The sequence below is a fragment of the Mytilus trossulus genome, chromosome 1, assembly GCF_036588685.1.
Source record: "Mytilus trossulus isolate FHL-02 chromosome 1, PNRI_Mtr1.1.1.hap1, whole genome shotgun sequence".
In the NCBI taxonomy this organism is placed as follows: domain Eukaryota; kingdom Metazoa; phylum Mollusca; class Bivalvia; order Mytilida; family Mytilidae; genus Mytilus; species Mytilus trossulus.
Window position 1 is genome coordinate 16,526,160 of NC_086373.1, and position 144,179 is coordinate 16,670,338.

The window sequence follows — 144,179 nt, forward strand, 5'->3', positions numbered from 1 at the left end:
TGACGCTCATATCAAAATATCTAAAAAGCCAAACAAGTACGAAGTTCAAGAGCATTGAGGATCCAAAATTTCAAAAAAATTGTGCCAAATACGGCTAAAGTAATCTATTCCTGGGATAAGAAAATCCTTAGTTTTTACTCATAGATTGAAAATACACTGACAACGCCATGGCTAAAAAATGAAAAGACAAACAGACAAATAATAGTACACATGACACCAGATAGAAAACTAAATACTTAGCAAGACGAGCCCACCAAAAAATTGAGGGTGATCTCAGTTGATCCGGAAGGGTAAGAAAATTCTTCTCCACATGTGACACACGTTGCTCTACTCGTATTCGTCACTTAAAATTTTTCACTATATATTCATATACACATTTGGGGTCATTTAATTTAAAGCAATTTAGTACCAATGGAAGTAGAATTATCATCGACTTATTTGTTTATTTGGTTGTATTTTGATATTAATAAGTTATTTTCATTTGCTCACAGATAAACACAAAATATTATCTGTCAGAAATTTGCTATATATTTAAGATTACCAAACTGAATTTTAGTATCTGTGTTCACATCAAGAGAAAACAAAAATAAATTAAGAAAAAAATATGACCAAAATAAACATATATTCCTTAAACAATTCTTCGTCTTTTGGGGCCTTGTTTATAAAAATTCAACCGTAAATGCCTTTAAAATTAAAAAAAATGAAAAGTATTTTTTATATGAATTATACAGCAAAATATTGCAAATGACGAATATTTTTAGCCATGCACTGTATTTGTCATAAACAAAAACGTGAGACATCCATAAAACCAAAAGCTTTTGTGAAATGAACAATTATTCAAATATTGGACAATCACCTGTAAGATAACTCATAAAACATTAAGTGTAACCAGAGAAAATACTCAACCGTACAACCAGTCATCATTTATAAAGACCACCTCTACCTGGAATCATCACATGACATTTAATTTTGTGCATTTTCATATTATCAGCCAATAAACACGTAATTGTTCATATCATATTATATAAAATGATTATATCATATCGGTGTAGTATCGTTTTCAATTTAAATGCATCCATTTTCTGAAAATTAGAATGTAATTAGTATATACAGCTGTCTTAAATATTTTAATAATGTAATAACTTGCCTTTTAATCGTTTAATTCAAAAGCATCACTGATGAGTTTGATGAAGATTAAATAATCGTATGGCATACACAAATATAAGACTGGTATCTTTGATGAGGTTATTAGTTCTACTGTTCTTCATGTTAAGTTCGTGACGTGGTCATTTATTGAGATAGGTAATAAATGAAACGGTAACAATTAATTTTGTAAGATGGGATTTTGCAGATTTATTTCCATAAACTTAATCGTGAGGACGATAAGATAAACTGTATGCACAAACTATGTGAGAAACAGCACACTCCCAGTCGGATATCAATCTGATGTCACTATTCCAATCCATAGATATATCACATATGAATATGTCTATATACAACATCCATTATAACACTCTATTTTCACGAATATACCAGATGAAGTGTGACTGCATATTAACTTGTATACAAAACGAAGAATGGCAATATACGGCTATGCATAAAAGGAAAATTTCTTGGTAGTGCTGTCCAACAAGAAAATTGTTGGAATAATATACAGATAACTTAACGGTCACATACGGAAAATTGTCTTTTAAACAATGACGGTTGACCAAATGCAAAGTGCATAAAAAAAAACACATATCATTTACCAAATTCGCGAAGACTTCATCGAAATATTTTTATAATGAATGATATATGTTTTCTTTTTTTCTTTTCTTTTTTCTTTTCTTTGAAAGTTTTAAGTTGAACAAACACAACTTTTAAAACGTTATATGAACACAAAGAAGATAACTGTATACTGAAAGTTACCAGGACGATGAGCAGACTGGCGTGTTCTTAAACTTATTGTTAAAAATTAGTAGAATAAGGGAAATTGAATTATGCTAAGGACTATGACATTCTAAATGAGGTATGTCAAGTGCTTACGAATTTGTTTATGAATTGTATAAAAAAAATCAACATGCATTAACTACTAAAATTTTAATTAATATCAGAGTATCCAGCTTCTCGAATTTATTCGTTCAGTGTATATATTCACTTGTCTGTTTTCATATGTCTTTTGATTGAGTTGAGCCATTTCAATTGATATTCTATAGTGTGTCTTTCTATGTTGTGACGTTACACTTTTGTTCTAGGTAATTGTGAAGGTTGGTACCTTTATCAAAACGTTCAAACCCGCTGCATTTTTGTTTGCACGTGTCCTAAATCAGGAACCTCATGTTCATTGGCTGTCATTTGTTGATGTGGTTCATTTATGTTTCTCGTTCGGTTGTATTTTCCCGTATACATGGTTTAACGCAAGAAATTTTTGTTCGGTGTTAACCCAGGCTGCGTGTTGAAGGCCGTACTTTAACTAGATAACTTTTACAAATCTAGTCTTGAATGGAAAGTTGCCTGTTTGGCTTTCATACCACATCTTCTTATAACGATATAATACAATTCTCCAGATACATAGTGCAATAAGACAATATATGCTCGCTCAATATATGCATGCTCATTTGAAATAGCACAGTTTGACAGATAATTTTAAAACAAAAAACCTTGGCTATGTTTGGTAAAACCTTTCGAAAGTATATTTCCTGTATGCTCTCAATTTCGTACTTGAGGAGTTTTAAACTTTAATATTCAAGCGTCACTGATGAGTCTTTTTTTGGTGAAAATATAGCGTGACTGACGAACAAAATGCGAAACCTAGTATCTATATGACGAGTTTATTCAAACAACTTTTAGTCAATATGGTTTAATACCGATATATTTTTTTTCATTGTTTTCGCTTCACCAGTTTTTTTCACTAGGATTCATCTCTACATAGAAGAAGCGTGGTGTCCAACTGTTTCATCTAGATTATTTATTATAAAGCTCAACAAAAGAAATTGTGCTGTACCTTAGAATAAGTTATAGTCTTTAAATTATTATGCACACCACATATAAACATTCGCCCCGATGAACTATGTGTCCATGTACCCCGGACCCAAGATACGTGTTAAAAGTATTGTGCTCCGAATACAAGACATACGTACTAAGGCAGTTTTAACTAGCTTGTGCAATGATAGGTTTTGTGTAAATGGAGCCCATTGTCATGTATACATGGAGTCCCGAATTAAAATATCAGATCATTATCTTTATTGATGTACTGAAAACATGACAATCGAAGGGTGTACTTTTTTGCACTTAAGTTTTCTATATTTCTACAAGCGTATTTTAAATATAAATAGCACATTGAAATGATTGACCCAGTGTGTATTATGTCTATTCTTTTGCACATATCAAGAACGGAACCGCTTTTATTATAGTTACATTCCGATCAGAAAAAGACAAAAAAGGACTGAAACCAGGAAATGTTAAAGATATGCAGAATATTAATTTTGTCATCATGTGTGAAAAGGTACAAATAATTCATCAATATACCGAACTTAAGAAATCCGGGCATAATTGATGGATTGATTTATAATTGATTGATTAATTAATTAATTTAGTTATTTATCTATACTATTTATACATTTATATATTTAATTATTTATTTATTTATCTATTTTATTTAATTATTTTTTTGATTTTTTTTTATAAGTTAATTAATTTATTCATTCAATCATTTCTCTTATTTGTTTTATACATTTCTGTTATTTATTATTTAAACTGTATATAAACAAAACATAAACATCCATAGGTTTATATGAATGAAAAAAATTATATTCTTACAACAATGCAATTTTCAGTAACTTTATTTAAATAGTGTGAAAACAATTCCAAAGGGTGAATAGCTTATTTTATATTTTTTTAAATGTGAAATATCTATATGATTTTGGTATTTCTGATTCTAAATGATCTAATAACGCCTTTTGATATCAAATATGGTCATAAGAGATCAAGTACCATTTATATAATAAGATGCACACATCCTTGCATATCATTGCAATAGGTATAGTTGGAGACTTTAAATTGACAAGACTTATGTTTCGTTACTTCTAGGGGGAAATAAAGCATCGCTGTATAACTATATCCGGACATACCACAGTCAGAGCCATTCATGTTTGTACTTATTCCTGAGTCATGTTTGCTTATCGTAAACGAATTTATTGTCAGTTTCTATCAGTTTTTGAGTAAATCCATTTTAAATATACAAATAAAGATAAAAGAAAAACACTGAAGGAATCTTGTTACTAGTAACTCATTACAGAGATAGAAAGAGTGTGACGACATTACGTGCTTCTGCTATGTGAGCATCTGATTTAACTGGGATTCGAATCCAGACTTACTAAACATTGTTACAATAAGGAATAGAACACCGACACAATCGGGAATATAACCCTTTAACAGTTAGGACTAGAACACTGATAAAAAATGGGAATAGAACACTGACACAATAAGGAAAAAACAATTGACACAATTGGGAATAAAATAACCTCCCTAAAAGAGGAATAGAACACAACCGATAGATTTTAGACAGTCCAGGTAAGAATTCTTAAACTTCATTTACGTCTATCAAATATAAAGGGTAACTGATGTATTTCTGATGATAAAGTCTGGTCGTTGATTATAAATTATATAATAAAATAAACTTTATTTCAAGTGAATTGTCCCATTATATAAAACTAACCTTCTTGAAAGTCCTACAAACAATAATAACATATTTATAAAATACATACAATATGAAATGGTATAAACATACATACAATATTATAATGGCATAAACATACATACAATATCATAATGGTATAATTTTATATAACTATCTAAGCAAGAGCATAATACATTTTACAATTCATGAAAATTTGTAAAATATTGTTAAAAAAGATACAAGTATATTATATCCACCGCCATCAGTAGAACGCGTTGTCTTACATAAACAATATGGTTAAAAAAAGTCTTTTGTTTTCTTAAACAATCTGAACCATTTTCCATAAAAAAAACTATAATATTGTACCTCTTTTGTATTTTTATAATTCGCAAATGTATCGACTGTACAGTTTTTCTGTTTTCTTTTTAAAGATCTTCAAACAATTATTAAATTTTGAGGCATTTTATTGAAAAGAATCGATCATTTTGACGTATTTATTTGTATTTTCTCTAAATATATGACGGAACTTTCACATCTTTTGATGTCAAAAATTGTATTGTATTGTCTCCACGATCCTATTGGAATTCGACAATGTGGCAAGACCCATACGGGGAGTCACCGAGTCAAGGTCGTTAAAAACCATCCTCATCTACGTGATTAACGTAAATGTATTCTGTCACGTACAATAATTCTACCCTCTAACCGAACGGAGGGAGGACGTTATGGCGTATAGTACAAACCAAATGTTGAATGATAAAGATTCTAAAAAACATGTGCTACCGTCTTATCCATTAATGGATATTTCAACTCCTTTTCACAAGTAAAACAAATCATTAATATTGCAACTTCTTATCTAACATATCACTTTGTGCAACCACGTTGAATAACATGCATTAGAACTCACCAACGCTAGCCAAGGGTTACGATCCTGATTCCGATGATCCTCTCCAGCCTTGGCGGATTAAGATAGAATTTTGGATACACGAGGTAATGATTGTCATTCAATACAGTTGTAGTTGGTTGCACCCAATAAAAAGCGCCTTTGTGATGACCACGTGTAAACATAAAATATGCACAAAAAACAAAACAAAAATTGCCTTTTGCTGATGGTGCAAAAAGTTTTTATCCCAAAACATAGGACGATAGATAATGAGAATTTTGATGTTCTTAATCAACTTATTGAGATTTAAGTGTATGTTTCATACACAAATATTGAAATGTCAACACTTATTTTCGGATCCCGCATCACGAGAGATGTAGACATTAGACACATTGACATCCGTAAAATTCGATTTATTTATCTTTTCTAAACAATATTGTTAAAAATTGTCAACAGTCCTTCTTTTTCGTAAACAATCTGAACCTTTGTCAAGAATAAAATAAAAGTTTGTCTTTTGAGTCTTTTTTCTATTTCGGACATGTATTGCTGTTTTCTTCTCAAACAGTTATTGCATTTTTACGTTGCTTCAAAGTGTCGTTTAACTGAGAAGAATTCATCATTTTGACATACTAATTTGTATGTTTCTCTGAAACGTTCCGCCTTGAAATAATATATATACGAATGAACTTTACCAGTGTTTTTGGTAAAACTGTATCGTATTGCCTCAACGACCCTATTGAATTTCGACCGTGAAAGACACTCATAGGTAGTGAAGGACGTTAAAAACCACCCTCGTAATCACTTATTGGAATACGTGATCAACGTAATATATTCTTTCACCGACGATAATTCTTCCCGATCTACTGAATGGAGGACGTTATGGCGTATAATACAAACCTAGTGCTGAGCGACAATGATTTTAAAAACATGATGTGCAGCCGTATAATCCATTAAGCCCGGGATATTCCAATTGAAATTAAAACAATCATAAATACAGCATCTTTTTATCGAACACGTCACTATGTCCAACGACGTCACAATGTTGAATAACATGCGCTAGAACTCATCTTCACTAGCTAAGAGTTACGATCTTGAATCGTCCTCTCCACCCTTGGCGAAATGAGAGAGTTTCGGATTAATATAAAATTTTGGATACACAAGGTAATGATTTTCATTGGTTGAAGTTGTAGCTGGCTCCATCCAATCAAAATGCACCTTCGCGATGACCATGTGTAAACATAGAAAATGTAATTAAAAAAAAACGATTGCCTTATGCTGATTGTGCAAAAAGTCTTTATTCCAAAACATAGGACGATAAATGATGACAATTTTAATGTTCTTATTCAACTAATTGAAGTTTAAATAAGGATAACAGTAATATACCGCTGTTTGAAAGTCATAAGTGTATGCATCTTGCGTAAATATTGGAGTGTAAACACTTTACTTTTCTACATTGGTTAGAGGTATAGGGGGAGGGTTGAGATCTCACAAACATGTTTAACCCCGCAGCATTTTTGCGCCTGTCCCAAGTCAGGAGCCTCTGACCTTTGTTAGTCTTGTATTATTTTAATTTTAGTTAAGTGTGTACAATTTGGAAATAAGTATGGCGTTCATTATCACTGAACTAGTATATATTTGTTGAGGGGCCAGCTGAAGGACGCCTCCGGGTGCGGAAATTTCTCGCTACATTGAAGACATGTTGGTGACCTTCTGCTGTTGTTTTTTTTATTTTGTCGGGTTGTTGTCTCTTTGTCACATTCCCCATTTCCATTCTCAATTTTACATATTTTCGGATCCCGCATTGCAAGAGTTGTAGACACATCTATTTTTATAACGGCAGATTGTTACAAGATAATTTTCATATTGGTTTACAAGACACAGTATGCATTAAGCAATATCAATATTTGGGCATTATTATTGAGAATACTTGGAAAGTAAATCAGGTTAAAAACAACTATTTCAAAAAGCTTGACAGCCTGTTTTATGTTGAAATCCTCAAGTCCAAGCATAAACATATCACTACATTAATTTGATAATTGTATAAAATCTTTCATTCTCTATACGGTTGTGAGAATTGAGGAATTATTAATATTACTCCAAGGAGAAAATAAAATCATTAACTCTCTTTGATATATATTCAAAGACTGGGGGACTTAAAAACTCAAGACTTGCTCAACAATGCATACAAGGAATACCTTAATTTGCCTGGCACAAATAAAGGTCAAAACTCTTGGTTTACATAACTATACTTTTATAGTGAAAAATTAAACATTGATCTAACCACTTGTAAAAACTGAATTAAACATAAATTAAAGAAATCAGTTATAATCTGTTTAAAAAGCAGCTTCTTAAAGACTAAGAAGGAAATAAGGTTTTCTTATTTACATGATAAAGGCAAATTAAGTACATACTTTGTTAGAGAGAACTGTTTATCATTTGCACATACTGATTGGAAAATTATAGAAAATTGAGATTGATTATTCATAAATTAAAAAGAATTGAAACTCGCCGTCATGAACACAGGTTCCACTCTTCAGGTCAATTGGAATAAATTCCACGATGTGAAAGACTTTGATATTATTGTTATTTGAATGTAATTGAGGACGAGCTTCATTTTACATTGGTATGTCAACTATATGCAGCATCAAGAAAAGTTTTCTAGACGGTTTACTTATTAGGTATTCAAATTTGAGAAAACTAAATATAGAAGATGTATTAATTTGGATTATGTCAAATGACAAGAAAAGCTGTATAACATCTTTATGCAATTACCTGAATATAAGTTTTAAAACTAGAAAACTTAAAGTTTCAAAATGATTTATTCAAATTGAAATACATAAATAAAGGCTTTTGTTCTTAGTGTCTTCATAAAGATTGAAGTTATCTTTTTTGCACCCAGCTGGCTTTTTTACGAATTGTTTTTTTTGTTTATGTTCATGTTATAAATTAAAATACTAGTAATTTTTAATGAATGTTTTTGTATAAAATGGTGTTTTTTGTCTACTATTTTCCTCTTTATAATTGATATGCCTTTCCGTCCCTTTAATAATGAAATAAAATGATTTGACTTGATTTGATTTATAAGTACATTAATTTTATAAATAAATGTTCATAAAAATAATTTTTAAGAACATACATAAACGTCGTGAGAAATATATATATATGGTGACGTCACAGCTTTGTTCGTAATTAAAACTTATCGGGATTTAATCTTGATCGGAAAGTTCAAGTAACGTTCCATGTCCTTTCGATAGTCTTCATTTTAAATTGGTTTTTTTTACCGCAAATGTCAAGATGGGCACTTAATGGCAAGTTTCTATATTGCGGGCGTTTTATTTGTTCTTTATGAAGGCCCGCTTCTAAATATTTGAAATCCTGACTGCAAACACCATCGGCATCGAGCTCTGTTGGTTAAGTGTTTCTTTAAGTTTTTATGTTGTCTAAGGCTGAAAATCAAGTTTCCTTCCGGAAAACGAATTGTTTCATTATTATCTTTTATCGATTTAATAGTATTGAACACGTTCGGTAAATATGGGTCGTGTGTACTAACAAATGGTATTTCCTTTAAGTGTTCATCCGAATCATTCACTTTCGTTGTGTTTAATAGCCTTTCAATTCGTTCAAACGTACGTCCTGAACATTATTGTATGATACTAAAGCACAAATCAACCCGGCCATACAGTAAGTTATGTTTCGTTTTGTATTGGACGAATGACACTAATGAAAATCATATTGGCGTTGATATGAAATTTTTTCCATTTTAAAGCTCGTCCTCAATTACATTCAAATAACCATCATATCAAAATCTTTCACATCTTCGAATTTATTCCAATTTACCTGAAGAGTGGAACCTGCGTTCATGACAGCCAGGTTCAATTCTTAATTGATGATTACTCAATCACAATTTTCTAAAATATTCCAATAAATATGTGCAAAGGATAAAAAATTCTCACTAATAAAGGAGAATTTGAATTTTATATATGGTCTTAATTTGCCTTTGTCGTGCATATGAGAATATCTTATTTCTTTCTTAGTCGTTAAGAAGCTGTTTTTAAAACAGATTTCAACTGATTTCTTAAATTTATGTTTTACTCTAGTTTTTACAAGTGGTCAGATTAATGTTTTATTTTTCACTATAAGACAGTAGGTATGTGAACAAAGAGTTTTGACCTTTATTTATTCTATGCAAATGTATATATATTCCTTGTGTGTATTGTTAAGCAAGTTTGTAGTCCATCACGGCCTAGACATGAAAATGTGTTTTAGCATAACTATGTAAAAAAAATGTCTGTTATGGAATATCCGTTTCACAAATGATATCGGATATGTTACTTACGTCGTAACTACAATCCCCTCCCCTTTCATGAATGTAAACCTACCGAATTAGACTATTTACCGGATTTGTAATCACATAAGCAACACGACGGGTGCCACATGTGGAGCAGGATCTGCGTACCCTTCCGGAGCACCTGAGATCACCCCTAGTTTTTGGTGGGGTTCGTGTTGTTTATTCTTTAGTTTCCTATGTTGTGTCATGTGTACCATTGTTTTTCTGTTTGTCTTTTTTCATTTTTAGCCATGGCGTTGTCAGTTTGTTTTAGATTTATGAGTTTGACTATCCCTTTGGTATCTTTTGTCCCTCTTTTACAACGCCTATGTGGGAACATAATTAGAGACCACAAGTATGCATTTGCAATACTTGAAGTGGAGTATTTTGGTCTTCCAGTCTTTGAATATAACAAAAAGAGTTCTCTTTGGAGTAATGTTAATAATTCCCCAATTCTCATAACCGTATATAGAATAAAAGGTTTTAAAGAATGATTAAATTAATGTAGGAATATGTCCGTCGTTAACTGTCAGCCTGATTCCAAAATGAGAATATCCAAATAAGGTAGTTCAGTGTCACTGGTTTCCACGGTGAATTTGATCGACGGATGTAAAGAGTTGATTTGATGTTTTGAATTTATATAAATCCTCTGATCTGCTACAAAAAAGTATCCAGTCATCTAAATATCTTTACCAGAACTGATTGTTGACGTATAGGACAGACATTTGTCGATACATATGTTGCTCTAAATATCCCATCACTAAATTGGCGTAGGTAAGGGCAACTTGAGTTCCCATGGCTGTACTTTTGATTTGACTGTATGTTTTCCCTTCGAAATAAAATATACTTTCTTCTAGCACTTTTTTTATAGCCTCTAGTATAAAGTTTGATTCAATTCTACTGTCAATTTCATCCCGTTTTTCTTCGATCCAGTATTTATGGCTGTAAGACCTAGATCATGTGGAATATTTGTATTAGAGACTTTAACTCCAAAGCTTGTATATAGTGATAATACTTATAACAATAACAAATCAAGAATACCAGTTAGAATAAAGGCGTAAATTGAAAGTTTTGTCTAGTATCTGAAAACCTTTATAATTAGAGGATATTTGATAGGGTAATAATGTTCCATAATAAGCTCCTTTTTATATCTATATTCAATTATTCAACATTTACTACATATTACACAAAAATATCACAAGGCAATAATATCAACACAATAATAAAAATTAAATGCTATGACACCTTCAGTCTCTTGCACACAGTTATTGTTCTTTAAAAAGTGTTTTTCAAAAACATTTCTCATACAACTTTCCCTACACAAAATTCATACAGGTATGTTATATAATATTTTACAGTGTATTCAAATAGTCTAATAAGATCAACACTACTGTTTTTTTTTTTTTAGTAAATTCCTTCTTCTGAAGATCGATATCTCGCTATAAATAACATGAAATTGACATAACTTTCATTTTCGCCTCTGAAAGATCAAATTAAACCGAACAAATACCCCTTCATACTCTCCATCATTAATGTTGTCAGAATCAACATTATCAAATAAAACTGACAACTTTTGTCGCAGAACATAAAATTCGAATTTCTCCATTTATGGGGAGATAACTCTTATTGTAAAATTTGTATTCTGAAATTTTAGTAATTTTTATTTTTTTACTTGTAGGAAGAAAAAAAAGTTCGATGACACCCTTTTTGCTTTTTATTTCATAAAGAACATTATTAAGATATGTTTAAGATAAGTATAATTCTATCGGAAGAAATATCAATGTTCCACCTTAAATGACAAATTTGATCAATTTTGATTTAATTTTGACTTGTTTCTTGGAAACTATATTAGATAGAGAGTGCTTTTAATGTGCTAAGATAATGAGTACGATCTACGAATCAGTATATGATGGTAGAAATCATCAATGGACTCGACATTGAGTTCTCGTCTTTGTTTGTCTTACATATCATAAGAACGCATGAAGGAATTTATTTCGACGACTCCTTATAGGAGTTGTTGTCCTTTATTGACGATGTTTACCTCTCTTTTTTTGTATTTGGCCTTCTATAATAAAAATCATCATCCATGAACGGATACTTTGATTACAAAAATTATAAGTAAGGCCGCAAGATCCACATTTTCCTGTTAAAATAAACTGGCACTCTTGCCCTTAAATGAAGCTTTTGTTTTACACTTTTGTGTTTTGAGCAGAAACTAAACACACAAAATGATTGGAAATACAATATCAACATTTTTTTTGTCATGAAATATATCTATGTCTTCAATGTTGGAAAGAGTCCATTGTTGATTATGCACCTAGACCTAGATGAAAACTCATCATATTTACCAGGATTGGAATTGTGTATTTTTGCCAGACGCGCGTTTCGTCTTCAAAAGACTCATCAGTGACGCTCCAATCTAAAAAAGTTAAAAAGGCCAAATAAAGTACGAAATTGGAGATCATTGAGGACCAAAAGTTCCTAAAAATTTTGCCAAATACAGCTCAGTAATATATTCATGAGGTAGTAAAGCCTTAGTATTTCAAAAGTTCAAAGTTTTGTAAACACTTAATTCATATAATTATGACCATATCAATGATACTAATGTCCAAACAGAAGTGCTAACTACTGAGCTGGTGATACCCTCGGAGAATAAAAACACCACCAGCAGCTGCATCGACCCAGTGGTTGTAAATAAACTCATCATAGATACCAGGATAGGAATTTTGAAGTTGTGCCAGACGCGCGTTTTGTCTACTATAGACTCATCAGTGAAGCTCGAATCTAAAATAAGTTAAAAAGATCAAATGAAGTACGAAGTTGAAGAGCATTGAGGACGAAATATTCAAGGTAATTTATTCCTGAGGTAGAAAAGCCTACGATTTTCAAAAGTTCAAAGTTTTGTAAATAGTAAATTTATTATTATGACCATATCAATGATAACCCATGTCAACACAGACGTGCTGACTACTGGGCTGTTGATACCCTCAGGGAATAATAAAAAAAAAAACACCAGCAGCGTCATCGACCCAGTGGTTATAAATAAACTCATCATAGATACCTGGATAGGAAATTTATTGTGCGTCAGAATGCACGTTTCATATACAAAAGAAGAGCATTGACGACAAAAAAATCCTTATAAAGTTGTGCCAAATACAGCTAAGGTAATCTTTCAAACATTCAAAGTTTTGTAAACAATTAATTCTTTTTAAGTATGACCAAATCAATGATAACTCGTGTCAACACATAAGTGCTGATTACCGGGCTGATGATACCCTTGGGTAAATTTCCCTTTCGTTCCTTAATAAAAAGAATCTCCCCTATCTAAGTAACACTGATAAAGTTTATACAGGAATTTCAATTCCTAAACACAAAGGGGTTACATGTACGTCCAAAGCAGTGTAGACATTACTAGTAATATTAATCCCCATATATAGATATTTCTATTTTCACTTGTCCTGGTATAAATATATAAATAGAAGTAGTTCGGGTTTAGACCTTTATATTATTCTTTTGGTTCATTTTTCTAATTATCGACGAACACCAAAGCCAATTCTACAGTTATATTAAGATTGTACTTATATTGCCTTTGTACATATGTTTCTTCTTTTTCTGATTCATGCTATTTGTGATTCAAGGATTGTGCTGAGGTTTTGGACTGAGTAGTTTTGTAATTAAGGACTGTTAAGTTGTTTGTAAAACATAATACATTGGCTAGAATATTTATCAAAACTTCGTTGGTGCGTCTCTCAATCCATACATATAAGTCTTCAGTTGTTTTATTTTGAAGTAATCAGAAAAGTTTTGAAATATTCGGATCAGCAAAGCGAACAAGAAACTAACGAAAGAGATTTTAAGTAATCCCTAGAATTTTTGCTAAAATTACTCATGCTTCTTTACCCTTGTCATAATTTTTTGTATTTATTTCACTAGACAATGTTAGAAATAAAATGGTATTAGATTGTTTCTAATTTACGATTTCTTTTAATTTAGGGTAAACATTTGACTGGCGATCAGTAATTCAGATGTACATGCAAGTAGTTTTCAAGGAACCTAATTGTGAACTAAAATCTAGATTGAAGACGCCTCCGGGTGCGGGAATTTCTTGCTACATTGAAGACCTGTTGGTGACCTTCTGTTGTTGTTTTTTTCTTTGGTCGGGTTGTTGTCTCTTTGACACATTCCCCATTTCCATTCTCATTTTTTTATTTTTTTTATTCTCTAAATACGATAAAGAATACTTTATTTCTCATAAAACTACAATAACATAGTTATAGATAACATACATAAATAAAACTATAAGGAACAATTATTACATGCATATGTGAACAATGAAATTAACATGGAGGACTGGCTTTCACATTCATAACTTTAAAATATTTACATAGTTTTTCTGTCTTTATATAATTTATAGATATTGGTATAACAGATTTATTTGGGAAGTGACAGCTTTCACAATAGATGATAAAGAACTTTAAATTACGAAGAATTGTATAATTGGCATGGTTATGAAAGACTGATTCTACCAAAAGACAAACCAAGGGGGGTAACACAGTAAAAAAGACCACAAATTACACCTCATCTTCTTATTTTTACATAGGTGATTAAAATTATGTAACATTACATAAACCTTTTCTACACACCATGGAAAATGGAAATACGATTTTTTTACTTTAAGTAACTGAATAATGATAAATAATTTGAACATTTAAAAACACCTTTTTAAGATGAACATGGGACAAATGAATTATACATAATCCGTGAAAGAACCAGTGCTTAATGATAATACCTTATTACGCATATTTACATTTATGTATAAAACAAATTTTACAACAATGATTTCAGCATGAGTCCCCTTTCTTAGTTCCTAAAAAGGAACCCATACTTTGTACATGTTCAAAATTTATTGGATTTAGTATATATGGTGTTGATTTTTTGTAAGTAAATTCATATAGTGAGTATTTTATGAGAACAGTTCAGATAAGTAATTGTTTCTTATATTATTTCTTTCGTAGTGGAAGAAGAAATGAAATACGTCATCTAAATAATTCATAACATATGGACTCGGTTAGCAGATAATTATTTTTGATCAATGTCTTTCATTTTCTTTTTTTGTGTATATCAAGTATATTTGTATTACGTTAGTATCAATATTTCTTTGTTCGATAGCAAAAAGCAGTTTACTTTCCCTATCGTTTACTAAAATAATGGTAAGCAGAGAGACAGGAAATAAATTCTTTTTTTGAAAAAGCATTGATGAGTAAAAAATATTGAATCTGCTAACCGAGTCCCTGTGATTCCTATCTTCAGCAAAAAATACTTTGTCTAAGATATTGAGGTACTTACATTATATAGCTTACAATACAAGTTCTAGGTTATAATGATACAATTTAAGTTTGGATGTAACGCGTCTTCGGATTGGCTGACGTTATTTTGTTATCAACCCATAGACATAATTTAGCCATGTGACCGTGTCACGGAATAGAAGTTTCTTCATAATATAAGTTCCGAATGACAACAATATTCTGGAAAAATTATTTCCACTGGAATAAAAATTACGTGAGTAAATATGCCTAACGGAATAAATGGTATAGAATATTTGTTCCAATAGGAACAGGTATAATGATATTGTTTATAACAAAGTTTCCATTGGAACTTCTGTTAAGTGGAACAAATATACGTTGACAACCGTGACGTCATGGTTTTCTACGATTAAAAATGGAATTTAGAATTGAATTATAAGAATTGACTGTAATATTTTTTCTGTCTATTCAAAATGAAATAAAAAATGTGGTGCACACTGTTAAATAACCCGCTACGCGCGTTATTCAGTGTGCACCAAACTTTTTATGTTATTTCTTCATAGACAGAAGATATTACAGTCATTTCTTAAATATTTTAAATTTCGTACTTAGTTTACGAAATGGAACAGTGTGTAGAATCAAAGTACCAGTTTCAGTCTAGCTAGATTTAGTACGGTTGTTGATGTGATTCATAAGTGTTTCTCGGTTCTCGTTGTTTTAGCTCACCTGGCCTAAAAGGCCAAGTGAGCTTTTCCCATCACTTGGCGTCCGTCGTCCGTCGTCGTTAACTTTTACAAAAATATTCTCCTCTAAAACTATTGGGCCAAATTTTTTACCAAATTTGGCCACAATCATCACTGAGGAATCTAGTTTAAAAAATGTTTTTTGACCCGGCCAACCAACCAAGATGGCCGCCATGGCTAAAAATAGAACAAAGGTGTAAAATGCAGTTTTTGGCTTATAACTCAGAAACCAAAGCATTTAAAGCAAATCTGACAATGGGTAAAATTGTTTATCTGGTCAATTTCTATCTGTCCTGAAATTTGTAGATGAATCGGACATCTCGGTGTTAGGTTGCTGCCCCTAAATTGCTAATTTTAAGGAAAATTTGCTGTTTTGGGTTATTATCTTGAATATTATTATAGATAGAGATAAACTGTACACAGCAATAATGTACAGCAATTTAAGACTCAAAAATAAGTCAGAATGACCAAAATGGTCAATTGACCCCCTAAGAAGTTATTGTCCTTTATAATCAATTTTAAACAATGTTCATAAAATTTGTAAATTTTTACTAACATTTTCCACTGAAACTACACGGTCAAGTTCATTATAGATAGAGATAATTGTAAGCAGCAAGAATGTTCAGTAAAGTAACATGTACAAACACATCACAATCACCTAAACACAATTTTGTCATGAACTGTCTGCATCCTTTGTTTAATTCACATATACCAAGGTGAGGGACACAGGCTCTTTAGAGCCTCTAGTTATATATATTAGACAGGTGATTTTCCTGTCTGAATGGTTTTACACTAAACATTTCAGGCCCTTTAAAGCTTGCTGTTCGGTGTGATCAAAGGCTCCGTGTTGAAGACCGTTTTATAATGGTTTACTTTTACAATTTGTGACTTGGATGGAGTTTTCTCAGGGGCACTCATACCAAATCTTCTTACATCTATAAAATGTTAACCGGTTCTTCACGTTGCTTTGGGGACAATTTCGGTATAACATTTGCAATTTTATTTCTTTTTATAACAAATAGCATTGAAGGACATTCACCAGGTATGAAATGAATTTGGCGGGGAAAAACTGTTAACTGCAAAACTATCAAGAAATCTTCGGTTATCTCCCATTGCATGGTATCTAAGCGATAGTATACTGGTCCAAAACATAATTTCTATACATTTACAATATACTTTTAAATAAATCTATCGACTTACTATGAAATATAAGCATGCAACCAGTTTTAGCATTGCATTTTTAGTTCAATAAAAGGATTAACTTTACAGTCAGTCCTAGTTCATAAAGTACGATAAATTCTCAAAGTTAACCTTTAAAATATATATAGAGTAGGTAAATTTTTAGAGGTTGAACATATCATAATTCAGTGATATACTAAACCACTGTTAAACACCACACGCGGGGGTGGCGGCTTTGAAGCGAAGGAAAACGAACAAAATAGGTACAAGTATATTTTTTTTAAAGTTGTTACCATCAAATAATAAGTTGAACGAAAATTGTCGACACATGAACAATCACACTTTTCATAATGTGGGGATTGCAATTCCTCCCAAAAATAGTTTGATAATACCTTGATAAATTTTTCTTCGTTTTAAAGCCGCCATCCCGTATCAAACATTACCGACAACGTTTTAGCACCGGAAAAGGATTTTTTTTTAAATTCAGAAGTTGCACTGTATCACTTTTATACACCACCTTCAAAGCATTGGCCCTATACGTTATTTGGAAACCAATAATTTGGTCTTTTTTTATTAATAAAATGGCTTCATATTTGGTCATCAGCTTGACAGTGATATTTTGTAACCCCTGGGCAGATACCGACTATCTGTTTTACGATATTTTGAATCTTTTAATATCTTGAATAAATGTAAAACTTTTCGTCACATATTTCTCAGAAATATCTCAACAGAATGACTAAAAATTTGGTTAGCAGCTCAAAATAGATGGCATAACCGTTTCACAGATGATATCGGATATGTTTAATACGTCGTAATTACAATCCACGTCCCTTTGCATTAATGTCATCTACCGAATAAGACTATTAACCGTGTTTGTAATAACATTAGCAACACGACGCCACATGTGGAGCATGATATGCTTACCCATCCCGAGCACCTGGGATCATCCACAGTTTTGGTGGGGTTCGTGTTGCTCAGATTCAATTTTTTTCGATTTATGAGTTGGGCTGGTCCTCTGGTATCTTTTGCCCCCCCCCCCTTTAGCACATCACCATTTTTTTTTACTATTGTGAACCGGACTAACTACGAAACCATTTAAAAGACATTTCACCACAATTCCTTTGACAAGGAAGACTACTACTATCGTGATCAATAGCCTTTCTTATAACCCCAACATTATTCACTCGTCCATGTTTATCCTATAACTAATAGAAATGTTCTTACAATTTGTGCAATACTTTTTTGTTTTAATACTTATACTATTTAGAACTATTTATTCAATATGAAAGTTTCAACTGTCAGCCATATAAAAATAAGAAAACGTGTTGTATGCCAATGAGATAATTCTCCACCAGAGACCAAATGACGCAGAAATAAACATCTATACGAGGTCACCATACGGCATTCATCGATGAGTAAAACACATACCGCATAGTGAGCTATAATAGGTCACGAGATGACAAACGAAAAACAATTCAAATGAGAAAACTAGCGGCCTAATAATTAATGATCAAAACAATAATTTAATTTACCAAACGACAACCACTGAAATAATTATAGGCTTCTGACGTGAGAGAGGCACATACAAAATGTGGCTGGTTTAAACATGTTTTCTGACGCCAATTCCTTATCCTTACATGGTACATGTTTTGTAACGGCACTATTTAACTAGATTGGTGCATCAAATAAACTTTTGAATTAGTTTATTTTGTATTACAACACGAAAAAGAATCAACAATATCACATGGACAAAATTTGTTTGACCATATACTCGGACCAAATAAATTCAGACTTAGTAAGTACCGTAGTTCTGAAAGCATTGGAATATGTCTATAAATAGGAATGATTTACAAACACTTGACCACTGACAGTGCGTAAGAAATATTCACATGACTCTATTTATCAACCCATACGATTCATTCATTCATCCAATATAATCACGTGTCTTGTTTTATAATTAACCTTTAAAATCATACTTACATATATACATAAAAACTTTAAAGGAAAGAAAGACGATTTTTGGTATGTGTTTTTAAATTTTATATCTTATACTAAACTATTATTTAAAATACATGCCTTCAAATGGTCTACGACCTATCTTTTCAAGAAGAAAAATCATTTCTTTGCTGATAGCATGAAAACGATAGCAGTTTAAAAGATAAAACAACAACACTTAGAGTTATCTTGATGATATTTGTTCGTTAGATAATTTTAAGTATTCTCATATATACTGAACTTTGCCCAAAAGAACTTACCTTAAATAAACCTAATCCGTCCTTCTCTAGATTTTATCACTAGAAATTCTACTAAAAAAACTTAAGATGAAAGGGACGATTTTTCTTTTCCTATTGTTAATTTCCTTTTTTTGGACGGTAAACTCGTTCGCTATAATGCTCGTGTTTGTGGTGACGTGTTTATTTCAAATAGCGTAATCTATGTGTTGCTAGCATATTTTCAAGTAAGGGATTTCGCCACTTCAAATTACTTAAAATTTTACTATTTTTTTCCGAAGATACAAAGATTTTAGTTTAAACATATATATTTATAGTGGATTGGGAAACAAGTTTAGAATTTTTGAAATATTAAGGCTTTTTCTACCTCAGGCATAGATTACCTTAGCTGGATTTGGCAAAATTTTTAAGAATTTTGATCCTCAATGCTCTTCAAGTTCGTACTTTATTTGGCTTTTTTTTTTTTAACTTTTTTTATTCGAGCGTCACTAATGAGTCTTTTGTAGACGAAGCGTGCGTCTGGCGTATATACAAAATCCTGATATCTGTGGTGAGTTTATTTACAACCACTGGGTCGATGCCACTTTTGTCCCCGAGGGTATCACCATCCCAGGAGTCAGCACTTTTTGTGCTGACATGAATTGTCATTGATATGGATATATATATATATATATAAATTAACTGTTCACAAAATTTAGAATTTTTGAAATACTAGGGCTTTTTTTACCTCAGGCATAGATTTCTTTAGGAATTTTGGTCCTCAATGCTCCTCAACTTTGTACTTTATTTGGCCTTTTAAACTTTTTTGGATTCGAGCGTCACTGATGAGTCTTTTGTAGACGAAACGTGCGTCTGGCGTATATACAAAATTTAGTCCTGGTATATATAGCGAATATGATTCAAATTAGCCAATTCGAATCAATTCGAATTAAAAAAAGAAGAGTGTGTGAACGCGATTAGCGAATTATATGTTACCTCAGCAATAGAAAGAAGCATGCTTAACTTATTTCAACTTAAGGATGTACTTAGGTGAGGTTAGGTAAAAATTAATAAATTAAGAAGTTAAAATTGATATTTTAAGTTGGTAGAGAATCAACTAAGGATAAAAATAATTCAAAAAATATTGATAGGTCATGGAACTCCTTTTCGAGATATTTGAGATTTAAAATATGGCGGGAAAAGACTGACTCTGACTTTTACCTTATATTTGCATTGGTATTATTAGGTCTCAAAACAAAAGAAATAAAATTAAGAATCTTCCAAAGTTTTGGTAAATGACCTTTCATAAGCTATTAAGTCTTATGTGAAAAAATAAATGGGTGTTATGGGGCAAAATATTTTACATTGTATTGTATGGAAAAACACCAAGGAGTCCGAATACTTGACACAAATTCCAAAACCTCACCTAAGTACATCCTTAAACTGTTGTTTTCTTTTTTTCTGGGATAATTTTTTGAAATTTATTCTGAAATTGTTTTAAACAAAGTATATGCTCATTGCAACAATTTAATTAGATAATAGTTAAATACGTCTAACAGAAAATACCAAAGTGAACAAAATTCTCCAAGTCGAAATGAGATCCACAAAATCACGGCAAAATGAAAAACGAAAATCGACAAAAGTACAATCAATAATTATCTACAAAACAATACATAAAAGAGTGGACAACTCGAACCACAATAAAAGCGATCGCCAAAGCAGGTGCTCCGGTAGGGTTATCATATCCTGTTTCTTATGTGGCACCTGTTGTGTTGTGTAAAACTTCCCAATGATGACTTCGTTTTCACCGTTAGAAATTCTTGGTTCAGTAGTTTCCTTGTATAGAAATAATGGTAGGAAAAACAAGCACTTAAACAAATGCAGGTGCTACTTGAATATTGCTACATAAAACTCTCAAGTTTGCAATTGAAAAGTTGCAACAATCTCGTTTAAAGTAAAGTATAGTTCCCAACCGCGCTTCATTGTCAATTCTAAATGTAAGTCAAAATATGTGAGGCACACTTTTCTTTTTATTATTTCAAGTTCGAAGGGATAGATGAGTGTCAACATAGTCAACAAATACAAATTTGAGAAACTAAGTGAGAATTTATCTTCTGTATAGAGAAGGGTGTAGTTAATGATACCGGGTATTATCGTAGGTTCTTTTCATTCTTCATGAAAAGCTATAATTGTACAAGTTATATGATTGGGGGAACAAGTCGGTAAAAAAAGAGCGCAGTTTTTGTTCCCACAGGAGTACCGGTTGTCTGTTTGTTAAGCATGTCCTCAAAGGGGTCAATAAAACAATCACATTATATCAAATCATATTTTTGCACCTGCAACTTCATTTTTCTATATGCTAATTAGGCGGAAACCGAACGAAACATGGGATAAGTGGCCCCATATTATAAACTCCATTAAAATTTCAATCCATTTCGTATATTGGCTTTCCATTTATTATCCGGTAACCACATATGAAACTGGAAGTCCCCCAAACAATCAAGGACCACAACTCCGTAACGATAAAAGCGAATGTGACTCAATTCGAGCATTACTTTGTTTATATTATTGGTCCAAAAGAATCCATAAACATTTTAATCAATTCCATGATGTAGTTCTCTATTTATCAAATGTAATGTAAAATGCGACGGATGGACGTACAGACGTATGCATAACTTTTTATAAGTATGTACCCCATAATTCGATGCGGGGGAATACAATATCCAGAGGCCGACATATGGGCTATAATAAAAGACCGTGCGATACACTCATTGCTAATTGATACCGTTGACAACCCTTTGTTAAAGAGTAAAGGTTTCATGGTCAAGATGGCCAAATATTTTGAAGTTAGTTAATTTTTTTGTTATGCTTCCGTGTGTTATGATTATTAAACACATCTTCGAAGTATACATATCTATTTTTTTTGTTAATCAACTTGGCTACTTGTAGTTTTTAAATGATCGAAATGCAATGTAAGCAATAATTGTGTGCATGTTTTTTAATTGACAAATGTTGTAAAAGTGCAATACATTTTAAAATGAATCGTTTCCGTGTCCGCTTTAAAAGAAGCTATATCATAAAATGCATTATAATTATTACAAACATGAATTCTGGTGTATAAGTAATTACACATTTGTCTTTATTATTTGCAGTGTAAAGGTCGTACTAAACATTATGCAAGCTTGACCTATGATAGCTGCATCGTTTCATTGGTTAGCCATTTACTTTTATTTTTTGGGGGTGGGTCTGATGGGTTGATTTCGATTTTTTATTTAAAGAAAATAATATATGAACGTTTTGGTGGTGTTCCAGGGGTCCTTTCAAAATTCAAAACCCGTCCTTTCAAAATTGCTGGATCTGTTTGCCCACCCACATTAGTAAAAAAAAAACACCACACGTCTGGTATCAGGCATAGCGGATCCAGGAGGGGCTGAGGGGCTCGGGCCCCCTTTCGTGGGAAAAAATGTGTTTGATTATATAAGGAATGATTGGAGCGCCCCCTCCCCCTTTTATCAAAAAGTTCTCACGAGATCCGTCACTGTGACAGGGTATACTTCTTCTATATAAGTCACTGTACTATTTTTAGTATATAGATAAATGAAATACACGTCTTAACTAGCATAAACAGAAATTTGTTTACTTTTTAGTTCCAGACAAGAATACTATTTTTAAGACTCGGACTGACTATTTTTAAGACTCGGACTTCTCTTGAACTGAATTTTAATGTGCGTATTGTTATGCGTTTACTTTTTACATTGGTTAGAGGTATAGGGGGAGGGTTGAGATCTCACAAACATGTTTAACCCCGCCGCATTTTTGCGCCTGTCCAAAGCCAGGAGCCTCTGGCCTTTGTTAGTCTTGTATTATTTTAATTTTAGTTTCTTGTGTACAATTTGGAAATTAGTATGGCGTTCATTATCACTGAACTAGTATATATTTGTTTAGGGGCCAGATGAAGGACGCCTCCGGGTGCGAGAATTTCTCGCTACATTGAAGACCTGTTGGTGACCTTCTGCTGTTGTTTTTTTTATTTGGTCGGGTTGTTGTCTCTTTGACACATTCCCCATTTCCATTCTCAATTTTATATTTCACCGAAATGAAAATGTAAGCGTTAGTCAGACTGGTTGCCCCTTATGGGCTGCGTTATTTTGTATTAGCGAGTAAATTTTTTCGTTTTTCAAATATTCAAATTACATCAACAAAAGATATCTTTCTAATTATGTATTTTTAACATTAATTTGTTCCTGGTGTCAATCGCTTGTGTTTATAACATAAATCTGACAGAATGTACCGGTACTTATTGGTAAAAAACGTGTAATGATTTTAAATCTAACAAATGAAAACAGTGTATTCAGGTGTTAGAAGACACAACATGTGTAAATAAAATAATCAACTAATGACCGAGGTGAACTTATTTCCGCCTTCAAAAATGTCACTTACAAGAATATTAGATCATTACAAGTAAATAAGAATTTGGTAGTCTTGTTTTAGCCGAGGGGAAAATCCAGAGAAGTTATTTTGGACGATGGTCACCTTACCCAAGGATAATCTTTAAAAGTCAATGTTTGAAAAGTGGCATGTATTGTTGGATATTAAAATTGAGAGATAGCGAATAGTTTACTATGAGATTATTAATCGAGTACAATTTTGTTTATATAGGTAGATCAACCATAGGAGGCGTGACCGAATATTCGCTCACAACTATGAAATTTTATCTGTGCGAATGAAGGTAAAGAGGACAAATTTTCTTCAAAATGGTCGTGACATGCGGAATAAATAATGGATATGATTCTGAAAAGCCTCTCGATTCTCCGACATTACCGCAAGGACATGGGGACATTGCAATGCCAATGGAGACTGCATACTTGGGATCCACGAAAAACCAAAATTCTGAAAATGAGTGTCGAACGGAATATGAAAATGTTGATAATAAACCTATTATTGTTCTAGCAAAATGCAATAAAAATGGAAAAATAGTGTTCAGAAGGATGATGAATTCTAAAAAGATGAAGAAGAAAATAAATAAGATAAAAGTCGTCAAAACGTAAGTATTGCGCAATAATGTGTTATGCAACTGCAAAAATAGAACAGCCCCAAAAAGCATAGTTTCGGACACTCGAGTCTACAGTCGCAAATCAATAGTAATCTGCATGTTTTTGCATGTTTTGCATATGTTGATTAATGTCTTTTTTACTTATTATTGTGAATATATATCAATATACTTGTTAACCTTCTAAATACATGTATACAATAATGTAAGTGTTTTGAATTGATTAATACGGATTTCCGTACTACTATACTTAAACTTGCTTTTCCATTATCATTTTTGAAAAGATTTCTTACATTATAAAACAGGACATGCAATCATTGTTTTTCCGGTGATGATAGGTCCTGTTCACGAATTTTCAGAAATACATTGTAACATTAAATCAACGATGTCCCACAAGTTGTATTCAACTTTTTACAAGAAGCAACATGGTCACAAAGTCATAGTACGTTCATCACTCTTTATATAAAATTAAACAATGCACACTATACATCATCGTCCTTTTGTCTCTGGTGGGTAGATAACCATGTCATATCTCATTATTTATAATGAGCAATTCTATTTTTGCATCTCTCAATAAAAGTATAGATATACAAGTAAGATTATACTTACAGGAAGGTCCCGAAAGAACATGCTAAACTGCATGCGTCCCCAAACCTAAATAGCCAAAAGAATACCTACATAGCTACTTTTTATAAAGAAATTTCGACTCTAAATCGCAAAATTACAAGGAATTAAGCCATTTATGAAGACATTTTGACTCTTTTCGCAAAATTGCAAGGACTTAAGCGAGACTAATTTGTAAAATATGTATAAATGGCTCAAACTTGTTTGATACCTCTGAAAATAGACTTACAGTGTATCAATCTCGTTGCTCAACGATATGTTTTTTAGAACGCAAAATTTCTTCTATTTTATACTTATCATCTCGAATCATGATTCCGGATACTTTGTGGTCTTTAATTGCAAATAAGGTACTGCTAATTACCATAAAAAATAACAAGATAAACTTATTTTGACGGAAGTGAATAAAAATTCCACTATAAATTTTTCTACACCAAATCAAGATTTTAATACTCATGCAAACATTATGCAAATTTGAAAAGAAGTACAAATATTTTGACTACCTATGTAAATTCGAACCCAGTATATTTTAACCTACATAATCCGTTGTAATATTGACAGTTTTGCGGTGAAAGTTAGCTTTATATGCAGTAGTTATGAATATAATTTGACGTGTCAATTTTATATGCAGTAGTTATGAATATGATTTGAAGTGTCTATTGTTTAGTTTTAGACCTCAAGATCTTTCGTGTGTAGGCACCATAGTGAAATTATTGTAGCATGTACTCTTAGTTATTTGTTTTCCAATATACATGTGCCTGGCTGTACTATATATAATTTTATTAAATGATGATTATGAAATGATCACGGACAACCTTTGAAAAAAAATATTATGTCAACACAAAGTTCACAATTCCACAAAATAACCACAACATATCAACGGGGAAGGGATTTGTTTATTGCGTTGACAAATTCCAACACTGGAATCCCTACTGGTTGTCAGAGCTCTACAGGGGTGTATAGTCATAGTTCCACTGTGGTCGGGCGTAAATTAAGGCGTACATATATTAGTAGAAAAAACAAAGGATATGGGGTATCCATCCATGACACAAAATCAGAACATGCATGTAGCAAAAACAAAAGCAAAGAATCAACACTTTCGTTACATGTATAAAATTCTTAATCTATATGCGGTCGTCTTGTCTGGTTCACGATGGCCGAGGCTTGTTCATAACGTTATTAAAAATAGACGGCAGAGAAGACTATATAGCATTTCAGAATTGTCAAATAAACCTCACGATAAACATATGCTATCTTCTTATATCAGGACCATACATTATAGAATATTCGTAGAGGTTAAACGGGGACAGACCCTTTTGTGAACATTTATCAGAATAAGATAGATAGTCTGAAATATACCTGTTCGACAAGACTAGTTTCTACCTGATATGCTTGGTAAATATTTCATCAACATTCTATATAAGTTTCCAGTTGGTTTTTAAAGAATTCAAAGGTTACGACGTTTCGTTATCAAACACTAGTTTGGTCAAAATTTTGTAAAATACAGGAGTGGATCCTGAAACAAGCAAACAACCCCAAGAAAGCTGTTCCTGGAATTCAACAGGAGAAACAATGGGATGCTAATGGTTTTTTTTTTCGGTGGTTATAAGTTTGGAATGAACACATTTATATAAGATGGTTCAGACCCATCATCTCAATCCCTCACTGCATAGAACAGGGGAAATATGGGTTCAAAATAGTAAATACATGATTTAACTTGGTAATTTATTTTTCCGTTAATAGGTCGTTTAAAATCTAACATTAACTGAAATGTAAATAAAAATAAGGAGCAACCAAATTATTTTTAAACCGAATGCACGTTTCTAATACGAAAGGTCAACATTCGGAACAATTTATTGAAAAAAGAGACCATTGCGTTTTAAAAGAAGTTTCTAGTGTGTCAATACTTATGTCCTCGGTATCTAATTTAGTGCCCACGACCTCTATAATTCTATGTAACTTTGCTTCGAGTCACAGCCTGATTTTGAATATTGTGATGATAACATAAACAGGGTATATAGAGACGTAGATATGCCACCTTAAAATAACTTGGCGTTCAAATGATAAGAATATGAAAAGATATCCCCATTACATACCCTGTCTGTCTGATATAGACAGAATAAGTCAATATCACATGGGAATAAGTCAGTTATTGAGATCTTTTGATAGAAGACTCAGTTACAAATTATCCCACCCCACGTCACCACCATCCCAATACCCGTATTTTCCCCAAAAATAAAGCTATGTTCTTTTTTACGAAGTACAACTTAAACGCACAAATTATGCACTGGGAATTTCTGGAAAATTCTTTAAATGCCATTTTTTTTAGGAGAATGTGTATTAAAGGGGTCTCCTCGTCTCTCGTAAATAAATGTAGATATAGGAAGATGTGGTACATGCATTTAATTTTTCCTTTTAATCTCCCAGTAAGTTAACGTGGTAATTTCAATTCGATGAATTTTAAAATAAGCTTCAAACTTTTTTCATAATCCTGAAAAATCTGACCGGATAAAATAATTCAATCATTTGCAAATCAGACTTTTATTAAGTTTTTTTTCTAAATAAGGCCAAAAAGTTTAAACTATTGATAATCTGCTTGGTACTTGTGCTATAAAAAATATCGCTTTTATTTAGATTCACATGTAATATTGCTTCCAGATTGCCACCAACCATCTGCAATCATCGAACCACTGAACAATTTCTGCAATATACTTTATTTTGTGACAATGACCTTCATGCATGTTTCAAACGAGTCACTATCTTTGTTCAGTTTAAATCTGGGACAAAATATACCTCAGTTTGTATACTCATCCCTATGTAAATGTATCGTATTACAATATTAATTCTAACCGGATTTTTCCAATTTTGTATACCAGTTTTACCATAATCAGCATTTCTCCGTATTATCAATATTTTGTTATCATATAATTATTTTAATTACGTCAATGTAATGTAGGGTTTTATTTCGGCCACAGTCATCAACACTAATCCTATCAAATATATCGGTTCTACAAAGTTTTGTAACAAGAGGCTGATAACTGGAAATTTCTATTCAACTTTGTTTATCATATTATTTTTGTTTATTTTCTCATTTGTTACTTACCATTTCTGTGAAATAACATACTAGAAGCTCATAGTTATGTGATTCAAGAATGCATATCTCCTAGTTGACACAATGTTTCAGGAATTGTGTTAACTATCATGATTTCCTTGATTGAAAATAGCTGCTGAAAATGAACCAAGGGGTATCTGTATCTGTATGTATACGTTGACACAAATTCTGGCTTTTAGGGGTATTAACGATCTCTTCCAAAATTCCAAACGCCATCATAACGTGTGTGTCGCAGATGGCTACGACAATGTAACCCTTGTTTAAGTAACAATCTAGCCCTCCGTTCCCTCGATTGTGATATTTTCAAACGTGAATTATGCCACGGAATTTACTGACAACGATGAACTTGATGGTGCCATTGTTAATACTTGAGATGAACTGCAAACCCTTTCGGGGCATTAATAGAATTCAAGGAATGCATGGTACCTATTAAAAAAAACTTTCCGTACAAATACGTCTAGAAGTAAAATGAACCACGAACATGAATGAGACATTAACAGCGACGACAATTATATACCTAGAAGTCAAGTTTCAGTCTTCAAAAAGAGACAATCGACTTTATTATATATATGAAAAGCTATTATCTAGATATAAAAAAAGGAGTTGGTTTTACCAGACTATCAAAGATCAGCCAACGTCCATATCAGAAGGAAAGAAATGTGAGCAAGATACAACTAGTGTTGTTCTTTGTTTGTCTCTATATTTTGACTGACTGAAGTACTCAATCTTGTAAATGTTTTAGTCTCTCCAGAAACAAAGGGATTACAATCCGGCGGTGGCGTCAACTATTTGTAAATACTTGTATATTTCATAGGGTGATGACCTGGGTGCCTCATACTTTTTTTTGTGTATATTCTTGATACTGTATACTACTATTCACGAAGTTCTGTATGACATATACCATTGTCCTTGTTCTATAATTTTTGATTGTAAAAGAAGCCCGCTCGTGCGAGTGCATTCAACGATTTTTTGCGAGTATTTGCCGTTTAATACATGTACGTCTCGGTTCACAAATTTAGAATTATATGTCATGAATTGGGAGGGAGTATAGGTAGGTATTCAATATAACGTGCTCTATAACCTTTAGTTAGTTATGGTCCATATTAGCAAATTTATATGAAATTGTGTGATCCGTATGGTATTTTATAAGATGCAAATTGCATTTTGGCCAATTTAGTTTATAGCAGCCCTGTTTTTTTATTAGACTTTCGGCGTTTTCGTGCGTAACATTTATATGGAAATCTGTCTAATGTTGATGACCTGACCTCTAGATGTCTATTCGTGTCGGTGGATTTCTGTCTCATTGACTTAAACGTCAAATGTACTTTTTCACACAGTTTCAAAATGTGGTCCAGTTTGGCCTAGTTGTTTCAACAGTGATGCGGGGGACTAGCGAAGAGATAACAATAGCTTAAAACTGTGCTTTTAGGTTAAGTGGACTAAAAAGAAGATAAAGATGATCATATTAACAAACAGAACATGTACATTACTTAATAGTTATATATCCCATATCTTACTTATCTATTTGATAAAAATATTTCTCGCATATTTGTGCTCAGTCATTTATTCAATGGAGGCTATTTCGGGGGAAATCAATAAAATTACGTATACAAACAAACTTTGAACTTTATTTGGCCTATTAATTTTTTTATTCATGCGTTATTGACAAACCTTGTGTTGACTAAACGCGTGTTTGACATACAAAATAAGCCTGATATTAATGATGAATGAATTTGCAACACATGCTTTTTGGAGTTTTTTTTTATTATTATAATTTTATATTTATTTTTATTTAATTTTTTTTTTGTGGGGGGGGGGGGGGTTCTTTCTTAAAACAGCGATAAGAACATCTTCATGAAATAGTTAAACAGAACTGTATATAGCATTTTTTGTAGGTTGGCTGTAATTGTCTAAACCGAATGTCTTTGCTTTGCAGTGTTCTGACGAAGCAACGTGTACACGTCAAAAGAAGGTGAAAATATCATGCTATAAATTATACCTCGCGATCCTCTGTTCACGCTTTCACCAACACAAACCTTAAACGTACAAATGTATTGACTTAACATGCGCACACAATTTTAATTCCTTTATATATAAATGGTTGCACATCCCCTATAAGGGTTAGTCACAGTTCACATATTAATTGCATTAACACAGATATTTTTTCTGACTTTGCATTTTCATGTTTACCTGCAAACACATTTATTGTTAATTCAAATAGCATAAACGGATATCTTTTAAAAGCAAACTTTATACAATTTCACTTATTGACTATTTGTAGAAGCTGAAATCCGGCTTGGATAATTTTTGAATGTCGAATAGTTTTAAGGGTCACCTCTGATAAACAAAATCAAAATAAATGTAAGTGTATATGAGTATGTTATTTCAAATATAGAGAATCTTAGTCTAGTATCTGTCATTTCAGATAAAGACTATCTTAGTCATGTATCTTGCATTTCAGATGTAGGAAATCTTAGACTCTAGGATCTTTCATTTCATATGTAGGGAATCTTATATTCTAGTATCTGTCATTTCATATGTAGGGAATATTAGATTATAGTATCTGTCATTTCATATGTAGGAAATCTTAGATTCAAGTATATGTCATTTCATATGTAGGGAATCTTAGATTCGAGTATCTTTCATTTCATTTGTAGGGAATCTTAGATTCTAGTATCTGTCATTTTAGATGTAGGGAATCTTAGATTCTAGTATCTGTCATTTCAGATGTAGGGAGTCTTAGGTTCTAGTATCTTTCATTTCATATGTAGGGAATCTTAGATTCGAGTATCTTTCATTTCAGATGTAGGAAATCTTAGATTATAGGATCTGTCATTTCATATGTAGGGAATCATATGTTCTAGTATGTGTCATTTCAGATGTAGGGAATCTTAGGTTCAGTATCTTGCATTTCAGATGTAGGGAATCTTATGTTCTAGTATCTGTTATTTTTAAAAGATGTTTGGAATCTTATGTTCTAGTACCTGTCATTTCAGATGTTGGGAATCTTATGTTCTAGTATGTGTGATTTCATATGTAAGGAATCTTATGTCCTAGTATCTGTCATTTCAGATGTTGGGAATATTATGTTCTAGTATCTACATTTAATATATATAGGGAATCTAAGGTTCTTGTATCTGTCATTTCAGATGTAGGGAATCTTATGTTCTTGTATCGCGTTTTCTATCTGTCTCTTAACATCAGTTTTCTAAAACAAGCTATATATGGTATGTCTAGTTAGATTAACAATATGACTATTTGGTCACCAACAAACGATGCAGAATGAACGATATGTGTGCACGTCGTCAATCTGTCGGTAGGGTATATTGTATGGCATATGCAATACTATTAGAATCCGTCTCTGTCTCCGCAGGATATTTTATGTCCCTTAATTTTATTGCACGAAAAATATTCCTTATGTGATGTTCAAAAGAATTTTAGGTTTTCGTTACTCACCGAAATCAAGAATAACGTCCATGCTCTAAAAATCTTATAAAACCGTTTAGGGTCTCTGTGTCACGGACTAACATTTTTCATGCAAAATATAAAAGTGGTCTTTCATAATGTTTGGTCTTTTTTAATCCATGGGGATCTTGATTTCAAGATGAGACCAGTACAGAATAAAATTCAATATGAGTTATTAGTTAATATACCATTATGGAATCCATGTATGTATTTCTTTCTTTTTGGGAACCGTTTGAGATTTTAACTCACCAATCACATAAAAGGCATCAACATGAACTTAATTCATATGTATCAAGTGGGCTATTATGCACAGACAAGCTGATACAAATTTTTAATATCTGAACAATTTATTCCAAAGTCTTCTATAGTAATGATTTTTTAAAATTACATAATAAAGATTTCAACTAAAACTACTTTTAAACTTTAAACTTTGGCACAGTAATTTTGAGATGAGTATAAATAATATATTTCACATGGAAATGATAATTTGCGTGGTTTTAAACAAGAAATCATTATGTAGATAAACGAAATTCTTGGCTTACTGGGATACCATCTTTAAATGAGTGTTTGTTGAGAGCACAAGATAACTGTAAACAATCGGATGAACTTTCTCAAGTATTGAAATTTGAAGGATTCTATGATAGCATGTCAAGGTCATATAGGACAAGGAATTTATTTCGAAATACGCTGATCACAAGTGATAGAAGAATATTGATATTCTTAGAGATCATGACAAATTAAAACGATGTCAAGAGACATTTTTTCACGTAGGAACGACATAAAATCAAATCAATAAAGGATGAACTATTCATTCAAATAGTTTGGGGGTTGGGGTCATAATTGCTACAAATTTTGTTAAATTGGCATCGATTTTATATATATCTTTTTTGGTCAATCAATTTTCCCAAATTAAGTTCAGAGGGGGTAGGGGTCAGTGAAAAATCTATATGAATTAAGTTATTTATACTACATTGAACTTTTGATGTCGTCCCCTACTTGAATAAGTCAATTATGCTTTTTATAAATATTGTATAAAAGATAATTCGGAGGATATTTTACGGTTTAACTATTGTTTTATACTAGATTATCAATGTAGCGAGTAGTCTGTCCTTTCGAAACTGGATCCTTTTAATATTGTGATAAAGGCTGAAACAGCTTAAAATAAATGACAATTGTTTACTATGTTGAAATAACACAGTCATGATAATAAGATCTATTCTGCTTTAAGATGAAACTATGATTTTACCACATTTTGTGTATTGTGTGGTTAGATTTATATATGGTACCAAATAAAATACAATTAAAAAAATCGGTCGGTATCAAAATAGTGACAAATTGTTACATGTGAAAAATAAACATTTCGGTATCGTATTCTATGGAAATAATATTAATAATAGTTTTTAAAAAAATTCTCAAACAACAACAGCACTAAAGCATGTCAATGTGTATATGTGTTTCATATGCTGAACACATCATCTAAATATATTTTACTCCCTAATAAATAAAGCAAAGATTTTCTTTTGCCCAGAAAAGGCTTCTACAACTCGTTGCAGATAGTTTATAATTTTATACATTGGAATCGGATTCAAAACTGAATGTGAATGGTTAGAAAAACATAAAATTAATGCATAAATATGACTGGAATTATTCTGAATGACACTCGTTAATGATTACAAAAAATAAAATATAAAACTATAATCTGTTTGAAAATGCAAATAGAGTTATCTCTCTTTGTTAACCTGAAGCAAATTGACGGGTTTTTTTTTCTCTCTCTCGGTATATGGCCTATTTACAGTTTCTCTCTCATGATGACATATTAACAGTGACCAATCTTATTGTTTACGCAGTTTCAACTATGTGATGCTAGAGCATAGCATCAGAGTTATATATTACAATGTATTATTATATGTCTCTGATAGCATTAAGATATTCTTATATATTGTAATGTGGACTATGAACAAGTTGTACCCAGATAACATATTAGCACTTGGAAAGGGGTTATTTTATACTGATAAAGACATTTTATTTAATATTTATAAATGATAAGATAAATAATACTTTCTCAAAGGTTATACATAGGGGGCACCAAAATTGTTTATTGGGGATTAGGAGTTGTTGGTGGGTTGGTTTGTTAAGAAACACGATTTGTGACGACCAGTAATGTATTTCTGTTTATTGGCATACACGATTACAGAAAAGACAGAACAACAAAAATGGTAAAAAAACTAAATTGGGAGGTTTAAGTTCAGAGGCCCAAAACACGTAATCCTCCTGTAAAAAGTAGTCCAGAAATAAAATTAACTCGCCACAGCCAAGCATGGAAGATCATGGAATGTCAGATAATTTTGATCATATCTAAATGTGTATAAGTACTCGTTTTTTTCAAGAAAAATTATCTTTTGGAAGCAACTACCTGTTCAGTATTATTCCATATTATATTGGTTTTATTTTAGTCTTTTTTTTTATATATATTATTACAATTATGCATTCCTACTGTTTTTTTTATTTAAATGTATTTTGAGTCACAAGTAATATTTATATAGGGAGATGACGACTAATGTTGTTATAACTTGTGTCCAATACCTTTTGCTACGTTCGCAAATCAAATATGTTTAATCTAAACTACTAACTGTGATAACCGTCACAGAATTTAACTCATTTTGACAACGTAGTTTAAAGGAGTATGCTTAACTTGCAGATTTCACTAAGTAACCTAAATGAAGTTAAGGTTGAAAAATCTGAACAGTAAGCCTTGTTTGAAGTTTGAACGGGGCACTTAAGTTTCAAAAATATCACATCATGTGCTACCGTTGGCACTCCACAAATGAGCCTTTACATTAACATATAGCTGTTCAGTTTTATGAATTTTCAACAATGAGTTAAACAGATATTATAAGCAGTAGGTGACCGTACAGTCTGTCTCCTGTGAACTTATATAAATACTCCATCCTTCGATCATGAGTTCTCGGCTGGATTTTTTTTTTATATATAAACAATGCCAAATAATATGTTCACGTAGGATCACATATAATATCATCTGTATACCTGATCTTAACAGTAATAAATACTGCTTTATATATTTATATGTTCAAGTGGAAATAAGATTACAGAATATTTCGTCCATTTGAATCTGGACTACTGAGTCCTATAATATAAGACTTCGTAGGTTCATGTCGTTTGCATTCAATGTTTTAATCGGATATTTTTATTTTACTATCCATGCTAAAGCACGACTCATACGAAGTCTTATATCATAGGACTAGAACTAGAACTGCGGCCAATGTCGTGACACGAAAGAACGCGTGAATTGTCAATGTCAATTTATATTTGTTTGTACGTTGTTGTACAATTCTTTGTAAATAGGAGACACTATTATCATCCACTATTTTAGATAATTAATCATTTTTCTAAACATCATTCCGCCATGCCATATATATAGAAGTCTATAAAAAGGACCAACCAGCAAGACTTGAAACTTCTTCGAAATAAAAATTAGCGGTAAATCTCGTTTTCCCGTAGGGTACCTCTTAATTTTTGGTTTTTCCCTTCCTGACGTTATTTTCTAAAAATAGACGACAATTTACAATATTAATTTTCATTGGATAAAAAACCTGACGTGAACACGACCTTGGTCCGAATGAACTAAACTGAAACGGGAAAGACGACATTTTGTTTGCAGATAAATATTATTTAGTGAGAAATTTGTTTAAGCATTGAATTCTTAGATGGGAGATTCTGGAATTGTTACAGATATCAACTCTTTGTTTGAGTCTGTGGAGCAGGAAAATGATGACAACTTTTATAAACTGCAGAGCAAGGCCATAGTTGGAAGGTAATTTTTTAGGACATGACAAAAATTATTTTAGATGACGTCAGGCCTCACTTCATAAATTTTATTACCTGGAAAACAAGTTCTTTTAAATTCAACCCAGAATTTTTTAATGGTTGATTATTGCTTGCAGAACGAAAAATTATAATCCCACAAAAAGGGGGCGTTCACCTAGACTATATTTGAACTTTTACCTTTATTTATCTGAGGTAAATATATTTGATGACAATGATGTGTTGATAATGTAACATATGCCTTTGTATTTTTATGGTACAACTAGTTTACTACATGGCTGGAGCTATATAGTTTTATACTTGTCTGTCATCAAGTTATTCTGTCATTTATTTATATCAGTATATACATGACTGTATATAATATATTGAGCCTACATGTATTTTTTGCATACAAGTCTTCCATGGCATGTGGTTCCACACGGCTGATTGCTGATATAACCTGCTTTTGACATTGGAAATATATATTGAGCCTATTTTTAGCATTCAAATCTTCCATGGCATGTGGTTCTAAGCGGCTGATGTTTGCTGATAAAACGTGGTTTTGACATTAAAATATATATTGAGCCTATATTTAGCATACAAATCTTCTGTGGCATGTGGTTCTACTTGGCTGATTTTTGCTGATAAAACGTGCTTTTGACATTGAAAATATATATATTGAGCCTATTTTTAGCAAGTCTTTCCATGGCATGTGGTTCTATGCGGCTGATGTTTGCTGATATTACATGATGTTGGCATTGAAAATCTGTATTTTTTAAACAATTAACCTGTGGTGGATGAGATAGCCAATGACACAACTCTTCACAAGTGACCTAATGACACTGAAATTAACAACTGTATCATCATTACATGTTACTGAATGACCTTCATCAATGATCAAATCCCATGCCAAGACCATTTGTGTTGAAACTTGTTCAGACACTTAAGGTCCTGTATGTTGCAGGGCTTAAGTAAACAATCAAATCATCAAGAAACTGTTACAATGTCCTTTAATATATATACATGTATTCTTCAATAAAGTATACAGCTGGAGTGTCTTAAACCAGTTATCATATGCAATGCACATTAACATAAATATACACTTTAACACACATAATTGATTGATCTTCTGATCTTTCTGGTGATCAAATGGGTGTGTTTAATGTCCAGTGGCAAATTAAATCGAGAGTTGTTTCATTGGCACTCATACCACGTCTTCTTTTATCTAGGATATACAATTTGAACATGTTGAATATGAATGTAGGCAATCATGCTAGACAGTTAATAATTGTATTTTATATTTGGGCTTGTGTGTTTACCTTCACTCAGAAGAACTTGCAATCTGGGTAAACCCTCCATATGGCAAATTATTCCAAAAATTTTGTTATTGTCTGGTAAGAAGAAAAGAAAATGTGCAAAATGAACAAACATGTTGACATTCTTCTAAAAACCTTCTCCCTAGTTATATATTTATCAAGAATGGATTACATTTGAAATTGATAAACATAATTTCATTACTTGGAAAACATACCTAACATGACATATCAGTATTTAAAGTTCCAATTATTGAAATGTTGCCGCCGATATCATGAAAAAGAATAAAAATCATAATAATTGTTATCACATATAAAACTTACTGATTTTGTTGACTTGAATGATCTCAAAAGGATGAAATTGATGATTTCTGCATGATAGATTGATACTGTAAATTCAGAAATTATTGCGTGCATTTATTATTGCGATTTTGTCAATTTCAACTTAAATGCGATTTTAATTTTTACAATTTTTGGAAAAGTCATGTTTTATTCAGTTAAAATATAACAAAATGCGAGTTTACAACTTTGTCCCATTATTCGCAATAATAAAAACCTCGCAATAATTTCTGCATTTACAGTAGATAACACAAGTACTGGTACATGTACACTTGTACCTTGTGATAAATCAAACCTTTTTGTCATGATAATAATGTTTTAACATTACAAAATGATCAGATTTGCCCAAACAGTAACTGTTGCCTAACAATTATTTGAAAAAAGTAAAAAAAACATGACATTCTCAAGTAAAGAGACCTGGCCTGAAGGCATTAATCTTTGCTTAGTGCTCTGAGCACAAAAATCATGCTCGAAACATGAAATCCAGCAATTTGATTGGTTGATTTTCGAATCTGAGTACAAAAATCATGCTCGAAAGTTTTATGACCGTGAGGCCTGGTATGATTGCTAATGAGAGTCCAAATAACATTTAATTCAGCTATTATAGGTCACTCTTGAGAGTCTGAGGCCATCAACATTGAGGAAGACCTATACCATACAGTCAGCTATTTAATACAGATCCTGACATAAAAAAATGTGCAACAAAAAAATAGTTTATGACAGCAACAAACAAAATACAGGTTCCTGGCTTGTCACTGTCACATACAGAGTATTGCATCTTTAAACAGTGTTTATAAGCCCTATACCCTCTCCCTAATTAAACCAAGAATACTGATATGACAGCTCAACACAAGAACTTTATGTAAATACCAGTGGGAATAAACTAATTTGCTTATAACCTAACACTTAAATGATGAAAGAATTCGAGAAAAAAAGTGTGTTCCCCTTAGTACAAAAATGCCCCTTTTTTGCCTCAAAATAAATTCTCTTACATGTAGAGTTGCGTAAAATTATTTATAAAGATAGCTTGAAGGCTGAGGCTCTTATAAACCCACTTTAATATAATGTATTTTTAGTAAAAAGTCTCATTTTGATTCATTGAAAAGTTTCAAATTAACATTTTTCCTGTCTATTTATAAATTTACAACGCAAACTATTTATTGATATATTTTAAACAAAGCAAACCATTTATTAATAGATTTAAAACAACACGCTTTTTTGGAAAAAATACAAAAACTTGAATTTAGTGAAAAGTTTTAAAAAGATAGATGTGAGGACAAATTACAGTACACATGCATGGTACAAAAAATAAAATGATAGATGAATCCAAAATGACTAGCAAAAATGTGATACATGTAGACCTACATGATGGAGCATATCCATGAAAAAAAGACTGTCATGATGTTTTCTTGTCTGATAAATGTTTTTTCTGGAAGTCTAATCATGATTATGCAAACTTGTGATTTTCCATTTGCACTATTGAAGAAATATTTTATTGCACTTGATCATTTGAATGCTGACTTAATTTGATTAGTGAGCGTTGACACGAACATTTAGAATGTTATCTTGCTTTGTTGGTATACGCTGTAGATTAAAATGATTGTAATACTGTTAATTGTGTACTAAATTTAAATATCAGCATATCTTCTGCACTAGATATGTGTAAACTCTCCAGATAGGTGTTGGATTCTAACAATATCTTTTTCTCTGAAAGTTTAGGAAATCTCTCTCTAAACTAAGTTAAACTGTTTAACTTAGTTTAGAGAGGGATTTCCTAAACTTTTAATTTAACAACTTTTTTCTTCCGAATTCTCATCTTTTTTAGCTGGTTTTGAAGAGAATTTGCTTGACCTCAATTTAAGTTCTATTGCAAATTACTAAAATAGTGTCAGCTCTTTACCATTTTGGTGGTCAAAACCTTTGAAGCACCACTTTTCAAAACCCTTTCTCATTAAAGACGTTTTATGAGGAGGTCAAATCTCCCATTTTGAAGTAAAAATCACCTTTATCTTATCTTCACCATCATGTGGTTTTAAGTATTTGTTTTCCCTTTAAAATCCCCCCCACACACACACAATTTTAGATTTCACAATATACCAGACATTTTGTTAGACCTTATTCATATAGCAAGCAGTTAAATTCAATTGAATGTTGATTTAAAAGAAAAATTAAACATTCAGACTTAACTTCAAAAAAGGGAAAATAACATGAAATGGGAATTTATGCTAATATCCATCATAAATGTTTCTCGGATGGACAACCTCACCTTGAAGATTGAAAAGTTGACATCTATGAGTGTCCGAAAATTTTCATTCTTTTAAAGAAAGATAAGGTATATTGAAATGGGTATCACTCTTATTAGAATTAAATACTTCCAATGCCCTGTTCTGACATATTGTGCATCCTTATTTGAGATGCATCAGACTGGGAGCAATCCATGGATTTAATTCCAATAAGATTAAAATGTGAAATAGGTACATGTACATGACTTGCATAAATTTTATCAAATATTATCTGGTATTGAATGTCTGGTCTCATTGATCATATTTAGAAACAAAATGGAATATTTTATGCATCAACGAATATGACTTTATGCAAAGTTTATTAACTCTAGTCTGTCTATATGTAAAAAAGTAAAAAGCCTGCAGTATATGGGTTATAAGAAAGTGATAGGTTTCACCTAAATGTGAGCAGACTTGTTAGTGGCCCTCTGTAATCGATAACACACTTATTTCACTGAAACGTGAGCAGACATGATGGTGGCCCTCTGTAACCGATAACACATTTATCTTCTCACTTGGAAGATGGCCCTTTCAAAGGTCACAAGTCATCTTATCACAATACAAAATAGGTTTGTTTACATCGTAACTAGATGTAATCAAATGATAAATTCATCTATCAAAAACTGTGATAGTTGATGCATTGTACTAACCGGAGGTCCCGTACAAAAGGGAGGTATAGGATAAGACTTGTCAAAATGAAGTTACCAGTTACAAGGTAATGATTTCTTATTTTGTCATCTGACATTTAGAACTCATATGTGTATTTGAAATTAGAATATATACATTTGTACCGTATAGCAGGTTATTTTTGGGGGGTGTAAATTTTTCGCTTATTTTCGCGGATAGAAAAAATTTGCAAAAATAAATTCTGCCAATTTAAAATTGTACATGCAAAGGTATTGATAAAAGTTTTGAAGCCATCAAAATAATAAGCGCCTCATTTAATGAAAATCTTGAAATTGTACACAAGCGAAATTAACCCACTATATGGTATTACAATGTATATCTAGTTTTTCACATCCTTGTTCTATGTTTTATTGTCATGATTGTAGCTTGTTGACTCTATGCAATCAAAGTACCTTTTCTTACCATTGACATCAAGTGATACTATCACACTACTTCAAAGTTAACATATTTTGCTATAAATAGAACATATGATATGCTGAAATTTAAGGAATAAAAGATTCATATCTTTTGATCATTCGTCTTATCTTTAGTATGTAATATTAAGAATTTCCTCCCTGTTACATGTATTTTCCGGTTTGATATATATAACAATCTAAAATTAAAATTGAACTTTGTTCTCGCACTTTCATTTATGGTTCAATACATATATGCCGTTAAACATGTTTACATAAGGGAGCATACTGACTGCAAAAGAGGGGCCTGCTTCAGGCCTGCTTAATCCCTGAATTTATATTTTTTTATTATTTTTTTATAGAAAAGGGCGTGAGGGGGTGGGTGGTTTTGGACCCCCTGCTTCCCCTTAATCCACCTCTCCATGGATGTATTCGAAATACAAGTTGAACATTTATTGCCCACTAAGATTGGAAGAACCTGTATAAGAATCGCTTAAATCCAGGTTCTTTTATAATAAACGTACAGATAAATACATGTATACATGCCCAAATAATGAAATTCTGGTAGTTTTTAAATTTACATGAAATTTCCCCAGTGAACTGCTCTCTTTCAAAAGAAAGTGGGTACAGTACTGAATAAACAGGAAACAGCATATCATATACTTCAGTTATAATTTTTTTATAGATAGATCTGGGTACACTGTATTGATTTCTCATTGTACTTAAATGTTAAGTTCACAGGGTCTTATTTAATTCTATACATGAATATGTAAGACTGAATGAATAAGATAACAATATGTTTTATTGATATATTGTTATGTAGAATGTAACAATGATGTATGCATATATGAAACATTTAAGTCAATAATTCAATAAGATTATCTATTGTGTAAGAAATTATTTCAATATTGTTATCTTTTGCAGTCCAAAAGTTGATTTCAAACACTCAAACATGCCTCTACGAGCCAATATGAAGTTACAGCTACAGAGACAGCAGATTGAGGCGGAGGAGAAAAGGAACCAGTCCATGTCACAGTCATACAAACCTCCCCCATCACAACCACAGATTATACAGTTTCCTATCTCATCATCAGTCTCAAATGTCGACTTAAATGTAGCACCACAGATACTTAAAGTAAGTGTTTACAGTAACCAACCTATATATAACATACAGGTGTTTGGGCCCTTTATAGCTTGCTGTTTGGTGAAAGCCAAAGCCCTGTGTTAAAGACAGTACTTTGACCTATAATGGTTTACTTTTACAAATTGTGACTTGAATGGAGAGTTGTCTCATTGGCACTCATAACACATCTTTTTATATTTATTTTTACACAAAGATGCTAACCATTTTATTTGACAATAAGCATGTTAAGTGTAGCAAAACATTGAATATTAAACACTGGATTAAAGCATTATTTGAAAGGAAATGGGGTTTCTTGTTGAATATTGTGGAGTTGAATGATTGATTGATTAATTGTTGGTGACTTAAAGTCCAGTGGCAAGTATATCATAAATAGCACTGCCAAGGAATAAACTTAACTATTAGTGGACATGTCTTGATCTTTTTGTCATTTTATGGTGATTCATAATTCTCCAATGCTTTTTTAAAGAGTCAAACTCTAGACATTACAATTTTCAGTTTTAATTAGGTCAAGGTCAGTGTCACAACAGTAACCGAAAGAAAAGACTTGGCTTAGGTAAATTTTTTGATTTGCAGAAGATATCATTTCAAGGATACATTTATGTCCAACCTTCACCAAACTTATTTTGATAATGTCACTTGGGATGAAATAACACATGTCTTCATTTATATAATATTTGAGGTACATTGTAGTAGGTAAAAGGTCATGGTCACAGTACCTATAAATAGACAGAATTTCCTTTGAAAATTTATTCCAGACAATATCTTTTGAGCAGTAAATCAGATGGTAACCAGCCTTTGATCGATATCAAGTTTGGGGGTTGAAAAGACACTGTAGATTTTGAGGTCTCTTGGTCCTTGATCAAAGTTTCGGAAGCAGTTTTAGTACTGCAATTTTGTAAAATTTTCCATTCTCCATCATTTGACCTAAATTGTCAGCACACTTTTCAGTCTTCATCACCAGAAAAAGATGGAAGCTGTCAACTACCTGACCAAAAGTATCTTGTTTCTTCTGCTACAAATCAGTTAGGGGGGCTCTGTGGCCTAGTGGTCTAAAGTAGTTTCTTCTACTGTAATCACTAGCCAGTCAACACTCAGGTTGTGAGTTCAAACACTCAACTCCAATCTTTATTGACAAGAACTGTCAGTTTTTATATCAAAAGTCGAAGGTTTTCCAAAGCACTCTTCTTCCACAAATAAAAACTGACTGGCGGCCACAAAATAGCCTAAAAGTGGCATTTAAACACTAACAATCAAATAAATCAATTAACCAACGCATCAGTAAGGATAACTTAGTCCTACTAATTATATTTATACCCATGGTGTAACTTCTCATATTTGGTATGTAAAATGTGTGCATTAGTAAATGAATTTTACTCTTGCCATATTTGTCAGTTTATTTTAAAACTCTTTAAAACTTTAACATTAAATAATTTTATACACATGTAACTTGTAAACAATTTATATTGAAAATCCTTTAGTTCCTTTAAAAATTGTTTTTATAGCCAATTTTGTGAAATGACATTCAAAATCTCCTTCGATAAGCAGAAAAGCTATTAAATGTTGAGAGGTTGCATGTATAATTTCCTTTCTGTGTACAATATGGTCCATGACAAAGGCTACAGGAAATAATATGGTGTACCTCTCACCAATGACAAGGTAATTATGGGGTCATATTATTCACACAAATATTGTTTTTCATGTTTCATGTTTTAACTACAAGTACATGTATTTGTTCCTTTAATGGATACTTATGTTTCTAGTTTTTGACTGAGTGACATAAGCTGCCTTGGGAAAAATCCAAGGTTTTAAAGAAAAGTAACACTTTTAAATTAATATGGTGTTCAATTTTGGCTCTGATCAGTCAGATGTTTTGTTTTTCTGGGCTTTGCTGTTTCCCTAGGGCACTTACCATTGGTCTTTTGTGGGAAGGGAGGTTCTCAGTGCAAACTTTTTTTAAAAAATTTTAATGACAACACACTGTTTTTAATATCAAGATTTTTATTTAAATCAGTGTTGATTTTAGATTTTACTTCTAGGAACAAACATATTTTTCACTTCCCAGATGAACCTTTTTTGAATGTTTGAAATTAATTCATTGTCAGACACAAAAATCCCAACATCATCTTTGTTTTGTTTGAATAGGGTTACAATCAATTAGTACAATGATTAGTATTGTAAATAATAAAAGAGATAAAACATTTCAATAACCATAACCCAAATGTTCATAATAATATTCAGTGTATTTTAACAACTCACCAGGGACATCTTCATATCAAGGCTGAAATAACTTCTTTTGAGTTTTAAAAGTCCTTCTCATGCCTAGTGTAGATAAACAAATATATGTGCCCCTCACCACCCCTAACAAAAAATAATAATAATGAAATAATGGTTTACATTCTGTTCCCACATGATATACACAATTTCTGAATAGTACATGTAAAATGTTTTGTTAGAAATGCCCGTAAAATTTAAAAGGCTTTATATATATGGTTTGTAAACAAGTTCCCATGTAAATATTATCCACAATGACAACAAAAAATTACAAACAATAAAGTCATTGACATGCATATGCATGAATCTAGGGATGAGAAGAAAAGTGGATGGAGATAAACCAATATATGTGACCCCCCCCCCCCCCCCCTTTTCCCCCTGGTTTGTAAAAAAGTTCCCATGTAAAAATCATCAACACAAAAAAAATGAATAAAATCATTGACATGCATAAACCTAGGGATGAGAAGAAAAGTGGACGGAGATAAAAGGTTTTGATTAACCTGTTATAATTTGAATGTCAAGGTTTATGTAGTGTGGACTTGTATAGTAATTAGGTTGTAAGCCTTGGATGTCCTGACTATCAAGTATCATTAATGAGGGGGTGGTGTCCTTCATCAATTTTAAGACACTTTGTATGGGATATATTTTTAGTTAGCATGGGCTTAAAGGTAAGAACATAAAGTTTAGGAAAATAGTGGTTTATTTCAGAATTCTTAGCATTGAATTTTAATTTATTTGGGGCTCTCGTTAAACCTGTTCATGTGTTGGTCTGATGTATAAATTATATTGAAGATATGCTTTGTTTATATTTATGCATCTACTGTGTTAAGACAAGAAGTCTAAGTATGACAATGCTGTAAACTTCTTGTTATAACAAGACAAATTAAACAGCACTTATTTTGATTAAATATTGGTAGAATCTTCAAGAAAATTTAGAAAAGTCTAAAAGCTTCCACTCAACCCAAGTCCCCCCTTTTCCCCCCATAAAAGATTGATAAAGTTCTAACTTGATATTCAAAATTTGTGTGAATTTGTGGTGAATTATACTAATATCGTGTTAAATGGCAGTAGCAGGTACAGTTAGATGGCACTTAACTTTTATATTCATCTTTCACACTTGATTGGTCAAAAATTGTTTACATCCCTGTTAGCCCATGTTGCCTTATCCCAACTGTCACTTTAAATTTATTTTATCCTGCAACTTATATATATAAAAATTTCATATTGTATTTATAGATTCCTGGTACGTCAAAACTTAAATTTAATCATTATTTGCAGCATTTTTTTCCTCATGGCCACCTCAAGTTTAAGTTCTAATTATTTAGAGATGAAAAGGTTAATACAGGAAGAAGGAAATTTAAATCAGGAAATGTATTGTCAACATTTTAAAGACTATTAACAAATGTAGATTGATTTAAACGTCCTAATGGTACATCAAGGCAACCTCTTAACTGTGTATGAACTTTTGTTCCTCTGCACACTGCTCGATGAGGTTATTCACTGGTGTCCCATTGAATAGATAATTTGTACCAGTTTGGTCAAAGGAGGTGTATTTATGGAAATACATGTATACATGTAGAATGAAAATTGTGGTATTGTCAAGTGTTGAGACTGCTTCTAAAATAAGTAAATATGGAAAAATTGTGGAAGTTAAGCTACAGAAATCTTGGGTAAGAACCAGTCAGACTCACTTATATCTTGATATGATGAAATTTAAGGCTTCTGATTAGTCATGAATATTTGAAAGCAAGGGAATCAAAATGACTTTAATATCATGAAAAGTAAAGTAAAAGTTCAAAAAAATTACATGTATTTTTATCTAAGAATTCATTTATTTTGCAGGTCGAGTCAAAGTTACAAAACCCCACTCAGTTCCATGTCCAAGAAAGCAAGAAACGACAAATTCATATGTTCCTTAGTAATCCTCATGGCAAAGTTACATCTGTACAGTCTCTACCTGTCTCAACTCACTCACAAGAGCCTCTACATGCACTGGGTGGTAGTGTCCCATTGGACCAGGACAGTAATTTGTCAGCAGACCTTAGCAGTTCAGCCATGTCCTCTGAAATGGCAGATGTAAGTATATATTACATACTCTTAGCCAGGGGGGTTCGCAGGGTTCGGACGAACCCCTCCTTGAAAACAAATAAGCACTGTTAATGTCAACATTATGTTTTCGAATTTTGACTGTTAAAGTTGAGTTTGTAAGTCCAAAAAAAAGCCTTTGGAAATTCCTGGCTACAGGCCTGTGTTGAGTGATTCCATCATTAGCTAATACTGTGGATTCATTATTTATCATTGCGTTTCAATGATCCTTGTTATTTTGAGTAAATGGGAACCCTTAATTTAAACTTTTAAAGAATATCAAATTTTCTACAGGAATGTCAGCAAATTTCAAATTTTCTATTGCAATGTATGCAGACAAAACCGTAAAATCAAATATCCACAAAAAATGCATTTTTCTTCAGCTTAGTATATAGAATTATTTTCTCATACAACAATTAAAGCTAGATGTAAATATTATATCTTTTAAAAATGTCTTATTTCATTTTTTGTTTTTTTCCAGATGGAACTGATTAATGAGTTAATTAGTTTGCAGACCGTTGATCCTCATTTGGACAGTGATCTCAGCCTTATAGAACCAACTCTGGATCATCTCTCATCTACTGTAAGTGGACCACTTACATTCACTATTGTGTTTTCCTGTTGACGTGTGTTATATCATAGTCATGCAGTTGAAATGCATATTACTAATTGTTACTCATATATTTTAGCCTGAGTAATATGTCTTACTCTGATTTAAATACTATGTTTTTGGTCATAAACGGATAAAAGGAGGATTGATAAATTTATAAATTACATGATTCAAACAAATCCAAATTAATTCAAGGAGTTTTCTGATTTCTATTTACTAAAAATGCTTTGTAATTTTAACCTTGAAATATGTCATGGACCCTTGAAAATAAGTCATCATGATTTGAAAAACAATTTGAATTACTTAAATTGTCTGGCAGTCTTTTCAAAAACAAATGAAATTTTGAAATATTTTAACTCCTGGTTAGATAGAATATAACTTGGGATTTTCTTTCAATTTTATGGGGTGCTATAGTACCATCTACTATAAATTATGGAAGGGGGTATTGGATATGGGATTCCAATGGGTACTTGTAAAAGCTTCATGCATCATAGAAACAACCCTAGTACTAGATTTTGTTTTATCATAAATGTTTTCATTATGATTGCAGTTGCCGCATGCCAACTTATTTGACATATATGAAGTACCAAGAGAAAATTCTAACCAGCCAAACTCTTGCCCTGCCAAATTTCAGCCTGCCACAACCCCAGATTTTATGACAGACGAAGAAGCCAGAATGTGGCAGAAAGACAGACAAAAGAAAGACAATCACAATCAAAGTAAGTCTTTGACAAGCCAGGAGTCGGTTTCACAAAAAAACTTCTAGTTTTTTTTGTGAAACCGACTCCAGAATGTGGCAGAAAGATGGACAAAAGAAGGATAACCATTTAAATGATATTTCTTTTGGTAAATACTGCATCAATTTCAAAGTTATGCTTAAAAAATAATAGATTTCTACAAATTTGTAGTGATATGAAGAAAATCTTGAAACTACTATATATGGTAAGACGTGGTGGCGTTGTTACGTATATTTTGTCAGTCAGTTTCCACATTTCCTGTTGATATAGATAAAAAAACAATTTTAGGAAGTTCAATTATTATACATTTATGAAAAGCTGCACATTTTGATAGTTATTCTACAAATAACTTATGCTGTGCTCTGTAAAAAATGCCACAATGCTTTTTTGTCTTTAACAAGTTAGGTATTTTTAGACTAGGTGTACATATTGAAGATAACATTTCATAAAAGATAGAAGTTTCTCTTCAAATAAGTGCTTTGTCAGTTCAGTGACAAACTAGAGTCATCCGCTCATTTTTAATAAACATAAGACAGGAAGTTATCTAAGTAAGGAAATATCACTGTGATTATCATTATTACAAAATTGTGCATCCTTTACCTATTGTGACAAATCTGTATCGCAATAAAGACTTAGAAATAAGTTTTAAAAATGATTTATCTTAAGAAGGTTTCTTTAATATGCATATCTGATTGCTGATCGTTGATATTTTAATTTATTCACAATTTTTCTTGTTTTGGAGCAATTAAGACCTTGACACTTGTTTATACGTAGAAGGCATTACGATATCACTTGATTTTTGTTGTTGTGGCCTTGACACACACTCCACATCTTGTTTTGTTTAATCTTACTTCTGTAGTACTGTGGATTCATGTATTTTGTGGTATAAATTTAAAAGGATGGAAGAAAAAGTGAATTTTTTTTTGTGCTGGTCTTGGAGGTTTTAAAAAATTCTGTATAAAACCCTATAGCACATTTTTATGTTATTCAACTCTTAATTTTTGTGGTTACCCTTTATCCACAAAATCAAAGTAAATTATCACACCACATTACATATTCAGAGCAGGGGCCCTTTGAATATCAGAGTTGTTGCTTTTTCCTGTAAATTGACTATTTAGAATAATTTCAAATCCACTAAGTATTTTCTTTTTTTCTCTTTTATAGTTGAAAGACGAAGGAGGTTTAATATAAATGACAGAATTAAAGAACTAGGAACTTTGTTACCAAAGACTATAGATCCGTAAGTAATATTTTATAGATTTAAAGAAGGAGGCATATTTTAGAGATCTAATGTGAACTGGTTGATACATTATTCAAGGTATCAGGGGTATAAAAAATGTGGTCAAATATTGATGATTTCTATAAGAATCAAATTGCATGCTAATCACTTTGTTATGTGCAAATTTAAAAGGAAACCCTTGTATCATAGACTAGGGGTGTTGTCTATACTGCTATGCAGACAGCTCCAGTTTTTACTTTGCCTGTTGCATTTCTCTCAGCACCTATAAGTCATATCATGGCATATTGAGTAAGAGATTTAAAGATCCTTTAATGTTTTATTTCCATCTATGTAAACCTTTTGGTACACCTATACATTATTGTACATGTTCCTTTATATTATATTGGCCTATTGTACATGTTCCTTTATATTATATTGGCCTATTGTACATGTTCCTTTATATTATATTGGCCTATTGTACATGTTCCTTTATATTATATTGGCCTATTGTACATGTTCCTTTATATTATATTGGCCTATTGTACATGTTCCTTTATATTATATTGGCCTATTGATGGATTGAAGTAAAGATTTTTAGACCTGTAACAAGTCTGGTACAATCAGTTCTGGTCACCTAGAGGAAAAGGAATGACAACCAATCTATAAGATTTTTCAAACAGGATAATCTAACTTCTTCAGATTCATCATTATTATCTGTGGTACACCAACTGATTTTGTGGGTACAGGTGAACCATAAATTTACAAGTTCAACGAAGTGCACATTTTCTAAAGGCTTGTATGCAGGGGGTTTTAAAACCACAAAATCAAATATTGAAAAAGCCGCAGTTTAAAGCTTAGTTAGATTGTTAAAATCAATATTGACTTACATGTACTGCGAATGAGAAAATACTTTAATTTTCTTATAAAATGTTAATGACATTCTGTATAATGGTGGGGTCATCATCCAATTATGTATTTTACATTTTAAAGTAAATAATCATTAAAAAAAATTACACCAGAAATATAACAGGAAAAGCTACATGAATAGTGTCACTGGGCCAGTGGGGGAGAATTGAATTATTTACAGACAAGATTAAAAAAACAAAAGCTTGTTGGTTAACAGTATGAATATGTCATTAAATGTAACGATAAAAAGGATCTAGTAAACTTATTGTGCACCTGAAAAAAATATTCTGTACACTATTAGATAGGTTTATAAACAAACTACTTGAAGCAGATGACATCTACTTTTTAATTTGTTTAAACTTACATTGTGAGCTCTAGATTATAAGTAATAAATGACGCCTTGTGATGAATGAAAATTCCTCAAGTCCTTGTGTCAAAAGTGAGAATTCAGGGTTATTTCCTTCGGTCATGGCCAGATTTCAAGATATTTTATTAAAGTAGGACAAAGAAGAATTCCTCACACCACTGTATTGGTCATGTTTACACTTCGATTACCTAGTCAATCAAATGACAAGTTATGATCAAATTATTTTGAGGACTTTGATTTATTTAACCCTTGAACTTTACACAAAGTTTTAATATGAAAGTGTGTGTATTGTTATTTCCTGATTTAGTAGGTTGGCATATTAAAATTAAAATTGAACAAAAGTAAGGGGCATCTTTCAGGAATAGATGTTTACATTTAACACCTCTTTTGGGAAAGATTTCATATATAAGAACTACACATGTACATGTAGAATCTAGACTAAATCTAGATCGGAATTACAGAATAGGAGTAGTGGAATAATAAAGAATATTGGAGAATGGGCAACAAGAGTCTAAAGGAGAAGAATAGGGCCTTAAAAGTAAAAGAATACAGAAATATAGACACCCTTCCCCAATCTTCCACTTTTACAGACTCTCTTTAATGAAATGGGCAGTTTTGAAAATAAAATATTAAGAAAATAAAGCCCAAAGAGACTTACAAGAGTAAAATAATGGTAAAGCCAAATTATATGGGATATTTTTCATCTGGGTTTTAAGTGCTTTTATATATGATTCATATTTGTATTTCATAACAGTAGAAGCAAAGCTGTCATAAATATGTTTGTAAACAAAAACATTGAGGTCATATAGAGTTTCATAGCAACAGAAGCTCTATTAAATATTTTAGTAAACAGTCTAAGGATATATGTCAAATCAATAATTAGATGTCCTATTTACTATTTGTCCTACAGTAGGAACAGGTTGTTTTGTAAACAATGGTAACATGTGTTTTTGAGAGAAAGATTCATGAAAAGTTCACTGTCCTAGTGATAACTATGTGATTCTTGCATTGAATTATGTATCTAAGTGTACTACATTGCAGTGATATTAAGGGGAGATAATATATGTTGTCATAAACCCAAAGTAATTCGATAGATCTGTCATAAATGGTAGACAAGCTTATGTTTAAAATAAATTTTTGGCAAAAAATGTCTTCAATTCAGAATGAGATATGAATTCTCTAATGTTTGTCTTAGAAACATTTAATAAGTGTAAATGAGCATACATCCTAATTGTGAAAGTGTTTACTGTTTACAAATCAGTACCCTTTCCTTATGGTTTACTGTTGACACAATTGTCATGGCTTTAAAAAGTGATGCTGTTTTGAGGTTACTATCATTATTTTATCATTGGCTTCTTTTAAGATCAGGCCTTGCCATCACAAAAATTTATTTATGATAATTGTACACATACTAAGGAGTCAACCAATCAAAACACTAGATTTGTTGTTTCCGACACAAATTTTATACTTCAAGTTTATGACATAGAAAGGTGTAATAGCTTGAAGCATGAAAAATGCTGAATCCATAGTTTGATCAAAAAATATTGGGGGCATCCAATCAAAGGCATTGATAGGAAAAATAAAAATATAGTATAATTCAAATGATGTTTATGTATTATCTCATACTTATTTTCTGTGTTATTTTTTGCAGAGACATGAGACAAAACAAGGGCAGTATATTGAAAGCATCAGTAGACTACATCAGAAAACTCAGGAGAGACCAAGAAAGACTGAAATATGTGGAAGATAGACAGAGGAAGATGGAATCAGCAAACAGGAAGATGATGCTGAGGATGCAGGTAATACAAAGATTATAAGAAGTTGTTTATTTCCATTAAATAGGCTCACAAAGAGCATAGTACAACATAATACATAAATAAGACAATAACAAAAAGAAACAACAATAGTCGAGTATGCATACAGTTTGAGCATAAAGAACTATACAATACTTAAAAATATATATATTCCCTCGTTTATAATAGGATCCTTGCTGATTCGGAAATTAAGATTTTGATTTTTTTCAACAGAAGTGGTGGCTTTGAACTTTTATTGTCTATTTTCTAAATTAAAAAAAAAAATTAATCTCCCTTTTCAAAAGGAGTAGGTCTGGTAAGACCCCTTTTTGGACCCAAAATATAACAGTTTTACAAAATTGTTAAAATGTAAACTTTTAGTTATTTATTGGACAGTTGAATGATTCTGCTACATAAATATGGGCTGATTTTGACAATACAATGCACATATATCGGGTTGTAGCACCATCAAGTCATGCTAAATTACTGAAATCTTCAAAATTCTATCAATTTAGTTAAATTTTAGACGGTTTCCGTGTAAAACGAAAGTGGCCGCATTAGTGTTCATCCTTAATATTGAAATGTAGGTTGTATTTTATGATAAGACATAACATATATAAAGGTTGTGGATGAACACGAATGCGGCCACTTTCATTTTTGACAAAAACCATCCGAAAAGTGACGTTTTTTGGCATATTTGAGAGATTTTTCATATTTAAGCTTGAATCGGATCGTTTTTAATGACTGAATTAGTTGAAATCTTTCACATATACTAATTGAATCAAGTGAAATAGACACTTAAGTGTTTAAAAAATGGTCAAAATCTTTCGTCAGATGAAACTGAAAATTGAGGCCAAAATGACTCCTTTATCAAAAAAAGAATACCAAAAACTTAGAGTGGAGTAGTTTACTGTTTAATTTTTTGTGATACAATTCATTGGTTAGTTCCAAGGGAAGTAACTCTAGTTAACAATTATTTTTTTTATTTCAGCAACTTGAGTTAGTATTGAATGCTAATGGCATGACAAGTGGTATGAAAGATGATATGGATCAGTTAGCAAACTTGTCAGCACAGAATGCGTTCCAAGTAACTCATTCCTATGAACAAGAAATAGAACAAGCACCTGCTGTGATAGTGACATCCTCTCATGGATCGTTCGAAGACTTTATGGATGATAGTTCTCCAGTCAGTGGAGATCCCATGTTATCATCAAACCCAGTCAGTCCTAATTCTGTCAACGATGCTAGTGATTTATTTAACTGCTGAGGAGAATAGATTGGAGATCAAGTGTAAGCTCTCTTACATGAGCAAATCGTTAATCAGTAGACTCATTACGATTTGTTCTGTGTATTTGTACAGTGTTTTAAAAGTGATATATTTAGACCTGTCTTAAAACTTGTACACAAAATTACTTATTCTTCATAATTTGAAGTACTTAAGTTATAGTTTGGGCTTGCCCAGAATTATAAAGCTGACCTGTTGGTCTATAGTGCCTTAAATGGTTAGGATTAATCAGCATCGACTACTAAACTGTAAAGTATCTACCACTCTACGTCTACAATGCAGAATTTTCTAAAACCCAATTAAACATTTGTTAACATTGTTTCTTTAAACTGTTTGAAGTTGGTTCCGATGTAAATATGTATATTATCAGATTGTTATGATGTAATTATTGTTAAATAGATGATGATTTCTGGCAGTGCTAAATTATGACCTAATGACAAGTTTTTATCATTTTGTCATCATTCAATAGACTTAGGGATAGTGCAATACTACACAGAAATATTCAAAGATTGTTATCGTCATCATTATTTGTTATCAGATATTTTTTAATTGTTGCTGAATTTGTACATAAAATATATACAGTGAAACCTGTTCAGACCGAACCTGTTTGAGACTGTGGTTGTTTCTATAAGACAAGTTTTACCTTTAAACTCAATGAATTAGTCCTCAATCTTGCTTTTTTCAAAAAATCTGATGACTTAAATTGATCTCAAGGATACTGAATTGTTCATGACTTATGATCAATTTTAAATGTAAGATTTGCTTTGAAATGAGGACCTGGTGTTAAAATCTATTTTGAACAGGTTTTTGGTTTAGTCAGGTTTTACTGTTATGATCTCCATGTACTATTTAGACATAAAAACATATTCAAACTAAATTTGAAGGTATTTAGCTTGATCATCATTAATTATTATTTTTCATAAATATCAACTGTATATATTGGTACTGTTCATCAAATCAAATTAATATCCATTCCAGATTATATTACAGTCAATACACAATGCTATATATCATTTTGTAAATGCATCAATGTGTCAGCCATCACTATCTTTTTTAAGTAGCAGGAACAGGAAACAATATTTTTATTTTTACAGCTCTGAAAATTTCGGTTTCTATATTGTCAATGAAATTGCTAAAATTGGTTTAAATTAAAAAGCCATATTTTATGTGTAATTTGGCTAAATTGATTTAAAAAGTTGTATGGAACACCGTGGCTAATGGCTATCAGTTCACATCAATAACAGTAGGTATTGAAACCAAGGTAGCTGTTAATGGGCAATGAGAAAAGGTTAGAGGCAAATATTGGAAAATCAAAATATTCATCATATAAGTAATGAACACCATTTGTATATATCAGTTATAAATGTATAAGTAGTTTTATTAAGATAATTCAATTGTATGTATTATCCAATTTTCAACAACTTATTTAATTTTAATCATGTATATGATTTGTTGTTTAATTGTACTAATTTTCTTTTTAATTTTATATGAGTTCACAATACTTTTACTTTTGTTAGCATTCAATATCATACTGTTAAAAAATAATTAGCTATGTTGGACTTCTTACTATAAATTTAATCAGCCAGTATTCTTTTTTACTTTTCTGCTGGCAGATTTTGTAATGAATATCATGCAAAAAAAACCTAAAGAACTAAAAATTCAACAGGTTAAAGTGAAACTCAACATTTGACAATTAGTCATTCTGTTTTTTTCAATTATATTCGAGTGGACTATACATGATAACAATTAAAACCTCAACTTTTGACTGCCCACAATAAATGCTGTGATGGATAAGTAAATCTGTTGTTGCACTGTTTATCAAAAGCCCATTCATTTTGGAAAAGAACAAAATTACCAGAGAATATTTTTGCCATAAAAATGGAGACAACAAGAAGTATTTTAGTTTTTCGGATGAATGGTTTCCAATTTAATGGCATTTGAGTTCAGTGAGTGGTTGTAGAATGTTATGTTCAGTTATCAATTGGTGTTAATGTCACTCTTTTCATAAAATAATCTTGAAATACTCAGAGTAACTTTAAGAACAAATTTTATTGGTAAGATATTTTGAAAGACATTAAGATTAACAAAAAGTGTAGCTTTTATTACTCATCAGCATTTTGTAAATGAAGTTAAATGGTTGTACATATTAGTTATGATTATAATTACTGCAATGCTTCAGAACAATACAATTGAAAAACATTTACAATGCTATATATTTCTTATGAATGTATGCAAATTTTACATTTATACGAAACTCAAGTTTTATGGAACAGTTATGTTTTTCATTTAAAGTTATGATTTTATAAGAAAAGGACACAAATATCAAGGAAGAGGATTTTGTTGTTATTTTTTTGCATGTAAATATGATGTTGAAATTATACAAAAATTGAAATACTGTTATTGATAAAGAAAGGGGTAGAATTGCTATCACCATGTTTCAAATTAAAGAAATAGAAAACTTTTAAATGTTAAGTTTTAGTTGAATATTGCATTCAAATGTAAAGTTTCAGTTGAATTTTTTACTTCAGATGTAAAATTTTATTAGAATATAACTTTTAAATGTTAAGTTTAATTCAAAGGTATGTAGTAATTTGACAATTTGTATTAATTTACAATAGATGAAAAGGGAGACAATTTTTTTTTTAACACAATAGATGAAAGGGAGACTACTGCTGGTGCTAATAGTATAGAGATAGCATAGAAATGAAACTTATGAATATTAGATACATGGTGTGATCAATTCTAACCTCTTGTTGTTTGTTAATGAGTTAGTCTTATTTTTTTTTAGATTTTATACTACAACTGTTGATATTACTTGAATGGAATAAAAGATTGAAAATAAAACTTGTTTATAATTTTGATGGGCCACAAATGTGCCATAATATAGGGTTATTGCATGAATAATGGTGAATATTGTCCCTCGTAGAACTTGTTAATATAGGGTTATTGCATGAGGATTGGGGAATATTGTCCCGAGTAGAATTTTATATTGCATGAGCTTGCGAGTAATAATATATGTTCTACGAGGGACAATATTCCCCAATATTCATGCAATAACCCTTTTATTGTATAGCAATATCATTAATATTTGAAAGTTAAAATTGGCTTAAAGTAAGATTTCGTCGTTGATGACGTCATGAATTTTGAAGATTTATTGCACTAGTGCAATATTGGGAATTTATTGCACGCTAACTTTTGGTTACTTTCTGTGGCAAATATTATATTGCTATGCAATAATAATTATTATCACACAGATACTAATCATATGCAAGAAAAAATATTTGGTAGAATTCACCTAATAAAAGTGAGAGATAATTTGTAAATGATACAGCATCCTTTATGTTTTGGTGATCATCCAATGGCCTTGTCACAGTAATATCTAGCCAGGTATAATAGGAGGCAATATATTTACCATATGTGTATCTCTTATATAAAATATAGTGTGTCTAATTTCTGGTTAAAGTTTTGTATGAAATAAGTTAAAAAAGATGGGTGAAAAAGATACCAGACGGACAGTCAAACTCATAGATTAAAAATAAACTGACAACACCATGGCTAAAAATAAAAAGACAAACACAAATAATAGTACAGAAGACACAACATAGAAAACTAAAGACTAATCCACACAAACCCCACCAAAAACTCGGGGTGATCTCAGGTCCTCCGATAGGGTAAGCAGATCCTGATCAACAAGTTGTGATCACATCAACATGAAAACTTTCAACATGATGTGAACTTGTATTAGAAAGGGCATTAGTTCCTCCAAATATGACTGGTATGTTTGGCAGTCTCTTAGTAGTAGTCTTGTTAAGTGAAGTGAGTATTATTTTAGTAACTCTTCAGCCCAAATCCTTGATTTAAAAAATGTAGATATAGATGAGAATTTGTATAGTTAGATTCTTGAGATTGATGTTTTATACTGTCAGTTATTTTTATGCAACCGTCAGTTATTTTTATGCAACCACAAAATTTTTTCTGTTGTATAAATGTTATGATGTGGTCACTGTTGAAGATATTTGATTTCTTGATAATAATTTGAGAATCTATGTAAATAATTGCTTCAGGTGGTTGCACAGTCACTCATTTGCTGTAACTGATAATTCGTTTAAACAATGGTTTGCTACGGAAAATCGTGCAGGCCAATTATGAAATCATACCATGTATACCTCAATGAGACAGTAATACAATGTATGAGAGAGGGAAACACATTTCAGAGGTGATAATCTTTAACAAAAGACCAAGGATTTGTATAGCGAGACTTTAAATTGTCCCAGGTCTATTTATTAATGATGAAATTAAACAGAGACGAAGATCATATGAATTTCTAGGTTAATATGACAAGAGTGCACACACTGAAATGTCTTGCCTTCTTTACTAATCATTTATATTATGTTGATAGTCCTAAATATAAAGCTTTATTACATCTTTCACATGAACTTTAAATTAACCAAGATAGCTAAACAAAGGCCAATGAACCATGAAAATGAGGTCATGGTCAGATGAACCATGCCTTTTTTAACAATGCTCCCATACAACAAATATAGTTGATCTTTTACTTAAAGTTTAAGAAAAATAGACCAAAACACAAAAACTTAACACTGCAATGAACCGTGAAATTGAGGTCATGGTCAAATAAAACCTGCGGGACTGACATATAGATCATAATATATTTCCATACACCAAATATAGTTGACCTTTGGCAAATAATATTAGATAAAAAGACCAAAACTTAAAACTTAACTTTGACTACTGAACCATGAAAATGAGGTCAAGGTCAGATGACATCTGCCAGCTAGACATGTACACCTTACAATCATTTCATACAACAAATAATGTAGACCTATTGCATAAAGTATGAGAAAAACAGACCAAAACACAAAAACTTAACTATAACCACTGAACCATGAAAATGAGGTCAAGGTCAGATGACACCTGCCAGTTGGACATGTAAACCTTACAATCCTTCCATACACCAAATATACTAGCCCTATTGCTTATAGTATCTGAGATATGGACTTGACCACCAAAACTTAACCTTGTTCACTGATCTATGAAATGAAGTGAAAAATGTCTGACGGGCATGAGGACCTTGCAAGGTACGCACATACCAAAAATAGTTATCATATTACTTATAATAAGAGAGAATTCAACATTACAAAAATTCTGAACTTTATTTTCAAGTGGTCACTGAACCATGAAAATGAGGTCAAGGACATTGGACATGGGACTGACGGAAACTTCGTAACATGAGGCATCTATATACAAAGTATGAACCATCCAGGTCTTCTACCTTCTAAAATATAAAGCTTTTAAGAAGTTAGCTAACGCCGCCGCCGCCGTAGCCGCCGGATCACTATCCCTATGTCGAGCTTTCTGCAACAAAAGTTGCAGGCTTGACAAAAATCAGCTACTAGTAAATCATTTAATAAATGTATATCAAGCTAGAACATATCTTTTATTGACCAGTTGACAGCAGTGCCAGCCGTGTGACAAGTAAATCTTAACATGGCATCATAAAGATGAAGGGTATGTATATATATAGTGACACCTCAGCGTACAAATCCTTGAAAAAAAATACTGATTGTGCCTTAATTCTGATTATGAGAAGAAGATATTTTTTTAATGTCAGACTACAAATGATGTCAACCTTCGACAACAAATGCAACAAGAATGCAATTATATTGGCTTTTAAACAATGTCTGACTGTCCTTAATTGTCAAAATATTATGTTCGTTTTCTTCTTTCTAAATTTAGGTGAGTGACACAGGCTCTTTGGACCCTCTAGTTTCAATGATTTATTTAGCGTCAAGGGAAAATTTGTATACCATTACACGGATAAGTTGTCATGTACTAGTACTTTAATTGGCGCCATTATTTAACAACAAAATGTTTATTTTTGTTTGGATTTATCTAGCAAACTACGTATCATTTTTAACTTTGAACCAAACAATGAAGTGTATGACATCTGTAGATTTATACTTTCATATGATTATAAATATATATTTAGATTTGAACTTTCATCTTGGAGTAAAATGGACCCTATACGTAAAGAATTCCGTTTGCCGGCTGTGCGCAATGATGAATGAAAATGCAGCCACGCTCACTGCACGTAAAATAATTCTTGCAACCACTGACAACTCTTTTCAGTTTTAGAGATCTGTAGGTACCCTGTTGCAATAAAATCCTTTTCCCTATCCAACATGTCGTGGCTAATCATTTAAATAGCAGTCAAACTGATCTCAGCCGCCCGACCTGGTAGACTGTCCACTTTGACGATGTCAAGTTGAATATGAATGGAACAATGATTTGCAACTGAACGGAAGGCAAATTCATACTGGAGCATTTTTGTTAACCGTACACCACGTTGAATTAAACCATAAAGATACATACATGTATTAGCAAGTGCATACTCGGAAAACAAAGGAAAAGTGACTTTGGCCTTAGCATATAATTTATCAGACTTCGTGTTTTGTTTTTCAACTTTTGAACCTCATAATTTCATTAAAAAGTGTAATTGTCTGTTTTTTTGTTCACTCTGTCTGTTTAGATTGAGCTGATATTGTGTTCATTAGTAAATACACCAAGTTCGCGTTTCTTTCAAAACGATATCGTTCTACAGGAATGCCGTAGAGTCTTTCCCTCATTTCAAAGGCAGTACATTTTAGTTATCGCGAAAAGATATCAACCAGTGAGATGAACAGAGTACATGTTTTACAAACTGTTATATCATGGTCATCTACTATAAGCTTAAATGTAAACATCACCAGTATCTTAATTTTTTTGTAAGAACAGCTAAATTCGAAAAATTTTAATTTATTAGCAAAGCATTGTGCAGCTTTTCAAGGGCTTCCCGATAAAAAAAATCTATTTTTAAAATCAGTTTGTATCAAATTTTAGTTGTCTGGTGATTATACAAGACTCACTCCCAACTATGACTAGTATACAAATCTTGTTACGTATGATATAACTTTCTAAGTCCAAAAAATGCGCGCAAATGTTATGGAAAGCTGCGCGCAAACGTAATGATTTTTGCGCGCAAATGTAAAGGTAATGCGCGCAAACGTAATGCACCGGTCTTTTGAAGTCTTTTCTTTTTTATTCTTTGACAAAAGCATCTGGCAATTGATCCTCTTCATTATTGAAAAAAATAGTTGTAGTATTTAACCATGGAATTGGCTTTGCTCATTGCTGAGGGCCGTACTGTGACCTATTGTTAAACTTCTGGGCCATTTGGTCTCTTGTGAAGAGTTGTCTCATTGGCAATTATGCATGCCACATCTTCTTTTTAATATGTGCGACACAGTATTGCATATAAAGTGGCGTATAGCCAAGCATATTATTTATGTTAGCTGTTACTGAAAGATTCTTCAAATATATGGGCCATTTTCAAAGCTTATTTATATTGTCTTTCATATTTACAGATTTCAGCTATTCACTTTTTAAAGAAGTGCGGGATTATTAAATAAATGCCATTAAATTGGCGTTTTTATCATTCGAAGCTCTGTAATAGACATAATCATTGAACTATTAAAAACTGAGAATTTCATGCTTACTCGATATAATGGTAGAACAATTACCCCCCCCCCCCCCCCCCCCCACCAAACAAAAAAAACCCAGTTAAAACGAAAAATCATAAAGGTGAGACTATAGGATATGTGTTCCCAATTACTATTAAAGCAATTGTTTTGTTATCTTAGTTAGGGACGACATAAAAATATCAATGAAGGATAAAAGCTTAATTCAAATAGTGTTTTTTTTTTTTGGGGGGGGGGGGGGGGGGTAAAAAATGACTCAAAATTGCTGCAAATTTTGTTTAATTGACATCGATTTTATATACATTTTGTCTATCCTTATTGGTCAATCAATTTTCCCCAAATTAAGTTAAGAGGGGGTAGGGGGAGGGGGGTGAGTAAAAAAACTATGAATTAAGTTTTTTTTTTATCCTACATTGAACTTTGATGTCGTCCCTTTAATATCGGGTACAACATCAATTTGTCAACTTTTCGATTGTTCAAGATTTTCAAGATTTTATTTGAACACTCAGACACAGATACATGTGTAACATGAGGTCATACATAATAGCATTATATAAAAGCATTTGTCATTGCAATACGATTCATTTTGCATACAACTGATAGTGTTCATCAGAATCTGTATAGCTTATTTTCTTGATCACAAATTCTTGTCAACTGAAAAAAACAACAACTGATAGTGTTCATCAGAATCTGTATAGCTTATTTTCTTGATCACAAATTCTTGTCAACTGAAAAAAAACAACCGATGATATATTTTTGAAACATCTACATCTAAGGGAGCTACCATTTGATTTTTATGGGGGGGGGGGGGGGTGTCAGGATGACAATTTATGTAAAAAAAGTCAGGATAAACTAAAATATAATATTAAAGATATAATGGTAGAACAATTACCCCCCCCCCCCCCCCCCAACAAAAAAACCCAGTTAAAACGAAAAATCATAAAGGTGAGACTATAGGATATGTGTTCCCAATTACTATTAAAGCAATTGTTTTGTTATCTTAGTTAGGGACGACATAAAAATATCAATGAAGGATAAAAGCTTAATTCAAATAGTGTTTTTTTTTTTTTTTGGGGGGGGGGGGTCAAAAATGACTCAAAATTGCTGCAAATTTTGTTTAATTGACATCGATTTTATATACATTTTGTCTATCCTTATTGGTCAATCAATTTTCCCCAAATTAAGTTAAGAGGGGGTGGGGGGGGGGGTGAGTAAAAAAACTATGAATTAAGTTTTTTTTTATCCTACATTGAACTTTTGATGTCGTCCCTTTAATATCGGGTACAACATCAATTTGTCAACTTTTCGATTGTTCAAGATTTTCAAGATTTTATTTGAACACTCAGACACAGATACATGTGTAACATGAGGTCATACATAATAGCATTATATAAAAGCATTTGTCATTGCAATACGATTCATTTTGCATACAACTGATAGTGTTCATCAGAATCTGTATAGCTTATTTTCTTGATCACAAATTCTTGTCAACTGAAAAAAACAACCGATGATATATTTTTGAAACATCTACATCTAAGGGAGCTACCATTTGATTTTTATGGGGGGGGGGGTGGGGGTGTCAGGATGACAATTTATGTAAAAAAAGTCAGGATAAACTAAAATATAATATTAAAGATATAATGGTAGAACAATTACCCCCCCCCCCCCCCCCCCCAACAAAAAAACCCAGTTAAAACGAAAAATCATAAAGGTGAGACTATAGGATATGTGTTCCCAATTACTATTAAAGCAATTGTTTTGTTATCTTAGTTAGGGACGACATAAAAATATCAATGAAGGATAAAAGCTTAATTCAAATAGTGTTTTTTTTGGGGGGGGGGTCAAAAATGACTCAAAATTGCTGCAAATTTTGTTTAATTGACATCGATTTTATATACATTTTGTCTATCCTTATTGGTCAATCAATTTTCCCCAAATTAAGTTAAGAGGGGGTTAGGGGGGGGGGGGGTGAGTAAAAAAACTATGAATTAAGTTTTTTTTTATCCTACATTGAACTTTGATGTCGTCCCTTTAATATCGGGTACAACATCAATTTGTCAACTTTTCGATTGTTCAAGATTTTCAAGATTTTATTTGAGCACTCAGACACAGATACATGTGTAACATGAGGTCATACATAATAGCATTATATAAAAGCATTTGTCATTGCAATACGATTCATTTTGCATACAACTGATAGTGTTCATCAGAATCTGTATAGCTTATTTTCTTGATCACAAATTCTTGTCAACTGAAAAAAACAACCGATGATATATTTTTGAAACATCTACATCTAAGGGAGCTACCATTTGATTTTTATGGGGGGGGGGGGGGGTGTCAGGATAACAATTTATGTAAAAAAAGTCAGGATAAACTAAAAAAAAAAAAAACAGTACCGGATAGAGTGAAAAATAAAAAGGCAGGACAGAGATTACAACTAAAAAAAAAAAGCAGGACAATTTTTTTCATCCTAGCCCCCCCCCCCCCCTAAAAATCAAATGGTAGCTCCCTAAAGTAAAGTAGTACAATCACAGAGAAAGATCTCTTTTTTCTGGGGATAAGCCCAGTGAACAAGATGGAGACCGTTGTTATATATATTCCATACAAGATAGCAGAGATCTCGAGATACCTCAGCGGGTTTACCGCTCATAAATAAATGAAAAAAATGGATATCGGAAAAAGTCACATATAATACGAAAACATTACCAATATCTTAATCGAATATCACTTTTATTAATGTATGTTCTTCATTTAGATAAATGCTGAGAACTTGAAACGCTGACACCTCGCAGCAAGATCAATTCGGCCTCAACAAATAACCATTATTTCAAGCTGATTATGAGCTACAGAACTGCTAACAAACATGAAATTTTGATGAAATATCAAGATGGGTTTATCCACTGTAAATATAGATCGTTTTCGTAATTACTAAATGAGAAAGCCTTTGAAAAGGGGGTAAGCATATATGTATTCCCACATAGCATGATAAAGGTTAAAACAATGTGTGCAAATCAAACGCGCATTTCATTTTTCCACGTGTTTTGTAAATAACTGGTTTCCAAATTTAATGATTGTGCTGTACAATACTGAAGGCAAGCGTATGCATATCATCATTAACATCTATAGTTTATGAAATGCAACTACACTATATAAATATAATTGTTTAATAACTACTCCCTACTCTGGCCTTCAAGTCAGTTTGAAATCAAAGCATTCTCATAGCGATATATTTTTCTGGTGTATTCATCAATCTAAATAAGATATCTCGAGTAGATAAATGGAGATCAATGATAAGCCACATAGGCATATCACAGACGTATGGCATTATGGTGAAAGTTTTATACACTTTAGTTAAATATTACTTATTGATACATATTGAAGTCATTTTCTCAACGAGAGGTGTGGTGCACCATTCTATTACGTCATAAGATTCGGCTGCTGTGTGATTCAAGATAGTTTGCGCATGTTTTTGAGGATTGCTAAAAGTGTAAAATCACGAACTGACCATAACATGTATATCGCTTGTTTCTAAAAACTTGCATTCAGACGTAGAAAAATATACACAGACATTGATGGCGGTTAACATTCATCATGGAATTTCTGGAGATCAAGTGAGTTTTATGTGTTTTATAATTATAATAACATGTTATATTTCTTATAGCTTTACACTTTGGTATACACTTTTGACAGCTAAAAAGTAACCATTCTTAAAAACAACTGAACACAAAAAGTTTATTTTATTTCAATTATACCAAAATATAACTAATGACCTCGAATAAGTGATAATCTTCTTTTTCAATTAATTTTAATTGCGTAGTAACATAACATAAGAAAAAAAACATCTAAAATCATAAAAGTGCAAAGTAAAAGTTAGAGGACATATCTTCAGTCGTCTTGCAGCATCATTACATGTTTGGTTTTGAATTACACACACATGTAGCCCTAATCACACATGCAACCACATGCCTTTTAATTACACTTTGAAAATGATAATTAAGAAAGCTGAAATCGCTACAGAACAATCAGTTGACAACTTGCCAATACATTATCGTTATACTTTGATTTACTCTTTCAACCTTAGCTTTTAGTACTTCTATCGTCAATCTTCACATTCGACCATTTGGGAATACTCTGTCATACATGATACATTCTCCACACTACCGTGAAACAAAATTGAAAATAAACAAAAAGGATAAAGGAATATGTAACTTAGACTTAGTCAAGAATTGAAAAAGAGGGGGGAAATATTCTACTCTGTCATAATTGTTCAACCCCGCTGTAAAACAAAAGAAAAATCTCACAAAAAAGAATAAGGAAATGGATAAAGAAAACTGATTTGAAAATGGTGTGAAAAGGGGGAGGGGTGGGGGTATGAAAGATTGTACTCTGACATAAATGTTTAACCGTACCACGACAAACAAATGAAGAAGAAAAAGAAAAACCGAATAAGGGAAAAGGATATCGAAAACTCAGTTGTGAACGGAGGAAAAGCGATGACGGCCGGGGGGGAGGGGGGGGGGTAAAGATGGTCCTCTCTTGGAAAAAATGTGTCTTCTCTTGGAAATATATATGCTCATAGAGAAAAAAGAGAGTCATTTTTCCCAAACAAATTCAGAATCAGATTGGGGATATCCATTTATTGATTTTATTTGATTTCTCGAACGTATTTACCCGCAACCCATTTTGATTCTCACAAGTTGGTTGATTTTAGGGAAGTTCTTGTGCCTAGCAGCTACAACATGGCTTACTATTTTCTAAACTCTATATTGCTTGGCAGTTAAATTTTTGTTTTGCTTCTATACCTCCTTAAGTGCATGATTAAATAAAAATATGTATTTCGATATAACACTTAACTAAGTTGATCAAAATTATAAAAAAAATTAAGTTGGGCATATTTAATATTTATACCCTCTTTGACCCTCTGTCAAAATCTGACATTGAAGCTACAGATGTTTTCTCAGTAGGACATTGTATAGTGGTCAAGAGAGTTCGTGATGGAAGGTTACGATAACAGGGCAAAGCCGACTTTTGTTTTTATTTCTATGGCATCTGGTTTCTATAGAAACTAGTAATCAGGTAAATTATGAAAATGCTGATGACTAAACCCGCTTATGTTTTCATGTATACTAGTAATTCGAATTAAACTATGATTTTAACAATGCTGAACTATACTTAATATACTTTGAAATATACTATGCTGAGCCAAGGCTCCGTGTTGAAGGCCGTACTGTAACCTATAATGGTTTACTTTTTAAATTGTTATTTGGATGGAGAGTTGTCTCATTGGCACTCACACCACATCTTCCTATATCTATTTAAACTATGCTTTAAACTATGCTAGACTGTTATCAGTGTTTTTACTAATCTCCATTTGATAGGAACCCTCATAAATTAAATAATAATTCATAAAATTTTTGGTCTCGAAATCAAATTATAACACCAAATATATTGTAACGCAAGTTAAACAATCATGCAGGCTCCGTGTTGAAGGCCGTACATTGACCTATAATGGTTTACTTTTTTTTAATTGTTATTTGGATGGAGAGTTGTCTCATTGGCACTCACACCACATCTTCCTTTATCTATTGGCATGTCAATCAGTTTATACAATGCACCTGTTATTATGTTATCATCTTGATCTTATGATTAATATTTGTCGCTGGACGTTTTACATCCATCATCCACACAGTAATCATTAAGGAAAGGCCCGTTAGTCACAAAATAAAAGAAAACACTGTGAGATAAATCTTGTTGAACATTTGTGTCCAAAACAATTTTAGTTAATGAAGCAAGTAGATTAGAACAATCAGTTTCGTGGTATTTTTGTAATACTTCAAAGTGCATCTTTACATAAGTATTATAACTTTTAGTTCATTTGATATCTGAGCATGACAATGTTGGACTCTGCAAATGAGCAGTTAAAATAAGTGAGCAACCAGGAAATATTTGTATGGTACTTTTAACTATTAGCAAATGAGCAGACTCTGATGAGCCTGCATACAAAATATATAATTATTGGCGGATCCAGAAATTTCTATAACGGGGGGGGGCGGGGGGGGGGGGGGGGGGGGCACTGACTGCCATAAAAGGGGACCCGCTCCAGTCATGTTTCAGGGATTCGCTATACATTTATAAACATTTTTCCCACAAAGGAGGGCCCCGGGCCCCTAGATCCTCCTATGATAATTAGGTCTTCATGGTCTTTGTGTGATTTGATTTCTGTCTTCTGGTTGTGTATGATAGTAAACTCTATTAGCCCTTGTCTCTGTACGGTATAAGTCCACAGGGTATCAGCATCAGCTCGGGGTTTAGTTGGTCAGTGATTCGATAAGGGGATAATTTCTTTGAAATCAGTTAAGGGTAGTCAATTAATAATACAAAAATGAAAACAACACGTTATAAATGTCATGCGTCCGAAGCGCTTTTCTGGATTTACGTTAATCATCAAAGCCAAATATCTAAAAGCCAAAGATGTATAAGAACTGAAACAGGGTTAAAAGCTAAATGGTCGATAAAGAGATTTAAAAATAGCCAAATCCATCTGAGGTCATCTTTACCTCACTGGAGTTGATAGCTTAACGTTTTTTTTTATAAATTCAAAGTTTATGAACGGACGATTTAATGAAATATTTGATAATTTTAATTTCACGTAAAATGGGTTTGGTGACTCGTATAGATATGTATAATTGGACTTGAACATTGATAACGTGCTGAAGTATCTGCAACTTCATGCGTCTAAACATTTTAAGCGAATTTGTTGTACATATTCTAAGTTTAAGTTTATCTTTGTATTAGTGCGAAACCTAAGTGATAAAATTAACAAGCTGTCTTTTGAGTAAGTTTTTTTTCATCATGTACTTCAATTATTCTAATCATTTATTACATAATATACAAATAACACATTCACACAAAAGTTATAAGAAAAATCATCTTATATACTTCAAAGTTTAATATTTGGCATGGATTACGTATTTATATTAATTTTGAGTTGTACAAATGACTTATGGCAAGTTTTATGACGTGCACATTTCGTTGCAGTCTGTACGAGTTAATTAATGTGATAATTGTGCACTGAAGGGAACTTTTGATAATACTAATGTACGAGTTAAAATTGAATGTCATTAGGAATATAGATTGTTCTTAAAAACTGGTGGCCTTCGGTTGTTATCTGCTGTTTGGTCGGGTTGTTGTCTCCTTGGCATATTCCCCGTTTTCATTCTCATTTTTAAACCCATGATATTATTTTAGTTCGTGGAATATGATTACATGGGCAAACACGTATTTATCTGAAAGTCGTGCACGTGGGAACGAAAATGTAAATATCATTCATACATGCAAAGTTAACTACTGTGACGCAATGAACAACATTAAAAGATCTTCAACATGTAATATTAGTGCAGTGCATTACATGTAGACCTGTAAACCGAAGCATGCACATCTTTTCTCTGTATATTTTTTGTAATTGAGAACACTTACTTCATATTCTGCTACGCCACCTATTATATGCATGACAAATCAATAGTGCAAATTGTATCCAGAATAAGATTCCCAGTTTAAGCTCGTCTAGACTGGGAAATTTACATTTTGTACGGCTTGATATATAGTGCACAGGCACCTATCTATTAATACAGGTCATATGTTGACACCGATAGGTTTTTTAATTCTATGTCATTGGGTTACTGTCTCATCTAACTATACATGTAATCATACACCTCCCACTCAAATGAAACAAACATGCAAAAAACACCAAAAACAACCTGAGAAGCAATGTCTGTAGGTAGGCAATGTTCTTGAATTTGATAACTGGTCTAGTAAAACGTACTTGGAAGAGATTAAATTAACTCAAAAGAAGAATTTCCCATGACTGGATTATCTTTTTAATCTACTAACTTTGTTTATCAATGATGAAAGGGAAAATTAAACCAAAAAAATGCTTCCAATATGTATTTGACACAGGCACTTGTCTCAAATTTTCCCCCTATATACCTTAAAATAACACAATTTTTTTTTGAGACAAGTGCCTGTGGTATTTGATGAAGGATATCTTTTATTCGAAATATTTATTGATACTTGTATTTACTGTTTTCTTTTTTTAACATTTTTTTTTTGTTCCCATCACTCAAATGCATTGATCGTGCGGAAAAAAGGAGGGTTTAAACCCCCGGACCCCCTTTTCTGGATCCGCCACTGATTCAAATTAGAGATTTGTTAATTGTTTGCAAGTTGTTCTCATATTGTTGTTCTGAACCTATAAGAAAATGAGTTAATTAATATACCAATAGTATTTTCCATAGAATAATTCTTTTGAACTTGGTATGACACATAAGAAGTGTAGATAAGTTATGAATCAACAGATGAACTAAAAATATTAAAATGTTTTCGTTTCTTTAACAGAAGAGCCCGATACTACATTCTAATTTAACAGATGAGGGAAAACCAAGGTGTTTAAAGTGCGATGACAAATGTCCCGGCCTTGAACAACATTATTGGAGGTAAGACCCGAAATTTAGCTCGAACTCAAAAATAGACTTGAACTTTAACTCGAACTTCAACTTCAACACGAACTATTAATCGAACTTTGACTCGAAGCTGTTTATGGAACTCAATGGTTAACCGCACCTGGTGATATGAAAGATAGTACCCCATACTGACTACTCGGCATGTATTTTGTGGAATATTATTTTTCAAGTTTACCCAAGACCAAACGTTTGGGAATCAAAACACATACTCAAAACAGAACCTTCTAAAGAGTTGACATTCAGCTTCCCCTCAGTTTATGAAGGTATTTATAAGCTATGACAAAAAAAAAAAAGGTTCACGTCTAGAATAACTACTGGAAACAAACTAAAATGGCAAACATATGATATATAATACCGGAATAAAACCATACTGGATACAGAATGAGATGACAAAAATGTCAAGTATGTAAAACACATATCAGGGCTGAACAAATTTATTATAGATTTAAATAAGAAGATGTGGTTTGAGTGTGAATGCGACAATTTTCTATCAAGACACAATGTATAAAAAGTATAGGCGCATAGTAATTTATCGACCAACCAACATGACAAGCAAATTACATATCCGGGGCTGAACTATTTTTTTTAAATATTAGTTGTGATGGCTGGTGCACAGGGGCTTGTTACTTTTACTTGTTTTTTTAGGGGTCGTATTGATAGTAAACCCGACAATTGTAACAAGCCCCTGTGGCTGGTGTCCACAATCTGAAAACTATTGAGATGTTATGCTTTAGAGTTGACCAGGATTAGTACAAAAACACACATTGATAATCGTGAAGGAAAGAATATTCAAAAATATAAGTCAAGCAAATTTTATTCACTGAATAAGATGTTTTGGATAACAAAAGTACCATTGTAAATAGAGGTTTAAATCCGTTGATGAGTGAAAAAGTTTCATTACATTGTAGTCCCCTTACTATATTTTTATTAGAATTAATGTTGTCTGACTAGCAGTTCTTTAATCTTTTTTTCTTCAGAAAAGTATGTCGAAATTGTCGATGCTCAGTTGACGATCATGCAATTCAACCAACAACCGAGTCAAACGGGCGAGAGCCTATCAACTTGCTGCTTGATACTATTCCACGACAAGGAAGCCAACGTGACCTTTTGGAACGTCTAGAAAGGCTAAACGTTGATGATTATGACACTTTATCACACATTACAGATCCAGGACACGACATAGTGCTGTCCAGAATTATTACAGAAAATATGGTATGTAATCAAGATATTATGAATTGCAAATCAATTCAGAAATATATTGTATATTGTGTATTTTCTGCCATTTCGGAAATTTTCCTAATCTAAAGTTATAATACAATCGGACGAACGAAAAGAACATTAAGGATTGAAAAAAATGATGTGTAGTTTCACTCAAAGTTTTATCAATATTGTTAGAAAATAGACAATGGGAAGAAAAAAGGACCAAACTATACTAGTATAATATACATACTATATATTGATATAAAGTTATAAACATAAGGGTTCCCATTGGTCCTATTTTATTTATAGAACGTACAGTGCCTGTAATACACTTATAATAGTTCATGTATGTCTTTTTTATAATGTCTATAATGATAAGGTAATTTAAGGGATCAAAATTTGATCATTAAAAATGATTCGTTTCAATTTTGTTTTTACAGAAGTCTCAAAAATTCATCGCCATGCTTCCAAAAGACAAACAAATGTTTGCTGCTCAGTTAAGGAGGAGACAACTCCAGCGACAGTTACCACTGCACGATCTTCACCAAAAGTTTTGTGCTAGTCTAACAGAAACAGAAGTGCATAAATTCCATAAATTTGTTTCAAAAAGAAAACACAAAAGTGCTGGTATTGGACGTATTGGAGATGTGCCGAAGGAGTCACAGTATGTAAGTATAATCGCAGAAAGTTAATAAGTTATTGATATTCATTTTTAATTCCAATAGGATTTTTGTTTAAACTTCATGGCCCGTATGCATAAAACCACTTCAGTTAAGAAATCCAATCGTAACTACAAACTTGTACTAATTTATCGTTGAGCATCCGTCCGTTCGGAACAAATATTTACTTAAAAGTAGCTATATGCCGTTAGGGGCCATTTTGTTTCCACTGGCTGTGGAGTTTTTATTGGTGATTCGGTTCTTATAAAAACTATGTTTAATCCATTTTTCGAAAAGAAAGGGAAAACACACTTAAATTTACATGAAAGATTTAAAAGAAACTGTATAAATGATGGCATTATTTCGGGAACGGTGTGACATCACGCATTTTATTTCTCGTTCATATCACCAAAGATCAACGTATGAGGGTTTTTTTTATGTTGCTTTGATCTCGTGTAGTCGTTACTCCTCCAAAATATCAATGTAAACGACCTTTCAATTTTTTTATATCTTTTTATACGATTGCATTACCAAGCAAATAAATAAAACATCTGTTACAGGCACAGAACTATTTCATTGTTATCTATTACAAAAATCAGTTCCATCACCTGTGAGTTGTCTGTTTCAAGAAAACAAATATACTCTGACATCACCCCTTAACCGGAACTGGTTTTCTTTTGTTTAGATCATTATCATCAAAACTTGATTATAAAACATGTCTGCTTAAGCATATCCAGATGATTATTATGATATTTTGTTTTTGATAAGCAACCTGCAAATCTTTTCACATAACACTTGTACTCGAGCACTTGTACGATACGAAGGATCAGTCTATAAGTATTGCACCTCTCTTAAATTTGTTAACAACATACTCTTATAATTAAACCAACAAAAATTAGAATGTTGGAAAAGTCTACAAAAAATAAAAATTGAAGAAATAGGTCGAAAGTTGATTTTGTACTATTATTTGATTTTGAATTCATCATGTTGTTGTCATAATTTTTGTTTGTACATATCTTATCGATAACATGCTAGAAATATACAATGGGGAAGCTATTTATAAAACTGTAGATCCTTTCCAAATCCAAAACTTCAATATAAATAAAAGGATTTGTATGTATAGCGTATCCATGGGTCAATAAGACGAACATGTCATTTATAACCATTTTGTGTAAGAACAAACAGGTATTCGCTAAACGAGAAGTGGATGGTTAATGAATTTGAAAATGAATTACACTACATAGCATGCAAACATGAAGCATGATACCACATTTTGATAACCTCTGATATGTAGCTCACGAGAATTTGGGAGTGACGGACAGACGAAAACCAGAATTATCCTTCTTAAGAATCGGGGGTATGATTACTAGTAGTTGCAAAATATATAATGCAAAAAAAAAGAACTCTTAATGAACCAACCTCAATATGATTTTCTACTGATCTATCGTATTGACAGGTTTCATGATCTATAATAGGCTGGTATTGCGAGAAACTGACATCTATAGGTGTTGAAAATTGAAAATTCCCATATAGTTTTACTTATCTTGCGAAGCCTATTCACTGCCAGTTGAAACATGTAGAGAGTAATAAATGCAGACTCGGTTTCATCCCCAGGGTAACCCAATCAGCATATACGAACACACCCTATTCCATATATCAACCCGACCACGTGACCTCAGGCCGGACTGAAATAGGATAATCGGTGTGGTTACGTTCAAACATTACTTAAAAACGTTTATTTTATTCTGAAGAAATGTTTTTCAATTGCGATTATATTACATATGCAGAACTGGAAATATATTTACTTAGCATATAATAAATATAAACTACTATATATTTATAGACTTGTCATAGATGTTCCAAAGTAATGGAACCAAGAGGAATAACTGTGATAGCAGACCGACTCGGCAGCTCTACATATTGGCATCCGGGATGTTTTACATGTACGACTTGTAAAGAACTTTTAGTGGATATGATATACTTTTACAGAAATGATGATATATATTGTGAAAGGCATTATGCAGATTCCATTTATCCTAGATGTGCAGCTTGTGACGAGGTAAAATCTTCACTTATAGTACATGATGTATTCATTGCCTAAGCTTATCTTATGACGAGGTAAAATCTCCACTAAAAGTTTATTCATACACGTATTCATTGCCTAATGAGATACAACCTTAACTCTAATAGTTTATTCATATATATATATAGCTTTTCTTGTGACGAGGTGAAATCTACACTAATATTTTTTTCATATGCTACATGTATTCATTACATAAGTTTAGTTGATTATGAAATGTTAATTGATCAATATGTTTTATTATTTATATTTATACCTAAAAAATCAGCGTGAAAAATAATTGCAAACCATTAAAAGTCCTAATTATAACCGCCCTAAAGCTGGGGTCACACATTCACGATTTTTACTACCGTTCTTGACAGGACCATTCCCGATTAAAATTTATTAAAAGTCTGATCAAGATCCTGTGAATCGTGGATGGAAATTCAAATTTGAATTAAAATTTGTAAGAAAAATAATTTGATCACGACAACAATCAGATAGTGTTCAGGAAGCACCGATATTCAACCGTTTCTAGGCGAATTAGTCCCGAAAATCCCGTTCTGAATCCGCTTCTAATCCGATTTGTATATTTCGCCAGGTAAAATTCGACCGAGTCTGTCACGACTGCGTCCCGACTCTACCGAATGTAATCCGACTGAGATCAGACAGTGACCAGACAGTGAACCGACGCTGACGGAAGTTATCCGTTTGAAAACTCTCGGCATATTCAGGTACTGTCGGAACGTAATCCTATCACGGTCCGCTCTATCGCAGTGCAAACGGCTTTGTCTGGTCTCAGTCGTATTGTATTTTGTAATTGTCGGGACTCTGACGTGGGTATCATTGACGAATTTCGTATTAATAACGGAACTGTTTCGGAACGGTTTCGGAAAAAAACGGTTCGCAATCGACAAGATCTGGATGCAATCTGGACTCAATCGGCAGAAAAACAACTATGAAAAATTACTCCGGATCATTCCCGTTCCACAGGACACCGTCCAGAATACACAAGACATTGTTCGGAATTCGATCCGATACAGCAGAATCTGTCACGACATAGCCACGATTGTAATCCGACTAGACAAAATCGGCTGAGTTGCCCCGAATGTTACGGGACGCACCTACCTGTCGGGATGCTTTGCCGAACTATTCGGACCCTTCCCGATCCGTAGGAATCTGTTACGAACTAAAACGAATGCGTTCAAACAATGATAGGACATTTCAGATAATTGAGGATACTAATCCGACTTTTTCACTTTTCGTGTCGTATTGCTGTCTGATCTCAAACGGGAGCAATAATCGGCAATGTGTGAACCCCGCATTAGTGTGTTAAACTGCATTTATTTGGCATCAAAAGTTGCTGTATAAGTATTTGATGACGTCGTTTTAAACGTACTGTCTTTGAAAGACCGACAATTTTAATTTGATATTTGCAAATCAGTAAACAGTCCTATAAATAACCCTCAGTGTGTTAAACAGCATTTCTGAAGCATCAAAAGGGGCTATATCAGTGTTTTACTCTAGTTTAATCTTTGAAAATATATTACATTGAAGAAAACGAAACGATTAAAAGTAAAATGAAAACTTGAACGAAAAAGGCAGCAAAAGACGGTATGTTTTCTTTGAAGTGAACATAATGTTCATTTCTCTCAATTCCTCGGAACGCCTTGGTAATTAAAAGACTCTCTAGAGCCAATATGCCGACCCAGGGAGCACTCTTGCATTTAGACATTATATGGAATTTTCATTAGAGAAACAGATTTGTTGATACAACTCTGCCAAAAATTGTGAAATTTCTTCACTATCGATTATTAATGTACTTGTTTTTGTCATCTTGGCTTTCTAATGGCTATGATGTGATTCTGTTGTTTATTTCTGTTACATAAATATTTGAGAAATGAAGTAATTTTATTGACAGTTGGTGTTGAAACATTGACCTGGATAAATGCCAGTTATAAATGAAATGTTTGGGAAATCTGCTCTGTATGACATAATTAATTTAATATGAATTATTCAAATAAAGTGCAGTTACTATTACAATGAATTAAACTATGCTAAGGAATTTATTTGTGTAACTACATTTTCCCACATTTTTCATTTGTTCTTTTTCTTCGTAAGTTGAACATGAAATAACAGAAGCGGTTTAACTTACAGATGTGATATACCGGTATAGGACCGCTGTATCATAATGAAAATCACATAAGATACCAGCTAAACTAAATACAACTCGACCTCTTTTTTTTTTAAACAGATGGAGCAACAATTGTGCTTGAATTACATGTTGTTCCTTCAATATGGTCGTTTCTGAGTTTACCTTTGGACGTTTTCTTATGTTTGTTTAATATTATGAAATTGTATTCTTAACAAATATTCTAAAAATGTGTGTAGGCTTTCTACCCATAAATCACCTTTTGAAAGTTCTTTTTAGATGGAGTATGACCTTCTGCTGTTGTCTGCTCTATGGTCGGGTTGTTGTCTCTTTGGCACATTCCCCATTGCCATTCTCAATTTTAGTTCTTCCATTCATTTCATTTATGAGGAATATAGTAGTTGAATCATGGACTAGATATTTGGGAGATCCGTTTGCGCCAAAAATGCGTCCTTTTGCCCTACAACTTTTTTTCTCCAATCCTAGATTTGCGCCACGGTTTTTAAATTACACGGTATCGATTGCGCCAATTAGAAGAAAAATTACTTATCTCCACCTTTATTCGGACTTGGAACCTGCAGTTTACACGGCAAATGTTTCCTTTTCTGAAAACATACTTTCTTCTTACTATTGCTGCATGTGTACTTCCTAACTTAATGTATGTAGTAGCTTGTAACTTCAATTTATTGTTCAAAAAGACAAACATTGAAGGATGAAATGCAGAAAACAGTCCATAATAATTCCCCGTAAAATGCTTTTGCCCCATTAATAGCACGTCTTGCGGTAGATAGAGTTTCAGCCCATACAGATGGTGGGAGCAAAGCACTGTGTCATCAACGTATGTGGATAAAACATAATCAGCAAAAGCTTATATATGTTCTTCTCTTTTGACACATCTTGTATAAAATATATTCAGCAAAGCAATAAGTTTTCTTTTCTCTCTGCACATGGACTGCATATCTACTGCATTTCAAGTCATTTCTCTCCAAATGCTCATCTTCATGGTGAAATATCTGAGTTTATATCCCCGATCATATAATACTTTTTTTTAGCATAAAAAGAATAGCTATTAATCATTAATACATTTGTAAAACAAAATTTGGCGCAAATGATACCCATGAAAAACAGTAATAGGCGCAAAAGGACTACTACCAGATATTTTATAAACGGTACAACACTTACATGTATGTGTAGTCTATTTATGCTCAAACTGCCTTTTCATTTCTTTGTATGTTTACCTGCATTAATTATTGCGTTTTGTTTGTTTGTTATCTAGAAAATGTCTTTATATTGTATCATGCTCTTTGTGAGACCATTATATGGAAATAAAACTTCTTCTTCTTCTATCCAAATTGTTGTAGTGAAAACAGTTCAGTCCTCCATATTTCTATTTACAGGTCATATTTGCAAGGGAATATACACAAGCAGAAAAGCAGGCATGGCATGTACAACATTTTTGTTGTTGGTTTTGTGACGCACCACTTGCAGGACAACGTTACATTGCCAACAATGGAAATCCTTATTGTGTCTTTTGTTTTGATAGACTATACAGCAAGGTAGGCCACTGATGAATTTCTGTCAGTTGTCTGTTCAAAAAGTGAAACAATAAAAATACCAAACTCCGAGGAAAATTCAAGACGAAAAGTCCGTTATCAAAAGGCAAAGTCAAAAGCTCAAACACATCAAACGAATGGATAACAACTGTCATATTCCTGACTTGTTGAAGGCATCACAGTTTCCTTTATCTAGAAAATGGTGGACGAAAGTCGCATTCAAGCAAACACGTTATGACAGTATTTAGCATTGAATAATCCATAGAGGGGTCTTTGTAGTACCTCCTGACTTCGTTTAAAAATAAATGAAACTAAACTGGAACCATCGTTCACGGCATTATACAGGCGAAAGTAGTTTACCGATATTCAAATCTCGGAAATCGATTAAAGATTTAAGATTTAAGAGACAAATCGAAATAACAAACCAAAAAACGATAGAACAGCGAGGACTATAAAGGAGCGAAACCGAGTACGTCGACAATGTATACGCATGCATCAATCGCCATACAAATCACACTTTAGTTAATAAACAGACACAATCGGTAAAATTTAAAAATTAAACGACTATGCTGGTATCTTAAATTATGAAAACACCAGATACCTTCTTTTGTAATAATAGGAAGTCAAAGCATGTGTGTTCATTTTTAATTTACTTGTATATTATGTTTGAAAATTATATTGGAATTATTCTGCTCACTTTTGGCACCGTGCTTGGCAAATACAATATTTGTTCGTTTATTTTGAGTGGATGCGTATGTATATTGTATAGAAGTGGCGGAATGTATGAAAGAACCCCAAACAATTTTGTATACACCCTCCCAAAGAGTCCTTCATTCCAAATCATAACATATCTTTTAAGAAATATGTGTAGTTAAAAAACACATCGTTTTTATAAAACAAATAAATACATCGAGAATATCAAGTAAACAATATAATAGTTATGATAGTTTTATGTAAATGACAACTAATTGCTTGAAATGGCTATCAAAATTTAATATTAGCGTCATACAGTGGCGGATCCAGAAATTTTCATGAGTGGGGACCCAATGGCTGCCTAAGAGGGGGCCCGATTTCGTCACGATTCAGTGATTCCCTATGTAAGCAACCAATTCCCCCCTCAAAGCCCCCCCCCCCTAAATCCTATTAGCGACATATATCATGACTGTGAAGTGATTATATAGTATTGGTATCTTAGGGAACCACCACATTATGCCTTTATGTATACATTGTACACCATTACTAATTTATGATATCTATAGGAAGAGACTCTCTTAGTTGTGATAAATTGTCTTATAGAGTAACTTGTGTTTAATCCCAATTTGTAATACGAACTTCATTGTTGATTTCAATTTCAATTTTCAGATTTGTCATACATGTGGAAAGACAATAACGGCTGATTCCCCTGGTTTGTCACATGGAGAATTTAACTGGCACGCCTGTCCACATTGTTTTAGCTGTAATGGATGTGGCAAGAATCTTATAAACAAACAATTTTTACTGAAAGATGGATTTTTATTTTGTGGTCAAGATTGTAAACAGAAAAATCCACCTAAACATAATAACCACGTGTCGACAACTCATTTTCATGCATAACATCAGTTTTCATTTATGTCAGCGATGCAAAAGCTTGAAATTTTAAACAGAAAAATTTTGCTGTAATATCCATCAAAACCATCTGTGCGTACTTCTTTTTCTGTGTGTTTCAGTAATGCACAAATGTGTTTGATTTCTTACATTATGGTGCTTCTACGATATTTCCAAACATATACTGTATACATTTCTTATAGTGGTTCTCAATATCAGTGTTTAGCAGATTGACTTTCTATGTAAAATTGAGCAGTTCATTGAGTTGTTTATTTGTTTCTCATTTATGATAGGTTTCATGTTTGTATCATGACAAAACTGAGAAGATATTATCAATTTATTGGAAATGTACTTGTTAAACAAAACATTTTATTTTCATAAAATATATATTAAAAATAGATCGATAACAATTACTAACTTATTCATGTAACAAAGAATGTGTAGTGAAACAATAAAAGTATGAATTGTTACTGAAAAAAACCCAGATTTCAAACATGTATTTGAAGATATACTCAAAAAGTAAAATTACTGAACTCCGAGGAAAATTCAAAATTCAAAACGGAAAGTCCCTAATCAAACGACAAAACCAATTGATAAAACATATCAAACGAATGGACAACAACTGTCATATTCCTGACTTGGGACAAGCATTTTCAAATGGTGAATTGAATCTCATTGTTGTAGCGCTAAACCTCTCATTTGTATGACAGTCTTAAAGTTATACTAGAATTAAATCTTGAAATTTCCTCAATTTTATATTTTCCGAATTAATGAAGACAATGAGTCAGACAGAAAACAACAGTTACATGATTAGTTGACGGCATCGCGCTGAAACACAATTAAAACGTAAAACATGTCAAATATATGGTCACGATATTCGGGCAGTCGACTGGAAGACTGTCTAACACATTATAACTAAAAAATATCAAAATCAATGGTTTTACAACAGTAAACTAATAAAAAAAAAATGAATTACACATTTGAATAGATCCAAATGATATTCAATGGTATAGAAAGGCAAAAATAACACGAACACGCTATAAACTCTCAAACAAACTAGGAGCAGTAGCTAGAGTTTTGTTGTCTCTTTGGCACATACTTTGTTTACATTCTAATATTATATATAAATCACTAATAGTTATCATGATAGGTACCAGTATATCACTAATAGTTATCAAAAGTACCAGGCTTATAATTAAATACGTCAGACGCGCGTTTTGTCTATACAAGACTCACCAGTGACGCTCATATTGAAAGTTATGAAGCCAAATAAGTAAAAAGTTGAAGAGCATTGAGATTCAAAATTCACAAGAGTTGTGCCAAATAGGGCTAAGGTAATATATGCCTGGGATACGAAAATCCTTAGTATTTCGAAAAATTCATACTTTTGTTAACAGAAAATTAAAAACAAAAAAATTACCATATCATTGATATTCATGTCAACACCGAAGTGGAGACTACTGGGCTGGTGATACCCTCGAGGACGAAACGTTCACCAGCAGTGACATCGACCCAGCGGTGTAAACATTGATCAAAGGTGCCATTCTTATAATTTTAAATATGCTTTAATTCAAAGGATGACTTTGCAACATGTATTTCCCTTCCTTTTTCCAAAATCGCATACTCGCTATCAAATGTGAATGACAATATCGTATATTCTTGTATTAACACTGTGAAACATTTCCTACACATTGATGTATTGCTTGTGAAAAGTATGAATCGTCATTAAATGAGGGAACAATAGTTAACCGATGTAACATAAGAAGATACAAATCAAGGAACCAAGCAAATACAAAAGGAATCGCATAAACTCAAAAAGGAGCGAGAACGGCTACAGGAATGATATGTGAGACGCTAGAGCAATATGTGTGGACTACTGCTGCGCAAATCCACACTCAGCCAAAATCTAACAATCGAGAATAGGATATCTATAAAACTACAGACGGCAATTCTGGTATATAAATACGAAATTATATAGCTGGTAATTTAAGAAACAAAAAACAAAGTTTTGGTCAACCATAGTGTTGATTTCCGTTATTTTCGTCATACCTCTATTGGAGCAGGTCTTCTTTTAGCTGTTTATGAAGTCCGTGCAATGTAAAAATACACGATCGTTACGTATTAATTAAGATATGAAAACACTATACGACTTGGAAGAGGGTATGGTATGTTACTGCTGAGTAATGAGAAGCTGACAACTTGAAAGTAAAATCATCACATTCAACTGTGTTTCAAATATATATCAAAAGATGCATGTATAAATAAAGGCAACAATAGTATACCGCTGTTCGAAAGTAATAAATCGAGTTAGAGAAAACAAACTAGTTTGTTTGTTAGCTTTTTTGTCATGAATGTTTGTCTCTAATATTTAATTAACTGTGCATTTGTATTCAGATATCGCAGATTAAATTTATTCGTTCATTGTGTAATCATACGTTTTTTGATTGAGTTAAGTCTGCCAATTGATATTTTATCGTATGTTTTTTCTATGTTGTGATGTTATGCTATTGTTTCAGAAAAAGGGAGAAGGTTTGGATCCATTAAAACGTTTAATCCCGATGCAAATGTTTGCACCTGTCCTAAGTCAGGAATCTGATGTACAGTAGTTGTCGTTTGTTTATGTTATATATACGTGTTTCTCGTTTCTCGTTTTGTTAACATAGATTAGACCGTTGGTTTTCCCGTTTGAATGGTTTTACACTAGTAATTTTGGGGCCCTTATAGCTTGTTGTTCGGTGTGAGCCAAGGCTCCGTGTTGAAGGCCGTACTTTAACCTATAATGGTTTACTTTTTAAATTGTTATTTGGATGGAGAGTTGTCTCATTGGCACTCACACCACATCTTCCTATATCTATCTAAAACTTAGGTAAATAAATCCGCTATAAGAGGAAAACAACGACACACTCAAGTGCAACAAAAACCAAAACGACAATGCAACACACACAGAAACGAACTATAAGATAACAACTGCCATTTTCCTTACTTGGTGCAGGACATTTTAAGAAACAATGTAGGGTTGAACCTGGTTTTGCGGCTAGACAAACCAAAACACCATACGTATGTTTCGTCTACACAAGACTCACAGTGACGATCTGATCAAAATAGTAAATGATGCCAAGCAAGGACAAAGTTGAAGAGCATTGATGACATAAAATTAATTCAAAAAAGTTGTGCCAAATACGGCTATGGTTACCTTTGCCTAGGATAAAAACATCCTTAGTGTTTGTTTAGAATAAATCTTACTTTTGCAAACAGTAAATTAAAAAAAGAAATTACCATATAACTGATGTTCATGTCAACACCGAAGTGGTGACTAAGTACAGAATAAAGTTAAGCATACACTACAGTTAGAGCCCCAACTGTGTGATTTTCTACATACAAAACATTTTGGTTAGATATCGACCAATAAAAGCATATATTGCAATCAGTGAAAAATATAAAAATCCTAAATTTTTAATTTAAAAAATAAACTCGAGTTATCTCCATTTTACTGTAAATTGCTAATAAAATGAACCGGTTAATATAATGTGGACGCTTAATGTGGACGCTTTAATACGGAATGGTATCTGTCGACGTCACTATGACAATTAACTCATTATAGATACCAGGATTACATGTTTTTGTAAAATAAAATAGATATTAGTCGAAGCCTTTCTTATCTAGTCATTTCTCGCATATTGATAACAATATGTGATTTTTTTTTGGTAAAGCCTTAAAGTCTTATCATTGTAATACATTATTTTTCTATTTATGGGCCCTTTAATTGGAATAAAAAATATCAAAACATTAATGACAAAGATAAATTATGAGGATATTTTGGCAGTTATTTGTTTTTTTGTGTTTGGGGGACGACCATTTGATTTTCGGGAAGGGACAGGAAGATTAGGAAACGGAATATCCTAGCATCGTAATCTTGTCCACGACAGGATGGAAACGCGTGTGTCCTGCATCGAAAAATGCCTAAATTGATTATGAACAAAAGAGAAAATATGAAAGCTGTGGGGATAGGATAAGCATGCGTAGTAGCCGATGAAAATGAACATTAAATAAGCAAAAATCCGCTCCTATTTCTACTCAGCCAAAATAATATGGTTGTCCCCTAAATGCATGAACTGTGAATCCTGGTGCAGACCAAATACGTAAATAAACAGTAGTTAACCGCTGTTCCAAAGTCATAAATCGATTGAGAAAAAACAAATCCAGGTTACAATCTAAAAACTGAGGAAATCACATCATCAATGAGAGGGAAATGACGAAACAACAGAAACACCGAAGTGCAACAAAAAACAAACGACTATTAAATTATATTTATGCCCGACACACTGTAGTCTTATGAAAATCTAAAAGACATTATTTTGGTGAAATTTAAAGTGAATTCGTCAAATAATATTTGTAGAAATAGTAAGATCTATGTAATGTGTTCATAACTTTAAGTAAAAAAATGCAATAGTTCATGATTCTCAATAATCAGTTAAAGCGAGATAATAAATATGAAAATAACGAAGTGGTTAAAAGCGACAGCAGTATTATAGTTTACGAAATTTGAAAAGAAAATCTAAGATTTAAGGATATTATGTCAATTAATCAGGCACATTTATTTTTATTAAATGTCTCAAACGATTCCAATGTGTTACATCCTATTATTTATGATAGAATATTTACACCTCAAAATGATAAATCAACATAAATTATTGTTATTTTTTAGCTATTAATTTACATAAAACTTAGTTTTTTATTTGTTGTTTGCGATAGGGTACCATGGCAGAAACAGAACAAAACTATATTTCACTTTAACATGCAGATTTGAACTTGTTGCTGTTTTTAATTGGATTATCTAATAATCCTGAAATTAATGCCATATTAATTGGATTAACTGGACTAAATTCAAATCGGATTAATCTGGATAAAGAATCAAATTTAAAGTTCATTTCTGTTTGGCCTCCCGTCCCCTTTCTTATCTCATGGTTATACTGAAATACTGAAATGAAATCTAACAGCTATACGATCCGAATATGTTGGCAATTATGATAAAGGCCAATCGAGCTATAATTTCATAACAGTTAACAATAAAGATTCGACGGGAACCTCTATTGCATCACAGCTACCAAATATAGATAGTCAAAGATCTGCACGTAACACGAACTTTTCAAATCTGTTTAAAATATTACCCCTATAAGATTCCCTGAAAAAAATCGTTCAGTGTCATCTAAATTTGTACTGTGACCTTCCTCATACTATTCCGTCTATGATTGGAAGATTTACCTGAAGTTACTTCAAAAGAGATAATCTCGATTGGAAACAAGCCGAATGGACTCGAGCAAAAATCATTGGACTGAATAGTTTAAAAGACAAAAAATGCCAATACATAACTTAGTTTTCCATTACTTCCCGATTCTAACTCCGAATCGCCGTGAGAAGGAGCATACCTATCAATGAGTCCTATATTTTTGTTATTTAAAACAACTAACAAAAATGTTTACCTGGGCGATTAAGTACATCACTCAGGCGACAATGGTTGCATAGTATTTTGATAATATGATCTTAATACGATACAGAACAATATGTAGGGTCAATAAAAACTATTTTACTTTCAAGTCAGCTCTTAAGTACGAATAAACATAAGGTTTTGTCTTTATATACATGTAGATGCAAAACCAGAATCAAAACCATCACATTCCGCAAGCAAGCAGACAATCAACAGAAGAAAGGTACTGCGCCGGTAAATAGCCAAGGTAACTAATAGTTATCAAAGGTACCAGGATTATAATAAAACTAACATGGACATGCCTCTAATACTAATTCATATAACAAAATCCTAGATATTAACGTTTTGTTTTCGTAATGAAAACGTCATGATCATTGAAATCAAAGACACGATAAGTACTATACAAACTCACAAATAATGAAACAATTGTGGAATTTAAAATCAAAAACTATCATTTCAAAGAGGATACTAGTAGTCTAAATAGCCACTAGTTTAAACGTCGTTAGTCTATGTACTATGCAATAATCACGACGGGAGCAAAAACCATCGGTAAATCTTGAACTCCTACCGGACAAAGTCGGTAAAAATGTTATATGGACAACAGTGCGGACATAACTGATCTATGCATTTGGATGTTTTTTTTTAAGTTAAGGCATACCACTGTAGAGGGGAACTGACTCGAGATGGCGCCTACTGTAGAGGTGAATTGAGAAGTCTTCTACTGTAGAGGTGAACTCATTCGAGAAGGCGCCCACTGTAGAGGTGAACTGACTAGAGAAGGCGCCTTTAGAAATTTTCAAATAATGATGACAGTCCTCTTTTCCGTGAAAATTCGGTTTGTTTATTAGTTTGGACTTAGATGTACACTGTTTGAACTAGAAGACAATCTGGCATGTCGAATGAAATGAGATGAAAAGTAACACCAGAGAGATAGAATTTTGTAATTTTCAAGATTGGTAATTTGACTATTTGAAAAAATGAGTTCATTGCGTAAACGTTAAGATAAATATGAAACAATGATGCAAAATGATAAAAAAGAGAGTAATAGCTCAAAAGGAATTAAAAGCTAACGGAATATCAAGGACATGTATGGTGAAATAAGGAAATTATTTTGTGTTGTTGTTGTTTTATAGTTGGACATATATACTACTTGTTAGAGTATTCTAGGAAGTCTATCTAGATGCTCTTCAACTTCGTACTTTATTTGACCTTTATTTATTCGAGCGTCTCTGATGAGTTTTTTGTAGACGAAACGAGCATCTGGCGCAAAAGCAAAATTTCAGTCCTTGTATCTATGATGAGTTTATTTACAAAGAAACTTGTATTTGTTTGTTGCAAGTTAAAAACTTTCTGTGCTGCTTGCTTATCATTGGTATTCATTAGCAGAAGGTACAGCAAGATTTTCGTAAATTTCAAGCTCAGACTCTTGGAGATTAATGACTGGATGGTGTTGTAATGAGCTCATTGCAACGTTATCTGCTTTAATTCATATCAGTTTTTTAATCATTTTTAAATTATGTGGCAATCTTACAAAAGGTGCACTGTGTTCTCATGGTTATATGTTGTATGTTTCAATTACTATACACAATTGAAGACTTTCAGACAATAAAGGACGGTGGTAGTATATTACTTTTGTGGGAAGTAAATACGCAAGGTGGATGTTGAATACTAATTTTTATTTTTCAAGAATTAATTTTATATCTCAAGTATTCAACTTTGTCAATCGATACCATGCTTTTACCAAAGTTATTATTTGGACATATATTTTGTGGTTTTGACCTACCACATAATATATTTAATGACTTAATCTTTGTAATAAGGATTAGAGATTATCAGATTTCTGTGGTTTATAAATTATATTCGCCTGGTTGAAGGTGTATATGCCTCAATGAAATAATAAGTGTTTTAGCAAGAATTTTCTTTCATTACATTAATTAAGAATATTGTTTCAACTTGTCAAATTACCATCATTAACAATTTCTCAGTGAGAAAGTGGTTGGTATTGGAATCAATTTCTGCAATTATGCAATATTATTTTCATCTGAAAGCGATTTCCAGATTGCAATCTGGATTTGTATGAACAGTTCTATTTTTCTTTAATTATTAGAGCTAGCATCTTGTTGACATTTCGTCACTATTGGTATCATTTTGTAACTGAGAATTCAAAAAAACATTTAGTGAAGGAAAAAACTGCATTCTTTGGCTGTCATGAAAATGGCGACCATGACTGAAAGTAAAGGAAGTTGCTAATGGGACTTACATTTAAAATCGATCACCTAAAGTAGATGATGTAAATAGTTTTTCATCGATTTTTATTAAAAAAAAATAATTGATATTTAATTTGCAAAATGGCGGACGTCGGCTTGACATCAATATGTAAACATAACATGCCATTTTTTGGTACAGGTTCTGATTTGCCGTTTTTGCAAAGAGTAAATCTGTATTTGGAATCAGTTGAAAATGCTAAAATAGAATGTGACCAAATAATAGAAGATACAAATATCATTGAAGTAAAGGGTATGGAAACATTTGACAGAAAACAAAGATTCAGAAGGACACTGCGAATTTTTCGTGCAAAGGAAAAGGGACAACAAAAGTTACATAAAAAGAGACACAATAGTGAAACAAAAAGTATTGTTAAACATTTGTCTATGCCGAATTATCCATACTTTTATACAGGCAAAGATACTGACATAGACCTTAATGTGTCCGAACGAAAGGCATCTCTTCATGTTGGAGACAAAAATAACAGTTCTAACATTAGGAGTATTAAAAGAAAAGAAAGGTGTAATGGAAAAATATTCCATTCGGTTAAATACAATTGCAGCAATCATAAAGAAAGGACAAATTATATAGAACACACCAAAAAAAGTTTTAGCATTGGAAATAAAAACTGCAAGAAATTTTTTGATATGAAAAGTTGCTTCCACAATAAAGAAGATTTCGAAAACCAAGACAGCTCTGAGAATACATCTTGTAGAAATACAGAAATATTGATCCCAGAAAATGACAAAAACATTACCGCCGGAAAAGACAACAAAAACAATACGAAAAAAGACCCGATTTATGAAAATCATTCCATAATTGAGGAAATGAGTAGACTGGAATATATTGATGATCTATTGAAGGTAGGTAAAGTACTTGATGACTTGATTGAATGTCTTATACACTTTGACAGATCAAAAACTAACTATCTGAGTTCGTTTTCACCAACTATCATGCCATTTAGGAAAGTGACTTCAGGGCTATAAACAATGGAAGGACACAGTGTTCACTCCTTTTGAAGTAAATGTCACAGTTTGAATTACAAATAAAAGAGTTCCTATACTAAAATTGTTTCAACGTATCACCATAAAGTAAAAAAAAAAGAATCATGCAAACTGCTGTTTAAGCCAATAAACTTGATATTTATAGTATTGGTTACTTGTGAATGTTTCCATTGACGGTAAGCTAAATCCAAACTTGTTTTTGGAACATTTTGTTTAATTGTCATTAATGAAAATAGCCTTCTTGTGCATGATTTGTTCAGAAAAGTACCAAATTTCTGTCAATTCCAGGTATATGAAATATGATTAATTCCTAGAATAACTGCTCATTTTTATTTGAATCCCAAACTACATATTTTAAATTTGCGTTACTTCAACTTGGTTTTAAAAATTATTCTGAGATGCTTTAGTACATCATACTACTCTTAATGGAAAAAGTATAGTGCGACAAAGTTCTAGAGAACTTAGTCGGACCCAGATATTCAGTGTACCGCTTTTACATAAAGTAAAATAAGATAAAAGTAAATATTTCAGCCAGACGCACGTTTCGTCTACAAAAGACTCATCAAATAAAAAATTGTTTAAAAGGCAAAAAAAAAGTTCGAAGTTGAGGAGCATTGAGGACCAAAAATTCCATAAAGTTTTGCCAAATACAGCTAAGGTAATCTTTTCCTCAGATTGAAAAGCCTTAGTATTTTAAAAATTGAAAGTTTGCTAAACAAATAATTTATAATTATAACCATATCAATGACAACTCATGTCAACACAGAAGTGCTGACTACTGGGCTGGTGGAAATATTTTCTTAAGTAGAATATTAATGCATGTATCTCTCTCGTACATAGCTCTTATATCTTGTCCGGGCTTGATTATACTTACTGGTCATTGTTTTTAATTTTTATTATACCATCTTTTCAACGTTTTCATTGGGTTTTTTTTATTTTAAAAGATGTTGACCTGGAGCATCATTGATCATATGCAGGTTTATTCTACTACTTGTGGACGTCCGACGCGTGATTTGTCCAAAAAATGACTCATCGGTGTCGTTAAAACGAAAAGTAAAAGGGCCATAAAAAAATTAAGTTTGAGAGCCTAAAGTGCCAAAAATTATAAAGGTTTTAACCAAAAACAGCTTATGTATAATCAACATTCCTGGGGTAAAAAATCCAAGGTGTCTCGAACAATTCAAATTTTTGTGAACAGTTAATCATTTGTAGAAATGAACATCTGGTAGGATCTGGTAGAGTAAACTGGAAGAGTAAGTACTTTGATATACTTCTTTGAACTATGGTAATTTATAATAGGACCCGTGAATGTCTCATCTTTCTTTTTATGCAAGAAATTATGAAAATAATGGAATAAAGCCATTTTAAGGATCAATGAAGTCTATAACATACTTTTACTTTTAAAAGTTTTAACACAGAACTTTTCACATTCCTATATATGTTCGTTTATAATGGGCAATATTTTCCTTTTCTGAAAGCAGAATATCAAAATAACCAATATGATTGAACAGTGGTATACTACTTTTGCCTTTATATATTTTGCTATAATTAATACATGTTAGCAACATGATGACATAGGAATAATCATGAACCATGAAAATCCTTCTGTCAAAAATGGTGTTCATGGATTAGTATCTCAATGTTTAACGGGTACACCAGATTCATAATAGTGTTGACCTCGAAATATTAACCTTTTTTCTTTCTTTGTCGTGACTCTTAGTTCTGAATCAACAAATTACTTTGTTCGTTGTCGTTCGTTCGTCTTTTCCACTTTTTAAAGGTTTATCAATGGTATTGTTTGTCTTTCGAGTTGTCGTTTTATCTTGCACCCTTGGTACATTTTTATTTCAATGTTGCACATCACAGTGCTATCGACACAAAGTAATATCACAGTCATGTGTTCATATAAACTGGCAAATATTGATGATAAGTCGGGTATGTTTTGTTAGATGACGTCAATGCAAGGAAATCTGTTTATTATAAAGTGATAAACTCCGCAATTGAATGCTAACAGAATATAGTCAGAATGTCAATATATGAATAACACATAGCTGATAGAGTGATAGAGCAGATTGTTACCCCGAGAAAACAGTGTCAACCGCGGCGAAACCTTGAAATCGTGTAGGTTTGTTATTTTTAATATAAATTATGTTTCTATGATGATAAATGTTGAACATATCTGAGGGTGGTTCGATTTGAGTTCAAGGAAACTCGTATATGTTTAATATCTACTCACTAAAAAGTTTCAGGGTGTCTGCAAATGTGGTTTGGCAGGAGAAGCTTACAATTAGTGTGGTTTATTACTCAACTTTAAGGTTGTTATTGTCAAGAACAAGCTTACTGAAACATGCATACATATATCTATGTATCCTGCAACTATAAAGTGCTGGCTGCTTATAATGTATCATCAGATATAGGTAAAGAACTAATATGTATTAAGATGTTCGATATCCATTGGTCGGATAGTTTCACGGGTGATCTTTTTGTATAAGGGAATTCATTTAATTCATACATTACCCCGAGAACATTATTTCGAGTCAACTTGACTTGACTCATTCTCTTATATCCTGCATCTTTGACGCAGAAGCAGCACACATGCAGGTTTGACTCAGACTGAGATTTAACTCAGTGCATGCCTCCCCTAATAGAGGCAGATATATATGAGATCTCGATACTACCGAAACAAATCTCCATAATAAAATAAAACAGCAAACAACCAACATGATCTTAAAACATAAAAATAATCAAAATCAATGCATGAAGCTAGAACAAAATATAAAACAAAAAAAACAAAAAGTTAAAAAAATGAAATTACGTAAACAGAAACAAAAACAATTAAAAACCAATTGTTCAAAGAACAATTGAAGGTCTTTCCACAAGTAAAGATCTATTTTATTATCAAAACATCAAAAATCAATCTAAAATGTCAGTTCCTATGACTTAAAAATGTATAAATATGAATTTATAGCAAAGGTCAAAATCTAGAACGTCCTATTAAACTTTGACCTTGACCGTAATTTCAAGGTCACCAACCAAGGACCTCAAAGAAAAAGACCCTAGGTCTGTAATATGTATGGTTAATGAGTTATATCACTATAGGCCTGATTTCAAATATAAGATGGGCGAAAACTCTCATTTATTGTTTACGCACCCTTCCAACCAAAATTTATAAGTTACAACATGTTGCAACTCACAATTTAGTAAAAAGAATTTGTCAATATCTTTCACGGTTGTTGAAAATAAGAGAAAATAAGCCAAAATCAAAATTTAGAATATGACCTTGACCTTTGACCTTGACCTAATTTTCATTTTTTTGGACCAAGGACCTCAAATCTAAAGACCCTAGGCCTATATCACTGATGGTTTACCAGTAAGAAACGCATATCACTTATATCAAATGCATAAGGGGAAATAACTCTCATATGGAGTCTCCGGATAGCTTCGGTCCAAATGAATATCCTAATCCTGAAGATGTAACGAGCAATTTGGTAAAATAAATTTGTCGTAATCCTTTACGGTTGCGAAGGAGTAGTGGCCACAAGAAAAACAGTGTTTGGGGAGATAACTCTTACAACGCCAAGTATTTTGTTACGCAGTTGTAAATTTTTAAAGCGTATAAACTATACGATATCATATTCCAAATATCTAAGCGACATCTTTTGAAACATCAATACTACGCAAGAAAAAAATTTAGGCGGAAGAAAAAAAAAAAAAAAAATAATAATAATCAGAACAAATACAATAGGTCTTTCCACGGAAAGTGGAAAGACCTAATAAAACCAACCTAGCTTACAGTGTATAAGTATGTAACACATGGTTAACTTATGTAAAACAAACCATCGAAGACTATGCTCTTACAGAATATACAGATTGAAAAAGGATTGTAAAAATAGAAAATTGAAAATACTTCAAGATTTTTGAAAAACCAGCACAATTTATGATGCATTTCTACATCAGACTGTACATATATACTCATGAAGGATATCGATATGTATGACGTCTAGATAATTATCAACGATATTTCTTAGAGGGCGTAGGATGGTTACAAAAAACGGTACAATACATAAAAAATAAATAATATATACGCTTAAAAATTATATAACAAAAAAAATAACCAAACGAAAAAGCAAATAATTACAAATATCAATGAATATTGTTAATAACCGTTATCGTCATCAGTATGATGGGTACATACGAGTTTCATTAATCTATTGTGATTTAACTAAACGAAAGCTTAAACGCAATTCATATTTAGGAGACGAAAGATACCAACTCATAAATTATAAAGACCCCCTATAAACTCACGAGCAGAAAATGAACTGACAACGAAATGACAAACAAAGAAAAAGTATCCTAAACACAACATAGAAAAGACTGAGCAAAACGAACCCCACTTTGAAAGGGTAAAAAACGGAACAACACTTGTATAATTAGAAAATCTAAAGCAAATCAATAGATGCTTTGGTTAGTACTGTTAACGGTTTGAACTTCACCTTTTTTCATTAATGGTGCCAACGTTTCTAATTTCTTATCCAAAATCCTTCCCAACTGAATGACTATCTCCTTTCTTTACCAAGTAACGTTGTGGTTAATCATGGTCAGTCAATCGATGTGTGCCATATATGGTCAGGTGATCTCAAATGTCGACTGAAGGGAAGGGCTGGGTACATTTATGGTCACTACGATGGCCGTTCATACGTTTGTGAAATGGCTGTTTCCAATCACCAATACACTGGTTACCATATATACTCTGTACATTAACATTTTAAAACAATATGAATTGCATTGTTTTGTTATCATTTTACAATTTTAATAAAGAATCACTGGGTTTATTTTTAAAACACACTGGTTGGATAAAGAGTCCTAACTGTGTCTTGTATTTATGTTGTTTTGGCTTTTTATATTGCTGTCTCATTTTGGTATATATACCCCATAATATATCATTTTATTTATGCTAAAAACTATTGTTAACCAGTACATGGTTTCTTGTCTTTTCCTTTAAAAATAGTAAAATACATAGTAAAAAATACATTTAACTGAATATGGTCGGGTTGTTGTCTCTTTGATACATTCCCCATTTCCATTCTCAATTTTATTCAGTGTTTTTTTTCTTTATTTCTTTGTTTATAAATTGTTTTCATGGTTTGAGTATGATCTGTGATTGTCTTTTGATTTCATTTTAAAGTGCTCTTCAACTTCGTACGTTATCTAGCCTTTCTACTATGTATGCGAGCTTCACTGACGAGACGTATGTCGAAAAACGCAAGCCTGGCGTACAAAACTATCACCAAGGTATTTTTGGTGTTTTAAAACCACTGAGTTGACGCCACTGCTAATGGAGGTTTCCTCCCGTCTGTTTCACCACCCCAGTAGTCCGCATGTCTGTGTTAACATTAATTATCATTGCCATGTTTATGAATTATCTGTTCACGAAACTGTGAATTGTTTTAAAAAATATACTTAAGATTTTCTACTACAGGAAAAAGAGTATCTGAGCTGTATTTGGCAAACCCCTCCAGAAAATTTGGTCCCAGTGCTTTTCTACTTTGTATTTTTTGTGACATTTTTGTTTTTTGTTTTATACGAGCTTTACTGTCTTTTATAAAAGAAACCGGGCGTCCAAAATAATAAACCTTTTATCTTTGATGAGGTCTAACTTCTTGCAGTTTGGATCTTCATTTATACTATTTCAAGGTAATATATCATACTCATTCAAACTCGTGTTGGGTTAAATTGGTATAAAAATGGGTACGTATTGCATGCTGTTTGTTTGTTTTTTCTACATTGGCTAGAGGTAAAGGGGAGGGTTCAGATATCACAAAATATGTTTCCCGCCGCTGCATTTTTCCGTTTTTGTTTATTTAGGAGCCTCTAGTCTTTGTTAGTCGTATATATATTTTTTTTTTAAATTTAATTTAATTTTTATGTTTGGGATTTTGGTGTAACGTCCATTTTTTTTTATTAAACTAGTACACATTTTGTTTCAGGGCCAGCTGAAGCTGAAAGCCGCCTCCGGGTGTAAGATTTTCTCTTTGCGCAACAAATGGAAGTTTTTAACAAACCTTGGCTGGCTTTATAGCCCTTGCACGATCTTTGTGTTAAATACTCGTTTAATTATATATGTACAGGGGCGGATCCAGCCATTTAAAAAAGTGTGTGCCTAACCCAGAATAAAGGGGGTTCCATCTACATGTCCCCATTCAAAGCCGCATTGATCGCAAAAAAAGGGGGTCCAAACCAGGACACCCTGGATCCGCCACTGATCATCTTCGCTAGCCAAGGGTTACGATCCACTTTCGTTCTCTTCACGTGAAGAGAACGAAAGTGGATCGTAACCCTTGGCTAGCGAAGATGGCCACTGATGTACCATTCAAATTTGGTATTAAAAGACCCCAAATCATTCTAAATTTGGCTACGGTATGCTATCATGGAAATTCAGTCTTTCCTGTCATTTCTATTTCTGCTGTAAAACTGAAGAGTAAGGCCCGTTTCAGTGTCGTTGAAAATGTTAATAATTGTCACATTTATGAACAGAATTTAAGGCAGGTACAATCTGAATTGGTTGGCAAAGCGAAAGCTTTTTTTTAATATTATTGCGAGGTTGATTTTTTTTTATATAGGCCTAACAGTTCAGTTTTCTATGATCTGTAACGGCTAACGGTTTAAGACTGTGAGTTCCAATTTCTAAATGTTAGTAGATATAGGAAGATGTGGTGTGAGTGCCAATGAGACAACTCTCCAACCAAATAACAATTTATAAAAGTAAACCATTATAGGTCAATGTACGGCCTTCAACACGGAGCCTTGGCTCACACCGAACAACAAGCTATAGGCCCAGCTTATGTAACCAAGGATTTGTATAGTATACAAATTCTTGCATCTTCGCTAGCCAAGGGTTACGATCCACTCCCGCTCTCTTCAAAGAAGAGAGCGGGAGTGGATCGTAACCCTTGGCTAGCGAAGATGAAATTCTTGATGTACTAGTAACCAAATTGTCCAAAAATGTAACATAAAATTATGGCGAACACTCGATCAGACAAGAACTATCATTCAAAGCAGTGACATATAATATCTGAGATCTGAGATTATTTGTATTATATATCTCTGTTTAAACCTGATACTACTATAACACGTAATGTGTTGTAGTTCTAAACCTTCACAGGTATGGGACTTTTACCACCAACATGTATTAGTCCTGGCGCAGGTTCGTGAAAATACTGGATATATTTATGACTGAGAAATCCTCTAAAGAAATAATAAATAAAACATCTTTTCCGAAGAAAAAACACCAACAGGTCGTCCTAATCCTTTTGTTAAATCACTTTTTCTCACGGGTTGAATGGGGGAGATTACACCATTTTAAATGGTAAAATTCTTTTAATATAATTAATTAGACATCAAAGACGTTATACACTACTAAAACTCAAACGGATTAATAATTTCACATTTCTTGTAACTTATAATCGGTTTTGCTTAATTAGTAATTAAGAACCGCAATCAAAGTGTAATCAAATGAAATCCGATAGTTCCCAACAGCTGGAGAACTCATCCTGATGTGACGTGCACCTTGTGGGCGGAGTCAATATTCATGAGCGTTTAAAATTATCAAAATCTTTTCCACTGTCATCGGACAACCATTGAAGACAAGGATATTTTATTCACGAAGGATTTTAATATTTAATTTGGAATTACTTTTCAAATTTAATTAGTGAATTCTATTGTTTTATAATACTTTTAGTTAGGAGTTTTCAAGTGTAAAAGGGGTGGGCTTGCTATTTGTGAATATAAGCGGCGTCCACATGTTGGACAAAACATTTGTTTGTGTTTTGAAAATGTGAGTGCTATTTGACAACATCTTTTTGAAGAAAAGAGAAACTCAGGATGGCTGCTTGTGGTGGTCATTCCCCGAGTTTAAGTCCATCTTTCATGGCAGATGAAAAGGGATGTTACAATTCTGTAAGTAAAGTAATTTTGATATAAAATCAACAACGGGCACCTGCAACGATCTTTAATTCATGAAATTACCATAAAAAGAATTATTTCATCGTGTTATGTCAATCTGAGTGCAAAAATTTAATTGACTTTATTTTACATTATAGATTATATAACTGTCTTAATGAGATTAAGATTTTAACCTATGTACACAAGTTAACTTAGTATATAATATACCCATTTTTTTTTAATTAAAACAAAGCTTTAGATCTCAACTGTACTTTATACTTCAGAGACATATATGTCAGGCAACTTTTAGGCATATTTACTTATATATGAGGAAGAGATTTTTTTCCCATTTTGAATTGTTCCTTTTAAAAAAAAAAATATTGTATACATATATATTAATTTCTTCAGCTTTATCAAATTAATCTCAAAGAAGCATGATTTATAAATTTTATTAATTACGTACATAACTCTCAAATATAATTTAAAAATTTAGTCAAATTTCATGTCAAGAGTCATGAGAATTGAGATACATACGTAAGTTGTTCTGAGATGTACGGTATGTGAACAGATATTTTATTTTACATGAATGAGGGTAGTACATGTACTAGTGATACAATGTACCCTTTACCGTCAGGTTCTAAACATTAATTTTCAGCTGCTGTTGGTGTCAAATAATTATCTTAACTGTTAATTTTTGAAAAAACTTTGGTTTGTAAATTTTCTTTGAATACAATATTTATAATTTTAACTGATTAACAACATTTACCTAAATCCCTAACCCTTAGATCTAATTTATAAAAAAAAATCAATAAAGTTGCTCAACTCCTCTAACTTTTGATATAAATAAATTTGAAGTATCACTGGCGGATCTAGAAATTTTCATAAGTGGGAGCCCTCTGACTGCCTAAGAGGGGGCCCGCTCCAGTCACGCTTCAGTGATTCCCCATATAAGCAACCAATTTAGCGAGCACCCCCTAAATCCCCCTCTGAGTTTTAGAGAATTGTCTATAGTTCTGCCATACATTGTATCTACAATCAGTTTTTGTACAGGTACATGGAAGTAAATATCAGGCTTTTTTCAACCTAACTAGGACCATTAATTACTATAGGACTTTATACCTTGGACATTCCTGTGAATTTGCAACCAAAGGGTTGTTAGATTCAGGATTCAAGTAATGCAGTTGTTGAAAATAACCTTTTGAATCACACCAATCTAGTAACTGCCAAAATTGGTTCTGTCTGTCTGTGAAGTAAATTGATAGTTCAAAATTGAACAACACTCAAATATAATTTTACAATCAAAAGTAAGAAAAGTTACATTGTAAACTTGCCTTCTCTGGAAGTGAATGATTTTATATTTTGTATGCAGCATAATAATGTTCAGTAATAGCATGTAAGCAACTTTTACATCAGCTGTGCAGTCTGACTTCCTGTCTACCAATAGTTTAACAACAACCCTTGTTGCAAGGAAAACTGTTTCAAACTTGGCCTTTATTGAAGGGTACATGTACATGTACTTCTGCTTAATAATGTTGAGTTATATCTTTTATCAATTTTTACTTGATTATCAATGATTATATGGTTAGCATGACGGTTTCACTCACTGGTTTTAAAATTTCCAAAAATAGCAGCAGTTCCAAGTGTAAAAGAATTACACAATATGAAAGATTTTCACTCTACTCTTTGTTTTTTCAGGGTCCCCCTTTAGCACATCAAATAAAAGCTGGGAGACCTTGTTCTAACTGTCCAAATGTATGTCCTGGGTTTGAGCTACATTATTGGAGGTAAGTCACTTGTATTTTACGCTGAGACTTTTAATTGTTGCTTTGGCAATTGTTCTGCAGATCCCCTGCAAAAGATGGTGTCTTACAGTTTTATATAGTCCTTGAACTTGTAGAACTTTTTTTTATATCAAAAATTGACGGTTCTTGAATCACTAAAAAAGTTCATGAATTTGTAAAGAGCAAGTTTAGTACACCAATCATGCTGAATCAGCAGTAATAACTACATGAAACTGTTGATGAATTATATTTGCCAATGACCATATATATCAAAGAGTCATCATTTAACATATGGATGGAACTTCATTTGTATCTTCCATATTTCTAGAAGTCATTTTCAATGAGGAAGGGTAGCAATGGGTGAAGGCAGATTAGAGAAATGAATCTCAACTCAACTGGTATTCATTAAAACCCCATGCATTTTTAATTGAACATGGGGTTAAGTGTAAAATTTTGTCACTGTTTCTAACAGCATAGATCTGAAATGCACTTGAAAATCGAACTACAGGTATGTTAATTAATAGATTGCAGTCAGCTTAAGGTGCAAATTTATAAGTTACATGTACCTTGTTTAATCAGTACAGTTTGTTAGTTTAGTTGTGGTTTTAACAGTCTATTCATTTATTTTATCAATGCCTTTCTGACATTTAAATTTGGGTACAAATTTTATTGTCAAAAATCATTGTCAGATTTTTTTCTGAATAAACAATTCATTGAAGATAATATTCATAGGTCTAGTTTCCAGTTCATAAAGTTTACCAAAGCCACAATGGAAATCAAATATTTTTTCTTTAAATTTGTTATATATGTTTAGTTAAAAGTAACTAACTAAACATTTGTCCTTTTAGAATACAATATATAATAAGGGACGATCAAGAATGGACCAGTTCCACTGATTATTATATGTGTCTTGAACAAAACGACAAAATTCACATGGTTTTGTGACCTGACTTCATTTTGTCTTGTAAATCGAATGATTTAGTTTGACCGCTTTCATGTAGATATTTTCCATCAAAAAATGCAACAGATTTCTCAAATGTTTAGTGATCAGCATTTTTTATACATTTAATTAAGCTACTGATGATCAATACTCTATTAAAAAGATTACAAATATGATGAGCTTCCATTTTGAAGCTCTCATTATGTTTTAAGAAAAAATACAGCAATGAAAGGTTTGTTTCTTTGCTTAAGTTGCTTTGCTAAGAGCCTATATGTATTTTGCGTTTCATTTGGTATTTTGGTGGAATGGAAATGGGCTACCCATCGTGACATACAGCAGTTTCTTATTTACTTTTTATGAAATGTGATACATTTTTTCTCTCTGCAACATTAATTTGACAAATTAGGATAAAAACTCAATGCACATTTGATGTTTCGAAGATCTCCTTTTTAATAGCATTTCTATTCTTTTCCCCAAAATGAAAATCAAATCGAAACATGCTCTGAAATGACTCTCAGATGCCAAACTGAAAGTTATATAATACTGTAATAAATAATAAAACCGAAATCAAAAATTCATAATTTGATTTTTAGATAATTGAATCTCCATGTTTGACATTGTCAACATGTATGTTTTAAGACCAATGCATACATGTAGATGTTTGATTTGTTTACATTTAAAGTATTGAATCAATGAATATCTTCAAACTACAGGGGTTCAGGGAATTTGTCATTTATTTGTTTAATTTATTCAAGTAATGTCTCTCTCTTTGGCAGGATTCCATACGGGTAAATCAACAAATTTTGACTGAAGATTTATTAATATATCTGTTAATGTGTTGGCTTTTTCGCAGTCACATTTTTTTCAATTCAAAAAGGTTTTAAACCCTGATCAATAGCTTTATTACACCTCACTATTTTCAGGGTAAATTAATACTTTAATAGTAAGTGTAGTTTTGATAGCTAAGGTTTTCAAGGCTTTTTGAATTTGATCAATACATTTATATGGTACTCTGATTGAAATTTATATAACTTTTTAAAAACCCTATGTAACAGGGAAATTTTAAACCTTAGTTATAATATGTCATGACGTAACACTAAATTATACTTCATTGATCTACTTTTGTATAGAGTTGAATTGCACAACAGGATATATACTGAATTGTCTTTAAGTCCATTACAAAGTGTAAAGGCATTCATAAGGTACCGAGAGCTTGGTCAGGAAGCACAATGTTTTATATAAATGCACAGTTGAAAAGTTGAACAACATACCTGTTTCAAATCTGTAAATTGATGAAGAACTTGCAATGGTATTTTTATATTCAGTTTAATAAAGGGAAAACAAAGATTTCTTCAAACATTTATAATACTTGAGGATGCTGTGTTTTAAATGATTTTTGTATGCTTGAGAAATGTACACAAATATGCTTAAAAAATAGCGATACACATTTATATCGAGGGGAAATTTCCAAATGTACATGTATATCTTTCAACATTGAAGTGTGAATGTCATAATACCTTGTATACATGTATGTGCTGACATCAAGCACCTTAATTTATTCATTTACCTTAATTTGTGGTGATTTTTGAATATCATTATAAATCAATATAAGGTTGTCAATTACCTAACAAATACCTGAAGGAAATATACAAAGTTGTCACATTGTAATAACCAGATGTTTATTTTTATCTGGAGTTTCAACTGTCCAGATATGGTAACTCTAGGTTTAGAATTTGTTTTGTACAGCAATCAAAAACGGTTTAATTTCAACATGAAAATAATAGTTTTTGAAGATTTTTTAAAATAAGGAAATAAGGAGTGTGTAAGTGCAGCCACATGATCTAGCATTGTAAATAATACGGTGGCTTGATTTTTAGTCCAGACAACTAATTACTACATCTAAGAATATATTAGGGAAACATTTTCCACTCCAGAAACCACTAAAAGCTGCAAATAATAAAATACTTTAATTAATTCTCACTGCAACATGCCTCTAATTGTTTCTAATGGCAGTTACAGTCAATTATAAAATACAGGGAGAAAATTAAACAATAAAGCACATGCAAGTCTTCAACATGTTCATGTAAAAGTACTACAATATGATAAACCACATGTGGGGATTGTTGAAAAATAAATTCCATTTGATTATCTTATTGATAGGGAACAATTAAATGAATTCCTACCAATACATTTGTCCTTGGTGAAGCTAGATGGGAAATTAATACCATAGTGGAACAATTAATGTAAAAATGTTAATGGTTTTATAATTGTTGTGGGTACTAACTGATGTTGGTTTGACAATTAACTTCTACTGTTAGTACTATGGTACCAAATGTTACTTGTTTTGATAGCAATACTATAAAGGATTAAGAGTATTTTAAACACATTAACATGATTAAAGCTGGACATTCAGCATGCAATTCCTAAATCATAAAAAAAAAGTTAAATACATGTTTTGAAATATTGATTGTTTATTCTAAATGTCCTGTGGTTATATATTTTTAAAAAGAAAACAATAGTGGTAATTATGGTCAAGACCAGTAAAATATAAATAGATATTGTTTAAATTTGGCCCCAGGATTTGAAATAATTATTGCAAAACTTAAAATTCTGCTGAGTCTGTCATTGTATTTTATTTACCCTGAGAAAAAAACAAAAAACTTAATTTATTATATTAGCCTTAATGCATATGTTTACATGTTAAATAATTTGTACTTTTAAACAAGCAAAGAAAAAGTAATACTAAAGTCTTTATTTTGATAATCAGTCACTTATCAAGGATTATAATGTATAATCTAATTCAAAATATTTTGAAAGTAGTAAAAATAGTGAAAATACACACAATGTCATCCTGACTTACCTGGGGCCAATTAAAGCCAAATCTTTGATGTTTAATGGTATTATTACTGGACTCAGGTGTGAGGTTGTGAGTCTATTAAGACATTTATAGGACATAATCATACTATTTTATGTCTCTAGTATATTGTATTATCTCTTACTTATGTCTTTATTTCATTGTTGATGTAAATATTGTGATGTTTATTATCTGATTAAACTTTGGCTGGGGGAGGTTGAAAAGCCAGATTTCAAATCTTCAGTTGAGTTGTGAGATCTTCACTTTTGATGTTCCAAAGAATATATGAAGAAATATAATTTTGGCATCACAAGGTCCCATATAATTTAGAAAGTAATTTAGCCCAGAGATATGCTACAACAAGTTGAGATGAATTTACATTTTAATATTATAAATATATATATTACTTCACATAGATCTACAGTCAACATTTGTGTACAGTTCACACATGCCAAGTCTGGCAAAACTTGCCTGAAACCCAATGCTAAGGGACAATGGCAGTACATAAATTTTGTGTGTGCAAAAATTGTGGATTAAAGTTCAGGGTAAAAGATAACCATGCTTTTAAAAGAAAAAAAAAGTCAATTGAAAAGCAATTCATGTTCTGACATCAGACTCTGACTTCTCTTTAACTGAATTGTAATGTGCGTATTGTTATGCGGTTACTTTTCTGCATTGGCTAGAGGTATAGGGGGAGGTTTGAGATCTCATAAACATGTTTAATCCCGCCACATTTTTGCGCCTGTCCCACGTCAGGAGCCTCTGGCCTTTGTTAGTATTGTATTATTTCAACTTTTAGTTTCTTGTGTATAATTTGGAGTTTAGTATGGCATTCATTATCATTGAACTAGTATATATTTGTTTAGGGGCCAGCTGAAGGACGCCTCCGGGAAATTCTCATTGCATTGAAGACCTGTTGGTAACCTTCTGCTGTTGTCTGCTCTATGGTCATGTTGTTGTCTCTTTGGCACATTCCCCATTTCCATTCTCAATTTTATCTATTGAGATGTCATGATCAGATACTTACATCACTGTGACCACATGCAATTACATTCCTAGATGAATTTATTCATAACAAGTCTAGACTCCAGGTTATTCAGAGCTTCTCTTTAGAAGAAAAAAAATTGTGGCTGGGTTGCTGTCTGATTTACCCCATATATATGGCCGACATCTCCTGTTATTCGTTTAATAAGAGATGGAATACATAAAACAATATTCTCTTTTTTAAAGGAGCGGAGTACATGGATAAATTTTGAAATTTCATTAGGGATTGGAAACTGCAAGAAACACAAGACTAAAAATGTCAATCATGAAGATGCATAAAACCAAACATCAAATATTTAAAACATAAACTTAATTAATTCCCACAAGTAATATTCACAAAATGTATTGCGTAATATCATAATCTGAACAATCAAATGAAATTTAGCTTCCATCTCAAATGTAACATAATTAATAGCATTGTTTGTATTCTCTCTTTGGGGATTATTATCAAAGATTATTTTGTCACTGGTCAATTTTTATCGAAATCTCTTTCATTTTGATTTTCTTGTCATTCAGAACATGTACAAATGTAAAACATTTAATGGGGTATTCTTTTTAGGAAAAAATTTCTTGTGGCCCAAAAGGATAAAACAGTGAAGTAAGTGAACCATTCCCAATACATAATACACCAATTCAAGGTTTTGAATTATATAGGTTTGAATTGCCATACTTTTGTACAGCATTGACATTATTTAATTTAGATGAATTGTCTTTAGGGAACCTTGATAATTCTTACTCCCAATGTATCTGGCTATTATTTAGAAAACAGTTAACTACTAAAGGAGCAATTTAAATACAGCAGAAAATCATAAAACCATGAAGAATCTTTTAGAATATGTGCAGATTATTGTACCACATAAATAATCATAAATAAGATCTACTTTTGTACAGTCTTTAAAATCTGTTCTGTACAGATACTCAAGTAAAATAACCTTTTTATACAGCCTCTCTCACTCTGTTCTCAGTGCATTGTAGCATTTGTTGATGTAATTACACAGAAGCAGCTGATTGTGTCTAATTACCTATATATTACATGAAAGGGTGGGCACTACCCTAAAGTATCAACACAGATGTTATAAGGCATTAATCCTATGTATATTTATATACTTAACATCCAATTTAACTTTTCTTAATTTAAATATTTATAGTATACATCCTGTCAACCATACTTGAGAAGCCATTACACAATCATTTGTATACTTGTCTTAAAGACCCAGCAGTAGTCCCAAACAAGTAAACTGGTTGCTCATTTATCAATCATTTGGCTATCAATGGAGAACCTTTTGAAGTGTAGATATAGAAAGGATATGCACATACATGAATATTGTGTCTTGTCTCACACCCAATAACTGAGATCACTACATTTTTTGCATATTTTATATGCTGGCAAATTTTGAAGTTTGAGATTACATGAAATGTAATGCAAGACACAGTATCATTTTATACCTTCAAAAAGATCTGTTATCACCCTCTATACTGTTTACCTGGGCAAACTTTTATTAAATTTGTGGATTGTGTCAAGATTTGCCATTGTTAAAAAGTTTAATATTGACACTATCATGAATGGGAGTGTCAGAGTGTTAAAAAGCACATTTTAATAGAATTTGGTTATAATGCAAAAGTTATGTAATGTGAAAACTATGTCTTTTCAAATAGTCTGACATTCCTTAATTTTAAGATTTTATGGTTTTGTAATTAGTAGAATATGAGTTTGTTTGGAGTACAGGAAATGCGATAAGAAAAGATATTTTGTATTTTTTGGACGTCAAGCTGTTAATTATGAATTGTCTCCTCAAAGAAAAAATGTGAAGAAAAAACTTTTCCGTTAGATTTATCAAGAATTGTTCCTAATTGTACTAGTTTGATTGGTCCACAGAGATCCCTGGTAATCCAGTACAAATACATTCATCTTGAAGTATAAAAAAATCTGTTAATTTATTCATATTGTTTGGTTTTGGTTGTACCAGACTGAATGCAAGTCATGCAAGTCAGATAGAGGATTGAACAAGCAATTTCTTTAACAGTATATATGTTGTTACACTGTGCTCCCCCTGACCTGTTTTAAATGTACAAATATATAACCGCCCATTGTTATCTGCACTAGTAGAATACTTCTATAGGTCATTTGGTAGAGCATGACTTTCAGGCATCCTGCAAGATTCCATTGCTGGCTGGTATTGTGGTCAATTTTGGAATGAAGTTTCTGCTTTGATAATACAATGTAAATATGGTCTAAAGCAGCAATAGAAATTCTTATTACTGGGTTTGTACTACCAGGAGCAATGCAACAGGTGCAACATGTGGTGCAGGATCTTCAAACCCAAGTGCTCAGCACCTTAGATCATCCCCAGTTTTGGTAGGTTTTGCGTTGCTCTGTCTTTAGTTTTTTACTGTTGTAATTTTGTATTTAAATTTGTCTGTTTGTCTTTTTCTTTTTTAAGCCATGGCATTGTCAGTTTATTTTCAATTTATGAGTTTTAATGTTCTTCTGGTATCATTCACATTTTTGCTTAGTCCATGCAGAGAATTTTATATCTGAGGACCATAGAACTTTCTATATTCTCTCAACTTCCTGCTGATGAAGTGGTAATAATTACATGGTACCTGTCCAGAAACTGGATAGAATTTGTGGTTAATCTGGTTACTAATTGGCACTTGTATGTTCATTTGTTTGGTTTGATGTATTATTATTATCATTTGGTATTGTGGCTGACCAATGAAAGATGAGCTTTATCTGTAAACAATAACAACTGACCAATGATAATATTGATAAACATAGTTAGCCCTGTAATTGTTTCTATGTCTAGGTGTAAATTACATACATATTATAGATTACATATTTTGTTCAAGCTGTGGAACCTACAGCAGAAAAAAATTAACCTTTCTTTAAGGTTACACATTCCAGGCAAGTGCCAAGTTCAGACTGTTTTGTCTCTAACTGTTTCATTTATTGTGAAAAAATATAAAGCCTCTGAGTTATAACCGATTTTAAGTTTTGTGTCTCCTTAAGACAGTAAAGCTGGGAAAACTTTTTTAACCGAATTTCAACTGTATCTGAAACTCATAGTTTTACTTCTACCTGTACAGGCACACCTCCAGTTGGGAGTACTATTGAAATCGTGGATATAATATATTTTAATTTGAAAAACATAGCAAATTTGTAAAATTGTAATATATTGTAATAGATCACATACATGTATTGTTTCTGAAAATACTACGACACTTATGAAAAATAGCAATTTAAAACAGATTAATATTGAATGTATCAGCTAACGCCAATTGTATCAGAATCGTGACAGGGATACAGTCATATATATATATACATGTACTTTTATGTTCATAAAAAATCTTAATACAAAATCAAAAAATTAATAATTGGATCAAAAGAAAATACCATAAATATTTAATTATAACAGCCCATAGGTTTTTCGTTTCTTCTTTAATAAATCGTTAACTCTGAATATATATAAGGAGAAATATACATTTTTTTTACCTGAAGAAAGGTTAGACAAGGTCGTATATCAAAGAATAAACAAAGCAGACTAATGCCCTTCAGTTTACATACACAAGAAAGGATTTAGTTTGATCTTTTTAAGTCTGGGGGTTGTTTTTTCAAGTAAGTTAAACATTTTTGTTGAGAAAATTTTCCTCAGATATTATTAATGCATATATATATATCTGTTGTAATATATTGGGATATTAACCCTTCAAATCAAGTCCGTTATCTCAGCCATACTGTGTTAATGTCCTAAGAAATTCTTATAGGAATGAATATTTTATGATTCGAATAAACAGCTTCAATTGTGAATAAAATACCATTTATAAATTCCATTTGAGAAAGTTGTTACAATTTTTTCAGGCAATTGGAAAAGATTTAGCCATCTTCTATTAAAGAACATTAAGATTACTTAGAGCTTAGTATCCTGCTGTGAATTAAGACTTTTCCCTTTGCAATGTGGTAATAATCATTCTATTGGACACTGGATTTGTGAAATTGACAATTTTGTAAAGATTAAAGGTTATGGAGATTCACATAACAGTATTCAACACGCATACCACACACATTAAATCTACCAGGCTGTTTATACATGTTACACTTGTCTTCCTCTTATTTAGGAAGATTAGTCCCCATGAATATTATCCTACAACATTTAATTGTTTTCTCTTTTGAATTGTTTTCCATTTATCATTTGGGGGCCTTTAAAACTGACTTTTAATACGATAAGGGCTATGCTCATTGTTGAAGGCAGTAAAATATTACAACTGGAAGTTCAACACCAATCATAATCCATCAATCCAATAATGACAAATCATCTTTGAGAATTTCAGACTTGGTTGTCTTTCTAAAAAAATTACCTATATAACTCGGATATATTAAGGTATTTTGATTGTTTGGTGGTTTTTTTTCACAGATAGTGCCTGTGGTAGAATATATGTATTTGATCTAAATGACTATAAAATATTTGATGTTAAGTTAGATTATATGATACATTCAACCTTATTGTACTGCTCTTTTGTCATTAGGTCTTTCAACCTTTGCACTTCTGAATAGGGTTCCACCATATCATTGATATGTTTCAAATCTGCTGTAATCTGTTCTTAGAATCTGTTTCCATTATCGTAGTATCTAAATAATGTGTGAAACTCAACATTGAAAGTATTGTCATTACTGTTATGATACTAATTTTACTGATTGTTCTAAGCTCTCGGTCTTTATTAAATATCGGAGTATCCAGGAAACACCATTAGTAATGTTTTCCTTTAGTATTACATGGTATTTGACTTTCATTATGACTTTCCTGTATATAAGGTTTATTATCAGCTAGTCAGTAATAAAAGATTCAATGAAACCTAAATATGTTCATGCTCATCAAACAGTTATTGTAATTTAAAGATATTTCATAATGTATCAGTCAAACTACATCACCACCCAAGTCTGTTAAAGGCAGAATGAAATACATGTAGACTCTAAATAAGAATGAATATATTGCATTCAGAGGTAGTGGATTAAATAACTGTACTGTGCGATATTCAAAATAATTTGTCCTTTCACAATACCAGTTCAATGCTAAAAAGTTTAACCCAATTGCAATCTGCACCATATGCAACTGTGTCTTTTATATAATGTCCAAATTAGTTAAATTCTATTTGGACTTCAATGTTAAGGTTAGTCTTTCCAAAACTTTATTTAGCCACATAAGAAAATGTTGGTGCACCCTGCAGAAGAATTGAAGTTTCATTTCAAACTGATCAACAGATAATAAAAATTCAAATTTAGTGAAATATGTTATCCTTTGGTGTAGTAAAAGGAAAAAAAAAACATTTTGTATGATTCACAGGTACTAAAAATGTTTGTTAATTTTTCAATGTGTCTAAATTATTGATTCATGGAAAGATTAACCAAAAATGAAAATATTGTGACAATTTTGTTTGAGAAGTTTCTGGTAGCAGTTGAAGTGTTGACCTTTTTTTGTTTGAATAAAAGTTTATCTCCATACAATGATTATGTCATTAAAGGTGATAATCCCTGTTATAAGGTAAATCTAACCAGAGTAAATACATTTTATCTGTTTGTCAATATTGTGATGAATTTATCCAAACTTTCCCATTCTATAGTAAAGTTAGTGATTCAGTCGCCCCCATCAATGTTTGAAGTGGTTTGGAATTCGATGAGAAATTCCCATTCCCTATTTTGTTCAATAGGCCAATCTTAGTTGTAACTTTAAGAAAAAAAGATCCATTATCTCAATATTTGTGTGTGACAGTCATTATGGTTCATAATATGTATCCGTGTACTGCATATGGAATGACCACAAATCATAATCAGAATGTGTCAAACAATTTTATGATAAAAAAAACTATGAAATAAAAAAAAATGGGGAAAGTTTTTATTAGCTATTTGATATCATAAGGCATAATAGTATAAACGAGATACAATTTTGGCATTGATAAGATTTTAACATTATACAAATTAGAACAAGATATTCAATATAAAATACATGTAATTTTAATGTCTCTATTATCATTAATTATTATCTAATTATTACTAAAATAAAGTTTAATTGTTATCCATCATGACATGCCAAGTTTGTTCCCAATCTTATCAGATTACAAAATCACCAAATTTAAAGATTACCTTAATAGTATCCTGGACTTATTTGTTGAAATTACCTTTCAGGCAATTAAAGATACAATCATGTCAGGACTAAATGTCCCCCTGTTACACTCGGAAACCTGTTTTCCTGTACTATTTTGACAATTTGTTTCTAATTAATTCTTTGATACTATCAAAACGTTTATATTGAATGGTCATTTTTTCCTTATAAGTTATAAGAAAAATCTGATTTGGCAGAAAATTGGATTTTTAATAGGTCAGGCAAATAGGTGAGGAATTAAATTAACATTGACTTAAATCAAGGTAAAGTACTCAATGAATGATTTATAAACATAAGAGGGATACTTAGGAACTGGGGCTTTAAGGTGTCATCAATTGGTGATGTTATTTGACATAAATAGCAGTAATTATTTATATGTATTTTATTAACACATAACTTTTAACGGCATCCAACTTGTTTATAGAACAATGGACCACTACTCTTTTGGCTTATTCTGGTCACATCTAGAAATTTGGTAACCCCTCTATTCTGATTGCATTTTATAAGAACCATTTGCTGTTGTTGAGTTTTCTCCCTTAAGTAACATTTAAGTACTGGTACTTTTCTTGTGTACAAAGTAAAACGAGAAGTTAAAAAAAAAGCTTGCCATGATGATGGTTTATACTTTTAAATTATAATATAGTTTTGAAGAAAAAAAATCCAATAAGTTTACATTGGTGGACAAGTATTGTAAAATTGGACATTGTATTGTTTACATAACAATATAACCAGTCGCAGATAGTTCTGAAGATTAGCACTTTACTTGTAAGGTGTAATTATATCAAAGTGATATTCGTCTTCTCAAGAAGATCCATTCATGTAACTCTGATTCTTCAGATTCAGTACAGATAAGATTTAATAAGTTTATATACAAAGTTAAAGCTTGATTTCATTATATTTAATTAGACCAACAGCCATAATCCTTAGAGTTTCATGGAAAACACATGGATACAAGATGCTAATCTTTGAGTCTTATCTTTAGCTACTGTTTAGAAGTACATAGCCTCAGGATGGAATTTCATTGCTTCACTTCCTTTGATAAAAAATCAATCAACCTTATACACGGCTATAACCAGTACATAAGAATCCCCTTGTCTCTCAGGTCTGCGGTTTTATGACCAGCATTAAATTTCATGTTGAATACAGGGGAGGTAATATTATGACTGGGTTTGGGTAATTTGAGGGCGTTGGGTTTCGTATCAACCAAATGATTTTAGACGGTAAGGTGGTCCGTTTTATGACCCTAAATAACAGGTTACTGTGTAGATTAGGTTATATATGATCTTTATATTAATTTGAAAACAGTTGGGTTTTTGCTCATGTGAAATCTAACAAGAGTTTAAAGTGATAAATTGAAGAGGCCTTGTGTACTTTTTGTTAAATATAAGTTCATACTACCTTAAATTTAATTCTATACACAGGTTTTATGACTATAAAATTTACTATTGGTACATAAACATTATAAAATTTTGAACTTTCAACTAATAAATTCTAGATTATATGATAACAGAATCAATCATAAAAAAGCGAAACATTTGTTATATAAAATGCTGACTAGAGTGCAATTTAATAAGGTAATCAATATTTAGTTTTATTTACAGACATTTTAAGACTGAGAACATTAAAACAAAAAAGATAATTTGATTTTAAAACGAGATTGACAGAGTTTTTTTCCATGCTGTTTAGATATGAAATTTACAGGTGTTAGAGTATTTTGAGATTTTCTTGCCAAAGAACTGATTATAGGAAGCATGTACAACTATCTGTTTATAATCCTTCCTTTCTCCTGCAAATAATCCTCTCTTATCCTATCTGACACTTTAATGACAACTTGATTAGTAAAAGTCTCAAAATAAATAAATTAAGTTATTTGGGAAGTTCATGCACCTATAAGTGAACAATTATTTTTGAAAGCATTGCAAAAAACTATAAATTGTGAAGGATTTTACTATATGATGTTTTGTGTGTGTAAATTCTCATTCATTTTTAATTTCTGTTGCTACTGTTCCACTTTCTTCTGTTTTTTGGTCCATGGGTAGTTCCCTCCTTACAATAGGAGGAGATTTAAAAATAAGAGGGTAAAAATATTATAACTGTAATTAGTAATGTAATGTTATAATACTGTATGCAACAATTTATATACTCGATATTTCATTTCAAGTGACCTTTAAAGGTTACACTTTAAAACCGTGTCAATTGGGGGGATAACATTTTATTAATACAAGAAAGTTACAGGCCAATCATGAAGATCACTCTACAAATATTGTAGTCCTTTTGTGAAAATGTTTGATAAACTGGTGTTTCAAATAATTTGGCATTTTTACAATAACTTTCTTAACATGTCAATATAAATATTGTCAAAGGTTTATTGGGCCAGGTCGGCTTTTTTTTTTAATTTCTTATTTCTTTGTTGACTTTTTTTAATGAAATTTTTAATATAAATATATTCTGACATATTTTTTTTTTTATTTAGCATTGAAAATTTAAAACTGAGCTAGGTTAATGTAAATTTAAACAGAACAAACCAACCCGTTTGAGTTCAAAATTATTTGAATCAACCATGACCTGTGTATAATTAAAGCTTGACAATTACAATTGCATTATAGCATATTTATGGTTTTTGAGAAAAGTTGATAAAATAAATTAACAAGATCCTCAATTCATTGTTTTAAAATTAGTGCATTATTTGTCTCAAGCAAGTCTCACATTTAGCTATAATATAAAAAAGAAGATGTGGTATGATTGCCAATGAGACAACTATCCACTAAAGGCCAAAATGTTAAAGAAGATTTCTTTTTGACTTTGATTATTATATATACCACCGTGAAATGCTATGATGACCAAAAAACAAAAGGACCAAATACACAACATGTGAATGAACAATATCCATAGATTTCATTAAAGCAAGAAAAAATATCTTTGAGTGTCCATTGTTCTCACAAAAGCTTTATAATTATTTCAAAACTTCACTTTACAAAAAAGCCACCTGATAAAATAAACTGGTTTCGAGTTAATATTTACTTTTTAGATACTGGTTTGTTCATTCTGAAGTGGTTTAATAACATTATCCTTTGTAATTTAAGTGTCTTGGTTCAAAAAGATTGACCTTTTATTAAAATATTCAAAAGATGGCACTATTTCAATATTTTGAGAATGTAAATCTTAAACAAAAATGAAGTTAATGTTCATGTTTTAATAGCTCAAAACTGGTTGATATTATCATTGCATTAAAATATGTTTACAAGATAAAATAGTCAAATGGTAAGCGAAGGATCTTGGGCATAGTGTAATGTGAAAATAGGGATAAGGACTTTGCAATATTTATGGATATATTACTTGAAAGACATGCAATGATCTAAATTGTAATGACTTCGAGTCTTCAATATGCTTGGGGAAAATTTTTGTTAAAAGTCAGTCTGTGTTGAAAACCGTATAAATTGAAAATAATTTGAGTGTCCTTCATTGTGATTGATACTAAAATATAGATAAAATACTTAAATTTCTGACATATGAAAATTTAGCACAGTTTAGTTTTCATGTTTAAACAATAATGGCCAACTTATAGGGAAAATATTGCTGAAGCAACCATCAGGAAATCTGCCATAGTATTATCAAATGTGAACCCTTTCTTGATGGCTGTATACTTAAAACTTAAAGAATCAATCAGCTTAAAGGAATATTTACTGTTATGTATCTGTTTCATTAAAATAAAACCCTCCAACAAAATCCCCACTTTGCTGTACTCCATCCAAAAAGGAAGCTGTCCAATTGACTTTAAATTAGCAAAGGGAATACTTAAGAAACCTGTAAGTACTGAAATGTTCACAATTGCCTTTAAAATTAAAATTTTAGTGGAAGAACCTGGTGGAGGGTTCTTGGGGTTGGAAACCTCCCTTTTTTTGACGATCAATGCATTTGAATGGGGACATATGGTTGCAACCTCCCTTAAAAAATGGCTGGATGATGTCCCTCAGTTTCTTGACTAGCGTACATTTGATTGACATCTAAACAATCCCTATCCAGGATAATCCTAACATGAAGCTACAAGTGTACTTTTACTTTCTAAAAATTACTGAACTCATTTGCAACATTTTCTGATTATTATCAGACCATGTATTTTTTTTAAATGACTGCCCAGATAAATGCTACTGTACTATTTTCATCAACAAAAGACATTCCTATATAACTTGTATAAATAAACTGTCTGATAATAAGAAATTATTAATACTCCAGACAGACTACTTTTTTAATGAACAATTTGTCAAAGTCACATGCTAGCTTGATGTTATAATCAACCAGAAAATTGTAGTTGCAAGGCACAATTCTCTGGCAAATTTTCACCCAATTCATTTCTATCAACAGATGTTTCGTTACCATACTCTGCTGAATATACAATGGAAATTTTATGACAATGTTTTCAGGCTTTAAGCCAAGTTCTGTAGGAGGTAGGATCTATGGAAGACTTGGAACTGTAAAGTACTACCCAGTAGCAGATGTTTCTTGTTTGAGCAAATCTCTTGTTGATTTAATGTGCTGAAAAGCAAACCATAGTTTTTAGTTTGAAGGTGATAAAAATGTGAGGTATTTTTGATTATCTTCATTTTTTATTTGACATTTATATTAAAAAGTAACAGAATTAAGCTACCTGTTAAAAAAAAAAACATTTTTGGCTATAAATCATTATTCAAAGTTTTAAATAACATTATAAATAATTCTACATGTGAAGTTTAATAAAAAAAAATCACAGTTTATAGGTTAAAATAAATTCACATTGCCATTAATTTAATGATTTTGAGTACTCTTTGGCATAGCTTTTAATTTTCAATAAAATTTGATTTTTATATCCAATATCGTTCATTGTGTATAATTAAATAAATCAAAAATATTCATTTTTCCAATCATTACCAGCAGGTTACTGGAAAAAAAAGAAGACGAAATAAAAGTGTATATAGAAATCAAGTAATTTTCATTTTTGGTTTGCATTGTTTCATTTTGGTTTTCCAGGCAAATGTTTGTTTATTTGAAAATCTAACTGTACCCATTTCCTATAATTACATCTTTGAAAACACATCAGTTTTGTCAGACTTTTTGTACAAGCCTAAATGTCTAAGTTATAAGGTTCAATAAAAACAATTACCCATCAGCGTCATTGGGTGATTCAGTATTGGAAAGGTACATACTATTTTCACTTGAAAGAATAACTCTCAAAAACAACAGAACAGCTGCAATGATTTTTTTTCAAGAGAATATATGTAATTTGAAGTGTGCAGCAACATTTATCTTAAGCATTTTGTTGGTACTTCTAAAGCAGTTAGTTTTAGGTAACTGCTAAAACATAAACTGACAGTGCCATTTGTCGGGTTTATACAGATGCAGGCAGTTTTATAACTTATCTATTTCTACTCATCAATTTGTATTTTAGCAGAACAGACAAAATCTGCAAAAATCATTTAAATTACTATCACTTTCTCATTACTATGGAAACAGCTTTGGAAATCTTCTACTTTCAAAACTTGTTTGAATAAACCAAAGGGGATCGACAGACACACATTGACTAATTCTTGCACAATTACATAGCTAATTCTGGCATAGAAATCTGATTGTTTCAGAAGAGATGTTTGTTTGGCAGACGGACAAAGGCCTGTCATCCATGTCTGTGCTTATACAATTAGGAATTGCTCAGATTTGCCTTATGTCTGTCAGTCATCTACAACTAGAGATAAATACATGTCATTTGCTGTCTTTCATGTTGTGATTTACTTATTCACAATTTCAAACTTCTTTTCTATTTGTCCTTCTTAAGTCAACTTTTTTCCTATCTGCGTTCATTTCTTTTAGAAAAGATGGCTAACCATTTAAGATTGAACATGGCGAATGATGAAAGTTACAACTTTTTAGATAAAGGGCTTTTCTTCTAAATGATAACATCATAGTTACATGTATAAAGGAATTTCATGAATGCATATAAAGTTAGATACTTAAAGCACAAGGAACAAATTGCATAAAAAGATATGACTTAACTTTGAAAACGAATTGAAAAAAGTGTATTTGGAATCTTGAATGCATTTTATATATAAGTTTATATATATCCTTTTAAAAATGACGACTTATTTTCTTTGCCAATACATTAACCTTGCTCTTAACTTTGAACTATTTATCAGAAATATTGGATCATTATCAATTAAATCTTTCTATCAAAGATTTCAACGATAGTTTTCAGATTAAAGTTTAACTTTTTTATATTGACTGTGTTTATTAAAAATGTAAAATCTTGAATTTCCTCAATGTTACTTTGTTGGAGATGATGAAAAGATAGATCTTATTTTGATACATCTTCCCTTATCAAATAAAAACAACTCAATTTGTATTCAAAAAAGATTGTTGATAAGATTTTGTCAGCAGATACATGCTGTTGTGTATTACCCATTTATTATGGCAAACTCTTGAAAACATTCTTAATTACAAAACAGACCCTGAGTCTTGATGGTTTTGGTGCAGTGCTTTTGTTGTTCCTCAGTTGTTGGACAAACAGTTTAATGTCTAGATTCTATAAAATATATATTTACCTAGAGGCAGCATCTGTCTAACAAAAATAAACTTTGTTACTCTTCTTTGTGTCTTTCTGCTTCATAACATGGGTGTTTTGGCCTATATTCATATTTAAAAGTACATTTAATTCTATGCCATTCATTTTTTAGCTGTTCAGTGAAATGTGGTTTCAATCAGCTAAAAATTTGCATTACAAGACTTCTAAAAGTTGAAGTTACATATGAGTGACTCTCATTTAAACAAATACTTATAAGCTATCAAAGTGAAACTTATTTGGACAACAACCAAATTTTGTGAATATATTTTGTAAGATTTAGAATTGTAAATTTTCTCTTTTTTAAGGCCTGCTAGGCTACACCTGTCTCTTTACTTAGTACCAGTATCATACAGCTGTGTCCATAGATAATTTCTCAGGTTATACAATTGACTGTAATTTATTATGATTAAACAAATGACTACTATTAAATTACTATAATTTTATAAAAGTAGTAACATGTCTGATTGATAGACAATAATTTAACAAATTGTTATAATGTTTCATTGATCATTGTGGTGTTAATGTAACACCTAGTAAAATAACACCTTTAAAAAGGTGTAGAGCTGGAAAAAGAGACTACTATGTCTGAAGGAATGTCCAGCACCTAATTATATCCCATACTTGTAAATGATGATATATATTTATCACCTTATTCATTGAAAATTTGGATTGCTTTAAAGCATAGCCATCAGGTCAATTGCAACTTGTTTCTGAATTATTGTAGATGGAAATGTGGTATTGAATACTTGCACGATATACATGTATTTAAAAAACAAATCTTAGAAATTAGGCATTCAAATCTTGATTTTAGGTAAGTTGCTGATTCAAAGTATAGATAGTGTTTCATTAAGAATTTGAACATTAAGACATTCTGTAATTATTCAGTTTTTTTCTTCATTGAAAATAGGATTTTATTGTTTTTCAAATTGATAGCCGTACATATCTTTCATAAAAGTTCAAGTCTCAACAGTTTTTTTTCTGCAGTTGTTTCTTACATGTTAGAATAGACTAAAAGTATTCTATTTGTATTTGTATGGGAACATCCTATTTGTAATGTTTATGTTAAATAAACACTGTTTTTGCTTTGACTAATGTAGGAAATAAAGAATTACCAGTAGCAGGAAATGGCTACTTTTATATACCTTTATTTCACCTGACTATACAGGTGTAATCTATGGTGATTTAGATAATCCCTGTACAATTGTTGCATTTTATAAGAAAAGGAAGCTGATATAAGATAAACAGTTTTTATTGTTATTGTGGAGAGGTGATGGTATGCATCTAAGAGTACAAGAGGTTAAACAGTCATAGTATCTGGCTATTTGTGAAAACAGTTTTCAATTAAGTGCAACAAACAACAAATCAGTCATGGTTATGGCTATTGGAACTACCATTTTAGATAATATGGCTTTCAAAAAGTACAAAAGAGTTGAATCAGCTTTGACACAGGCTTCTGATAAAACAGATTTGGCATCTTTAGCATTAAGGTGGGTTTTCAGAAAAAGGAGCAAGAAGTCTGTAATAGCCACTGTTTTGCCAAATGATATATATACGTCAGTGGATATCAGATTCAATTTTAAATATTCTACCCAACGTACTGTAAATTATCGCTATTTTGTGCATTTTTCCTTTGATCTTTTTTTGTGATGATTTTCATATCATGCTTCTCGACAAACGTCGTCATAGGTAAAATAGCGATAAACAGATTATCATTGGTCATCTCAACTCATTGCTTTTCTCACTTTCGCTGTACCAGCTCAAGCGAGAAAATCAATCTCATTAAGATGATCAGCGATAATCTATAAATATCTGACCAATAGGTTTTATTGTACTCAAGTTCTGAAATGTACTGTCAGGAAACGTAAAGGAAAATGAGTGCATTTTATTTAAAAAGGCTCATAGTCTTATATACCAATGGTATTCTATTTTATTGTACATTATTGAAGTTTATGACCCTTTTTAGAGGTATGCAACTGACAGAACCTACGTATTATTTAAAATATAGCAAGAATTAAAAAGCAAATCGTGACTTCTGCCATAGAGAATATATATCTATTGCTGTATGGATCTGCTTATTTTAAACTGAACTACGCAAATTCTAAAACCAACATAATATTTTACACAAATAAACCAATTAATGCACGTCTGGTTTCTGCAAAATATCATTGGTAGGATAGACAAATTTGTTTATTAAATGCCAGCATTTCCTGTTGAATGCAATGGAAAAGAACTTTGCAGAATGATAAAAATGCATGTTTGATTGAAATATATAAATATTGCATCTTACAAAAATAAATATTTTGATATTTTTTATGGACTTTGTTCACCAGTGACAGATTCTTGTAATAACAGATGTTCTGTAGCTTTATTGGTCCATGTTTTTATATAGTTTTGTAATGCTATTAAGTTATTATGAAATATAAACATAGAAATAAAAAAGACATGAGACAGACCTAGACTTTCAATTAACTGTTAAAACATATTGCATTCTAAAAACTCTATTTTTTTGTGTCGGAAGACAAGAGTTAGAATTTCCCCAAAAATTTCTTAAATCTCCTTTTGAACAATTTTTTTTAAATGATTTTTAAATATTTGTATAATAAAAACATATTTAAGCTTCTATGAGTAACTAATGATTTCAAATCTGATCCACATGCATCATATTGAAAGCCCATTGGAAACTAAATTTTACAAACAAAACTCTGAATCTGATATATTTAAGATTTATCTCCCTTTATCCAGGTCTGTCCCTTTAATAATCAGAACACTAAAGGGTTTGCTTCAGCAAGAAGACATCTTTGTACATTTTGTGTTTTTTTGCAGTACAGCTGTGTGTGATAGAAAGAGTAGAATAATTATGAACATTATAGTCACTCACTCACTGACTCACTGACCTGTGAGCCCCCAATTCCTGTGATTGGGTTTGTCCCCTGAGTTTATAATATATCTAGTTGACATAGAGTTGAGTAAAAGGAATTTCTGGACGAATAAACTTACCATCCAGAATCAAATATGAAACTGTGTCTGCTCACTATAAGATTTTAACAATTCCTGTTTAAAAAGATAAAAAAAATTTTTTTTAGGAGGTTAGTCCAAATCATTGTCAGAGACCTGCAATTTTTAAATAGTATGAGAGTGTGTCCAAACACATATGTTAGAAATCATCAGATTCAAAGATTCGATCAAGCAGTTTTCTTAATTACTACTTTAAGAACTATAGCTTCATTCAGATGCAGTGTGCATATAATATGAGGTTAATAAACGATAAATTTTTCGATAGAACAAGATAGCTTTGTGTTCAGGAATTAGTTTCATTAAGCCGTTTGATTGAAGAACACCCTAGTAGATTTTAAGATACTGAGATTCGATAAAGAGAATAGTGTCAAACTTGTTTTTGTAATTTTAGTCCAAATTGTAATATTTAGACAATAAAGGTCACCAATCTGGGGTCAAATCTTAAATGGTGACAAATAGATAAAACGGAAGTGACAATGATGTTTACTGAGATAATAGTAAAAAGAACCTTGATGACTTCTAATATAGGGGAGAGAAATGAGGAATTTGATCTCATTTGGTGGCCTTTTATCCTCTGGCTAATAGGTAGAAAACAAAAAGTACATTTATTAAGAACACCTGAGTGCCACTTTTCACCTGGTAATGAGCAGATAATTACATCAACACCTTTATGATTTATTAGATTGTACTTTGTCTTCATTTGTCTCTTATTAGGTAACCACTGAGTCTGCCAGAGTACTGTTGAATTACAAACTTACAAACCATACTGTTGTTGTACTTCAGAGTTGCGCTAATGCAGTCTTGTTCATCTACATTGTATGATAAACGCCTCTCTTTATTCATACATCAATATAACCTTTAGTTTATAAAAACTTTTTTAATGAAATTTGCAAAGTATAAAAATATGTTAAGAGAGATTAAAAAATGGTAAATATATGTACATGTATTAAACCAATAAATTTAATTGATGTGCAACTGAAATGTATTTGACATTTTAAAATAACAAAACTCTTTCATAACGTTTTTACCATTACATGAATTGATGTCAACATTTTATTTGGCAGCAGTTGGTTTTGTGTTTTGTAAACCAATATATGCTTTTAGTGGAAAGTTTTATCAGGAAATATTCTAGAAACCAATATCTGCTTAAGTTTCCATGCATGTTTGATAGGCTTATTGAATATTCTTTCTTGTGTAAATGGAAAGAAAGAAATTGTTTTCAGCATTGTTCGTAGATCAAATCTGTGTTTAGATCGGACAGAGAACAAACTCTTTACATCACATAGTGTTTGTTTTACCATTAATTTCCCTGATAAGCCTATTTGTCATGGAAAATTGACGAATTTCCATTTATTTATGGAATTTGTAATTCCAATTTTCTTCACAGTTTTGATCTATATGGTAAATTAGACGAGAATGAATGAATCATACAGAGTTTATGAATATTATAGGAAGTTCTGACAAATTTGCTTCCTAAATCTTTATTTCTTTATATGGTAGTTGTTTTTCAGACTAGACTTTATTTTGACCCTTTAATGTATGTTGATGTTTGTTCCATCAGTAGAGTGGTTAGACAGGAATTTCAGTCTTTTTTTTTTAACCTGGAAGCTTTATTTATTTTGATTGATTTATGAAACTTTTAGAAAAAAAGAAGACATTGCTGCTCATTCATTGAAAAACAAGAAAATTGACTGAATGCCTTTGCTTACAGAAACAAATGATAAATTTGTTCAGTAATTACCATTGGCAATGAATTTCAAAACTAATTTGACTAAAGAGTTTTAATAAAAACCCTAGAGGGATCAGAAAATAAATTCTTGTAAACAAAATTTGACTGTAAAATTTTCGGAAGCAGAAATTTAATTATGTAAAATTTGTCAAGCAAAAGTTATGAAGCACTTTAATCAATGTTTTATTTGCATATTCTATCAAGAGTTTAGGTTTATTTCCCTGATTATAGATTCCAATCTTCTTAATGATAGAAATGACGCCTCAATCTTCTGTGAATATTAGCCTTAAATCTTGGTTCCATTAACCCTCATTCAAAACAATGGTTATGTGGTACAACTGAATTAAGTGGCTTGATTGATGAATTTCATTGAAATCAAACACATAGTAGAATGCTGAGACTTAAGTCTGCTCTTGAAACTGTATGGGAATCAACAGTTGTTTTTATTTGCCTATTCAAATTATCAAGTAACTAAAGACAGACAATCTTTATGCCCGTGCCATGATGGAGGGTGCATTTAAAAGTGTTAAACTTAAAATGTCCATATGTAGGTATTTGATAAAATAAGTTTCTGATAGTGCTTAAAGGAGTTATTACTTCAAAACTTAAAGATTATAAAATGAAGTTAGTTTGATAATTTTTCTGGAAAGCATGTTTTATATTATGTTTGAAGTACATTTGAAGGCAAAAACTGTGTACAAGGGTGTATTCGAATAATCAGTGATTTTACATATAAAAAATGATTGGAAAAATTATTAAAAATCTGTCTGAAGGTATTGAAAACTGTACCACACCGAGATTGGAATAATAGGAAAGATAAACAGAAGTTTGAGTACATCATATTTTCATTTATTTATGACAGGTGGCGTTTTGTTTGGCGTAAAAGTAGACTTAAATCATTTATTCAATAATTGTTCAATTGAAAAGGATGGCAATGTTTAAAGAGCTCTTTGGAGAGTGAATTATATCATGAGAAACTTCAGTGTGGCATTTTCTTATTTCTATTTGCCTGTAGCTTTTCATAAAACATTTCAAGAGGAATACATCAAAATACATCAGACTTAATTAAATACAATGACTGCAGTATTTCATAATCTGTGTTTTGTTTGAGGTGTAAATCTGATGTGACTTTGAATTATTGCTAGAATAAAATTCCATTTTCAAGATGTTTAACATTGATTCATTGTGACTTGGAGCTGGTTGAGTTTTTTGTTTGCCGATACAATATTCGATTCATTTTCTAGTATATATTGCATATTTCTTGATAGACAAAAGCTTATAATTCATATAATTGCATAGATCACGAATTTAATGGAAAGCAGGAAAACATTTTTTTGGTTCGATGAGTTTTGAGGTCTCATGAGACTTGGTAAATACCGATTCTATACTTACGTTATATTTTCTATGCATTATTCATTGCTCTAACATTACTAGTGGAAGATCTAACTATCCAGATGATTAGCCATTACAGTTATTAAATTAAAACATAGAAACAAAGGGATGAGGGAGTTATTGCTTTACTGCTTCTCAGCTACAAAGTTCAGTCTCAGTGTGAGATCTTCAATCCACTGAGCAGTTTGAAGTCTGAACTTGAATAGTTCCTTTATCAGTTTGATATCCCAAGTACTGGTTCATGATTTTAGCAGACTACTGATTTTATTCATACTCCCATTATAACACAGCTTAAACACTGTGAGCAACCACTGGTAGAGCTTATATGCTTTGTATTTGTTTCACAGTTCACAGGGTTAAATTCAAATAGTTCTTAAATCATACTGGAATTGGAATGTTGGGAGTCGCAATAATAAACAGTATAAACTGGATTATATTGGAGTCTATAGGAGGAACCTGACATAACTATATTTACTCTCTGAGGTTTGAGTCTTCCAAGAGATCACCATGTTGTGTACCATTCAGTTTGTACTAAAATGCAATCCGTTGTCAGCCTACTATGCTATAGAAGAAATCTTTTTTTTGGTATCCAAATCCATCAAGAATCAATAGAAAACATCTGCTCTTTAGTCAGGTTGTTGTCTCTTTGACATTTTCCCCTATTTCCATTCTCAACTTTGTGCTAAATTGAAAAATAATTGATTTCATAAAAAAAAAAAAAGACGAATAGATTTCAGTTCTTGTCCTCATTATTCATCATGTTCATGCAGTTGAAGGTTGCATTTTTACGGGAATCAAATTATCTGTTTCTGAAGAAAATTTGTGGATCACACCAAGTCCTAAAATTTTTTGCACATTATTTCTATGCTCCTGTCATCTTGGTAAAAAGGTGTTTTCTGTCAGAAGGTCAGCCATGTTTTGCATTAAAAAAATTTGCAATGTTTTCTGTATTCTTTGAATTCTATCTGTAGCAAAGTGATTGTGTTCAATTAGTCCTGTAGACACTTGGCCTTCATCACTACTCATCAGAATCTGAATTATCATTGGAGTAGTAGATCATCAGAGTTGTCAGACAGAGAGCTATTAAGATTGAAGTGGCCAACTGTGTTGGTCAGTATTACATCCAATGGGGGGTCAGAATCTCTGATGAAGGAGAAGTGTCAAATAGACATTGATGACATAGAACCATATTTCATTCTTGAAAATGTTGGAATTTGTTTACTTTGAATTCATGTAAAAATTCCTTCAACTGGGTACCAATTTTGGCGAATTTCTTCATCAAAGAAAAATGGTACCATAATCACAAAAATAAATGAATCCACCATAATAACTTGAAAAAGAGATCACATGTTTCCACTTCATTTGCCACTGAATAATGGCTTATGATTTATGAAAGATTTATCATTTTATGAGAATGTCCAAGAATAAATGCACTATGGAAATAATGGTACATTGTGCATATCCAGTTATGGACATTCTTAAGTAAATTTTTTTATTAGATCTACTATAAATTGTAACTCTTTTTGGGCAAATGTATATCCATGATTTTTTCAGTTCATAAACAAAGGTATTTTTTTGCTCTTGTACATATGAAACATCAACCCTACTAGAATACACGATTAAAACAGAATGCTAACATTTCTTTTAAAAATGTCTTTTCTCAGTACTTTAAAGCTTTTAGTATCTATCAGATTAGACATATAAGTAAACACTCTGGAGACTTAGAGACATGGAACCTCATCTATCTCTTTCTAAACCATTTTCTGCTGATGTTGCATTATTGATTATGGATATTTCAGTATACATGAGATTAGATGAGGTTCATTTGCATTTTAAAAGTTTTTCCTTTCAGATAAAATGATTGTGTCTCTAGGTAAGGTAAAGGATCTTCTGTTTCCGCCTTTCATTTAAGGGGGAAATCTCCAAGGAGTTATTGACTTACAGAAACTTTTATCTTTTGTTGGATAAAAGAAATATATGGATATGATGCCTTTTCATGTTTCATAGGAACCTTTCCTGAAAAATATGAAATTACGTAATACTATATTGTTAGGATGGTAAAACAAATTATTATCTATTGATTTTTTCTGAAGAGTAACAGGAACTGTCATATATACTACTATTATAATTATGAAAAATTAAATGTTGGAAGAACGTTAGCATGTGATGTGAACTTTAATATGTGTAAATTATTCTGATTCGTTAAAGCATTCACACGTTAAAGAGCAGAAAATGCTGTAACTTGCATCAGAAAACCACTTAGGTATGATTTATTCATGTTTATTACGAAACTCTTTTCCGATGAATTTAAAACTTTCATTCTTTTCCACAATTACAATGATTTGTCCTCTTATTATTGTAGAAAGATCTGTAAGCACTGCAAATGTCCACCAGAAACCCACGATATGACGACAGGAGGTGAACCAGATCAAACATTGCATCGGTTGATCCACCATGATGCCAAACGTAATTCTACCTCTGATGATGATAGTGGATGTCCTCTTGAGGAATACACATGGGTACCACCAGGACTCAAGCCAGAACAGGTAATGTCTATTTAATACTCAACATTTTGCTTTCTTATTTTTGAGCTTTAAAAAAAATGGTTCTTGTTTATTCCTTTGACTAATACATTTGTGTCAACAATGCAAGAAATCTGTGAAAAGAGATGAGAAAGATACAGAAGGAATTATCAAACTCACAAGCCCAAAACCAACAGACAAACAACAGTATTCAAAACACAACATAGAAAACTAAAGAATGAGTGAGCAACTCAAACCCCACCAAAAATACAAGTAATTACAGGTGCTTTGGAAGGGTAAGCAGATCCTGCTCACATGTGGCACCCGAAAGTTCAAACCATGTGATTAGTCTAATTCTGTATGTCACATTCAAGGAAGAGAGGACAGAATGGAGTTTACACAATTGGAACATCTCCTTAATCATCTGTGAAAATATTCCACAATGGCCATCTACAAAAACTCACGATGGTGTCCGATCATGATGGTGAACATCAGGGATTGTAAGAAATTCTGCGATTCACCCAAATTGTAGAATATTTCTCATCTGAAGTTTAAAGGAAATATCATTATGTTTTTGATCTCTGTGTTATGTATTTTGACCAATAAAAATATGGTGCTTTTATGTATATAAAAATAATTTTTTGATATGTTAAAAATACTTACATACATGCTAAAAAAAATGAAAGTATTAAAAACCTTTTGCACACTGGCCCATATGTTGATGTCTGTATTTGTTGTATTTTGTACACTGAAAGGTTGCTGCCAAATTCATGTATTGTGACGTCACCACATTTCCTTTCAATCACATGAATGCCATTATTTGTATGAATAATAATGATAGGTTTAGAAACTATGGATATGAATAAATACTAAAATTGGCTGAAGGTTGCCATTGTTATGACATTAATGATTGTTATGATATTCTCTTTTTGGATAATTTACATATGATATGACATTGATAGTTATTTTCAGTTTCTTCTGCAAAATATTAATCTTGTATGCACATACATAGTTTTATCAGTAGAATAATAAACTAAAACGGAACGTAATTCCTATAATAAACTTTTAACAAAGTGCTTTTAGAAATTCCAATTATAGACTGAAACTGTCAGAGAGCTTTAAGTATAGTTCCATTAAAGTTTAAGCGAACTGTTTTAGTGGTATTGTGGTAGTGAATGTGCTCTCCAGAAGTAAGGAGATTTTTGGTGTGATACCAGTCTGTATCAAAACCAAAGACAACCTTGCATGATAATTTTTTAGATCACCATATTAATTCAGTTTATTCTGTTCTTCGTCTTTCTGTCTATGTTTTGGTCATTATATACTTTTTTTATTCCAGTCATGAAATTATACAGAACTTTTTATTGCTCAATTTTCCGACAGCAAAACATCTGCTTTGGGATCTATAAACAGAAGTAATGACCAAAAAGAAAATCAGAATTCATGTTTTTTTGAGGTTCATTTGATGCAAAATTAAATTTTATGTATAAATCTAACAGAATAGCTTCTAATATAGCGTCTATCTTCAAGAATCTAATTAATGGTTAAAATAAAAATACAATCAAGATTTGAAATTTGTTGAAGTGTGAAACAAGTTAGTTCTTTAAAGTTATTTATCATGCAATGTTTTTATTATTTCAAAGAGTTATGTCCCCTGATGGTGATTTTGCAGATATTTTGATGAATATGACTTGACAGATATTAGGGCCAATAAATTTTTCAATTAACTTTAAATACACAAGATAGGTATTACAATTTGGCAGTAAAATTATAAAGTATTGTAAAATCATATGTATAAGTATGGTGCAAAGCTATTAAAGATGTATTTAGGAGTTTTGAGACAGATTTTGAAAATTATCTGCTCGAAGGGGAATCATGAATATTTCTGCTAATAGAGTTTTTATGTTGGTTAGAGGATAGCCCAAACTTATTTGTCTGTCTGTAAAACATAACAAAACATCAAACTTAAACCTCTCCTAAACCTTTCCTGTCCCAACCACAACCATATAAAAAAGAAGATGTGGTATGATTGCTAATGAGACAACTGCACACATACACATACCCTTCTCTCCCTACCACTTGCATACACATACACATAAGAATTAAGTTCCTTAGGACTTGCTGAACGTGGCAGCATGTAATTGTATATTGAAAAGATGATTACTTGGCAAAAAATCATCCTGCAGTCTGATATAATATTTATTGTCTGTAAAGATATGATATTTATTGTCTGTAAAGATATAATAGTAGATAGGACCCTTTGAGTGTTATCAGGTAATTTTGGTATTTTGTCTCGTCTCAACAAATCGAAAAAAGTGGGAACCACTCATATTAATATAGTGAATGGTATTCTATGGTATTTAATTATATTGGAATTGTCTTTTCTAATTTCCACCAATGTTTTGGGGTCCTGCAATGAATTTTTTCATAATTCATTGGCTTTCAATGTTTAGCAGAGTTTGCATTTCAATTCCATTCACTGTGATATTAAAGTATTGTAACTTTTATTTCAACAACTGCATCATAATATGATAGTTTCCAGTGGCAGATCCAGAACATTTCATATGAGGGGGCCCTCTGGCTGACCTAAGGGGGGCCAGCTCCAGTCATGCTTCAGGGGTTCCCAATATAAGCAAGGGCACCCTGGATCCACCTATGGTATTAAAATTACATAAAAGTGAGACATATCCCTGTGTTAATTTTTTGTTTTTTCGTGGTTTATATATGTTGGTACTTTTCTATTCAACTTTTTCTTTATTTAGCTTTTTTGTCTTTTTTTTATATAAACATCAGTGATTAGTCTTTTGTAGATAGAATGCATGTCTGGATAACTATGATGAGCTTGTTTGCATAGATGGAGATCAGTATTTAGATTAAAGCTTTCGAAAACTTGTTTTCCTTTTATGAATATGAATGAATGATTCTTGAATAATCAGGATATTGAACATGAGATTTTCTTCCCCTTTCATGTAAGCCATTATTAGGCCCATTATATGCTTTGTGGGCAAAGAGAATAATGATAAAAAACCTTTGAGAACTTATTGTATCTTTGATGCCTTCCGATCATAAACAAGTAAACTCTCAAAGCCGTTAAAGTTGCTAATTCATTGCATTATAAACAGCACAGACAAAACATAATTTTACTTTTATTCTAAGCATCCATGTGTTGTGATGATAATGAAGACCAGATTCTCTCATCTTCAGTTTTGTGTATTGCAAAAAATTAACTAACTCAGCGTGATCGTAATTAGAGGTGTGTTCGTTTAATCACATGTTGTAATTCCCGATGTATTCTTCTTATTATCTCCGTTTGTAAAGTAAGCAGATTTTACGAGTCTATAATTGAGGAATGAAGTTAGGGATTTTTTAGGTGTTAAATGGAATCTTCTTGGCTCAATATTTCAGGATAAATCAACAAGCTTGTCACTCAATTAGGAAATCAGTTGGATTTTTTCATAGTTTATTTGTTGTATTTATTTATTTATGGCTGATAATACGAAATTTATTATAAATTTTATTTGCACCAAAGGGTCTATAAATGTAATTTGTATGCCATTTATAATGATAATGATTATTTATGATAAGGGGTTTTATGTTTAAATTAAAAATAGAGAGTAGTTTTTGTAAATATTAAATTTACAACTGAATTAAAAGTTGAGAATAGAAATTCCTGGTTTTCTTGCAGCATTGATTTTGTTAAGCTACTCAGTGAAAGGGGGTGGACTTAATTGAAAAAAGAGATCATGAGTTTTGCAAAATTAAACATATTTTGATGGGTTATAAATATTTGGTCAGGTTTTGAGGTGCATTTCAAATCATTGGTCAAAGTGAACCCTGTTTTGAGTTGTTATGTCCATTTCAATTGCTCTGTTACTGCTGTCAGCAAATTTGAAAGCCAGTTTTAGCTCTGACAGTATATTGACCAATGCATACATAAGATATACAGTAATGTAAATTTGTGTGCTCAGGATGTTATAACTAAGTATATAAGTTTGATGTTTTCTTTGTCCTTGAACTTCCAGTATAAGTCCTTAACCATCTGTTCTGACAGTATATCATCTGAAGATGTTGATGGTGTTAAAGAGGTTCCGATGCCTTATAATGATTACAGATGGTGATCTATTTTTAAGTTTTTCGGGAAGATGCAGCATTTAGAAATGAATGATTTCATTACAGATAAATTTGAATGAGCTGAAAATTTAACTGGCTTTAACATTACTTTTGGTATTATGGAATAAAATATCAGGAATGTGGTATAGAACATATACATTATAACATTATATGTTACTTGAACAAACATGTTGTTTCTTTTGGTTGCTTCTGATGGCCATGTTGAAGGAAGTAAGGCAAATTTTGTTCCATTTCATTCATAGCACACAAATATAAAAAGAAAGAAGTAAAAAAAAAATGGACAATATGATAAAATGTTCAATGAAAGTTTATCATGAAAATTTCTTTAATTTGGTAATCTTTTCAGTGTAGGACGATGAACTGTAATTATCATATTTTCATCTTAAGAGCAAAATGATGAATATACATCTGTGCACATATTGCATGTTCAACATTGTACATGTATCGTACATGAGTAAATTGTCATGTACATGCTCTTATTAAAGCATTCACAAAATAACTTGTCTGCACACCTGGTTTCTAATTAAAGATTGTAAGGATGCAGATTAGCAAGCTTTTTGCTTAAGATGTAAGTGTGGTATGCCCTGTGTAAGTCAATCACATTGTCAGAAATGTACTCAACAGTTGTACAGATATCACATGACTTTGATCCTCCTAAATAACATGATCACATTGATTAAAATCAGGACAAGCATAATAGGTCAATGATGGGTTATACTGGGGTATGGATTTATAGCATTGGTACTTGGGAATCAGACAAAAAAAACCATGAATTCTTTCATTGATTTGAAATAGTTGTATTTTGAGGAAGCGATTAACCCAATGCACAACTATTGTAATTCTTATGGGTCACTACCAGGGTTGAAGATGATGATTATCTTTTTGTCTTAACTTTTAAAACTCTATTGGTCTCTATCTTAATAGATGATGGATTTTTATTGCACACTTTGATAAACCCTAATCCTGTCCAACCCATGACACAGATGTTTAGACTTTAAAAAAAAGAGTTGCATTTTATTTTATTTGTTAAGATTATTACATACATGGAACATTTGTCAGTTGGGAATGTTTCAAATTGAAAGAAAGAACAAAAAAGTAATGATTAAAATGATAGATTTTGACATATATATTGATGAATTAAATTCAATGTGTTTCAGGTGTTACCTTATTAATAATGAATGTATTTTAATTGATTTATTGTCTATTTTACTCTATTTTTGCTAACCACATTTGTTTGTTACGTCAACAGATCATTAAACTTTTTTATCAGCAAAATCTTTGAAAAACAGCTGTAAATGACAATAAATCTGTATTTTTTATTATTTAAAGAATACTTCACTTTATGTGCATTGCAGCATGAATGTGAATCTTGCCTCATGAAAGTATGCTGTCCACAAATGACATTAGGAGAGATTAAGAGTTTGATCATTGACAGGGTTGAAGTAAAAAAAAAGTCTTGACTATGGACTTTGAAGTCTGTGTTTACTGATGAATTTTCACCAAATAGAAACATTTAGGAATAAGAGTAAAGAATGTACCTAGATTGTGAAATAAGTCTTTTTGGGCGAATTTCAATCATTCTATAAAATATGTCTAAAATGCTTAAATTAAACCATTTCATTTATCTCTATTTTATATAGCTTTAAAGAAATCTATTAATATTTCAAGTAATTAAAAGTAAAAGAAATGGACTTTTATTTCTGAAAAGAAAGGTAATGCTGCAATAAAAAAAAATATAATTTACTTAAGATTCAGATACAGGTCATGTTTTGAAGAAATCCCTGGTGTGATATTTGCTCATTAAACTTGCATGCTCTTCACAGCTTTTGTATGACAATTACTGTGTAGTAGTATACAGTATGTTTTGAAAATTATTAATGACTACTTAGGGAGCTCTTATCTCTAGGAAAAAGGTTTCTGCAGCAACAGTTTATTAAAATGGATAGAAGATTGATTTTACTAATTAGATGATTGCCTGTCCCTGTGGATACAGGAAAGATTTTATTAATTTGATAGAGAACTTCTGAAAGATTTATAAAAATATTACGGATTCTATCAGTTTTGCTATTGGGAGACAGGAAGTTGCACCTTGTTGCATTTCTGGGCTTTCTAAATGTTTATTTGATTGCAATGGAATAGTTGGCAGAAGAATAATAAGTTTTGACATGCAGTGAGGGCAACAATGTGTTTTATCTCTGTTTTCACAGCTCCTAAGGGTATTCATAAACTATCATACATAAACAGATGATAGCCAAGAAATTGGCTTAAGTTTATTAATATAAATATTGTACAGGGATCATACTTATCTGTATAGTGCCAAAATATGTCTTATAGTTTGTATAAGAAGCATGGGTGTTATTAACAGAAGGTATAGTTCGTTTAGTTTGTCTTGTCACTATAAGTGCAAAGTCATCAACAAGAGTTATAATGGTTCTTACCTCTATGTTGTCAAAAAGAACTGAAAGGAAAGACAAAAATCATGTAGACCTCAGTATAATATCACTGTATGGGAATGCTGCTTGCAAAGTGTAGGAGGAACCTCTGAGTGTGCAATTTTCATATTTTTTAGCACATGATAATGTCTTGTTTGCATAGTCTTGATTGGATAATAGTTTATCATTAAAGACTGGTTGTATTCTTTAGTTGTCCTTTTTAGTTTTATTGTTTTTTGCTTAGTAAACCATTATTTTCGTCATTTCACAAAGGTTTTTTTGTATGGACTGTGAAGTTGATATCTCTGAAGCATTCCCTTAGCTTATTGACATAAATGATTCAATTTTGTAATATCAATCACAGCTTTAGCCTTCAATTTCTTCAGCTTCATAATCAAACAAATATAGAACTTTTTAATAACACTGAAAAAAATGCATGTCCCTGAAAACAAATTTCTAAATGAACATTTTATGGACTATGCATATAACTGTGAATAATGTTACCTTGATTATTTGACTTTTAACTTTTAGTATCTTTGTTTAAGATAATAATCAGCAAAAAGCTTGAATTATTCCTTAATTTATACATCTTTTTTAATTACAGTTCAAATTGTTGCTTTCAGTGTTGTTTAATTACCAAATGTAATTATATTAAGTTTTCAATTGATCATTTGCAAGGGAAAAGGTGCTAAGTTTATCAATTTTGCACAATTTATTTCTGCTATATAATGCATTTTATGAACTTTTCTCTCATAAATATCTTATTAGTTGTGTTTGTGCTAATGGAAAATTCACATTTTCTTGCTGTATTGAAAATATAATAAAAAAATACAATTAAAGTAATTATATATAAGGTGACAGTACACTTAAAGTTACATTGATTTTGTTGATTTTAAGAGCTGGATTTCCACATTGTGACCTTGATTCTGATTGGACGATATTCAAAATCTTGTGGCATCAATTCCTTGATATTCATGTTTTTGATCTATTCATAGAAATATTATTAATTTTACATGTACTTCCATGATCTATTCTGTATTCCTTTACAACTTAAGCAACAATATTATGTTGAAACATCAATCTAGACTAGAATTTGATGTTTTTTTAAAAAGGTAACTATTTTCTTGAATTTGCTTGAGATTTTTTCACAATAAAATTCTGTTTGAAACTATAATTTTTTTGACTGATGCTGATAAATATAATAAGAATGATTAATTTATGGTTATATTTTGGGAAATTAAAAATCACAAGGAATCATTTATGATTATGAATCCACATCATTTTAAAAAGCAGTAGATGTGCAAACCATCACAACTTGAGAGGTGGATAAAAAAAGTTGATAAATTCCGCTTTATCATTCTATAGAGAAATATATTAAGACAGGATAAATTTTGTCTGTTTTTATTATCATCAAACTTTGATTGAAATGTGAAAACTTCATTGCAAACTTCAACAAAAATTTGAAGCAATCTTATCCAATGAAAAATGTGCTCCAGAATAAATAGTTATTTCTCTCTATAATTTTGAAGGTGATGGAATTTGCATGTTTTTTCAACACAGTAGGTCTATTAAAGTTTGACAGAAAGCACATTTTTGGCTACTTTTAAGTGCATTAAGGAGTAGGTAAATCGTAAGATGTACTGAATAAAATTCTTCAGTAAACTTACTCATGTTGACATTCCAAAATACAGGTATTATTTTTTTCAAGACAAAACAATTAACATCCACATACATTTTTCAACTGACTTCTATGGGACCTGATATATAGCTGATCCTTATATTTTCTAAGTAATCTAGCTTTTGTTTTGTTTGCAGAGGGTTACAATTCAGGCGTTTGATACGTGTTGGAGATTTGGGCTTTAACTTGTGTCCCCTTCTTGGCCTAAACAATAAGAAATATTGAAATGATTGTTTTAATAGTAACAATTTGTTGTGAGTTTGAACTTGGTTCATAGCAGGACTGTGTTTGACTTCTATCTTCACAATGACTCTTCTAGTTTTTTTGGTAAAGGTTGATGGTTCTCTTCCACCAAGAAAACTCAGACCACCACAATAATATTTTCTAAGCCATGAGTGCTGAAAGTGGCATTTAAAACACCACCAAGTATGATTTAAAGGTGATTTTGCATACATGTATTATAAGTATGATTAATTTACATTTATTTTTTATCCAATTACATCTGATTATTCAGTCAGAAAATTAATTTGATGTACATTGCATCTATGATATGCTAGTGTTGCCAACTTTCTAATGCTTTCTAAAATGATAATCACAATTCAAGATGCATCAAGCCATAAGACAATATCTTGTCAAAGATTTACTCACCTAATTTATTGTTAGGCAGCCAAAAAATTCTTCACATGTGTGAGGATGACTATCAAAATAAACAAGACAAGAAAATTGCCTCTTGAAAGATGCAGTTTTGGCATACTCTAATGCATGGTCTGAACTTTAAAAATGGAGCTGTAGGTAATTGTTTTCAAAGATAAAGGCATACTATGAAATATGGTCTGATATTATTGATGTGGCATTAATAAATTTGAAGATGACAGGAGAACTAATTTATTATTGTGAAAAGTTACATGCTAAAATCTGTCTGCTTCTCTGAAAAGAATAAATGTCTGGTGATCTCATAGTGAAAATATCCAAAAATATATCGAAATTTCATCGATCTAAGACCCAGATGTGTAGACTGTACAAGTATCTGCAGTTGAATCTTTTTAAAATGATATAGGCATAATCAATCATGTTTGTGCATTACATAATAAAGATCACATATTTTTTCAGATTTTATACCAAACAACTGTGATTAAAGTTTCCATGGAAAACTTTTGTGATATTTCTTAATTACTATTTCTGAATTCTTTCATTTTCATTCATCAGAAACTTTGTGCATTTTTTTATTTTTAAAACTTTAAATTGATCACTTTTGCAGAAGTCTTTATTATTTCTTTGCGAACACAATTTGTTTTCTCATTTCCAGTATTCATATAAATCATTAGTTTCCAAGGTTTAAAATTGTAGGTAACATGCTTTTATTTGTTAAAAAATAGTAATTGGTTTTACAAAGTGATGTTTTAATTGCAGTTTTTTTCCTGTATTTATAACCTCTTAAAGCTTTAAATTCTTAGAAATTGTTTATGAAATAATAAGTCATAAACAAAAATGGAATTTCCAGTATTGATTCTATGGCACTTATTGGACAAATATTGTAACAAAACAATAATATGGGTTAATTTATTTAAGCAATTATCCATACCTCATTTCATTAGAATTGTTATTGGATGAATATCATGGATGGATACAATTTTTTTTTATTAAAAGATGGGTAATGGAAAAGGTGTTTACTTTGGGAAGAGCACTTATTTTGTCTGATAATTTTCATGATTTTCATTGCAATGATTTTGCTGCACATGTTATATTTCCGTAACTTGATTAAAGGGTTCCCATTTTCATGAAGGAAGAAGTTTGTAATGCAAAAAGTCAGGAACTTGAACAAGAATTAATTTACAAGTGTCATGCATAGGGTTGTTAGAAACTTGTTGGTAGATTCATTCAAACCATCGTAATTGAATCAATTTATCCCATTGTGGCGATAAAAGAAATTCGTCATGTGACTCTAATGAAAGAAGTCACTTCTGGTAGAGGTTTTGATTAATCGTAACTTGATTTTTATCCAACAAATTTGATATTTTTGTATTGCTCACAATGGCCCCAAATGACTTCAGTTGCTAGTCTTTTAAAATCATTGAATTACAATTCCTTATCCTTGTTAGTGATGGATAGGTGAATATTCTACATTCTAAAAGATTCATAGGAAATCAATTTTCACAAATGTTCTTTTTTGTCAAATCTTTTAACTATTATTATTGACTATTGATGAAAATCCTGCGGAGATGTTACAACAAATATTGGAATCGTGTGAGAAAACAAACAAAAATATTTGATTCATCGGATGAAAACAAATGACCATCCACCTGAGGCAGCTCTTATCGGCAAATTTATAAATTGATCAAATTATTTGATATCATTTTAATTTTTCTGCATTATCAGTTTTATAAAGAATCTGTCAGCCCCGTTTAAGTTATCTGTTTTCAACAGCCTTGTAATAAAAATCTATTTTGTCACAATAATAGCAGTTTGATTGTGCATTAATAAAATACAAATCCTGACACATTTAATCATTTCAATAAATATGAATTGATAATCTTGTTTCGTAATAGTTGTGTTTCAGTTCAATAAATTCAGCTATATAATTTAATTCTTAATACTTTAACTGTTCTTTTAAAACATCAATTCTCTACATTTAAAAGTTCTTTTAAACATTTATATACATTTAAAAAAATGTAATTTTACTCTTTGAGATATAGCGTTATTTTTGTGCCAACTTATGTTTTATTTTTCAGTAGCTTCTCTCTTTAAATGGATTTATTTTTAAGTGAAAAAGTTCTACTTTAACTTTCGGTACTTTTTCATTTATAATGAACGACAGCAGCTACTGTAACTATGAACATTTTATATGGAATGACACCAAATGAAGGTTTCTCAGTGTCATGTTACACATTAAACACAAGATTTATTTGTTTTCAATATTGATACAGTATAATGTTCAGAACTATTGTTATTGATAGAAGGAAAGACTGACAGTTAACTTGTTGTGTGCCATCATGATTCCCATTTACCAACAAGTGGCAAGACAATTTTCTGTCTTCCACTGAAATACAGTTTTATTGTGAACTGTCAGATGCCATGATTAAATCTATCTCATTTGAATGTTTTAATGCTAGATACAAGATAATTGTCTGATCAAGAATATTCAGAATTAGATTTATTGCAATATTTGAAGTAAAAGAGTGGCAATATTTTGATAAAAAAGAGTTCCTGAAGTTATGTTCATCATTTTAGTTTTAGCACATTGTATGTACTTTGATTGAAATTGTAGATAAACAGCGGGAATTATTTATGATATTCCAATTTTTAAATGATCTAACTCTAGAAAATTGAGTAATTAATATTTTGTTGGTTATGAATTACAAAAAATATCGGTACATTAAAATAAATTATTATCTGGTGGTGGGAAATATTTAAGAAATTAACTTTGATTGTCAGAAATAACAGGAAGGTTAATGCAATTATGCTGCAGATGTTAGGTAAAGGTAAAACAATGCTTTCCTTCCTACTTGATACTCAGCTATAGGTGTTAATTATTCATTCAGACAGCAACAATTATCTGCAGAAAGTTTTTCGTAGAAAAGGACAACCATTAAAGGTCATCAATTTAAGTTGAAACTGCTGACTTTGAACCTTTTTGATGGATTGAACCAATTAGATATGATTAATACAGTCCTGTCATTTGCTCTTATAAGTATGCAGATATAAAACTTTCCGTCTCATTTTTCTCAGCAACTCAGATCATAAGTTTCTTGATATTCGTGTATCAAACCTTCTTGTTCAATAAGCATTTTAAGACTATTTGTTTGTCAATATCCTGTATACCTTGTGTGAATGATTAAAAGAAGCTTTGGGGTAAAAACCATTGAGACAGCAAACCTACAACACATGAAAACACCATAGACATGAGTGTCGATACATAATATCTTGCTCTCTGAATTGTTCGAATTCTGAGGCTTGTCATACATATGACAGTGTAGGCCTTATATTTAAAAGATTTATCAAGCGTTATTTCAAGGTACTGATATATCTCTTGTTAACAAAAGACATTAAATTTTAAGCTGTTTAAATTTTGTTATTTTTGTCACTTATTGTAGAAAAAACATAACATAAAGATAAAAATTGTTTAAATTCGCACTATTCACATTTTTTTGTGAAATTAAAAGCCATTATGCTGAAAACTTGTGGCATATTAAGAGATAAAAAATGTGTTAATGCATTTTATGCACTCTGGGCTCTCACCAGGTGCAATTATAGACAGGAACTTAGATTGGATACATAGTTTATGAGTTTAGCAGAATCCATAGGAAGTTGTTATAACTTTTATTACCATATAATATCACCACAGATAATCCATCATATCAGATATTAACAGATTTTTTTTTGAAGATTTCGAGTGTTGATTTGAGAGAAATCTATAGCGAATCTTAATGGGATGATTTTATATGAAATCAGGTAAAACTAATATATAGATATGAGTTACAGTGAGTGCAGCCAGGATTAGATTAAACTTTGTGATAATAAAAAAAAATGGTCCTATACTTGCAAGCAAAAAAATGTGCAGCCTTCAAGGCTGAATATGACCTTCTTGGTATTTTTGTGCCATTGGGTCGCTGTTTCATTTTATAAACAACATTCTTTTTAAATATTTTAAAGGCTGTTTCATTTAAAAGACCAGGAAAAGCTAATACAAAAAAATAACTAAAAATAATCTGGAAAATTAGATAGTCTTTGATTTTTATCTTGCACTCCGAACTGACTATAATTACTGGTAGAAAAAAATTATAGTATGTTCTATTTCAAATTTCAAATTACGGAAACATGGTTTTCTGCTGATAATGAAGCTAAATGTCGTGATTTTTAAACACAACATGAGGCATCCTTTCCTTAAAAGAAGTCAAAAGAAGTGTTGTCCTCAATTATCATCTTCTAGATATCAAATCTGACAGCTGCTTAGAATCAATGGGGGCATTTATATATATCATACAGAATATTATACAGATTGCTAAATGCAAAATAAAACTGCTATTTTTAATAAATGATTCAAAAATTTCATGAATTGCAAACAGAGAGTACTAAGAAATGATGAAGCTATTTCTTAATTGCTGATAATTTATAATATTAAAGAAGAATGAAATTGTTGGCATTGCAGCCAGATGTAAAGTTTATACTACACAGAAATACTATTACATCTTTGTAATTTATGGCACAGATGAGGGAACAGATTAAATGTTCATCATCTTTACTACAAAAAGATAGCTCGCTGTTAAGACTGCAGACATTCTGCAATTACATAGATATTATAAACTATCATAGTCACACTGGGGGCCAAGATAGGAACGCATAGTGTTAGAATTGTTGTATTGTTGGTTACATAGATATTATAAACTATCATAGTCACACTGGGGGCCAAGATAGGAACGCATAGTGTTAGGATAGTTGTATTGTTGGTTACATAGATATTATAAACTATCATAGTCACACTGGGGGCCAAGATAGGAACGCATAGTGTTAGAATTGTTGTATTGTTGGTCACATAGATATTATAAACTATCATAGTCACACTGGGGGCCAAGATAGGAACGCACAGTGTTAGGATAGTTGTGTTGTTGGTCACATAGATATTATAAACTATCATAGTCACAGGGGGGGCCAAGATAGGAACGCACAGTGTTAGAATTGTTGTATTGTTGGTCACATAGATATTATAAACTATCATAGTCACACTGGGGGCCAAGATAGGAACGCACAGTGTTAGGATAGTTGTGTTGTTGGTCACATAGATATTATAAACTATCATAGTCACACTGGGGGCCAAGATAGGAACGCACAGTGTCAGGATAGTTGTATTGTTGGTCACATAGATATTATAAACTATCATAGTCACACTGGGGGCCAAGATAGGAACGCACAGTGTCAGGATAGTTGTATTGTTGGTCACATAGATATTATAAACTATCATAGTCACACTGGGGGCCAAGATAGGAACGCACAGTGTCAGGATAGTTGTATTGTTGGTCACATAGATATTATAAACTATCATAGTCACACTGGGGGCCAAGATAGGAACGCATAGTGTTAGGATTGTTGTATTGTTGGTCTGTGTGTAAAGGTTATAGTATCAGGATAGGTATGATAAAAGTGGTTAAAAGTATGTATGACATGAAGTGCCCACAGTGGCATCACATAGTTGTCAAGACATGCATAACAGCGTCAATTTAAGAATTGGTATGGCAGTGTGCAGTGTTAGTGTTAGTAGGCTGGCTTTTGTTGGACTGTGTTGTAAAGGTTACATTGTTAGCAAGGTTAATACAACAGTACTGTAGTCCCAAGTTAGCCATTCCATTTTATATAGGTTATAAATTACAACGTCATTGTTAGAATATCATTGATAAAGTTTGTCAAAATGTCCAGATCAGAATCTCCAATAATGGTTATGGCTTCAGGGGCTCATGATGAATGGTATGCTATACTTAAAATACTTAGTATATATAGCAGTGGATAACTGTGATGATAGGAATCACATATTTAGTTCATACTTTCAGTGTTGGGTTGTTATGAGGATAGAAATCCCATATTTAGATTATACAGCTTCAGTGCTGGATGAGTTACCTGGTAAATGATGATGTGAATGCCGTGCATACATGGGTTTTAAGTTCAGTTGTGAATTTATAAGCTATGCTGATAGAAATCTCATACTTAGGTTAAAGCTCAATAGTTCTTAGTATGAAAATGGTACTGTCCATTATGAGATCTAGATTGAAATATTTCATGTAGCAGTATAGTGAAAGGATAGTTGATGGTATTGGAAAGATTTAAGCAAAAAACAGCCTTTGAAAACCCTAAGCTACACCTCTAAATTGTAACAGTTAACCTATTTCTTAATTCCCTATGGTTAACTGCTGGTATCATCCTTAGTATAAATATTCCAGTGATCAAAGCTAATCATTGGCACTGCCAATCAACAATTAGTAATTTATTTTTGTTTTTATTGTGGGGTATGTAACATATCAGTATTATATAATTAACTTTTACATCAAGTGCTTCCAATATAATTTTCTCAATTAATTTAAATCATGATTAATTTTGTAACTTTGCCCAGATTTAGCGTCTTTGAGATGATTGAATGAATAGATGATATACTGTAATACTAGTCATCTAAGACTTGTTAATCATTGGAAACACAAGATCTCTTGCATCAAATAGACTTTCATTAATTGTCTATCCAGTGGCTGAAGTTAGCATTCAAAGCATAATCCAGATAGATTGAGCCATAACTTGAATAATTCCTATTCTGTCTACGTTCAGTTGTTAAGTTGATTAAGTTGATAAGAAGACAAAATGACCAGTTTTAGACCATTCACCTCAGTATTGAATATTAGGGGATGATTAGCTAATACAGAAATCTTACAACCTTATTATGTTTTCTTCACCACTGACTAAGAGGTTGGCTCAAGGCAGAGAGTGAAATGGTTACATTCCACTTGACCATTGAATTTAAAGAAATGGACTAAGCAAACTAAGAAATATTTTGACCTGTCACTCATGATCTTGAGTATTTTGAAAGAATAATACAATTTAAGTAATATGAGTCCAATCCATAGAAATACAAAAGGGGTTTTGTTTTAAAAAAGATAATAAAAGGATCAATCATTCAAATAGCAGATATGGCATAATGGGAGTATATGTCACTGAGATAGTGACCCAACAATACAAAAAAAAACAATGTTTAGAACTTTAGGTCAACATATAGTTTTCACGATTGACAGGTGTCTGTCTACATACAATATATGTTGAGTTCTCAATGACCCTGAGTCAAAATAGTTTGGAATAAATTGAAAAGACTGTCAAAGATCTGCCATGTGTATTCATATTAAGTTCCCATGTAAGTTCAGAGTTAGTGGAGGGTACTTAAATGATGAAAAATAGAAAAATAGATTAAAACATCTGAAATTACTATGAATGGGGTGTAGATTTCTTGAGATTGATTTTAATGTAAATTTTACATGCAATAGATGTCTAGATTAAGTACCAGATTAAAGAAAGATAGTGAAAATAAAAAAATGTGAAATATTGATGATTTGTATTCTATTGGATAAAGGAAGGATTTATTTTTGTAGCCAGAATAGATAACATGACATGACTTCACATCAGAGTGTTAATTCATTCACTTTACAAGCATATTAGATGACAAAATTGTCCAATTTATCTGTAAACTGTAAGCTTTAATATGTTTTATGTCAAATAATATAACATTTTGAATTTGGTACTGAATGTATATCTCAGATCTTATTAACTCTTACAATAGCTTACTGATATAGGGAGTATTTTTAGTTTTTTTAAGTGAGAAAGTGTCATTTCCAAGGAAATATTCCAATGTTTGAGTCTGTCTGCAAAGTGTCACTTTAGAAAAAATAATTCTGTAGTCTGTCTGCCGTCAGACAAGATAAACTTGTGCCAAGAATAAAACAAGGTAACATCAATCTAAATATTTTCTTGGACTTTTCAAGTTTTTCATCTTCTCAATAATGAATAATTTTTTGAATTAACATGTAACCTATATTTATTTGTCCTATATACTGGATTTAGGTTGGCCTCTAACAGAATGTTTTTCTTCATATAACATTACTTGGCCTTGGTTAAATTCTCATTCATTCATAAACAAGTATAAATACAGCCTAGCGAAGAATACAGAAAACAGTTAGTTTTCAATATTACGCGACAGTAGAATAATGATAATATTTAAGTAGACGTTTAAATTAATACCTACGGTATAAAATTACAGCATATTTTACTATGCTATTAGATCAAATTATTTAAATAATAAAGAATAGACGCTATTTAAGGTATATTATTATCCATGGTGGAATTAATTGTAACTGGATGTGGACCGTTGAGTTATATAAGTAGGTTATATGGATGTAGACAATTATTAAAGGTTAGATGTTTTGAATGGTGGGTAGTTTGAAAGGTAGATTTTTCATTGATCTTTATTATAGGGTGATAATATGTTAAAAATTATCCTGTCATGTACTTTCAATGTGCCCAAGGAATGTGCACATGGTGGCTTTATTTGAAGTAGAAAGTTGCAAATTCTAGTAATTAAAAAACTAAACAGTTATATCAAATTTCCATACCAATCAATCCCCTTCAAAATATATAAACCACTTGTATAAAATAACCTTCACATATTAAAGACCTACAAAATATATATTAAAAAAACACATCAACAGACAAATCTGACTTAGATGAAAAAGCAATTTTACTATTGCCCTACCTACAAAGACTTTATTGAGCTGTTTCAGTCTCACCAACAACATTTTGAACAATTGTTTGATATAAAGATAACAAGGTAACACGGGTTAAGCTATCCCTTTTTTAACAATGTTATTTTTCTTCTTGTAGGTTCACCAGTATTTCAGTGGATTACCAGAAGATAAAGTACCTTATCTTAACAGTCTTGGTGAAAAGTACCGTGTGAGACAGTTACTGCAGCAGTTACCTCCCCATGACAATGAAGTGCGATACTGTAATGTTCTCAGTGAGGAGGAAAAGAGGGAACTACGGATGTTTAGTTCCCAAAGAAAGAGGGAAGCCCTGGGGAGGGGAAGTGTACGACCATTACCACTGACCATGCAGGGCAGTATATGTGCAAAGGTAAAACACCTAGAAATGTCTTATTAGAAGGGGTTATCAGTGAATCTGTATTGATTGTAAACTTTAAGACATCAGTCATATCACAAATGTTTATAGTCTTCATTAAAGAATAAATAGGTAACAGTTTTCCTAGGATTGTGTGATCATTTATCTTTAATGTCAGTGTTTAACATAATGATAACCTAACGCTTTAGGTCTGGGATGGTTTAATAATATAACAATATAATAATTCAGTCATGGTGTTTAGTAAATTACACTCAATCAGGAAAAATGTACTGATTTAAAATAGGATGACTTTTACTAAATGTGCTTTTCAGATTTATGGCCCTTATAATATACAAAGTTGCATATCATAAATGCATATTACCATTAAGTGCACTAGAAAATTGCTGCACAATAACTGGTTTTATAACTAAAGTAAATTACAGTCAAATGATAAATCTCTTTAACAAAGGCTGAGGGTCATAGCTCAAAATAATGAGCTGCACAATTTTCAGATCGCTATCTTTTAAGTGCATTGTAATTCAAAGAGAGATAACTCAAAATTTTCCTTAATTGTATGAAGGCACTTTGGCTCAATTTAAGAATTGTTTTTTGTTGTCTTCTAAGATGAATGAAAAGATTTAAATTATAAGAGTTCAAAAATAGTTCAAAGTTCAAAGTAAACCATGTTGATGTTATGATTGTTATCATTTTTACATTATGGACAAAATCTTACATAGAAAGTATTGAACAAATTCCACTGTCAATGTTCAGAATATCAAAAATAACTTGTATGTTGTATGAAATATTCCAACTTATTTTTTCAGTGCCAAGAAATGATCCCAGGAGGTTGTATGGCAGTGTTTGCATCTCGTGCAGGACATGAGAAATGTTGGCATCCTAAATGTTTTACTTGTCTGAGTTGTGATGAATTATTAGTAGATTTAATCTATTTCTATAAAGATGGATTCCTGTATTGTGGCAGACATCATTCAGAACTGATCAAACCACGATGTGCAGCCTGTGATGAGGTAATTGTTAATGTGGTGCCCCTTTTGAAAGGATTTGTTACAATTCAAAATGTCAATGTATCAACAGAAATATATTTTGATGAAATTGCTGCTCAGTAGAGTTGGAACATTATTTAGCAGATTTACATATTCATATAAAAATATGAAGATTGGGTATAATTGACAATGAGCCCAACTCTCCACAAGAGACCAAATGACACAGAAATTAGCAACAGTAGGTCACCCTACTGCCTTCAAGAATAAGCCATGCCCATACCTCATAGTCAGCTATTAAAGGCCCTGAGATAACAATTTAAACAATTTAAAGGAGAAAAAGAACGGCCTAATTTACGTACGAAATAATGAACAAAAAACAAGATGATACTCAGTAGAAAAAAAGTTGTACAAAAATAAATGTACCAGCAATTTACTTCAAATAACTGAACTCTTTGGTTTACTTAAGTCATACTTGTTTTTCTTTAGAAAAATTGGTGTAAATGGCATATATGTTTTAGTTTCTGTTACATTTTACCTATGCTAGGGGTAATTTAGAGATTAACCTATTGTATAGACACTTGTCTATTGCCTTTCCCAGGGTGCCATGTTCACCACTAGGTGTAGTTTGTTTTTTGTCATAGAGTTTCTGTCTGGTTTATGTTTACCCTGCATCTCCCTTTAATTTGTAACTATATACATAAAATAAAACAATTAAGAATACATGTCTAGTTCAGCTGGTACATCAAAAAGTGATATATTTTGTATAGACACATGGTGAAAAAAAAAGACACATTCCCAGGCCACTGAAAGATATTACATGTAATGAACAATGCATGCATGATTGATAAATGTGCATACTATTTTATCCAATTTACTGTAAAAGCCATTATCTAGACTACAAAAAATGTTTGCACATGTAAAATGCATAGAAATTATTCTAATTTCAGATGAAGGAAATTATAAATTTTAGTAGGTGTCAAATATTTCCCAACAAGATCCATTACCACAATAGAAAAACCATATCCCATTTCATAACCACTACAAAGAATCAATTTGATGGAGACATTTAATAATATATTCCCTAAGTGACTATAGCCGATAATGAATTTAATCAGTCTATACACCACTATATTAGCCGATTGTTAATCAATAGCAGACCCATTATTATACATCAGATACTGATGATTGAAAGTCCAAAGTTCTCCAGACAAAAGATACATGAAGAAAATATCAAACGCCTTTCCTTGTGTGATCCGTCTGGCTTTTGGTTTTATTATTCAGAAATCAAATGTTCTCTCCTTGCAGAAATTGACTACTGGTAGTATTTTGTTTTATGAGTGGTATAATATGAATACTACCAAGACAGAAGACACATAAACACTCTTAAATCCATTCCAAGTGGGTTCATTGAATTCACTTATATATTCTTATTTACATACGGTAGCTTTTATTAGTATAAAAAATGCTGGAAATTTTATTATTTTGATGTGATTTTGTTATATAACTATATCATTAAAATAAGGAGATATGGTATGATTGTCAGTGAGTCAACTAGGAACATAAGGTTTTCTTATTTATTCATGAAAAGGCATGACAGACTTTAATAGCTATATTTTTTATTAATACAGCAAAAATATGCTATACTCATGAGGGTTATGCATATTGTGTTATTTTGCATTTTGCAGTTTTCAATTATTTTGGTAAAGTTACCTATTTTGAGCGTTTTACTTTATTTCTTTCATGCTGAACTTGGCTATATAGTTATTTTCTTTTTCAGATTATTTTTGCTGACGAATGTACTGAAGCCGAGGGAAGGAGTTGGCATATGAAACATTTCTGTTGTTTTGAATGTGATAAACAGTTAGGCGGACAGAGATATATTATGAAAAATGGACGACCATATTGCTGTGTATGTTTTGAACGAATGTTTGCTGAATATTGTGACACATGTGGTGATAATATAGGGGTTGATCATGGACAAATGACCCATGAAGGTCAACACTGGCATGCGACAGAACATTGTTTTAAATGTCATACTTGTCAGAAGTCCTTGCTAGGACAACCATTTTTACCAAAACATGGTGTTATATATTGTTCTGCATCATGCAGTCGTGCAGGTTCTATGCAGACTCAAACACCTCGACGAGCAGAAGATTATTTATTACAAGATCAAAGTGATATAAGACTAGGTTCACCTATAAGTCATGCTTTACAAGATAACAGTGTGGCTAGCATACAGGAAGTTTTACGACAACAGTATTCTTTGACGGACAGTCTCCCTTCATCAGACCGTGACCAGGGCTATGCTACAAGTAGTAATAGTGAAGTATATGCCCCAGGAATATATGAACCAATATCTACGCAGATATCAATGATTAAAGATATGCATGATGATAGTTATAACTTTGAGGGATTTAAAGAATCATTACCAATACAGGAATCTAAAATAAGTAATCGTCTTTCACAATTTTCTATGCCTGACTTGACAGTAGATCCCCCTATTATTCCCGCTGTAGAAAGAAGAC

At 31.7% G+C, this 144,179-nt stretch overlaps 3 protein-coding genes across 7 annotated transcripts in view; all 3 read left to right on the plus strand.

Moving 5' to 3' along the window:
* Positions 1 to 23,727: 23,727 nt before the first annotated feature.
* Positions 23,728 to 55,643, plus strand: LOC134716741 (microphthalmia-associated transcription factor-like). Of its 3 annotated transcripts, none has more exons than XM_063579748.1 (8): positions 23,728 to 24,343; positions 41,307 to 41,517; positions 45,640 to 45,873; positions 46,364 to 46,465; positions 47,043 to 47,211; positions 48,394 to 48,469; positions 51,373 to 51,520; positions 52,506 to 55,643. In XM_063579748.1, the coding sequence occupies exons 1-8, from the start codon at positions 24,054 to 24,056 to the stop codon at positions 52,779 to 52,781; spliced, it is 1,506 nt and encodes a 501-aa protein (XP_063435818.1). In that variant the 5' UTR covers positions 23,728 to 24,053; the 3' UTR covers positions 52,782 to 55,643. The 3 variants fall into 3 exon arrangements, with proteins under 3 accessions (XP_063435818.1, XP_063435823.1, XP_063435830.1); XM_063579753.1 differs by lacking the exon at positions 23,728 to 24,343 and adding an exon at positions 35,164 to 35,379; XM_063579760.1 differs by lacking the exon at positions 23,728 to 24,343 and adding an exon at positions 39,885 to 40,018.
* Positions 55,644 to 63,544: 7,901 nt separating this feature from the next.
* On the plus strand, positions 63,545 to 78,470 carry LOC134716782 (testin-like). Its single transcript, XM_063579794.1, has 7 exons — positions 63,545 to 63,945; positions 68,729 to 68,826; positions 69,831 to 70,065; positions 70,494 to 70,721; positions 72,556 to 72,771; positions 76,321 to 76,479; positions 77,839 to 78,470. Exons 1-7 carry the CDS (start codon positions 63,907 to 63,909, stop codon positions 78,067 to 78,069), a joined length of 1,206 nt encoding a protein of 401 aa, XP_063435864.1. The 5' UTR covers positions 63,545 to 63,906; the 3' UTR covers positions 78,070 to 78,470.
* A 15,911-nt stretch (positions 78,471 to 94,381) lies between these two features.
* Positions 94,382 to 144,179, plus strand: part of LOC134716761 (prickle planar cell polarity protein 3-A-like) — a 52,021-nt gene continuing 2,223 nt past the window's right edge. Inside the window, exons 1-6 of one of the 3 annotated variants that reach the window (XM_063579771.1) lie at positions 94,382 to 94,770; positions 96,451 to 96,539; positions 122,614 to 122,797; positions 140,414 to 140,665; positions 141,475 to 141,678; positions 143,432 to 144,179. The exon at positions 143,432 to 144,179 is cut by the window's right edge and continues 2,222 nt beyond it. In XM_063579771.1, the coding sequence (XP_063435841.1) occupies positions 94,696 to 94,770; positions 96,451 to 96,539; positions 122,614 to 122,797; positions 140,414 to 140,665; positions 141,475 to 141,678; positions 143,432 to 144,179 (1,552 nt within the window). In that variant the 5' untranslated portion in view covers positions 94,382 to 94,695. Of the gene's footprint in view, positions 94,771 to 96,450; positions 96,540 to 107,682; positions 107,759 to 115,474; positions 115,603 to 122,613; positions 122,798 to 140,413; positions 140,666 to 141,474; positions 141,679 to 143,431 lie in introns of those variants that run through there. The other 2 variants (XM_063579783.1, XM_063579776.1) reach the window with 2 other exon arrangements.

Bases quoted from the DNA above. Each gene is read 5' to 3' on its own strand.
- LOC134716741 (XM_063579748.1), top strand. From the start codon at position 24,054: ATGGTCGTGACATGCGGAATAAATAATGGATATGATTCTGAAAAGCCT. The intron at 24,344-41,306 runs GTAAGTATTGCG...TATCTTTTGCAG, and splicing joins AAGATAAAAGTCGTCAAAAC to TCCAAAAGTTGATTTCAAAC. The intron at 46,466-47,042 runs GTAAGTGGACCA...TTATGATTGCAG, and splicing joins TGGATCATCTCTCATCTACT to TTGCCGCATGCCAACTTATT.
- LOC134716782 (XM_063579794.1), top strand. From the start codon at position 63,907: ATGGCGGTTAACATTCATCATGGAATTTCTGGAGATCAA. The intron at 70,066-70,493 runs GTATGTAATCAA...TTGTTTTTACAG, and splicing joins GAATTATTACAGAAAATATG to AAGTCTCAAAAATTCATCGC. The intron at 70,722-72,555 runs GTAAGTATAATC...ATATATTTATAG, and splicing joins TGCCGAAGGAGTCACAGTAT to ACTTGTCATAGATGTTCCAA.